We start from the raw sequence: 144,179 nt of genomic DNA on the forward strand, positions 1-144,179 counted from the left end.
TACGAGGAAATATTTGATAGAGCTCAAGTTCTAAAGCGAGATCAAGTAGAAAGGGCTGCTGCTTCTGGGTCGAGGTTTGTCCAGAGTAGGGACAATCGCAATCTTGTCAAGAGGCTGATGTCGAGTAATAGACGTTTTGTCCCTCCCGTTAGAAGGAATATCGGGAAGTCGGTTCGAAATCTGAATGGTCCATGTAGAGTATGTGGGGAAAGGCATGGAAATGGATCTTGTTCAACGCAGGGCGGAGCATGTTTTGGATGCGGTGGATTTGGTCACCATATAAGAACCTGCCCCAATCTCAGGCAGAACAGATTGCATGCGTTGCCGCCACCTCAGAACGAGAATCAAACTGGAGCAGCCCAGACAGCAAATCAGAATAGGCCACTGGCACAAGGACGAGTGTATGTCATGGCCAGAAGAGAAGCTGAGAACGCGCCAGGGGTTGTCATAGGTACGATTTCTCTATGCAACCATGCTGCATATGCTTTGTTTGACCCTGAGGCGTCACATTCTTTCATATCTAAGCAGTTTGTTGAGTTGGTTGGAATAGAACCGCAATTGCTTGATGTTGTGTTATGCGTGACGACTCCCTTGAATGATAAAATGTTAGTATCAATGGGGTGTTCAGACTGTAAGATTGTGATTGGGGATAGGGAGGAAATGATTGACTTAGCGATTCTAGCCATGTACGATTTTGATGTGATAGTGGGAATGGATTGGCTGTCTAAGCAGAGGGCTGTAATGGACTACAATAGTAGGGTGATCCAATTTAATCATGCTGGACATCCGGAATTCAAATTTGTGGGAAGTCGAGGAGGACCCTCAATTCCATGGATTTCCTCAATGGAAATGACGAAGTTGTTGAGTAAAGGGTGTCAAGGATTTCTAGCGGCAGTAGTTGATTCGATGGCTGAAGAGCCGAGGCTTGAGGAAATAGTAGTGGTGTGCGAATATCCCGATGTGTTTCCTTAGGAATTGCCGAGACTGCCATCAGAAAGAGAAGTGAAGTTTGTAATCGAGTTGGCACTTGGAACTGAGCCAATCTCGAAAGCACCTTATAGAATGCCGTTGTTGGAGTTAAAGGAATTAAAGGTACATATGCAAGAATTGTTAGACAAAGGATTCATTCGTCCGAGTGCATCTCCGTGGGGAGTGCCAGTTTTATTTGTGAGAAAGAAAGATGGATCGTTGAGGTTATGCATCGATTATAGGTAGCTGAATCAGGTGACGATAAAAAATAAGTATCCCTTGCCAAGAATTGATGATTTGTTTGATCAGTTACAAGGGGCTTCGGTGTTCTCTAAAATTGATTTGAGAACAAGATATCATCAGTTGAGGATTAGGAAGGAGGATATACCGAAAACGGCATTTAGAACGAGATATGGACATTATGAATTTACGGTAGTGCCGTTCGGATTGACGAACACCTCTGCTGCCTTTATGAATTTGATGAATCGAGTGTTTAAGAAATTCTTAGATCAGTTCGTGATCGTTTTTATAGATGACATATTAGTGTATTCAAAGAGTCCAGAGGAATATGAATTCCATTTGAGAAGAGTGCTGCAGACTTTAAGGGAGAACGCGCTGTATGCTAAATTTAGCAAGTGCGAATTCTGGCTCAATCGAGTGACATTTCTCGGTCATGTGATCTCTGGGGAAGGAATCTCAGTGGATCCATCGAAAATTGAGGCAGTAGTGAAATGGCCCAGACCGATGATGGTAACAGAAGTTCGAAGTTTTCTAGGTTTGTCTGGATATTACCGTCGGTTCGTTGAAGGATTTTCGGCGATAGCAACACCGCTGACGCATTTATTGAAAAAGAAAACGAAATTTGAATGGACTGATAAATGTGAAAGGAGTTTTCAAGAGTTGAAGCATAGATTAACAACGGCACCGGTGTTGACTATTCCGTCAGGATCCGGAGGATATGAGATTTATAGTGACGCGTCGTTGAAAGGATTGGGATGTGTACTCATGCAACATGGACAAGTAGTGGCCTATGCATCAAGGCAATTAAGACCGCATGAGTTAAATTACCCGATGCATGACTTGAAATTAGCCGCAATAGTATTCACCCTGAAGATTTGGCGACATTATTTATGCGGAGAGAGATTTCAGATTTATACAGACCATCAGAGCCTCAAGTATTTGTTTTCTTAAAAGGAGTTAAATATGACATATCGTCGGTGGATGGAGTTGTTGAAAGACTACGACTGTGATATTTTATATCATCCCGAGAAGGCTAACCGGGTAGCTGATGCGTTGAGTCGGAAGTCAAGCATAGCGCATTTGATGGTCAAGGAGTGGACCTTGTTAGAAAAAGTACGAGACTCGGAGTTTAGATTTGAAGTAAGTCAAGTCTCGAACTTGTTGGCTATGTTTAGGATTGAACCGAAAATACAGGCTAAGATTAAAATGTTGCAGTCTACGGACCCAGAGATTCAAAGAATTTTAGAGATGGAGGAGGCCAAAAGAAAGCCGGATTTCCAAGTATCCGAAGACGGGATATTGAAGTTTCGAGGACGATTATGCGTGCCTAACGATGTAGAAATTAAGGAAGAAATTCTATCAGAAGCGCATCGTAGCAGTTATAGTATCCATCCAGGTAGTACTAAAATGTATCGGAATTTGAGGCAATATTACTGGTGGAACGGTATGAAGGCGGATATCGCTAAGCATGTGGCTAAATGTCTGACGTGCCAGCAGGTGAAGGCCCAACATTGTAAGCCTGGAGGATTATTGCGACCTTTGAAAATCCCAGAATGGAAATGGGAGCATGCGACTATGGATTTTGTGTCGGGATTACTAAGGAGTCAAAGAGGTCATGATACTATTTGGGTGATTGTCGACAGATTGACCAAGTTGGCACATTTTCTAGCTGTACGAAAGGATTTCACATTAGATCGCTATGCTGAGTTGTACGTGCAGCAGATAATTCGTTTACATGGGGTACCGGTGTCGATAACATTGGATCATAATCCTAGGTTTACCGCCAATTTTTGGAAAAGTCTACGGACGGCGTTAGGATCGAAGCTGCAGTTCAGTACAGCTTACCATCCTCAGATCGATGACCAGTCTGAAAGGACAATTCAGACCTTAGAGGATATGCTTCGGGCATGTGTGTTGGACTTTCAGGGTAAGTGGGAAGAATAATTTCCCTTAGTGGAATTCACGTATAATAACAGTTTTCAGCAGAGTATCGGAATGGCGCCTTTTGAAGCGCTATATGGTCGGGCTTGTAGAATACGCATGTGTTGGGACGAAGTGGGAGAAAGGACTATAACTGGGCTAGAGCTAGTCGAGCAATCGATTGAGGTAGTTAAGGTTATTCGCGAAAAGCTGAAAATAGCTCAAAGCCGTCAAAAGAGTTATGCAGACAGAAGGCCAAGGCCTTTGGAATTTCAGGTAGGGGATCACGTGTTTCTTAAGGTATCGCCCATGAGAGGACTATCCAAGTTCGGTAAGAAAGGGAAGCTGAGTCCGAGGTACGTGGGACCTTTTGAGATTTTAGAAAGGATCGGGGATTTAGCGTATCGTCTTGCACTTCCGCCAAATTTATCGCAAGTGCATAATGTGTTCCACGTATCAATGTTGAGGAAATATGAACCGGACCCGACTCATGTGCTGAATTATGAGGAGATAGAAGTCGATGACAAGGTTTTCTATGTTGAAAGACCGGTAAGAATTGAAGATCGGAAAGAGCGAGTTTTACGGAACAATACAATCTCGATGGTCAAGGTTATATGGGAGCATCATGGGACTGAAGGCGCAACATGGGAAAGCGAAGAACAAATGCAACGTCAGTACCCCCATTTGTTTGAGTAGTGGTGAGATTTGTAAATTTCGAGAACGAAATTTTTGTAAGGGGGGAAGAGTTGTGACATCCTGAAAATTGATCCATTTGGGATTTATAAAATACTAAGTTTTATGAATGTACTCGTAGTTAGTTCTCATTTGAAACTGATCATTCCTGGGATACTAACCATTAGGGAAAGGCTAATTGGGGATTTAAATTCGTACGACCAAGAAAAAATTCGACCGTGAATTGATTTTCGACTATAAAATCGCCGAGGTGACATTTTAAGCCACTGCCGGCCGATCCGACGATAATTAGGGGTCAGTTGGCCACTGTCATAAGTAGTGGATCGCAGGTGATTCCGCTGGACCACGAACTGGATTGACGAACGATCCTGAACTTATACCAAACGATCGCGCCCCTCGGATCTAGTGATTGATCCTCACGATTTAAATGACAACCGAAGTCATCACGAACCGAATGAACTTGCACGCGACTCGAATTATTATCAGTCACGGGTCGAATATGCAAATTTCCCCAACGAGCCACCCGTTAGTTTGAGAAACGCTCGAGTTGCGTTTAATAAAATTTAATTATTTAATTGAGCCCAAATTGGACATCGGAAAATTAGGAAGTCACAACGGAACGTTAAGATGACGTTGCGGTTGGAACGTGTAATTTTGGATTGTCCCGATTCCTTTAGAAAAATTCGATTTTGATGAGAAATGAGGAAAATGACCATTTTGCCCTTGGGAAATTATGAAGGGCATGTTTTATGAGGGAAGGGCATTTTGGTCATTTTGCCCTAACTTTTTGGTTGGACATTTTTACCGTTGGAATTTTATGAAATTCCCAATCTGCCCTTGCATATTTTTGGGTAAGATTCAATCTTGGCCGTCGGTTTCAAGATAAGATCGAATTTCGGCCGTTGATTAAAAAGATTAGAGAGGGGCAAGATGGTCATTTGCCAAAATTGGTCAAAATTTCACTATTTTAATCAAGACCCACTCTCTCTCTTCTCACCCTCTCTCTCCCCTAAAACTCTCGGCCATCTTTCCCTCTCCTCCCCTCACCGCCGACCGCCCCCTTAGCCGCCGTCCACCGCCGTTCGCCGGTCACCGCCGCTCGCCGATCACCGCCGCCGCGCCACCGCCCGGATCACCACCGAGCCGCCCCCAACCCTCACGCCATCCCCTCTCCCTCCCGGTTCTCTCTCTCTTTCTCTCTTTCTCTCTCTCTCGCGACCGTGAGCCATGGCCAAGGAGATCGCTGCCGCCGCACGCCGAGCCGCGCTACCGCCGAGCCGCGTCGCTGTTCGCCGCCGCTTTCCGCTCTAGCCGCGATAGTCTAGAGTTCGGTAAGTCGCGCTCTAAACCTTAGTTAGGACGTCGGGTATCGACGAATAATTTTCGGGTGAAATCGGGTTTATTTGGGTGCGGAATTGTACGATTTAGGAGCGGAATCAATTAGCGGGCCTAGGATTGAGTTCGGGAAGTTTTGATGTAAATTTTGAGGTCGGAAGTGGGCTGTGGATGGCCGATTAGCAGGCTGTGATGCTCGGTTTGATTCGTAAATTGGATGTTTAGAACCGGCGATTAATTGTGGAAAAGTGTCGTGAAGGACCGGAATTGATTTGCCACCGTTTGGTTGGAGAAAAATGGCAATTTCTGTATTTAATGCGCGTTTGAACTAGGGTTGGTCTGTGGTGATGAATTGGGTGCAATAGTGTGCGCTTGATTGATTGAAATATGCTTGATTATGTGCACGCGTGGGCCGAACTGAATTAATTATCAAATTGGCCATGCTGAATGCTTAGCGAGCATGAAAAATGCATGTGAATTGATGCGTGCACGGGCCACGTGTGAGTGGCCAATTGTGTATGGCAAGTGATTGTTGAGCATGTGCATGAGCAAGAGAGTAAATTTGGTGTGGCATGTGCGATCGTGAGAATTGTGCCATCCTGAGGTGTGTACTTCAACGCGGGACGATGCTCGGTATTACCGGAAGACTGCCAACCTGAGGCGTGTACTTCAACGCGGGTTGTACCGTAAGCGGCAAATGTTGAGCCTGAGGCGTGTACTGTAACGCGGGCAAGAGACATGGCCTAAGGCGTGTACTGTAACGCGGGTCCTGGAGTGTTGTGATAAGTTGGTCGCAGTGGACTTGAGGCATGTACTGTAACGCCGGTCACTGGCGAGAGTGTGGAAAAGATGTGATTAGACCGGAACGAATGCGCAAGAATGAGAATTGAGCATGCATGTGATTGCATATGATGTGGTTGCGACTAATGTGCAGGGTGCAAGCAGGATAGGCCCAGGTTAAAATAATTGTTGTGCCTGCTATGTGATGATTATGTGTGTGATTGTATTTCGTGAATGTCTAGAGGTACGTGATAGCCTAGGTGGGATTTAGGGGTGTACTTACTGAGATATATTCTCATGGTTGTTTCAATCAAATATTTTAGAACCCCGGCAGGATCAATGAATCCCCCTCCGCCGCCGCCACTTGAGCGTTTTGGAGTCTCAATGCACACCAAACATGAGGTTTTAGAGTTTTCGATGGCTGACAATATGACCTGGATCAAACACACCATGGTTGTTTTTGTAGACGTAGGATTACCTTTGTAGGAGCCCCATACCTACACTGCATGGTTCTTTAGGGACGGAGTAGATGAGTTCGGTCCCCTTAGAGGATTTGACATTCCTTTTGATTTAGTTGGGGACTGGGACCCGACTGCTATACCCCCTCCTGACGGTGAGTTGACTAGTGCGGAAACTAGTCTGGTGCAATCTGGACTGCATCCAGCGCCTGCGGCACAAAGATCTTCAGGGGCTGAGCACGAATCGAAACCGGAAGGATCCCTAGCTGGAAACGATCCAATGGATGTGGATCTTGAACCGATTCCAGAGGAAGGACCCGAGGAAGGAGAACCCGAGGCGGAACCTGTGGATGAGCCTATTGAGCATGAGAACGAGCTCGGAGAAGAACCGGTGTACATTCCTCCGTATGAACAGTGGATAGACCCTGAATTTGTGCCAGAGGACGATTTCTTCAAGGAGTCGATCGAAGGGGATCAGGACAAAATTCCATCTGAATCGGGGGATATAAACCACCCGATCGAGATTGAGGCCGAACCGGAGTCCTTGGAGGAGTAGACCGCTCAGGGGAGTTCAGATTCAGATGATGATGAGTCAGACTCAGAATGGACGCCGAGCAAGGGGCGTAGGGGCTAGCATAGATGTTGACAATAGATTTTAGGAAGAGTACCATTTTTGAGATGAGATATCCAGATCATCGGTCCTTTTTGATATCGATGGTTATAGTATGGTGTGCATGTATATATGGCAGATGCAGATTGTGAATATTGTATAATTTTGTATAAGAAATGAATATGTGTATTCTCCCTGATTTTCCCCAGTTTTTAATTGTCCGGGCAAATTTGTGGTTTCTGCTGTAGAATTAAACCTCTGATATTTATAAGTGAGGTCGGCGATACCTTGGAATGTCGCATTAGTCGACCAGAAAAGGGTGTCGTGCGCTTGATGGGGTTCGGGGCGTGACAGTAGGTGGCTATTGTTGCGACAAAATTCTAGTAGCTATTTCGTCAGAGGGCGGCGAGTATGGTGGTAGTGTTTGACCGTAAACAGAAAGCAGCCAATGTGATTGACGTTATTATGAACACCGTGGAGAAACACGTTCAATGCGACTAGCATTATTATGAAACAAACTAGATAGGCATTTTCTCAAATATTAAGGCTCTGCAGACTACGACAACAAAATAGGCTGACATTGGCTATCGGACGAAACGGACAATGTTGAGCATTGACATTGAGAGAGGGATATTGTAGTCATTGAAAAAGAAGATGACACGAAATAAGATAATTGCACTTGAGCGATCATCAACTAACTCTAATTTCATATTAGAAATTCAAACCCAAAAACTTAAATTAATAGGTGAATGGAGACCACATGAATATAAAGAGCATATAAGATTCATTGTCAAGTGATGTGGGATAATATTTCAATAGGATAAGCAGCAGCTTCAGAGAGAGGGAAGAACGGGTGTTAAATTTTGGTTGGTATATTATGTGCATGATTTCATGCACAATGGGAGGCAGTTTTGGTCAAGTTGGAAATGTATATCTTAACCTGGGCCTCAATTTGGTTTATGATATATTAATAATTAAAGAAGTATCTAGATCCTAGAGTTCGAGAATCCCAATCCCCTTTTTTTTGGTCGATAATCCCAATCCGTTAAACTAAGTGAATAATGTCAGAGGTATGGAGGACTTATTAAATTTGTCTTATTGAGCCGCCTTTTAGGTTTCAATTGACAAAGATCAGTTCACTGGCTATCAATTTGTGAAGTTTCTTGCTTTCCTAAATGGGAAGTAATGCCACTTTTGAGCGTTTCTCTAGCTCACAACGGTGGAAAATGATAAACGAGCTCTCTTTATCTTTCTCTCTTCTCGGAAGAGCCCCTCTCTACCTTTGGGGTAGCTCAAAACCCTAACTAACCCTAAAGACCAAACCCTTTTCCACCCAATGCACAAAAAAACCTTCAACCCTTTCCATCCACCTACCCCAAATCTTCCCTTTCTTTTTGGTTTGTCCGATCTCTAAGTTTGAATCCTCTTAGCTTGGCTGACATGGATGAAGCGGAAGACTTAGAGCAAAGATTGGCGTCCCTCTGCAAATGATTAGGGAGAATGTGGTCAGTCAACATCATCAAGCCAATGGAGAATATGGCCTCCATGGAAAAACTGAAGGAATGCGAACGCGCTCTTCTCGGACAACTACATACAAACCCAAAGATTAACTTCCAGGCGTTTCAAAATACAATGAGGAAAGCATGGAGGTTAGAAAGTGTGGAAATCACCCAGCTATAACCTTGTATATTCTGTTTCAGTTTTAATACTGAGATTGCGAAGAACAGGGTACTGGACTCTGGTCCTTGGTCCTTTGCAAACCATCTACTTGTCTTAAAACCATGGGAGCTGAATATGGCTCCCCAATGCTATGATTTTAGTTCGTGTGATTTCTGGGTTCATATCCATGGGCTGCTATGTGAATGGATTATGGAAGATGCAATTCGCCAGATAGCAAACGATATTGGAGTGGTCTCGGCTATTAAAATCAAAACAAAAGGAAATGCCTCTGTCAAAACAGGAAAAGCTAGAGTGAAACTGAACCTATCGTTTCCTCTGCAGTCGGGCTTTACTATCAGCAACGAAGGAAAGAAAATCTGGCTTGACTTTAAGTATGAGAGGCTCCCACCCTATTATTACTCTTGCAGCAAGATAGGTCACTATGCTACCTACTGTGAGGAGGTGCCATGCAACGAAAAAAATTTCGCTTTAGAAAAAGGATGTATTTTTGGCTTATGGTTAAAGACCGAGGATCAAGAAAATAGCCCTTTCTAGAAGATTTTTTTATGGGAGAAAGGAAAAAGCTAGCAGTGAAGAAGAAGAGGTCTCAGGTACTCCAACAAACCCGGGACAGATGGTACTATATGAACTAGGGACCTCCAGCCAATCAAAGCTACCAAACAACAGCAAGGTGGGGAAGGGAAAGGAGGTACTTACTGGAGATTACAATTTTGAAGTGTGGGATAGCCAAATGATTGAAGTAATCCCACCTTATGTCACGAATCTTGCACACACAGAGGTAATTAAGACCCTAGTCCCAGTTTATCAGAAGAAAAAGCTTTGCGAAAAGAAAATTCCAATTGGCAAGAAAGCAAGGAGGTACAACCCCTAAAATACTCAACAATCTAATATGTCGATACTTGATGAAATCTAGTTACTTGATACCCCTATCCAATTGGTAGCAAAGAATGAACAATGGGCTCTGGTGGCTAGCTCGAACAAGTCACCGGGTTGGATTCCTGCGTTGGATTTGTCAGGGGTTGGGCACAACCTTGACAATTCAAGCCATCCAAGCCCTAGTGGCTGAGGAGAAGCCTAGTTTGTTGTTCTTAATGGAAACAAAAAACTAAGAAGAAGTGGTTTTTCATTTAAAGCAACGTTTGCAGTATCAGAACTTTTTTGTAGTGAATCCAGTAGGGATCGTAGGGGGGTTGGCACTCATTTGGGATGATAGAATCTCGGTTAAAGTGGAGTCACACTCTCCACACTTTGTGGATGTGGTTGGGGAGCAAAAAGAAAGCAGGTGAAGAACGCGTATCACCTTTGTTTATGCACCAAATGACTTTCAAGCAAGACTTCACCTTTGGGGGGAATTGTACTAAATAAGTTACTCCAACAACCTTCCCTAGTTTGTGCCGGGGATTTCAATGAAGTTCTTTACTTCTGGGAAAAAGTTGGAAAGCATTTGGTGGAGAACTATAGAATGAAGGCTTTTCACGATTTCTTAGATTCTTTCTCCTTCATGGACCTAGAGAGCAAAGGGTATGTATATGAATGGGCTAACAATAGGGAAGGGGATGCATATACGAAGGAAAGACTAGATCGAGCGGTATGTTCTATGGAGTGGAGAGTCACTTTTCCGGAAGCAGAAGTTTATCCATTACTGGCTATTGGGTTCGGCCATAGCCCGCTATTAATTTCTCTATCCCTAGGACACGCAAAAAGGAGAAAGTGTCACGCCCCGTACCCTACGAAGCATGAACATCCGCGTATAGGTCGAAATGTGGTGCGACGCTCCCAGGTTACGTCACCGACCCGAAAACTCAAATCAGAGAAAACACGCCACATGCGAAAACGACGTATATATAATAGATATATACACACCCAGACAATTTTAAAAGCAACCATGAATAGCAAGAGATAACAAATTACGAACTATTAAAACAATATATACATTCATTATATCACTTATATACAACATCCATTATTATTACAAGCACACCGAACCAGTAATTATTAACTTCCAAAATACAAAAAGGATCAGCATTGTCCAACAGTGGGGCCCTCTCAATTTATTGTCTCGCTCCCAGAACTAGTCCCTACGCCCTCTCGGAGACGTCCACACTGACTCACTGTCCTCGGCATCACCACATGAATCCTCCTCAGTTGTCTATTCACCCGATGGCTCCGAGTCTGCCTCAATATGATCATGGCTCAAGCGGGGGCTCTGAAATGTCGGTTTTACCACAACCGTGAGAAATCTCAGCAAGTACAAATCACTAATCCTAAACTAGGCTAATGTGCACCTCCAGAAGGGTAAATAAAACACACAAATCAATGAACCAGTATAGCAATCAATATAAGTTCACCCGGGCCCACAGCCCAATTCACTACTCTGTTAGACTTTTAATATCCTTATAAAACTTATTCAATTAAATCGACCCGAAGGCCATGACCCTAAGGCCAACAACAGTTAAACCGACCCGAAGGTCACAGTTTGTCCCGACCCGAAGGCCCGACCTGAAGGCCACAGTTTATCCCGACCCGAAGGCCTAACCCGAAGGCCACAGTTTATCCCGACCCGAAGGCCCGACCCGAAGGCCCGACCCAAAGGCCACAGTTTATCTCGACCCGAAGGCCCGACCCGAAGGCCACAGTTTATCCTGACCCGAAGGCCAACCTTTGAATATAACTCAGACATGGATATCGTCACACTCAATTTCCACCAATCACCACTTGCTGTGCAAAACATATTTTCGGGAATTCAAGCCAAATACTGATGTCAAATTTACCAAGCATAACTATGTTCAAGTTAGACATATGCCACTCATTCCCGACATTCCCAAACATTTCCATTCTAATCCAACCCATTTCAAGTTCATTCCGCGCATTCATTATACAAGTCAATTTAATGCGCCTAAGGCCCGCCTTGGGCAAATCGATCTCGATAATTGTTCTCACTATCTCAGGGTCATTCAATAGGGTTTATTTAGATCCCAACCAAACCCCAATAATACCCAAGACTCAAACCGATATCCAATGAACCAATCAAGTCTCAAATTAAGTCCAAAATGTGCAATTCGGTTCTGGTGAACTGTACCAGAACCGAATGTCCACCATGCACTATATCACACTTAAACAATTCCATTAAACCTTAATCACATACCCTAATAATTCAACCACCAATTATACATAATTAAGCCTCAAATAAGCTTAATTAATCCTTACAATGCCCCAATCAAGGTCACTTACCAATGAATCCAACTAGTGCCACACTTAGACAATTTTACACAATTTCGGAGCCCCATGAACAGTACCAGGAAAAATTCACATTTAGGTACTAAACCACATTTAAACCATCTCATTAGGGCCTAATCACTTACCCTAAACATCCAACCACCAAATACACCTAATTAAGCCTCAAATGAGCCTAATTAACACCTTAATTATTTAATTCCAAGCCTTGAATCATTGAATTCAATTTGTGCAAAACTTAGACAAATATGCACATTTTCGGTACTTTGTGAACAGTACCAGAACAAGGGCTGTTTTGGGCCTTAATCCAACATTAAATCATCTCATTAGGTCCTAATGACCCATACAAAACATCCCACGCACCATTAAGCCTAATTAACCCTCAATTAGGCCTAATTAACCCCTAAAAATGCACAATTAAACTAATTAGGGGTTTATACTCGTCTAAAATGGACTCGAGGTGACGGGAGCGGGCGGTCGATTACCGACACGCGGTGAGAATCGACGGCGGCGCTCCGGGGGCAAGCCTGCGGTCACGGCGGCGCCGGTGTGGCTCACGGTCACCTCGGCCAAAACAGGGGAGGCTTGGGCTTGAGGGCGAGGGACAAAGTGGAGAGAGAGAGACGAGTGAGGGCAAGTGGTCGACGAGGGCGGCGTACGGGCGGAGGACGGCGCGCGGCGCCGGCAGGGGTGATGACCGGCGGTGGCCTCACGGTTCCCGCTTCTGGAACAAAGCTACAGTGTGGACGGCGATTAAGGGGGTGAGGGAGGTCGATGGAGGCTGGGGTGACTTCCAGTGGCGGCGTGTGGTGACTGGCGGCCAGCAGATGACGTGGCTGTTTCCGGCATGAACAGTGCCGGTTGTGCAGCACGGCAGAGGAACGGCGAGGAGGGGAGGGACGACCGTGAAGGCTGGTCGGGGAGAGAGAACGTGAGAGAGGAGCGAGGAGAGAGAAGAAGCAGGTCAAATGTGGTCAAACTTGGGTGAGTGGAATCCATTTGTCAAAAATCCAAGGGTTTGGACAATTTGCCCTTTAATCCAATGGCCTAGGCTCATTCTCCTCCAATAATGCAAGGGTATAATGGTCAAATACCCCTAACCAAGGCTGACCAGGTCTGGTTTGGGCTTCTTAACCTTAGTCCCCAAAATTTATCCAAAATTCGGAATAAATTAAAATGGCCTAGAGGCATTTTCGTAATTTTCCGATCCCGGACCGAAATTTCAATTTTTGTCCATACCGGTCCTATATGTTCATGGGAGACATAATATGGTGTCGGATCCTTAAAATTCATCCTTTAAGCCCTCGAAAATCAGTCCAAAAGTTTGGTGGGGTAAAACTGTAAATTCTCATTTTTCTCCCACCAAACGGCGTCGGATTAATTCCGATCCTTCACGGAACTTTCTCGCCATAAAATACTAGTTCAAAAAACCCAACTCGCATCCCGAACCAGTCATCACAGCCCCATGAACAGTAATTCGCAGCCCCTATTTTTCTGAATTTCAATAATTAATGGCCGAACTAAATCCCAAGGCCCGCCATAAAATTTCCACCACCAATTCATACCATTCCGCACCTAATTCCATACTGATTTTGTCCGAAAATTACCCGTCGATACCCGAAGTCCTAAATTAGGTTTAGGCGCGACTTACTAAAATCAAACGAGCATTAACATACACTTCATTGGTCCCGGTAACGGGTCAAAATTCAGGATGTTACAGAAAGGAATTCAAGTTTGAAGCTTTTTGGCCGGAAGAGGCTGAATGTGGGGAAATAGTAAGAGATGCTTGGCTGAAGCCAGAAGATACAAACCAGAACTTATTGACAAAGCTAAAAAGAGTTTCAGGTGAACTAGAAGTTTGGAGTAAAAGCAAGTTCACGAATGCTCATAAATGAATCAAGAGCTTGAAGAAGGAAATCCAGCAACTTACAAACCATTCAAGTGGAGGACAAGACCGACAAAGAGTTCAATCATCGAAGGAAGAAATCAAAAAATTGTGGAGGCAAGAAGAAATGTACTGGGGATTAAGATCGAGAATAAATTGGTTAAAGTGGGAAGACAAAAAATACAAGGTATTTTCATACTACCACCATACAGAGACAATAGAGAAACAGAATTACAATGCTAAAATCTGAAAATGACGAATGGATATGAGATGTTGATCAATTAAAGCAATCAACGGAGAATTTCTTTCGGAACCTTTATACTTTGAAGGGCTCCCGCAATTTTCAACTAGTGTTAGAAAATTGTCACAGCTTGGTTGGAGAAGAAATAAACTGTTGTCTAACAACTGAAGTGACACTAGAGGAAGTAAAGACAGCAGTTTTCCAGTTGGGATCCACTAAGGCACCAAGGCCGGATGGACTAAATGGGCAATTCTATCAACACTTTTGGGAAAAGGTTCAGCAGGATGTATTCAAAGAGGTGCAGAATTTCTTTACGTTTGGAATGTTAAATCCAAATTTAAACAAGACTCATATCTCCCTTATTCCCAAAGTACCTAACCCAGAGAGATTGGAACAGTATCGCCCTATAAGTTTGTGCAATTTCATTTATAAAATCATCTCAAAAGTCTTGGCTAACAGACTAAAGCCTTGGCTTCCAGATTTGATATGTGAAGAGCAAAGTGCTTTTGTTAGTGGATGACAAATCCAAGACAATATCCTAATTGTCCAAGAGGTGCTTCATTAGCTAAGGGTGAGAAAGAGAAAGAGAAAGTTCCGGGCGGTGCTGAAACTAGATATGAAAAAAGCATACGATCGAATAGAGTGGGATTTCCTAGAAGCTTGCTTGCTAAAATTTGGTTTTTGCACAAAATGGGTAAACTGGATAATGCAATGTGTTTCCACGGTGACTTTCAGTGTTAAATTAAATGGAGAGCTCTTGCCCTACTTTCAACCTTCGAGGGGTATCCGACAAGGTGATATGTTATCCCCCTATCTATTTATATTGGTTGCTAATGTACTGTCTTTGCTAATGAAAAAACTGTAGGGGATGAAAATATCAAAGGAATTTGTTTCAACAGTTATTGCTCCACTTTATCCCACTTATTATTGGTAGATGACTCGATATTTTTTCTAGATGGGACAATCACTGAATGCCAAAATATTGCTTCAGTTCTAAATCAATACGGCTTTGTTTCAGGCCAAGCAGTCAATTTAAACAAGTCGGGAATCTTTTTCAGTAAGGAGTGCCCACAGAGTTTGAGAAGAAATATAGCAGAACAACTGAGGGTCCCAGAGATAGAAAAAATGGGCAAATATTTAGGCATTCCATTTGATTGGGGGGAATCGAAAAAACAGATGTTTGCTTGGATTACCGTGAGAGTAAACAAGAAGCTTAAAGGTTAGAAGGAAAATCTGATATCGAAAGCGGGAAAGGAAGTCCTCATTAAATCAGTAGTACAAGCATTACCTCAGTATGTGATGTCGATTTTCAAAATTCCAGTCTCCATTTGCCGAGCTATCGAGAAAAAGATAGGTACATTCCGGTGGAAAAACAACATAAAGCAAACGGGTTTGCATTGGAAAAGGTGGGAAACCTTGAAGTGTAGAAAAGATGCCGGAGGCCTTGGTTTTCGAGATCTATTGACTTTCAACAAGGCTATGTTGGGAAAACAAACGTGAAGGATATCACAAGATCCTTCATCTATGTGGAGTCATTTTCTAAAAGGAATACATTTCCCAAGAGAGAATTTCTGGCACGCTAGGAAAGGAAGCAAACCTTCATGAGGATGGCAAAGCCTTGTTATTGGAAGAGATGTCATATAACAATCGATAAGATGGGTAGTCGGTAATGGGGAAAAGATTAATATTAGAGAAAGACAGATGGCTTAAATGGGGTTTGATTGGGGGAACCTCGAACAGAAACGAACCTAGAATGGTGTCAGATCTAATTATAAAAGAAGAGGAATGCTGGAATGAGCAACTGGTACAGGAACTTTTCTATCCAGATACGAGCAATGAAATCTTAGCTACTGCCTTGGGGAGCCAGGAAATGGAAGATAGAATGGTGTGGACACCTACAAAATCAGGAAGTTTTATGGTAAAGAGTGCATATAACAGTAGCAGAGAGGAAACAGCCAACCAAGCTTTAGAAAAGGTACCGTCCTCCTATCAAATCCCCAAATCACTATGGATGAAGATATGGCAATCCCATACCTACCCCAAAATAAAAAAATTTCTATGGAGCGCTTGCCAAAATGCCCTTGTTACCAAGGATAACCTATTAAGAAGGAAATTCTTATCTCACCCTCTCTGCAGCCTCTGTAATCAAAGCCCTGAAATGGTAGAACATGTTATCCTTCTTTGTACATGGACAAGGAAAATCTAGAAAAATACAGCTCTAAACATCAATGTCTTCGCCCAAGGTTTGACGAGATTCGAAGTGTGGTTAGCTGAATTTAAACATACCTCGGTTACTTTTGAGCTTCTAACGTTTGTTCTTTGGCAAATTTGGAAAACTCGAAACCACTCTGTTTTTCAAGCACAAAAACCAAACCCAGAGGAAGTAATGGATGAAGCAACTGCAATGCAACGAAAACTTGATCGGTGGCTCCTTGGGAAGAAGAAAACTACAACAGCAACAAGCCTCCGCCCCCATCAATGGCGGCTACCAGAACCAGAAGAACTAAAAATAAATATCGATGGAGCCTACTTGCCTGGAACAAATGAAGGTGCAGTGGCAGGTGTCTACCGAGATAGCTCTGGGACTAATTGATGGCTTCACGTGATCTATTAAGGCATCTTCAGCAGCTCAGGCAGAGACGCAAGCCATGGTGGAAACTCTAACGTATTTCTCCACGCGAACTGATGTCTTACTTAAAGTGGAGTCAGACCATTCTAATCTGATAAGCACACTCACTGGTGGAGTGCAAATCGGCTGGGAAGTACAAGGCCTTATCAAAAAAGCCCACTCGCTCCTCAAATCTTTCAAGGATTTAAAGTTAGCCCATATTAATAGAGAGTCCAATAGAGTTGCTGATTGGGTGGTTAAAGCTCAGAGTAAAAATAGATTACCACGAAATTGGCTTTTGAACCCCCCCTCACCCCTCTCAGAGGTTCTTTGTTCTGAAGCAAATGAAGTGTATCCACGTACTTATTTCCAATAATGAAAGTCGATTCCTTTTCTAACCAAAAAAAAAAAACCTGGGAAGTAATTTCGCAGAGCTAAATCCACTTTTTAGTTTTATAGTTGTTTATAGTTGTGCACCATCGAAATCTTCGCCCTTCTACATCGCTGAGAAGAATAGAACTTAACAGATATTCCAAGTCCTCATATAATTATTGATTTGGATATTTACAGGGCATAACTACCGATCTCATTCTTTGTGTTGCATCATCGTTGTGTAATTGAAGCTCTGATATTTTTCTTTCCGGATATGGTGTGCCCTAACTTTGCGATCAACTAATGCTACTGAGTATATGCAAATTGTCATGTCAAGGAACATCAAAATCAAGCGCCAAACATATATGGCAGATTACTCTGAGTGAGAAAAACTATGATTCAAACGCGACCCATTGCATTAGAAAGCTGATAATTTTAATACTCAACCAACACATTACCTTAAGTTGATGGTTTAATATGATTTATTTAGAAGAATTTAGAAGTATCTATTCTCAAGGTTCATTTGGTCGTCCGAATTCGAATTGGGGTAGGATAGGATAAAGTGGGATTAAGAAATCCAACAAATCTCCTCCGGATTATAAAAAATCTCATCTTATATTTGGTGTAACTTTATATGAACTTGGGAAACTTTGAAAATCCTTTAGTATCCTCTCTCTCTCTCATCGTACTCATATCTTCACTCTTCGACACCTTCACTATTTAGCTAACGACCTCCTCTCTTCAGTGGCCCCTTCAGCGAACCAAATCGCCTCATGTCTGGTCCACTGCGACCTCTCCTGCCCCTACGACTGCCTGGACTTCTACTGCCCCACCGCCCACTCCGCCCTACTACCTTCCACCTATACCATCCCACGCCGAAGGCTCCAAATTCAACCACATCACACACCAACTGCCCCGTCTGTCGTCCGTCTGTCGTACGTCGATAATTGGTCCGATCCCTCCCTCCTCTCGGCCATGTCTCTTAGCGTCTCGACGGTGACGACAATTGTGTGGTGGCCTCTTTCATTGGCGGTGGGGGAGTAGATGATGGGGTTGAATCATGAGAAACTAATAGTGACAGATTGCTACAGGAGATTGACAATGTGAATGGTCAAGACAGTCAATTGGGTCTGGTGGAGGAGGAGAAGGGGCCAGTGAAGTTCGGTTTCAATGGAGTCTCTCCTTCGGGTAATCATGCGGAGGTTCGGAATCGCAATCGTCTAATGTGAACACGAGTGAGTTGAGAACGATTGACTTTTCTTCAGTGGATAAATTGGAGAGTAGAAAGACATCCACAAGAGCGTAAGAGTAATTGGATATTTCAACTGTTTTGAAATATTTGAAAGTAACAGCTTTTATAGAAGTTATGACCACTATAAAAGCTATCATTTTGTAACGGTTGTATAACAGTTTCGTAACGGCCTTGTAACAGCTTTATAACGGCTTTATAACAGTCATCACTTTAATAATTACCAATTGTTTTATAATGGTTTCTTAATAGCTCTCTCTTTCGTTCAAATATAAATTTAAAATTCAAACCACAATCCTTTATGATACACCGAATTAAAAGAGAATTTTACTTTCCTTCTCATGTCTTTCATTTCTTTGCTTGGTTATACACATAACGTTGTTCATGTTCCTTCTATTATTCGGTGCGAATAAAGAAGAACGTTTGTTGTATCTTGGGAGACTATCACATCGAGTTTCGTACTCCCAGGGACGAAATTATTTTTAAGGACAGTACTTACACGCCTCAGACAATTTATCTTATTTTTCATATTTTCTAACAAATTTTCAACAATTATTATTTTTCATATTATGTAATATTTTTCCAACAATCTTTAAAGTAATTGCCTTATAGATTCCCAAACTGAAACTGCCGCCGCTACCACCGCTGTTGGAATTGAACGAGAACTTGGAGATGGTAAAGGACAAGTAACACATAATCATAGGAAGTTTTTCGTGGGACGTTAGCGACCATCAGCACAAAAGAGCTTTCGTAATTTCGGTAAGGTTATTAAGTGTCAGGTAAAATCATTATTTGGGGCTTCGATGCCTATGTTAGTTTTTTTTTTTTTTTGTAAGCATGCATCTGGACTGGAAATTGGGGCCTTCATTAACTTTCTATTTTTTATTCTTGAATTGTCTAGTCTCTGTTTTATTTTCAGTGAAGATAAGAAATCGTGATCAGTTAATGATACATCAAGGTATAGGCCGATGTTGTAGTGGGTGTGAATGGCTTTTAATACCTTAGTTAAGTTTTATTTTTGGAGATAATTTTCCCCATTTAATTAGAAAAAGTGTTGCCAATGAAGAGGTTTTTATCCAGAATCAACTTAAAGAATATCAGTGTCAAATGTTCGATTACTTGAGCTAAGTGATGATATTTGTTGATTGGCAATGTGTCAAGTGATTTCTGTAAATGAACAACGTCATATTAATTTAGTTATTCTTGCCATTATCAGCAAAATATTGTTCGTTGGACTAATTTTCTTGGGTCACTTTTCCACGAAATAGTTTAACCTTGGGGTGTATTTTTCCCATGTCAGGTAATCCTCTTCATTGAGAATCTCATAGCATAATGTTCTTATGGATAACGGTGATGATATAGTGTGATGATGTATGGAAAAACACCAAATCTCGTTATTAAGAAGATAAACCCTACATTCTTACGTTTGGATGTATTCATTCAGTAATGTTCTTTCCCTGAATCTTCTTTGTGTAGGGTTGTTTATATGATTGTATTCTTATCTTTTACTTATGGCTCACAGCAATTTCAATGTGCCCAATTGCTTTGTGACTGCTAAATTTTTGTTTTTTTTTTCCGGAAGTCTACATGCAATCAATGCTAGCTACATATACATGTATAACTTGTGAAATGTGCTATCTTGTAAATTGTTGTATGAGAATTGAGTGTGCCGTTTTATGTGTGTGAATGTGAGACTGAATGAGAAAAAAGTGTGGGCCAAAAAGAAAGATATGAAGATCAAATATAGACTTCAAAGTTGTAATTTTGCAGACATATGAATATAAAACTATGGCATTTTACATAGTGGATTTTCCATCGTGTTAGAAGGATACAATGATGTTAACTAGATCTCAGATTCAGACGAGACAAAATCCAATATAGGATATGTGTTCAGCTTTGGTGGAGATGTTGTAACATGGAAATCAGCCAAACAAAAATTATGGGGGAAATGACAATTATGCTAAACCAAAAGTCGTCTTAGTTGAAGCAGATGATTTGATGACGTGATTGCTATGGTCATTTTCCAAGTCAATATTGTGGCCAATGTGAAAGAATGGGTGGTAAACTCATCATACCTAGTAATAAGGCTGAGTAGAAAAGAAACTTCTTAGCAGATATTCCTTTATGAATTAAACCAACACCTTTGGTGTTTGTGTGTCGTGATAGCCAAGCGGTAATAACCATTATAATGAAAAAACTTTCAACGGTAAAAATAGACACATTTAATTGAAACATGATGTGGTAAAGCAGCTGCTTATGTCCATTAAATAGATATGCAAGCTAATATGGATGCCGTTGCCTCGTCCTCATCCCAAGCTCCTCAATCACAAGATTTATGAGGAGGACCATTATCGCAAGACCCATATGATACACTGAGCTACAACTTGCACTCAATTTGGGTCTTGATAAAACCAGTCTATCACTGCAATTAGGGAACCTACCCCAGCCAGATATTCCATCATGTTCCACCGATGTTGCCTCGAGTTCTACAGATGTTCCATCTACTTCCTTTGAGTCTCCACAAAAAAGACAAAAAATCCTTAAAACTTTGTGAAGAGGTGGCCCTAGAAATTGTAGAAGTTGAACAACTCCTTAGAGAATACAGAAGACAAAAGGACGGAGACAGTTCGGACAGTTTCGATGATGACAATACCGAAGAGCCCATTCACAAGTACGACATCTGAAGACATAGAAAGCGTGTTTAAAAAAATGTTTATTATCGGAAATTACCGTAGCAAAAGTACTGTAGCAAATAATGTAGCAGTCACTGTTCATCACTATAGCAGTCCTATAGTAAGTTGAAAAAATCGCTGGTCAAGGTCGTAATAAGCTCGTCAGTCGTCTATCGGTCAATTGCCTGAATAAGTCAGTGGTGTCTAAGAAGTTAGCAGTCCTAGATTCCATAAGTCCGTGGAAAATTCTTGATGACTTCCACAACTTCGCCAACAATTGGTCGCATGTGTCTATATAAGGCCAGGCTTGTAATGTTTGGGGGTAGGATAAACTCCCAGAAAAGCCTTGAGAAATAAAAGTTGTGTGCATTATAAATCCCTAAATCTTCATTGCTACCTTTCTGCCTGGTATGTAACGTCCTAAAATTCGACCCACTTTCGTGATAAATGAAATTGATGTATTTCTCATTTCATTTTAGTAAGTCTCGCCCAGAACTGATCATTCTCGGGATACTGACCAACAGGGAAAGGCTAACTAGGAAAACGGTACGTGGACCCAAGAACTCGACCGTGAATTGAGCCCGATTCCGAGATACGCCGAGAGAATATTTTGTACCGATGCAGGCCGGTCCAAGGGGAGTGACGGATTTGGTTTGACCGACGACGTTCGATCGGATAGCGGGTGATTCCGCACGACCGAGAGTACGCGCGACGGACGATCCCCGAACTTATTCCGGACGACCGCGACCCCTGGGACTAGCGATAAATCCTCGTGTTCTCTGGGAAATCGGGACCGTCATGACTCGAGTAGCCCTAGGTCGATACGCGTAACCCCTAGACAGCCGCCTGTTAGTGAGATACGCTAAAATCGCAAATTGAGTGAAATCGATCGTGGAATTGAGTCCGGACTTCGGTGTCGAGTTTCGTGGGCGTACGCGACTATTTTTGCAAGGACGACATCATTTTTATGTGGCCACTCATATTTGGGATCGGTAGAGTCAAAAATTGGAAAATTGACCCGAGACCGGAAAATTACTGTTTTGCCCCTAGGCCCAATTGTAGTGTTCCGAATTTTGGGGAATAATTTAGGGTTTTATATTAGTTGTTTCAGCCCAATAATGCTAAAAATGTTGGACAAATGTGCCCCCAAGATATTTTGGCTAGATTAATCCCAACCCTCGGATTAGGGGCAATTTGGTCTTTTGTGCATAAGTGGTTCAACCACCCCACTAACTAGAAATGTGTATATCACTATAGTCTCTCTCTCTCTCCTTCATTTTTCCCCCTCCCCAAGTCAGCCGGCCACCCTCCTCTCTCTCTCAATCCCGCGAGCTCTTTTCCCCCCGGCTTCACGCCGTCGCCGCCGCTCGCCGGAGCCAGTGCCGTCGTCGCCGTGTGCCGCCGCCCCCCTCGCCTCACCACCACCATCCAGCCGTCCCGTCCTCTCCTTCTCCCTTCTCCAGCCGCGTGAGGACCAGCCTCCGCCTAGGATCGCCGCCCACGAGCCGCCGCCGGTGCCGCCGCCGGGAAGGCCGCCCGTCGCCGCCGCTTGTCCCGCCACTGTTCAACCGCCCTCGCCTCCTGTCCAGCTTAGTTGGGAGCTTAGGAATCCATGTGAGTTCAACCCTAAACCCTAGTTAGGCTAATTTACATTTCTAGATGGGTTTTACGGGTTAATTATGGTATTTTAGGGGTTAAATTGTGGAGATTGTTAGGGGCTGGTATCGTGGTTGATTTCGTGGCTTAGTGTGATAATTTAATTGAGGTTTAGTGGCTTAGAATGTGCCGGGTGGTGACTGGAAAAGTTGGATTGATTCGGCCCAAGTTTACGGTAAGTTCGGGTCCAACTGTGGAATTTAGTGCGCGCCTATTATGGTCCTCATGGTGGCTGATTTGGGTGATGTTTTGGGGAGCCTAATGGAGTATTTTGAGGATATTTATTGGCCTAGAGTGACATGTTTGGTGGCTGTCCATACCGGGATTGAATTGGACAAGGCGCGATCAATTTGAGGTTTAATTGTGTAATTACCGGGAATGTCTGGATTGACGGATTGAGTGGCTGAATTGTCCTTGATTGTGATTAATTTTGTGATGCCATGTCATATGCCTAGTGTGACCAAGGTTGGAGTAGCTTGGCGGGCTTCGAGTACGTAAATTCATGTTGATTTAATTTCATGATTTTGTGTGCCAAGTTTGTGTCATGGCTGGATTGAGTGACTTTATTAGTTGGGCTTGTGATATATTGAATTGAGCTTGTTGCGTGGTGAATTGAACAAGTGTTATTGTGCAATTGAATGCTCGCTGCGAAATTCATGAATGCCCAAGTGTGAACTTTATAGCCATGAGTGTGCATCTCAAGCATTGGCACGACATGTGCATATATGAGTGTGCACGAATGACATGATCATGTGATCACCTAAAATGCTCTGATGCGTTTTACGCGGGTTTCAGATAATAATTGGTGATTGTAAAAGTGTAATCACATAAAGCCCTGATGCGTTTTACGCGGGGTATTGAACCCGTCCTGAGGCGTGTTACGCAGGACGATGCCAGGACTACCGGAAGATGGCCAAACCTGATGCGTTTTACGCGGGTTTTGTGTCATGAGCCTGATGCATTTTACGCGAGTCAGAGATTGATCTCGAAGTGATAGACCTGATGCGTTTTACGCGGATCGGACCTGATGCGTTTTACGCGGGTCGGAGGAGAATTGATAAATTGCAAGTGTGCGAAGTGCATTGATGAGACATGAGCACGAGTATGAGCATGAGCATATGCATGACATGCGCTGTGACCAAGTGACGTGTGCATGTGCCGTGATTGGGTTCTGTGTTATTATTGTGATTTATAAGTGCCTAACCTGCAGGGCCAAGGTAAGTTTTGGATTTGGGCCCGAGGGCCTAAGTCATTCATATTCTGGATTGTGTGTTGTTTTGTAACAGCCCGAATTTCGATGTAATTTCCGGGATCAATGAAACTGATATTATTTCGCATTTCATTTTAGTAAGTCTCACCCAGAGCTGATCACTCTCGGGATACTAACCAATAGGGTATGGCTAGCTAGAAGATGGTACGTGGATCGGGGACCCTGTCGCGAAAGGGATACCGATCACGAGAGACGTTGAGGAAATATTTTGAGCCAATGTGGGCTGATCTTAGGAAAGAGTAATGGATTGGGTTTGGCCAAGGCCAACGATGTACGATTGGGACGCAGGTGATTCTGCAAGACCAAAAGTGCACGTGGTCAACCAGTCCGGAACTTGAACCTAATGATTGTGACCTCGGGAACTAATGATAATTTCTCATTCTCTCAATGATCGAGACCATTACGATACGGGTAGCCCTAGGTCGATACGCGTAATCTCTAAACAGCCGCCCGTTAGTGAGAGACTCTGAAATTGAAAGTTTAGCGAGTTTTGTTCACGGAATTGGGCCCGGATTTCTGTATCGATTTTCAAAGGCTTAAGAGACTATTTTTAGGAATGCGACGTCATATTACGCTGGCCACTCACATGTGGAGTTAGTACGAGTAAAAATTGGAATTTCGGTCAGGGGTGAAAATTACGATTTTGCTCCCTGGATGCCAGTGTCGCTTTGGAGGCCAAATGAGGTTGTTTTTCGTGGGCCGACGCCATTTTTGGGTGGCCACGCATACCAGGAGTCGTTTTGGCCAAAAACTGGAATTTCGACAAAAATTGGAAAAATAATATTATTTTATTCCCGAAACTTTGACGTGGATTTTCGAGGGCTTGCGCGATGAATTTCGCGATTCCGACGCCATATTATGTTGGCCACGCATATATGGAACGCGTATGTGCGAAAATTGAAATTTCGGTTCGGGATTGGAAAATTACGAAAATGCCCCTAGGCCATTTTTGATTAATTCCGAAAATTGGATTTAATTTTGGGATTAACCAAGGTGAGTTAAGGTTAAACCAGGTCTGGTCAACCATGGTTAGGGGCAAAAGACCATTTCACCCCTAAATTATTGGATTAGGGCAAATCCTAGCCTTTGGATCAAGGGCAAAATTGTCCATTGGCTTGATTTTTGACACATGGCACCCTAGGCCCTAGTTTTTGACTAAGATAAGCATTTTTTCTCTCTCCTCTCTCACTCCCACGACCAGACCAGCCTTCAGAAAAATTTTCTCTCCATTTTCCCCTCACTTTCTCTCATTTTCTCTCATATTTTCACTCTCATTTTCTCTCTCGCCGGAGCTTCGCCGGAGCACGCCGCCGACCGTCGTGCCTCGCCGTCGACCCCCTTGGTCCCCCGCTTCAGCTCAGCCTCGGTTCCGTCCATTTCTCTCTCCCTTTCCCCCTCTTTTTCTCTCTTTTTCTCTCTTTTTCTCTCTTTTTCTCATTTTCCATTCTGTGAACAGTACCACCGGAGCTTCGCCGGAGCTCCGATCGCCGTTCCGTCGACACCCGGCTGTTCAGCATGTCCATACGTCGCCGTTCAGCCCGGTCTGACAATGACCGTCTAAGATCGTTCACGCCCCATACGGTTACTGTTCATCCAGACCGTACGGCCGTCGCCGCCGTGACCGGCGCCTCTCCGGCCACCGTCCCCCAGTCGTCCGTACAGGTGTCCGTACGGTGGTACTGTTCACGCCGTCCGTGCGGGGGGGGGGGTACTGTTCACCCGTCCGTACACCGCGCCGCCGTCCGCCGGGAATTCCGCCGCCGGTTTCACTGTTCATCAGTGATCGGCCGCCATTCCCCGTCGTCGTGACCCTTGTTTTGGTGAGTAAAATTCCTAAACCCGGATTAGGACTGATGTTGCGTTTTTCTGGACTGGTTTAGGTGTTATCGGGGCATTTTGGACTGGCTTAGATAATAGCAGTGTGTAATTGAGACTGGGTTGAGAATTGATTGGTAGAAATTATTATCGGAAAAATTTAGTGGATTAATGAGAATCGTTGGGGAGGATAATAGGGTTTAATGACCAATTTAGGAGTTCATCGGTGAAATTGCCGGGTATGCCCGGGTTGTCTGAATTATATTGGTGCTCGTGGTTCATTGCATTGCATAACATGGACACGCATTGCGTATGCCAAGAGTGAGGCATGTGATGAAAATTGTGCGAGAATGCGTGTCTGCCATGAGCATGTGATCACCTAAAATACCCTGAAGCGTTATACGCTGGGTTCAGATAATAATGAGCTGTGTGATCACCTAAGGACCTTCGGGTCGATACCGTCCTCATGCACTTTGAAGCAGGACGATGCCCGGTACGTCCGGAAGGCGACCATCCTCATGCACTTTGAAGCAGGCTCTGGTTCGCAAGGAGAACAGTGTTGCGCCTCATGCACTTTGAAGCGAGGCTAGAAACCATTTGGGCCAGATCGGATCTGCGCGCCTCATGCACTTTGAAGCGAGCTAGGCGCATCGGCCGTGAAAAATTGATGACTCGAGTCGTAATAATAATTAATTGGGCAAGTGTGCCGAGTGTGTGGGCAGTGGGCCAAAGAAATGTGCATGACATGTCAATGACATTTGCATGCATAAACATGCATTGAATGGCATGCGAGTGTGTGAGACTCGGTGTATGAGCATGTGATTGGCGTACGTGTGATAATGTGTGCCACGTATGTCCCGTGATTATTACATATTGAACTATCTAACCTGCAGTGGTCAGAGAATTGTATGATTATGGTTGTGTTATGATTTTAAATGTTTGTTTCGGTCGGGAGATTGCATGCTAGCCTAGCTCTAGGTTTAGGGGCTGAACTCACTGAGATTCGTCTCACGGTTGTGTAAACCGAAACATTTTCAGACCCCCAGCAGTAGGATGCCGAGGTCACCACCTCTTTTTGGGAATATCGCATTTTATCCAGCAGTCGTCGAGCATGCACCTCGGTGGGAATGGAGCAGAACGGAGAAGTGACTGTTTGGGTTATTCCCAGCTGTTGGTGTTTCCTTTTTGGTTGTCGTGAACACTGTAAAAAGAGTTTTAAAATAGTATTATAAGTATGTACATATTTTCTGCGTTGAATCTTGTTTATTGGACGGCTATCCTTGGCTCATATTGTAATTGTCTGGGTTTGTTTATTTTATACTTCCGCTTGTGCTTGATCTCTGTATGGGTGTGGGTCGGCGACTCTTCCTGGGACGTCGCCTGAAATCGACCAAGGTAGGGATGTTAACGCTGTTCGTAGGGTACAGGCGTGGGATATGTTTAGTACTCTGTCAGGAGGTGTATGTTAGCCTAGTTTAGGTTTAGGGGGCCTACTCGCTGAGATTTATTCTCTTTGTTGAAACCCAACTTTGAAACCCAACATCCCCGGGCCTTGAGGATGGCAAGCGTTACGCGTTTTGGGGGGTGTATAATTAGGCGCCTTCCCTTTTTTTTTTTTTTTTTTTTTTTTTTTTTTTTTTTTTGTAAATCCTGTTTTATTGGTGTAAGTTGTATTTATGTGTATTAGTGCTATCCTTGGTCATGTGTTTGGTGGTATGTTCTCTACACTTGCTATGATTAGGAACCTGTGCATCATAATTTTGCTATTATAAAACAGTTCTAAGGTACTAATCAAAATTCAAATGGGGTCTTGGTTGCTAAAAGGTAGTCCCTTTTATAGAGTCCTAGAGAGCCGCTAGTGTGTGGGATAGCACACATACCACAAGTCGTATCTTCATTTTCCCTTATTAACATATTAGCAGTGATGATAACCCAACTTATGTGGTTGGCGATCCCTTGAATTAGGTTCATATAGGTAATGACAAGTCACTTGTTGATTTAGTGTTACACTATTAAAAACTTATGTCCCTCCTAAGGTAAGAATATTGCAAGACTGCAATGAAAAAGATGCTGAGCTAAGTTCTTAATGAATTTCATTGATATTATTGTGTATTAAATTGCAGAATACACTTGATGGAATCACTTATATAAGTGTGGAGTGGGGCCGCTCCAATAAGAATTATTGGCAATAATCTCTAGAGCACTATGAATAAACCAAGCATGCGCATAACATTTTAGCGCTAAACCGCCTTGAACAACAAAACTTGTGGGAGTGTAATGTGATTGATGAAAATTATTATTCACAAAAGGAAATTCTTGGTTCATAGAAGTTTCGAACTTCACCAATGATTTCATGAATTATATTTCATTTTTTCTAGGTCGGGTTCATAGCCTAACAAGCACCAGTTCCGATGCATTACACTCCAATAACCCAACATTATTTTATTTTTATTTTCAAAACCTTTTGAAATATGTGAGGGATTGTTTGATATTGCATCAGTTTTGAAATATATGAAAGTAACGGCTTTGATAAAAGTTGACCACTATGAAAGCCATCATTTTGTAATGGCAATATAACGACTTTGTAACGGCTTTATAACGGTCATCTTTTTAATAATAACCAATTGTTTTATATCGGTTTTTCAACGGCTCTCTCTTTCATTTGAATATAAAATTAAACTTCAAACCACAATCATTTAAGATCCACCAAATTAAAAGAGAATTTTCCTTTCCTTCTCATATCTTTCTTTTCTTTGCTAGGTTATATACATAACGTTGTTTAATGTTCCTTCTATTATTCTATGCGAAATAAAGAAGGTTTGTTGTATCTTGAGAAGATAACTGATGGAGCTTATCAAACCGAGTATCATACTCCGAAGGGCGGAATTATCCTTAAAAACAGTGCTTGCACGTCTCAGACAATTGATCTTATTTTCTCATCTTTTCTAACAAATTTCCATCAATTTCTCATATCATATTCTCTAAATTTTTCCAACAAGAATTGTGGGTTCGTCGCTAATGTTTGTCTGGATGCGCACTGCATCACTCCATCGTTGGAAGACAATAGAGTTTGTTCAAATATTTTAATTTTTATCAAATTAGGATTTATCCCACCCCCTCTCCCAAATTTTTTATCTGGTATTTTATCAAAGTATATTTGGTGCATAGGGCGTCACCAAACACTGAATAGGATAATGTGTTATCCTATCCAGACTACCCAACACAATCTAAAAGTACTAAATATTTTGGCCTTTAGATTCCAAGTCCCCGATTCATCAACAGCATAGTTCACTGAATAGCAATTGGCTTCGTTTTTCTCGTGCATGAGGACTGGATTGGTCCAAGAAACACGACAAGAAATACTCTAGACCTAATACAATACTATGCAAAGAGATAATATAATCTGAGATCATAAGTTCCAATAGACTATATTAAAGGACATTGGGCTGCGTCCCACCCTAAATTAAAAATACATTAAGTCCCTCACGTTTTTGTGATTGTTTATGGATCATATCTATGCCAGAGTTTTGCTTTTATTTCTTTCTATCATCAAAACAACGTGACACCTATACATGCGAAAAAAGAAAAAAAAAAAGGAAGAAGAAGAAGAAGAAGCCAAATTTATCTTTTCCTCCATGACTATCGCCCATTGTCATTTTTGCTCGTCTTTGAATTCTGAGTGATTTATTGGATTTAACTTTGGGAAATTTCGTAGTTTTCTTATGGGAAAGTAATTTCGCACGGCGAAATGGTGCGGTATATATGTGTGGATGGCAGATTCATTTGTTTTTGCATAAATACAATTTTTTTGGGAAAATACATTTTTTTTATCTTTCTAGCATTGGGGGCGATAACTTTCTATTTTTATGCTTCGTTTGGTTACAATTTCAATCTTTATACTATATCTTGCTGACAATTTGAGTCTTTCCATCAATGTTTTTTTCAACTATTTGTGAAGGTCAGTGTCCGTAATATGAGAGAAGAGTGACAAGTATAGTTGTCACTCCCCGATCCCCACGAGCATGCGTCATCCCGCCACGGTTGTTAAGAATGCGACATCCCAGGATTTGTCGGCAACCCAAACGTACGAATTAAAGAGCATCACACGCGGAAGCAAATCGAAATCTCCATACAACATCAATTAAACGGGATAGTAAAGAGACAAAGCATCAGTAACAACATATACACTTGCAAGCCTTCTACGAGGCAACTAACTAAGGACCACGTGTAACCAAAAGGGTCAAGTGGTCGGTTAGCCTAACTCCTCTAGACAAAAGAGGGCTCCTCAAAAAACGGGGGACCAGACCTATCATCAGTCATCGCGGCACCCTAGCGACGTCCCCGGATCTTGCATATCATCTTAAGGCTCGGGATTCTGAAATGTTTGTAATTCAACAATGAAAATAAATCTTAATAAGTCACTATCTAAGCCTCGCTTAGGCTAACGCGTACCACAAGATAGTTCTAGGCAGTTAATTCAATCAATCAACATGCCACATCAAACACAGGCATCCTTACCTCGCCTTGATACATGCACATGCCCTGCACGTTAGCAAACCGCCACATTATGGCAACCATTCATCGAAATATAACAGCCAGAATCGAGGCAAGCACATGCATAGCACACTTAATAATCCAGACATGCCCAACGTTATCTCAAACATGGCATTCCATAATGCGGATCACACTCACGAAGTCCAGATTATTAACGACAGAATCAGCGTAAAAACGCATCAGGTTGTCGGGCTCCTCCGAACCCGCGTAAAACACATCAAGTTGTCGGGCTTTCGGCGTAACCGGACATCGTCCCGCTACGTCGGTGACGGCATCGTCCTGCGTCATATGCATCAAGACGGCATTCCATGAGGAGCATCAATCTGGCCTCCACTGCAATTGGCAACCGGGCCTCCACCGGACATCCGATAAATCGAGCATCGTCTCGCGTAAAATGCATCAAGACGGGTTATAACCCCCCGTAACACGCCTCAAGATATCATGTGATCATACGGGCATTCAATCACTCAACCAATTCTCATCTTAACCTCGCGTAACACGCATCAAGGTATTATGTGATCATACGAGCATTCAAACACTCAAACCCATTTCGCCTCATTCGATTAGCCAATTTCCATTCAATTCATGATCAGCTCACAACCAGCCACGCCCCTCATGTGCAACAACCACATCGAAAAGTTTCTCGAGAGAGAAACCAAATTTGCACAGAATCGGGCTTAAAATTGGTAATTGCGCAGTAATCGAAACTCTTTTGAAATAAATAGTAATTTAACTCCAAAAATTCTGAATTTTGGATATGTCATTGGAAACATCTTGATAAACATTTCTCATCAAGGACACGAAATCCAATTTTGGCTTCAAACAACTCTTTTTGTCACCCAAAGTATGATAAAAAATTAGCCTACCAGGGCAGACCGTTCGGCCTTAGAAATCCCTTTCAATCAGTACCCAAATCTCCTTGGAAAACCTTGAAATTTTTATATGTCATAGACAAACTTTCATGAAGGAATTTTGTTGAAAAGAGATCTGAAATTTTTTTATAAAAATTCAAAAAAACACGCCGGTCTGGTGAACAGTAACTCCAGTAGAGTGATGACGGTCCAAAATTGGACTTACGAATATCCCGAAACGGTCTCCAAAAATTTCAGATTTAATATATGACATACTTCAAAATGTTAGGGTCAACTTCCATAAAGAACACTTCCTCAAATTCGGTCTACATTGATCTCCACAAAAATAACAAAACAAAAATAACAAAACAATAGGGCACCTCAGCAAGCAAATCCGAGAAATATCTCAACAACCACAAATCATCAATCAAGCACAACCAGCCATCAAACCAACCCTAATCCAACCCTAATCAGCCCCTAAACATGCCATTGATAACCCATTATCCTAATCAAGGCTTAGGGAGCACTTACTAGGAGCCTAAGGTTAAGACAAGCAAGAACCAGTCAGCAAAACTAAGTCCAACAGCTGCTGTTCCGACGGCCGGACGGGAAGGACGGTGGCGACTCCAGTCACGGCGGTCCACGGCTGAGGCAAGCATAAGCTGGTGGTCACGGTAAGGGATGGTGTTGGCTTTGGTGGTGGCTGGTCCGGCGAGGAAAAGGCTGGTCGCTGGCTGGAAATGAGAAGCATAACAAGAAGCAGAAGCGAAGAAGAAGCAGCAGCAGCGAAGCAGAAGCAAAAGCACGAAGCAGAAACAGAAGTGGCAAAGAAAAGAAGAAAAGAAGAAGTAGAAGAAGAGAAGAAAGTCAATCATGAGGGCCAGTGGGGAGTTTGTGGTGTCAACAGGGAAATGGGGGAGTCAACGGCATGGGAAGTCAGCCGGGGGAGGAGAGGAAGAGAGAGAGAGGAGAGAGAGAAGAGAAGGGTGAGTTTCATCATTATCCCCAAAAAAATCTTCCAATTTCCTTTTTGTAATTTTTCTTAAATTTTGTTCCCCCAAATTACCATTTTATCCTCGGCCCGAGTACCGAATTATGGACCGACTTAACCTTAATGGGCCTTAATGGCCGGCCCCCTCGAGCGCAAGGCCCAACGGGCTTTGCTTGGTTCACTTCCGTTTTTCGCGTCGAATTTCCGATTCTTCGATCCTTTTCCGAAATTGAAATTTTCTACGGAAAACTCGTAAAATTACGAGGCGACGTCCGATAAATTTTCGTGAAATCTTGAAAGTTCGACATCCCATTCCGGATTCTAATTCATGGGTTAAACCAATCAATCGCGACTTTAGTGTATCTCAAACTAACGGGCGGCTTTTAAGAGTTACGTGTATCGACTCGTGGCCGATTCGATATCGAGCCACATCTAAGATTGCTCGAGCCATGGCGACCACGGTTGTCATGTAATTGCGATGATCAATCACTAGTTCCAATTGACACGATCGTTCGAGTTAGATTAAGGATCATTCGAAATTCATACAATGGTCAAGCGAAATCACCCGCGGTCCAATTGTATAACATTTACGAATCGTTTCATAGCCATCCTTGGATCGGTCTATAATGGCCCAAAATATCTCATTGTCAATCCTTACGGTTGAAGTATCGATCCATTGCTAAGTTCTTAGGTCCACGTACTTGATTCCTAGCTAGCTTTTCCCTAATGGTTAGTCTTCTCAAGAGTGATCAATTCTGAATGAGATTTAACTAAAGTGCATCGAAGATATAATCATTTCATAAATTCTGAAAATGAGTCGAATTTCAGAATGTCACAATAGTGAAACTTGCTTGTGTCGATAGATGTAGAAGCTATGAGTGGAAGTCGTATAAGGAGAATCAAGAATTTAATGTATAGGGATTCAACTTTGTCCTCTCATCCTACTTCACTTTTCGAGCTCTAACAGCGGAAATTAGGCTGCGAAATTAGGCTGGAATCCACAATGCAATCTTTGATATGTTGACAAACATATATAGAAGATATAGTACCAAAGCACAACTCCTTACTTATTCGCAGAAAAGCAAAGTTTCATCGAACAACCAATCCACCTCCTTCTTGATTATTTATACCTAATCCGTCCGTCACAAATGCGAATTGCCTTACGGTTAAACCATCATAAAAATGCATGATAAGTAGGTTCCTTTGTGTTAGGCAAATTTAAGGTGATCAAGCAAATTAAGAACGCAAAAACAAAATTGATTTACATTGGACATATCAACTTAGTTGTTATCAAGTCACAGACAACCAAAGAAATTTAGTGAGAGAGGGTCGTGATTACTTAGAAAAATTTAAAAACTGTTTGGATTAACTTTTACTTTTTAAATTTTATTTAATTCAAGTACTATGGCACAAGCAATTTGATTTTTCTAAATCTGCAACATTTTAAACTTTCACGAAAAGCGAACGTGGACACGTAAGTTCACACATAAATTTTTCATGATTTTTGGAAATTTGAATGATATTTTGAAATTTTATGGAAAAAACAAGAACAACTTTTTGTTTGCACTCAAGAAAATCGGATGCATTAGCTTCCACTTTATTTACGCATAGCGGGCAATCAATCGGACTCTTGAAGAATAGCATGCGGGCTTAATTGAAAGGATTTAAAGATTGTGACCTTTAATTGATGTCATTTATGTGGGAAAATTGTCCAAAAAATCATAAACCTATTGTACGGCGGCCAATTCAATCCTAAGCATTTTGATTATGACAATTTAGTCATAAATCTATTGTACGACGGTCAATTCAGTCTTAAACAGTTTCATGATTTGCTAATTTATTCCTAAAACTTTTAAGGGTTGCCAATGTAGTCCTTCGGCAATTTCTAACCAAAATTATCCAGAAGGACTAGATTGGCAAAGCGTTAAAAGGTTTAAGATTAAATTAGCACAGTTAAAATGTTTGGGACTAAATTGTCTGTCGTACAATAGGTTTAGGACTAAATTAGCACAATTGAAATATTTAGGACTGTATCGGCCGCCATACAAGAGGTTTGAGACTTTTTGGACAATTATCCCTCAATTATTTTTAGTTGCGAACTCAATGATATCTTTCAACATAGAATAAAACCACCGTAAGAAAGCACATAAAACTGAAGCAATCTCTATTATTCTTTCAAGACCATATTTATTTCACGACATTAAATTAAACACAAGAACAGACGCATGACTTAGTATCACTAGCACGACTCAATCAAACCACTCCACTTTTGCACCAGGAACCTTTATTATTGTACTGCTAAGTCATAAAGCAGCAAACTTATTGGTAATAGCTGATCACACAATTATATTTATATGTTGAGACTTGGGACTACTCGTTCTGATCATCTTCTGGTGGAGGTGGGATGTACGCATCGGCCAAGCTCCAGCTTCCATCGTTCCCATTCTGGATCATGTTCTTGTTCTTGGCCACCAACCAATACGCCGGAATTTTGTAGATACCATTCAGACCATCCCATCCCTTGTTCACCAGCGCAATCCCACGTCGGCCACCGAGGTCGAAGTCCTTGCTATCGATCCCTTGTGTCCCCGCGACTAAATGCAGGCATGTCTCCAATAGATGCCCGGTTGCCACGGCACCGGTCATACCGCTTATGAGAGGCCTCAGGTACGGGGACTTGCGCGAGTCGACCATCAGCTGTTCACCGACGTGGTAATATCTGATTGGAGGGAGGAAGGGAACGATATCAATGGCGTTGGTCACGCGAAGGGCACGGAGCTTCTCGGACGACGAGAACTTCTTTTGGAAGTTCTCATCCCCGACCTTGGGGCTGGCGAAGGGGAATGCAGTCACCAGACAGGCTTTCTCGGGGTGGTCGGTGGGCACGTTGTAGCCGTTGGTCACGATGTCCAGCGCGTTGATCGTTGCCAAAGCCGCGCCCAGGCTGTGGCCGACCACTGTTATGCTGATTGTCTCATCTTGACTGGCATAGAGATCCACTTGCTTCCGGACCTCCCTTAGAACCTGACCAAAGTAGTACATCAATACCAGTATTAATTTGACAAAGTAGTCGAAACTTCACGTGCTGCATCTTATCATATTTTTAGATTTATATAATAAAAAAAAGTGAAGGCAATTTGGAGCTTATTCAGAGGTAAATTAGCAAGAGCAATCTTTAAATCGAGTGAAAGTTTTATACCTGGTCTCTAGCACTATGCTTTGTGTACGGATTTAAAATATCATTCTTCCTATATAAACCGTAAAAGCCAGAGTGAATCTTAGTATCGTTGTCATCCTTGAAAATGTCGGTCGCCGGGACCAAATCATCTCCAAGATCGTACATGGCCTCCAGGAGATCCGCCGTTCCTCTCCAAGCGACCAAAATGTCCCTTCTCCCTAAAGTCTTGCTCCCATCTTCGGTGCTCACTGCGACATACCCGATCCAAGACCTGTCCGGCTGCAACAGAAAGGTCTCGTGCATTGGCACATAGAAGTACTGGGTCACCTCGTACCTGAACGGGTTGTTGGCTGTCTCGAGACCCACTTCATGGAAGAGCTGGTCCATCGGGAACAGGGGCAGGCCGTAGCCGTCCGACTCCGTCTGGCCGTTGTACGCATCGTAGATGGCTTGGACTCGTTCTCCGTAGTGTATGAGGTACATCCGGAGATCCTCGTCGAGAGGATCCAACATGTCCTTCCAGTTGGTCTCGCCGCTGAGCTCAGTCCATGGCCTTGAGCTGTTGCCTCCCATGGTATGTATTTCTCTCTCTCTCTCTCTCTCTCTCTCTCTCTCTCTCTCTCTCTAAATTATCGCTGATAATATTCGTTCTCTAGATGGGAAGGCTTGTGGAGATGCCATCTTGCTTCCATGCAATTTATAGACTCTACCTTTTCACTGTGCCATGCACGATCAGATTACGTGTCGAGGGTTTCTCTTTTTTTTTCAATTGCCATGATAAGTTACGTGATAGAGTTGCTTTTGTGCATTATCTAGCACGAGAAAAACTCCCCTGATTATATATTAGAAAATAGCCAATTTTGAGGTGAATCTTCCACGTTTTTTTTACATTCTGCACTACGGACCGAATGGATGAGAGGGACCGTGCATATCTTCAGCAGATAAGAATATTGATTTCCAAGTCTCGGAAGACATCTCTTGCTAGCATAGAACGCTAGAAGCTCGAAACTAAGTGTTGAAGATTTTGTGCTTCCAGTTTGCATGCCTATCTTTCGTAAGGAATGATACATGTGCTCAGCCAATATTGTTTTCTTAATGATGGGTTAATGAGATATTGATGACTGGAATGAACAATCCACTTTGTGACCTTTGTTTTTAACTCCGAATAGAATATATCTCCTTATATAAGTTTATTTGCTTCCATCTCCTGAAATTCTAATTCTAAGTTTAACCTTTCATATAAAAAAATTCGTAGATATTCTTTCTCAGTTCAAGTTATTTAATTTGATCATTACTAGTAATTAGGGCCACAACTCTCGATTCAATACTCTCCCTTCATATTGTCACGTGACATACCCTCGCTTTTCTAGCATATACTAAGTTGTACTCAATTTTTTTACTATTTCAGTTTATATTGCATTCATTTAGATTAATTTGGAATATCCCTTAATTATAATTATAAGTTTTCATTATCAATTACTACCAGACAAGTTATCCCTCTGGCTCTCATTTCTATCTCCTAGCATGTTCTTCTAATTTAGCTCTATTCGATTTTCTCAATCAAACCTTTGAGAAATTCCTTATTTGATCATGCTAATAGCTTGCCCCTATCTTATAATCCAATGTCATTTTTACTTTTTCTATTAACGATTGACAAAAAAGCTTTTCTCTCTTATCTCCTTTATTTTAATTCAAATTCGAAACGTTGAAGCTGCATATGAAAAAATACGACAAACATCTTGTCTTGTTATTTCAATATTCTATTATTTCATTCCGATAACTTCCGTTTTTAATCATAGGAAGTATGACTATTCCTTTTCATATTGTTTTATTATGCACGTCACGTATCTGCTTTCGTGAAATTGTGACATGCTCATCATTGTACCAATGATAGGAAATTTTATCTTGCCGCATGAATACAGGTACAATTGTCAGGTGCACTGAACTCACAATGTTAAAACCGTTCAATTCTCTATTGGATATTAAAACTTTCCACATCATTTAGTGAGTAATTCAGTAAGATTTCTTAGAACATTTAATATATTTCTTTTGGATAAGCCAACTTATCGAGGACCTGCAAGTCCACTCTTTTTCTATTCGAATATCAGCCCTTACTCACGGATCTAAGAATTACCCATCATTTCGATGCAGGTTTAATGGCGAAAAATTCCAACTCGATATCGCGTGATGTAAATTTACCCAAAACTAATTTTTTACCATGAAAAACCCCATACCAGGTACATTTATTGACGCAAGTTTACCCAAAATTAATTTTTGACTGTAAAAAACCCTAAATTGCGATACACATGTGACAAATTTACCCAAAACTAATTTTTTTTATCACCAAAAACTCCAAACCGGTACACTTGTGACAAATTTACCCTCTATTAGTTTCCCATCAAATTTTATCGATTAAATTTGCTGACGTGGTATGGTGACGTGGCAAGTCCACATGGAAATCTATAGCGTAAATACTCAACGAAAAATCCCAAATTGATCTGCTAAAAGAGGGTAAATTTGTCACAAGATTACTAGTTTTTGGTTTTTGGTGGTCAAAAAATTAGTTTGGGTAAATTTATTACATGTGTACAAGTTTGGGGTTTTTTATGATCAAAAAATTAGTTTGGGGTAAATTTGTCACAGGTATACCGGTTTGAGTTTTTCGTGGTCAAAAAATTAGTTTAAGATAAATTTGTCACAGATGTACTAATTTGGGGTTTTTGGTGATATTAACCCTTTCAGTAAACAACTTTTGGCAATAATACAGATACAATTATCAGGTGCACCGAACTCACAATGTTAAAACCGTTCAGTTCTCTATTGGATATTGAAACTTTCCACATCATTTAGTGAGTGAATTTTCAGTAAGATTTCTTAGTACATATAATATTTTTCGGCAAAAGGACACTATAAGTGCCATAACTTGTGTACGACGCTCACTTTAGTGTCATAACTTTTTCGGATCACTTTAGTACCAAGTCGGAGGAAAACGTTCACTTAAGTGTCATAACTTTTTTTGGATCACTTCAAGCTTAAAATTTTTGAAAACAATCACTTAAGTGCTAAAATTTTTGAAAGCGATCATTTAAGTGTTAAAATTTTTGAAAAACGATCACTTAAGCGCTAATCTCCGGCGAGACTCCAGTGAGCCACGTCGCCCCAGAAATTAATAAAAAAATGCCACGTCAGATTTCCGGCGAAAAATTGTGTACGGCATCGGAGTTGGTACTTAAGTGATCGTTTTTCAAAAATTTTAGTACTAAAGTGATCCAAAAAAAAGTTATGGCACTAAAGTGAGCGCCGTACACAAGTTATGGCACTTGTAGTGTTCTTTTGCCGAATATTTTTCTTTTAGGATAAGCCAACTTATCTGGACCTACAAATCCACTCTTTTTTTTCTATTCGAATATCAGCCCTTACTCACGGATATAAGAATTACCCATTATGGTGAAGGCAATACTAGCGAAGCTAGTTCCCCAAGCCCCTTGAGTGCTTAATAGATGGAATGAGAATACACAGAGGAACATCGGAACGATCAGTGGCTGCTTAGTCTTCATTTGTGACTACGTGTTTTCACATCGAAAACTCTTTACACACGAAAAGATGTTAGCGAGAAGCCATGAAATATATTAAATTTGTGCTATGCAAAACAAATCAAACCTACCACCCAGATATAGTTCGAAGTGGATATCACTCTACGAAATTACATATTTGTTTAATAACATATGAGGGAAAAGTACCAAAAAAGTCCTAAATATATTGCACATATGCCAATTCAGTCTTAAATATTTTAACGATTTGCCAATATAGTCCATCCGGTCAATTTTGATCGGAAATCACTGATATGGACGCCGGTCATCCTACGTGGCATGACCGATGCTGATGTAGACTAATTTTACAAATTTTTAATATTTTGGGAATTGGACCGGATCTGATCATTACTAGTAATTAGCGCCACACCTCTCATGTCAAAACTCTTCTTCATATTGTAACGTGACATCATTACTATCACTAGGGGTGTGCACCAGTCCCGATCCAATTTGGGAATCAGACTAGACCAAACCGAACCGACTAGTTGCCTTGGGGGACCAATTCAGTTCCTGGTTCCAAATGTTTGGAATCGGGAATAACCGGTCCAGTTTCTGGTCCACATAAGGAACCAGACCGCGGACCGGCCACGATTTATTAAATTTTTTGATTTTTTACGCTAAAGTAAACCTTCATTAGTAAATTTTTTTTCTTTTAATGTTGAAGTACTCCCACTTGTAGGGAATAGAAGAAACCAAAAAAATAAAAGAAAAAATCATCGAATCCGAGAACGACCTTGGAACTAGATCAGACCAATTGGTCCAGTCCGGTCTAATTCTGCCGGTCTGATTCTAGGACCAAGTGGGTTGGTGTAACTGAATTTTCGATCCTTTTCCCGGGATTTAAGAAATGAATTTGACCAATGCACTATAGTGAGGTCTCACCCGGAAATGCACATTCACGGGATGCTAACCTTAGGGGTAGGGCCGTTACGGGATTGAGTTCGCACGACCAAAGAACTCCCGCACAGGTTCGATCTTCGACCATATGGATTGACGAGGGAATGTTTTGAGCCAACCGAGACCGGTCTACTTGATTGATCGTGTCCAGAAGGAACCATAGCGACAGCCTCGCAATTATATGACAACCGAGGTCGTCCGGGTGGAGTAAACTTAAACGTGATTTGACTTAGTGTCGGTCACGGGTCGGAGAGCGCGTGAATTCAGTAGAGAGCCACCCGTTAGCCAGAGATAAGCTAAAGTTACGATTGCTCGATTTTAGTCATTTCTTGGAATTCGCCCGAGAATCGAGAATTTTGAAAGTGACAATTTTGGATGGCCGATGACGTTTTTGGCAGCTAACCTCGTGGGGCCATCCATTTCTGCAAAAAAATGGATTTCGGTCCGGGCACGGAAAAATTACGATTTTGCCCCTCCGGTCACCGACTGGCGATTCTGAGGTCGTTTGAGGTTATTTTTCGAGGCTAGTGTCATTTTGGGGTGGCCACGTGCATTTAGAGTTGTTTCGGTCAAAATTGGAATTTTGGCTCTAAGTGAAAAATAATATTATTTTATTCCCGGAACTTCGCAATGATTTTCGAGGACTTAGAAAGTGAATTTCGCGATTCCGACACCATATTATGTTGGCTACGCACATATGTAACACGTATGTGCGAAAAATTGGAATTTCGCCTCCGGACCGGAAAATTACGATTTTGCCCCTAGGCCTATTTTGGGTATTCGAATTTTGGGAATTTTGGAAATCAATTTGTGGGATTAAGTGTGATAAATATCAGCCCCAAAATATTGGACAAAAACGCCTCTTAGATATTTTGGTTTGGAAGAATGTGGACCAAGTGTTTTAAAAAATTGGAATTAAGAAAAAATTGGTCAAACCTTGGACCAAATATTTAATTGTTTCTCTCCTCTCTCTCTCTCCTCATTCCTCTCTCTTCTCTCGGCAGCCCCCCCAACAGAGAACTCTCTCTCTCTCTCCCTCACCAAAAATCCTCTCATCTCTCTCTCGGCCTTGGACCGCCGATCATCGCCGGAGCATCGCCGGAGCATCGCCGGAGCAAGCTGCCACCGCCGATCGCCGCCGGCCAGCCGTTCCCCTTGCCGCTCTAGCCGAGTTAGTCTAGAGTTCGGTAAGTCGCGATCTAATCCCTATTTAGGACGTCGGGTATTTTCGGACTCGTCGGGTATGGTTTAGAGGATTTAGAGGTTGATTAAGGTGTCGATAATGGTTTTTGGTGGTTGATCGTGGTTATTGGTGGCTGATCATGACTATTAGCGGTTGTTGCGGGTTGGATTAGACGTCGGGAAATGAGTTTAGGCGGTTGGAATTCGGTAGAAATCGGTTCGGGTTTGAATCCGTGAGGTTCGGGGTGAATCGCGGATTCACGGTTACTGTACCCGCTCGGTTTGCTATTTTTGTAGAAAATTTTGTGGGCCGAATTTGAGGAAAGTTTCTTCATGAAAGTTGTTTCCAACATCTTGAGGTATAACATATTTTAATTTGGGAATTTTTGGAAATCATTTGAGGTCATTCGTAAGTCCATCTTTGGACCGAAATAAAACTGCCCGATTTACTGTTCACCAGACCTTCGGGTCTGTTCGAATTTTTATAAATTTTTCCAGGCCTAGTTTCAAAATACTTCCTTCACAAAAGTTGTTGGGTACATTCGTGGGTATAACATATAAAAATTTCAAAACTTTTCAAGGTGATTGGGGTGTTGAAATAAATGTATTTTGAGGAAAAAATATTCTGTTGGAGCAAACTGATTTTGGTCTGATTTCGAGGGACAAAAAGGCATGGTTACAGTTTGAACCAGATTTCGTGTTATTCATAAGAAATGTTTATCGGGATGTGTTTTGTGACATATCCAAAATTGAGAATTTTTAGAGTTCGTTTACTATTTATTTTGATGGGATTTCGGTCACTGTATAAACTGCCCAATTTTACCCCGATTCTTTGGATGTTCGTTTTTATGAGCGGAATGGTGGGGGTGTCGAGGTTGAATGGTTGCTGCCCTTGTGGTGGGAATTGAGCCTGAATGTGTGTTTGAATGTGGATTGATGATATGCCGTGTGTGTTTGGCCGTGAGATGTGGTGGTGTGATAGTGCATTCGCGTATTGTATTCGCGTGCCAAGAATGTGTGATTGGGTGGCGTGTTCATGTGACGAGAATGTGAAATTGTGAAATGTGTGTGAGGTGTGCGTGTTTGGCAGTGTGTAGGCATGGCCGTGTGACAAATGTGGTTTGAGTGGAACGAAGGTACTTGGAATGTAGGATTGGTTCGAAAGGTGAGACCCCGAGGCGTGTACGTTTACGCGGGGTGAGGTCCGTCCCGAGGCGTGTACGTTTACGCGGACGATGCCGTCCCGACGAGGTGACGATGCCCCGGCCCGACGGGGTGACGATGCCCGACGTGGTCGAAGACCGTTGGCCTCGATGCGTTTTACGCGGGCGCGGTAGAAGGAAAGTGTGTGTAGGATTCCGTCCCCGAGGCGTGTTCGTTTACGCGGGACGATGCCGCCCCCGACGAGGTGGACGATGCCCGCCCGACGGAGTGTCGATGCCCGACGAGGTCGAAGACCGTTGGCCCGATGCGTTTTACGCGGCGCGGTAGTGGTGGAAAGGTTGAGAACGAGCGGGATTTGGCAAGACGCAGTGTGAGGGATTGTGAAAGTGATGCATGGTGTGAGTTAGTGTGCGAGTGTGTTTGTATCGCGTGATGCAAAAGGCGCGATTATGGGGTAAAATCTGCTAGGTATGGTATGGGACGTGCCCAAGTAGGTTTTGCTTTATAATCGGCAGCCGCGCCGCTGCGATGTACTTGGGCTGTGATATGATTGGCGTGTGTATTGATATGTGGAAAGTGTGTGATGGCATGTGTGCAAGAATTGTATGTTGGGATTGTGGGCTAACGTGCATGGTGCGTATGCGAGAGTCCAGGTATGTGTGAATGTTCGATTGCTGGTTGTGTGGTTGTTTGGTTGCGTGTTTGGATGCATGCAGGAATTACGTGATAGCCTAAAGTGGGGGCTTAGGTTGTGACTTATTGAGATGTGATCTCATGGTTGTTTCAACCAAACCATTTGCAGCCCCCGCACGAATGTCGAGATTGAGGTCGACACCGGAGTCGTCGGTGCGCAGACAGGCAGTCCGGAGGATTGAGGTGGTGATGCCGAGGACAAAGTGGAGTCGCAGTGGACGCCTTCGAGAGGGCGTAGGGGATAGTTCTGGGAGGAGGATGCGCCCCATTTTTGGATGGTCTTGACCTAGAGAACTGATCTTGATATTTTGGTGGGTTTGGAGTTTATAGTTCTGTGCGCGCTTATAAATTATTTTGTGGTTTGTATTGGCGGATGATGTAAATATTTGGAAGTGTAAATATACGCTTGGTGGTTTGACGATTTGTTCCTTCCTGGTGTTCTCCAATTTTAATGTCCGGGATTTTTTTTATTGCTTCCGCCTAATTGATTGACAATCACCTCCCAATTCGAAATCTCCCCAATTGATTGGAATTCCTCTAATTGGACAATCCCTAGAATTGATTCCATCCGATATTCTTTCTAAATAAGACTTCTTATTTAGATTTTTTTTCCTTTTGACGTTCTACCATAATAGGACTCCTTTCTTTAGGTATTTGATGAGCAATCTTCGCGATATTTCAAATCGACTCCGAACATGTTGGGTTGCTCCCAACAAATCCACCCCGACCCATCATGGAGGGTCTTAAACTTCCTTATCACTTCGATAAGCCGGCCTCCTTCCTACGGAATTTTAGTTTCTCCCGTAAGTAGAGACTTTGTCAACATATTAGCACCATTTTTGTTCGTGGATCTTCTGGAGCTTTAATTGCTTCTCTTCCAACATTTCTCGTATCCAATGATACCTAATATCAATATGCTGCATCCTCGAATGAAATGTGAAAATTTTCTTGAGATGAATGGCGTTTTGGCTATCGCAATGCCAACATACTCATCTTGCTTGTGCCCCAACTCTTGTAGAAATCTCTTCATTCACAAATCTCTTTGCTAGCTTCGGTGGTGGCTATGTACTCAGCCTTCGTTGTGGATAATGCAAAGCACTTTTGCAATCTTGATTGCCAAGAGCCAAGCTCCACTGGCAAAAATCATCAAATAACATGACGTGAGTAAACTTGCTAATCTACATCTCTTGCTATGTACGCATTGGTGAACCCTTCGAGCATCGGTTTTCCATCACCAAAATACAAACACAAACTAAATGTCCATTTAAGATACCTAAGTATCCACTTGATAGCCTCCCAATGTTGTTTAGGGGTTTGACATGTATCGGCTAACAATTCCAATAACATACCCAATAACCGGTCGTGTGCACATCATCATACATGAGGCTTCCAGCAGCAAAGGCATAAGGAATCTTTAGCATCTTTCCATTCTCCTTTTCACTTGAGGAAAGCTGCCTCGTGTTAGTGAAAATAATTAGCCAAGGCGTGGCTCACTGACGTAGCTCGTGTTGAATCTTTGCACAACTTCCTCTACATATCTCTCTTGGGATAATCACAACTTTTCACAAGCTTTATGTATGTTAATATCCTCATCCCAAGTATTTGCTTTGCTTGTCCAAGGTCCTTCATGGAAAATTCCTTGCTCAACTCCTCCTTGAGCTTCATGATTTTTGATATCATTACCCACAATTAGCATATCATCAACATATAATAATAATAAAAAATCAGAAAATCACTGTCATGGAACTTTGCTATTGAACATAATGATCTCCTAGTTGTCTTCTTGTATTCATTCCTCTCCATGAATGAATCAAATTTCTTGTACCATTGCCTTGGAGCTTGTTTGAGCTCATAGAGACTCTTCTTCGACTTGCATACAAGATTTTCTTTCCCTTTGGTCACAAAATCTTCGAGTTGCTCCATATATATCTCATCATCAAGATTGCCATGTAAGAATGCTATTTTACGTAGAGTTGCTCGACCTCCGAGTTCAAGGTTGCGGCCAAACCAAGAACAACTAGAATGAATAGCATCTTTACAACGGAAAATCTCCTCCTAATTAGTACTTGCTACTTGAAACCCTTCATCACCAATCTTGCTTCGTAACGTGGTTTGGAGGGCTGTTTTTGTAGCCTTTAACCTAAACACCCATTTTGTTCTTGAGTGTTTTTTGGCCTTTTGGTAGCTTCACCAAAGCATAGGTGTGATTATCATGCAGGGATTGCATCTCTTATTGCATTGCTTTCATCCATTCCTTCTTGTGGATATCAATTTCCCCTTCTTGTAAATTCTCGGGTTCTCACACATCGGTGAGAAACACATACTTTATGAGTATTTTATGTTAGGTTGCCTTTCTCTCGTTGATTTCCTTGGCTGCTCTTAAGGAACATCATCAGCATCAATCGTTTCCTCCTGACCTCATCATCAACTTAAGCTATGCAACGCTTCTCCTTCTTCTTGAGCTTCCGCCCCTGAGCATCTCCACCATCTTCATTACTAATCTTGGCCTCCAACTCATCGGGGGACTAAATCATTGGGCTCTTTGTCTCGGGGTTGTGCTTGCTCGGTGAATCATTCTCAACCTCTTTTGTGTTTACGCACCAACAGGTGATGAGTCTATAGGCTCCAGTCAACTAACTCTTCCTCCACACTTTGGGGTTCTTCGTACTTCTTGGGAATTAACATTAGTTTGATCTTCAAAGAATACCACATCTCGGCTTGAAACGCCTTCTTGCTTTCGGGATCCCACAATCTATAGCCAAATCCTCGTGACATATCTGAATATGCACTCCTTGGCCTTTCCATCTAGCTTGGCTCGTTCATCTCTTAGTATGTGTGAGAATGCCCTACAACCAAACACTCTCAAGTAGTAAGGTGAATTCTTACCATTCTATACACTTTGTAGTGTCTCACCTTTGAGTGGAATCGAAGGTGACAAATTTATCAAATCTCACCACCGTCACTCATTGCCTCCCAGAAAAAAGAGTTTGACAACAACCCATGGGAGAGGCATACACATATCCTCTCACATATTGTTCAATTCATCCTGCAAGACCTTTCGTTGTGTTGGGTGTCTTATCTGCTTATTTTCTCGAGCTTTATGCCATTAACTGCATTAATCCTCAAATGGCTGGTATTCCCTCATATTGTTAGCCCTGCATACACAAATTTTCTGCAGTCTCCCTTTCTAGTTTCGCGTGCAAGCCCTTGAAGGTATCAAGAACTTAATCCTTTGTCTTCAATGCGATAGCCCGCACCTTCCTTGAAAAATCATCTATGAAGGTAACATAATAGAAAGCACCATCGGCCGAGTTCTCGAAATTGCTAGCATAAACATCGGTATGTAACAAATCAAATGTCGATTGGCCTTTTTCAATGGTGAAATTGATTTAAAAGGCGCTCCTTCTATTTTCCTATAATCTAAGTCTTTAAAGATTGCTAGAGGTACCTTTTATGTCAGGAAGTAAATTCTTCAATGTCAGCCCCTTGTTTCATTCTCCCTACTCTGTCCAAGTCTTTTATGCCAAAGCTCGATAGATACCTCTCTCAATGCATTAACATCTCGCGCCGCATAACTTCACTTGTATGGTATGAGCATTTCTTTCCAACTCCTCTTGCTACCACCAAATTTCCCTTGGTTAACTTCCACTTCCCTTTGCCGAAGTGACTCCACATAACCATCATCATCTGGCTTTCCTATGGAGATCGGATTAAGGTGAATATCGGGGACATGCCTTAACTCTTTCAAGATCAGCTTGCATCCATTGTTAGTCTCGATCTCAGCACCTTCCCTATGCCAACAATCTTTGACGAGCCATCATTATCCTTTCTCACGAGACCGAAATCTCCAGGCTGTATATGAAGAGAAAAATTCTCTCTTGGGAGCTACCATGAAAGAAGACTCTGGAATCAGCTACCCAAGTGGTATCCCTGACATGTTAAGTTGATGCTCTTCCCTGGTCTGATTATTAAGAAAACTTCCCTAATAGATTTTGATGATGACAAAACTATCCATGAGTAAAATCCCGATATATGCACTTTGAAATGTGACCTTTGAAGTATTCTAAGTCCCAAACGGTTATAATGCAAGAAAGTCCAGGACTTTAAGTTTATCCAAGAAAGAAGTAATCCAGGTTACATGAAAAAGACAAAGTTCGAGACTTTGTGCAAAGAAGTAGAAATATCACAGGTTATATATTGGAATCAATATATTCAGAATTTACCAACAAAACCATCGACTTCAAGTTCGACGCAAAGACCTTATCCAGGCGTTGTCGCTTACTCCCAGGCGTAAACAACGACTAATGTCGGCTGGGATTTCACTAATAAAAAGAATTGATTGGGTCGATCTTAAAAGGCTATTTTGCAAGAATATTTATATAGCAAGATATCCTAAGTTGATTGACAATCAAATCTCCCGACAAGTTATTTCTAAATGGAGCCGCTACACTTGTCAAAGCAATCTACTGAGTTATATTGGCAGCCGGATTTAAGCGAGATTATGATTTTATCACTCAACGGCTATAATCCTTTATATACAAATCTATCCAAGATGAAGATTGGAAGATGATCCTCTAAACCCCCATCCCGGCTAGTTTGAAAGTGGAGGAGTATAAAGGGAGACAAATCGTCGAAAAGCTTAGTACATGATAGACGAATCCCAATTATCCATTTCAAAGTCTTTGAGCAAACTACGACAAGTTTTTACTTGTCTTTCTCGAGCTTAAATCGCGCTCTTGAAGTGGTTATAAGAGAGATAAAGTGATCCTTACGAATATTACTCATAACTTGTAATCTCTTGATCGATCGGCTAGTGGGTCCAGAATTTAATGCTTTGGTAGTGTGGGAGGAGAGTGGACGTAGAGAACGGCTCTAAGCCCAGTCCTTATACATATCTCGTGTGCATATTCTCTGTTCCCTAAATCTCTTTATTGCTCATTTGTCACGTTTGCCATTCAAAATCCATTAAGTAAGAATGTTGTTCGAGACTTTGCTTGAGTCAATTACTACAGCATTAAAATTGATCAATTTGAATTCAATTCACTGATTCACTACACTCTAGGTGATATTTGCTAGTCTCATCATGGATAACCATCATGTCTTCATAAACTATAGTGACATTTATAACAAGCAACTTAACTTCCTTCTTATTGCCTTCGATCGACAATCTCTAATGAGATGCCTCGGGTTTTTCCACAATGAAAACAAGCCCTGCTTCTCAACCCTGGCCTTGAGGTTGAATGACCTTTAAGTCAGCGGCTTTTGCTCCTCCCACAATCTACTTTCTTCCCTTGTTAATTAAAACAGAGAGTTTTATCACCATGGTTATAGTAACCATCATCCCTTGCTGCCCTTGCTCTTCACTTAGCAATACATTTCTTCACCACTATCCCGCTGGTCAAGGCTCCATGGAATTGTGAATTGACACAAATTAAGGTGTCCTAGTTTTTCATATAGAACACATCGGGGGGAAGTGTGCATGCAATTTCGAAGTGATCATCCTCTCCATTGCATTGATTTGATTTACCAGCCCTTGTGGTGCTCGCGTTAGGTACCACTAGTCCCATCTTTGTACTCCATACGCGACACCTTCTTTATAGGGGTTGCTATGTTTCGAGATGCATTCCACCCATATGTCCGCTCTAGATTTTTCCACAAATCATAAGCATTGTCTTCTTGGGTGAAGTTTGAAAGATACTTTGATCAGAACCCTACCCTGTAATGGTGCCAACACATCTTTTGTTGAGGATAGTCCACTCATTCTCTTTCTCCATCCCCCTCTTCTAGTGTTAATATTGGGACTTTTGAGAAATCTTCTCCTTCCTGCTCCCGGGTTTTGCTCTGTTAGGAACTAGTGCTAGAGTCTTTACCATGCCCTTTGGAGGCATTCTTGTCTTGATTGGTATTTCCAAGCCTTAGATATGAGATGATCCTCATCTTGCCCTCCACATTGTATAATTCGTAGCAGTGGGCATGATCATGTTGGCACTTGTCTTCGATCTCTTTTACAACCTGCTACGCTTTGATACCACTTTGTTGAAAATTAAATTAGGATTGCAATCAATCGACAAAATTCTAAGCTCCCCAAAATGCACGGAAGATGTCATCGTATATTCTCCTCGTAGAAAAAGCGTGAAATAGCAAGAGTAAAAGAACAATGATACACGAGAAGTTTTTACATGGAAACCCAATATGAGAAAAATCGCTAGGATGTTGGTCCTAGAAGCATTTGCTCCACTATAATCAAAGGATTACAATTAACACTCTAATGGTGTTTCTCTAACAATAAATCCTTACAATTGTCACAAAACACATCTTCACTTGAGCTCTCAAGATATCTCGTGTTTACATACATTGTTGAAGACTCTTGTGATATCTCTAGAGTATTTTCAATTTTAGATTTTTAGAAAAAAACCTCCACCCAAGCCCTACATTTATAGCGGTAGATCTCCACTTTAAGTTAGGAATCCACCTAATTGATTGACAATCCCCTCCCAGGCTAGAAATCTCCCCCGATTGATTAGAATTCCACTAATTGGGCAATCGCTAAAATTAATTCCATCCACAGTATTCTTTCTAAATAAGGCTTTTTATTTAGATTTTTTTCCTTTTTTAGCATCCTCCTATAATAGGACTCCTTCTTATTAGGTATTTGTGATGAGCAATCTTAGGATCATTCAAATCGACTCCCGAATATGTTGGGGGTGCTCCCCACGAAAAGAAAATGCTTTATATAGAAGAAAAGAAAAATCGATCAACTTTGACTAACGTTGGTTCAATGCAATTTAAACGGTGGGCTGTGTAGAAAGTTTTTCTTCTACCATTGAGTTTTATTGAAATGGTGTCACAAAGGATTCTCCAAGGTTCGAGGAATGGCGAGGCTATTTCGGAAGGTTGAAATGTCGATAGATTGAATTAGATTGCGTATTTTCTTCTTCACCGAACAATACTACTATCTTTCTATATATTTTTTTTCGAAAAGGTCACTTAAGGGTTACTTTTTTAAAAAAACGATCATTTAAGTGCCAATTCCAATTTGGTTGCCGGAAATCCGGCAGTGGCCGTATTTTATTAATTTCTTAGATTGACATTGGCTTGCCAGCGTACCTAATCGACATATATTTCCCTAAACGACGTCGTCTACAAGTTTGCCCAAATATAAACCCTTAATCGCCAATTAAAGGAAATTCCCAAAATTTGAAACTCTAGCCCTAGACTATTCAATCGAAAATTGAACAGCGCCTAATTCAGTTTGCCCCAAAATTAACGACTTAATTTTGCAAATGGAAAACGATGCTTTGAGGAGTGGCTCAAATTTGTTTCAACATGAAGCCCGAAGAAAGATAAATATTATTGTTATTGTTGTGGGTTTATAGCCAGAATTTGCATCGAGATGGCCCAGGAGGTAATGAGCTTCGGTCACGGTAAATGGCCAGCCCCTGCATATCGCGAGGCCAAAACACTACAAATCGAGGGCCCGGAGATCTTTGGGGTATTCCTCTAGCTTGCTGGATTTGATGCGGCCCCGCAGTGTGTTACTAGAATGGGGGTGATATCACGGGAGCAAAATGGACCGGCCGATTTCTTATTATGGCGGGGACCGATTTAAAGGGTTGGAGCCCTAGGGATTGCTGAATCTCGTCTATTGGTTGCTGATGTTGAGCTTCGAAATTTGTTCTTTGTGTCGGTGGTGGCGGGGGATGCACGAGCAAGTGTTGACCCATGATGAGGACCCAAACGAGGTTGCGCCCAACGATGTCAGGCAAGCAAAGTACGGATGGAAATCGAAACTCGGGTGCGGTGGTAACCAAACGTAGTGGCGGGCGGCCGGCAACGGGACGGGGAATGATAGTGACAGGAGTCGTTTGGCTTGCGAGTCGAAGCGTTGAACGGTAGTGGACCCTCCCGAGCCCCATTTGCGGAGTTTCAAGGGCGACGTTGTTTTCACCTAGGAGAGTGGTGCAATGTCGCTTTTACACAACTTGCCAACACGTTACAGATGGTCTTTGCGTCTGTTTTTATTATTCACGTGGATGGGACGAAGGATAGGCTAGAATTGTCCAAAAGTTATGTCTTTTGTTCACGTGGATGGAAGAAGGATAGTAGAAGTGTCAAAGATTTATATACAATCCCTCGTTTTAATGTTAAAAAAGTTTTTTTTTCGGATCACTCAGAATTGCCATTGTTAAAAAACACGATCGGCTTAGGAATTGTGCTGGCTCGAGTTGGATCGTCGAAAATCCAGCGATTGTCTATATTTTATTATTTTCTCAGGGCTTAAGTGAAGCAAGTCGACGTATCTATTCAAATAACTATAGCCCTCTAAAACGCGTCGTTTTAAAAGTTGTAAATAGTGGATCATTTGGGTAGCAATTTTTTTTTAAAAGGGATCCTTAAATTAATGTCGAGTGCAATTATTAAAAGTGATCGGATCATTCCGTGGTCCCGTTGTTAAAAGTGGTCGTTTCGAGTGCCAAACGAAGCCCCGAACAAGCGGCAACTAATTGCTACCTTGATAGCTCGACCAATAAGCACTACGCCCCAACTTTGCACCAACGCGCATCGTGGTGAATCTTACGTGCTTTGCACTAGCTCATACTGATAGTTGGTGCAAGCAAACCAACAAAACTAACACCAACCCAGGCAAAAAGCAATATATAGAAATACTGGCAAAAACATAGACAAGATAAAGTCCATTGAAATTAAAGCTTAGTCTTTACATTTGGTCAATTTGGATAGCAGCACTAAAAACATCTCAACATCCAGAGGTTGGCTTCCGCTAAACAAAAATATTCAACTCGACACTTAACAATATCAACCCCGTCAATCTAACGCATCAACGCTTCTTTGTCTTCCCTAGGCCCGAGACCCTCCGCTTCAAAGGCAGTACTGTAGCCATTGATTGCTACGCTTTGCCTTCTTAATCTCCACTCAGTCTTGTTCGAGAAAGGCCAATCACGGCTTGCCTCTTCTTCCCCGCTCCACGATCTACATGCATTGCATAGAGATTGCGGGACCAAAACACTCAAATCGATCATAATTTGCGTCAAAATCCAAACAACTCTCGAAAGGTGAACTAATGGCTCTTTGCTGGCTTATCATTCTCCATCACATTGATAAACTCAACCTCAAGGGGAGCTTCCCTAGTGTCGAGAATCATTCAAGTCTTGAGATGAAACATTTTAGATACATTTCCCTCCATGTTGGCCTTCCTCGTGATCTTTCTTCTACAAGTCTCCCACAAAATCCCAAAATATACTATATTAAAAGGGATTAAACAAAGTATTATCTCCAGTTATAGAATCATTGCCAAAGACAACTCCAGGGCCTTTTGCCCTTTTTAGGCCAACGCGAGAGGCCCCGAGTTACAAGTATAAGACTAATAATAACATGACGGATCAAAGCCCGTTGTAGGCCCAATGAAACTCCATATTAGCAGAAAAGTTAAGAAAGAGCTCAAAAAAGAAATTCCTTATATAGCTTCCTTAATTGTGAAATGGCCTATAACCCAACTTAAGCTAACATAATTCAAAAAAATTTCAAAGGGCGTAAATTTTCTTCTTCGAAAGCAATAAGAGACTTCTTGTTTTATGAAAGAGATGAAATTTAGAAACACGCATTGAACAACCTAACCAATGCAAACCAAATAAAATGGTTTAAATTTGCCTAACCCGATATTACAAGAATTTCGAGATCTTGATGAGATGGTCTCGCATGAAGTCCCGAATCAATGCGGCCACTAACCTTTTCACCCATGTCAGGCATTTGTGTCAACTCTTCGTAAGATCTAGTAGCTCTTGAAGTCGGCGAAATACGACAAACCTTTGCGATTCGTTGAGACAACCCCATGAGCATCGGAATTGGGGGTGAAGAAAACGTCATCGTCATTGTAAGAATCTATCACGAGAAGCTGAAGTAGGAAGAAGGAGGGTGACGAATCGAACCCATAATGATGGATCAAGAGAGGTCGGTGATGATCTTGAGAAGCTAAAAAATGGAGCTGAAAAGCACACTTGCAAAGCAAGAGAGAGCGAAACTCTATAGAGAGAGGGCAAAATCCACGTGGATTGGATTTTTTAACAAATATGCCAACTCGGCTTATTTTTTTATTATAAAAAAGCCAGCAATTATTTTGGCTAGAATTTCTGGTGTTGGCACTTAAGTGATTGTTTTTCTACGATTTGGCCCTTAAGTGGTGGGTGAGAACTTTTGCCCTCAAAGTGACCGCCGTACACAACTTTTGACACTTCTAGTGTCCTTCTTCCCCAAGTTTAATTATAAAAACACGAATAATCTTTTGGTGAAATTTCTGCGAAGGTACTTAAGTGATTGTTTTCTCAATTTGGCATTTGAGCGAGTTCAAGCCGCTTTTTAGTACTAAAGTGAGCGCCATATGAAGCTTCTGTTTTTGTAATCCTTCGGCCAAAAAGAGTGGGTCATTGTCTTCTTATGTGAGACAGTATATCTTAAGTCAATACTTCCATTAAAATATAATTGAAATATAACTATCTTGTAGAAACTTTCTGAAAAGAAGAGCGGAAGGATACTAGAAGTGTCAAAAGTTGTGCTCGAGGCGCTCACACTTTAGATGTCAAAGTTTTAAATAGGATCTTTTAAGTGCCAAATCGGACATAAAACGATTACACAAGGTACTCAGACGAGAAATTCCGGGTAAAATGATTAAGTGGCTTTTATGAATAATTTTTATCCAACTTTGGCATTTTTATATTACAAATGAGGTCCATGATCGGCCCCTGATATTAAAGAAGGCCCAGGTGCCTATCTCCCCTCCCCTTGCTGGTTTTATTGGTGTCTTGCCTCAGTTGGGCTTTGATCGCCGGATCCCTTCGATCCGGCTACAATCAGCATCACATCCGGCGACCTGGCGTCTTCTCCCGAGTAGGAACATCATATCCTTGAACCTCATTTTTACGCAACGGCATCGGGCTGGGTCTCTCAAGGAAACACTTCCTCTTTGGGGAATGCAACTGCCGGTGTCTCTTGCCGCTAATCCGGACTCTCCAATGCTCTTCTTTCTGTCGCTCGTCTTTGCGTTCTAACTCTCACCATGCGTCAATTTGAGTCTAGGTCGAGCTGTTATGGTTGCCGTTGAACACCATCCAACGCCATTTTTCTTCATTACCTTATTTACGCCATTTGGTATGGATTTCTACTAATGTCACTTATTATGCAATCAAAAACTTACTCTAGTTTTGCATATAAGATCCTCACCTAAGACACTCATCATGTGTTTAATGAATCTAGAAACCAGATTTGCATAAATTTGGGCAAAGAACTACAAGTGCCATAACTTGTGTACAGCGCTCACTTTTGTGCCATAAGTTTTTTTTGGATCACTTTAGTGCTAAAATTTTTAAACGATCGGCTTTAAGTCTGCATTTAGGTCTTAAATCTGCGATTTTCGCGGAAATCCGACGTGGCATTTTTTATGGGAAAAAACCATCAAAAACCCCAAACTTTGCCATGCGACACATTTACCCAGAACTTTTTTTTTGTGACACCAAAAAATCCCGAACTTTGCTTTTTTGGCAGCATTTACCCCCAATGTATTTAGTCCATAGGCATTTCGTCTTTTTTGCTTTCTTTTCTTTTTCTTTTTTTTTTTCCTTTCCGTGAGGGCCGTCGCAGGTTTGTCAGCGAGGGCTGCCTCGCCGGATCAGCGAGGGGCCACAAGTCGGCGTCAGCGAGGGCGGCCGCCGCCCAGATCAGCGAGCGGCCACCTGCACCGGCGCCTGAGCGAGGTTACCGCCACTCGCACGAGGGCGGCCTCGCCAGGTGCGGCCTCGTACGTTTCGGGTGAGGTCGACCTCAATCGGCCCCGCCCTCGACGCCCGAGAGGTCGGCTGCGGTCTACGCCGCGGCGACCTCGCCGCCGTCGGCCCGGCCTCCCACCTGGCCGCGGCGACCACGGGCCGCGATCACAATGGTCGCCCTCGCCAGGTCAACGAGTTCGCCACCGTGAGCTGGTCTCACTGGCTGAGGGCCGTCGATCACTCGGCGGCGTCGGCACGTCGGGCGGGTCTGGCTCGCTGGTCGGCGAGAGAATTGAAGCCCACTCTGGTAAGGTCGAGGCGTCAGCGGTCGCCCCGCGATCCGAGCCGCTACCGCCCAGCGTCGAGGGCCGCCTTCGCCTACGCTGAAAGCCGCGAGCGGCCTGGCCGCGTCAGGCGAGGTCGCCCTAGCCCGGTCCGCCGAGGGCAGCCCTCGTGGGCGTCGGGCGAGGCAGCCGCCTACACTCGGGCGGCAGACGACCCTCGCCCAGGATCGCGAGACGCCCTGCGCTCGGCCGCCGTAGTCGGCCTCGCCGAGATCGAGGCGCGAGCCCCCTCGCGCGGCCGAGGCGGGTCGGCCTCGTCGGATCGGGCGAGGCCGCCTCAGCTAATCAGCCCGGGCGGACTCGTAGAGCCGGCAGTGTCGTCGTCGCACAGGCAAGCGGCGCCCTCGCCCCGGCTCAGCCGTGGTCGACCCCCGCCCCCGGCGCCCGGCAGTCGACCTCGCTTTGAGCTAGGAGCGAGGCCCACTCATTGCGCCCGAAGCCGAGGCGGAGACCGATCGGCGCGCCCGGCGGGCCGCCTGGTCGGATGCGCGGCCGCCTGCAACTCAGCGCACCGGCCGAGGAGCCCGAATGAGGCGCGCACTTTATAATCCACATTTGAACCCGATCTAACCCCAAACTCGGGCCGAATCATTCCAATACTTTCAGCCCTTCATGCGGCACATTCGGAAGTCATTACACCTGTTCAAAAATGATCCGATTAGACCACCCTGAAACTTCGCCATGAAAACAGACTGTTAATCGGTCTTCAATTTCCCCGATCAAATTCACAATTTTGCCCAATTTGAGGCACATGCACAGCCGCTTCCCACAGCACTACGGGTCATTAAACCTCAACTAACTCGTCCACCTTAAGCATTGCACATACGGCTTAGTACGTCTACAGCACCTTTTAGCTCGCAAATTTCTCTCCCCGAAAACCACAATTTTTTGTCCAATCACAGCTCACCGTGATCAGCCACCACGCAGCACGTTATGGACCTTATGAACTTTTTCCGGTCAAATTATCGGTCTAGGTCACCAAGTGCGCCCGCAAAATCAGCCCCAACAGCTACCGTTTGGATCACATGAGTTTCTCCGCCAAGTCTTTTCGCATTCCCCTCCAAGATCGAAGCGCCCCGAAGCTCGGCCGACTCACAGCGCGTACGGGACTCTAATCTCAATCAAATCAGCTCATGTTTTACCACCCAAACAGCCACGATAACAGCCTTCGCGGCCCTCCTCCATTTTAACTTCCCTAAATTAACACAATTAACCATAAAACCCGTCTAGAAACCTGCATTAGTCTAATTAGGATTTAGGGTTGTACTCATTTCAGAATCCTAAGCTTTAATCAAAAATGTACAACGAATAAATGGCAAGGGTCAGTTGGGCGGCGGTGGATCCGCGCCCGGAACAGTGATGGCGGCAGTGGCTACGAGTGAAACCCCCAGCGAATGATGAGAAAGAGAAGCGACAGTGGGGGAGAGACACGGCGAGAGGAGAGGGAGAGGGAGACGGAATGGTGATGGTGGTGAGGCGTGGGCGGTGGCCAGCCGGTGCAGCTAGTCGAAAGCCGCGGCCAAACAGTACCGGCGGCGGAGGCTCGGCCGAGACGGGGGAGAGGAGTCGGGCGAAGAAACGAGGGAAGGAAAGAGAGGAAGTCGCCGGCGGCGGCGGCGGCGACTGCGCGGCGGCGCAACTCAGTGGAAACAACGGCGGCGCGAGCGATCGGCCGTGCAGCCGGGCGGAGGAAGAAGCGAAGCCCGAAGCGGAGTCGGGAGGCGAAGATACGAAGAAGAAAAGAAAGAGGAAGAGGAAAGAAAAGAAAAGAAAAGAAAGAGAGAAGAGAGAGAGAGAGAGGAAACGTGAAGCGAAAAGAAGTAGGGGAGGGATTATGCGAGCATGACGGTGACGTGCGCCGGGCCACGGAAGCGAGAGGAGGAGAGAGAGAGAGAGAGGGAATAAATTTAAATGTTCAATCAAATAAATAATGCAATTCAACGGCCCGTAATTAAAACCAGCAACGTTAAAATAGGTCCACATTAATCTAGAATATAATAAGGGACAAAGGCCAAGTTAATTAAATCAAGTTCCACAGGGAGTCTACTAGTCCAAATTCGCACCCGGTCGAAAACTCCCCTTTTTTCCAATATTCACGACAATCTCCTTATTATGGCCATTGCAATATCAGCCTACCATCCAATTTATTTCTATCAAACTTGAAAATCTGCCTTAGGATTCAGAGGGTCCAAATAACGATCAAAGTCGATCGAATAAGATCCAGTGAAATCTCTAATTTAAAAATAATAACCGAGAGTGATCGGTTCACGGCGAGATTTTACTTTATGTGTACCTTGACAAATTACACATTTATAAATCACAAAAATGAAGTCGAAATTCGGAATGTCACACAATGAAAGCGGCGGCGTGGGCATCTTTTCGGCTACTTGAGAATCGGGTGAGTCTACATAGGATCGTCTCTTGATGTAAGAAATCACGCCCATTGAGAGCAAGTGATGTAAGAATAATTGTGACCCGCGTGATGTTATTAATTAATGGTTTAATAAATTAAGTGCCAAAACATCTTGGTTATGAAAAGATCAAAAGATGCATTTTTATTAAGAAGTTCCGGTTTCCTAGAAGAGGTGCGGCTTTATGAAATGGAACATGCTGCTATGGAAGCCCAATACTTATTGATAGCGACCCACATAAATAGAGTGCTGGTCCTCTCCCGTCAAGAAGACCGAACGGTTGTATTCTATCCCCAAATCGGATAAAATACGTAGAGAAGAGAAAAGTGGATTAAGAGAGATATCAAATTTCTCGTTTCTTCTATTTCTGCAAACAATTATCTTCAGGGCAACGCCTATAGATAAATGTATGTCTTCATTCTTCTTATTGTAGAAAATAATTAAGATATAATATCCTGGATTTCAGAATTTTTTCGCATAAAAGATTACGTTATCTCTAACGGTTGGTCTCCCGAGCCATAGTTTAGGATCTTATGATTTTTCCAATTATTAAAAATATGTATGGTTTTTATGGATAAAGTTCGCGAAGCTTGGACACTACGTAGATTTGTCTGTTAGTGTGGTCTCCAGAAGCCCTGATGGTAATTTAGTCAAAAGATGGGGGTTTATCGGAGGAGACCGGGGCGGAAGAAGGTTGGGCGGAAGCGGAAAATGGCCCAATCACCCAATAAAGGCCTTAGGCGAGGTAAGACCCACGTGCCACGTGCGCGGGAGAGACGAGGCGTGGAATCCCTTGGCGCTTCGCTCGATTAGTTGAGGCGCGTCTTTGCCCTTTGTGCTAAAATAAGTTATGCCCCTTTTGTGTAAATTTACGTTCTACCCTTGTTAGTGATTTCTATTTCCGCCATTTATGAATTATTTATTGTTTTGCCATTAGTAGATTATTTACCATTTTGCCACTTAGTTGCTAAATTTTCGGTTCCGCCCCTAATGAATTCTGATTTTATAGTTTTGCTCTTATGCATTAATTTGATTTTTCCCCTAAGCAATTTTGGTGAATGTTTGTGAATGAAACAATTCTTGTGCTTTACAATTTTAATAAATTCAATTATGAATGGTTTGTTAGTCACCAAAGTGGCCAAACCTTAAGGTATCTTGAATTTTTGAAATTGTATATAAGTTTCATTCAATTATCCATGATTAATTGATGCTTTGAGTGATATTGATATATTACATATCCTTATTTGTGTCACGGGTATATTGAAGTTCATTTATTATAAGACTTTAGGGATTCACCCAAAAGTTAATGAATTTCTTATAATTTATGAATGTAATAGTTGGTAATTAATATGTCTTGTTAGATTTATTTGTATATCCAAAGATATCAAATAAATTTTAATAGTGTATTTATAATTACAAAATAAAAGTTATTAGCATCATTATGGTTTATTGTATGTTTGTCTCTTTGTAGGATCACCAAAGGAGAATTATGATGTACATGTATTGTTTAATTTGAATATGATTATGTGATATTCTCAAAGCATTAATGTATGAGTATTGTCTTGCATATTTGTAGTATACGTACTGTTTCTCTTCATTCGCATGCTTCATCGTTTCCTTTATTCAATAGAATGAGTTTCCTTTACTTGGAGTGAACAAGTCCAATTTCACCCAAGTGTCTGGATCTTGATTTAGTAGTTCAAGTTGAGGCAGAACGGCTGCTATTACTAATGAGAGCATCGATAATGAAAAGTCTTTCTATAAAGCTTAGGAAAGATCGAGACAGATTAAGCTTAATATTTATGCGGATAACGGTTGCGAACAACTTAAAGACCACTCTTCCCTTGTTTGTTGATAAGTCACTTTGCTGGTACATTGATAAGTACTTTGATCACCATGAAATATGATGTTCACGTACCATGCATGAACATGTACTTGAGATGACAAACTTAGCGGCAAAATTAAGGACTATATGAATGAGCGTGGATGAGTACTTTTTAGTATAGTTCATACTTAATTCATTGCCTCATGAACAATATGGACCATTTCAAGTAAATTACAACACCATAAATGACAAGTGGAATGTAAATAAATTGGCCGATATGCTTGTTCAAGAGGAAACAGGGATAAAGAATCAAAAGACTCATTATGTTCATCTCTTAAGTCATTAAGAAGTTGAAAAAGAATTCCAAAAGGATAGGTGGAAGGAGCAGAAGAAATGTTTACACAACATGAATGACTCTTCTAATTTGAAATCCACAAGAAGGAACGCAATATTATCGAATGTCACTTTTGTAATAAAATTGGACAATTCAAGAATGATTACCCAGAGCGTAAAGCTTGGTTTGAAAAGAAAGGTAAGCCTTGTGCTTTAGTATGTTTTGAATCAAACTTTATCGAAGTTCCTCATAATACTTGGTGGACTAATTCTAGTGCCACCACTCATGTTTCAAATATGTTGTAGGGATTTCTTTCGATCAAACCATAAAGCCAAATGAGAAGTATGTGTTCACGGTTAATGGAAACAAAGCTCCAGTTGAAGGTATTGGCAACTTATCGTTTGATCTTTGATAATGGGCATTATTTGGATTTGTTTCAAACCCTTTATGTACCTACATTTTCCCGCAATTTAGTTTCTTTGCCAAAACTTGATGTAGCGGGATTCTCTTTAAGTTTGGTTGTGGATCTTTCGGTTTATATAAGAATAATAATTCTATTGGAGCGGAAATTTATGTGATGGTCTCTACAAGTTTAAACTTGATAATGCTTTTGTTGAAACTTTAATGACCTTGCATCATAATGTTGGCACTAAACGTAGTTTAATTGATGAAATTCTGCCTACTTGTGGCATAAATGTTTGGGTCACGTATCCAAAGAAAGAATGTAAAGATTAGTGAAGAATGAAATTCTTCCCGAATTTGGATCTTGCTTGATCTTGGAGTGTGTATTGATTGTATTAAAGGTAAACAAACAAAACACACTAAGAAAGGTGTCACAAGAAGCACAAAGCTTCTTCAAATTATACAGACTGGTGATATATGTAGTCCTTTTGATGTTCCATCTTTTTGGTGGAGAATGTTATTTTGTCATCTTTATTGATGATTTTTCATGTTATGGTTATATTTATCTATTGCATGATAAATCTCATTCGGTGAATGCACTTGAAGTATATATTAAAGAAGTCAAGAGGCAATTAGATAAAAAAAATTGAAACTAGTAAGGTCGGATAAGTGGTAGATATTATGGAAAGTATGATGAATCGGAAAATATAAGGTCCATTTGCTAAATTCCTTGAAAGACATGGTATTTTTGCTCAATACATGATGCCGGAGTACATCACAACAAAATAGTGTAAGAAAGGCATAATCGTACTTTAATGGAAATGGTTAGGAGTGTGATGAGTTATTCATATCGACCCTTATCATTGTGGATGTATGCATTAAAGACTTCTATATATTTATTAAACGGGGTTCCTAGTAAGGTAGTTCCAAAGACTCCCTTTGGTATGGATAGGAAGGAAACCTAGTTTACGACACTTGCATGTTTGGGGTTGTCCAACGAAGTAAGAATTTACAATTCACATGAAAAGAAATTGGATTTAAGAACAACCGGTGGTTACTTCATTGGTTATGTAGAGAAATCTAAAGGGTATAGATTTCTTGTCATAATCATAGTACAAGAATTGTTGAATACGGAAATGCTAGGTTAGAGTCCAGAAGATGTTGACATCGAGTGGGAGTGAAAGAATGCGTGATGTTTGCATTCAAGATGCTAGGGTGAAAGTTCCTATACCTAAAACTTCTAAAGTTGTTCCTAGTATTATAGTTCAACCGACAATAATCAAGAACAACAAATAAATGATCAAATACTCTATAAAAAAATTAACGTTATTGCTAATAGTGTGATTCTAAGACCACACAATAAACGTAACAGATATTCAAGTACATTTTGGTATCCATGATTATTATTGAACATTCAATATCCACTAAGAACTTGATCGGTTAATTTTAGTGATTGAATCAAGCTGTGGTGCCTGCCTTCTTCTCAATCATTTTCATGTCCTTTGTTCTCAACACAATTGAAATGGTTTGCATATTTTCCTCGGAAAGTTTCCGTGTCATGGAAAGCTTTAAGGACCACGCGAGAGAAAAGATGTGTTGCATCTTTAAAAGGCGTGGAAGGAGCAGGTTCATTAATCATTTCTCTTCATATCCACGGTTATTATTAAACATTCAATTTCCCACGAAAAACTTGATAGGTTTAATTTTAGTGATTGAATCAAATGTGATTCCTGCCTTCTTCTCTATGATTTTCATCTCCTTCTTTCCCAACATAATTGAAATGGTTTTGCATACTTTTACTTGGAAAGTTTCCGGGTCACGAGAAGCTTTAAGGACTACGCGAGAGGAAAGATGTGTCGCATCTTTACAAAACATCAAAGGAACAGGAACTCCATCATATCTCTCTTCATAGCAACTCAATTTAGACCTTAAAGAAGATTAGACGTGAGTTTGCAAAAAGAAAGGGATCGAAAGAATCATCCGGCGACTCTTAAAAGGACAATAATACCCAATAAAGTTAATGAATAAATTACTAAATTATGAAAACCAAATTTTATATTATAGAAATTGCTCTCGAGAGTAATTGCACATCCTTTGTACACAACAACCTTCTATGTATACATCTATCAATATTTAGATAATTCTTAGAAAAACTTAGTATCGGCCTAATAATGAAAAAAACTCTCCTATAATTGCAAACCTTTTTCAGATTTATAAGAATACACACGCACACACATATATAACTTTTGAGTCTCGAACCTTTTTCCGTTTGTTTTTTTTGGACTCTTTCAACAAATCGTGCGTCACGGGAAGCTTAAAGGACTACGCGAGAGGAAAGATGCGTCGCATCTTTACAAAACATCAAAGAAACAGGAACTCCATCATATCTCTCTTCATATCAACTCAATTCAGACCTTAAAGAAGATTAGACGTAAATTTGCAAAAGAAAAGGATCGAAAGAATCATCCGATGACTCTTGAAAGGACAATAATACCCAATAAAGTTAATGAATAAATTACTAAATTATGAAAACCAAATTTTATATTATAGAAATTACTCTCGACAGTAATTGCACATCCTTTGTACATGACAACCTTCTATGTATACATCTATCAATATTAAGATAATTCTTAGAAAAACTCAATATCGGCCTAATAATGAAAAAAACTCTCCTATAATTGCAAACCTTTTTCAGATTTATATATATATATAATACTTTTGAGTCTCGAACCTTTTTCTGTTTTTTTTTGGACTCCTTCGACAAATCGTGTGTCACGGGAAGCTTTAAGGACTACGTGAGAGGGAAAGATGCGTCACATCTTTACAAAACATCAAAGGAACAGGAACTCCATCATATCTCTCTTCATATCAACTCAATTCAGACCTTAAAGAAGATTAGACGTAAATTTGCAAAAAGAAAGGGATCAAAAGAATCATCCGATGACTCTTAAAAGGACAATAATGATAACATATCATCCTAAAATCTTTTAGGATAATCTCATATCATCCTAAAATCTTTTAGGATAATTTCCTCGATTTGAATTTAAAATTCTTTCCTCAATTTGAGGATACTTTCCTTGATTTAAGGAATCAATTTTGCCCTCATCATGTAACTATGTATCTATTTAAACGTATTTTGTATATCAATAGAAGAACAAGGAAAATCTAAAAAAATTCAAAAGCTTCTTTTACTTTCTTTATGGTATCGGAGCATTACATAATAGTATTATTTGTGATCCTGCTAACTTCTTCCTCGTGGCTGCCTCCAACAATTAAGAAGCTACTAGCGCTATCGGTACCCTAGTTCAATCCCACCTATTGTGATTTCAAACATTTATAGCCTTGTCCCAATCAAAGCTGAATGCCTCCAATTATCTCCTTTGGAAATCCTTGTTCATGCCTATTTTGCATGGTCATCGCTTTGATGTATCATGTTGATGGCTCTGTTTCTCCACCTTCATCGATGATCCCACATATCCAACTTGGTTTGAAAAAGACCAGCTGCTATTATCGTGGATCAATGCCACATTAAGCGACTCTGCTCTTCCATATATCATCGAACTTACTTCTCCCAAGCAAGCATGGGATCTGCTCAATAATAAATATGCCTCTACAGCACCTGCTTATGTGATGTCCCTCAAACGGTTGCTTACTCGACTCAAGAAGGGCACTCAATCTATGGCTGATTATCTCCGGCCAATTTAAGGTCATTTCGACTAGGCGGCGGCACTGTGGCTCTCTCAAGCGAGGATGATTTGTTTATTCACATCCTCGATGGGCTACCAACATCATATCGACAATTATGTTCCTCGGTTTGTATTCGTGCTAGGATATCGACCCTATCTTTTGAAGAACTTCATACCCTGTTAATCTGTGAGGATCTTTCTTTGACTAACGATACACCGCCTGCGGTTTCAGCTCAGTCTACTGCATTGATGGCTTCCAAACCTTTCAGGCCCAACAACTCTCGTCAATTCTCTCAGGGCCGCGGCCATGCACCATCTCATGGAACATTTCCTCCACGCCGGCGATCCTCCACCTCCTGCGGAACGATGCAACAACGGCCATCACCCAAGCCAACAAATCTCAAATTTTGGGTGTTCATTCACAATGTCGAGATCTGCAATCGTATGAGTCATATTGCCATCGACTATTATCACCGAATGGACTATACCTATCAAGGCCGCCATCCACCGAAAAACTTGCGACAAATGGGCGCCCCTGCCTCGACCCCACCTGACACTTGGTACCGACACGGAGCCATCCATCATCTCACCCGGAACTCGAAAATCTCCAAATTTCAGCTGCTTATGATGGTAATGACCTTTGTTAAGATAGGTAATGGCCACGGTATGCCCATTGCACATGTTGGTTCCACTTTACCCTTTCATCCTCTTCATCACCTCTTCACCTTAAATCTATATTTCATTGTCTCTGACTTTACACAATTTACTCTGTTTATCGATTTTCCAAAGATAACAATTGTCTCTTTAACTTCGATGCCTCTAGTTTTTGTATTAAGGATAAGGTCACGGGGAGGATACTATATCAAGGGCCGGTTGAGAACGGCTTGTACCCACTTCACACTCCACCATCCTCCACCACCCCAAAGCTCATTACAATTCCTCCATCACCTCGGACCAATGGCATACTCGTCTCGGCCATCCCTCTAATGACATTCAACGGGCGATTTTCTCGGTCGCTTCTATTTCCAATAAATCGGGATCTCGCATTTGCTCTTCATGTCGGCGGGCGAAGAGTCACAAGCTTCCCTTTTTCAAGTCTTATTCTACCTCTAGACGTCTACAGAATTTTACATTGTGATGTTTGGGGCCACTGCTCCCACATTATCTTGTTCTAATTATTCCTATTATGTTCTCTTTATCGATGATTTTTCCAAATATTCATGGTTATTTCCTATGAGATTAAAATCTCACTTTTATGACATCTTTGTTAGTTTTAAAAAGCAAGTTGAAAATCTTTTGCGTCACACCATCACCATATTTCGCTTGGACGGTGTCACGCCCCGTACCCCACGAGCGCGAGCATCCATCTCCGGTCGTTTGTGATGCAACGCTCCCGGGATGGGTCGCCGACCAACGCCCAATCGAGATAAGTCACATGCGGAAACAACGTATATAAATATATATATACACCCGTACAAAACAACACACGTGAGACCAAGGTAGAACGGCCATCAAACAAGAATATACACTTGTACTATTATAGTGAAAGCCTTTTCCACTATCCATTTGTACAACTCCAAAAACCTCAACATCAGTATTGATTTGCGCCACTATATCAAAAAGGGTAGGTGGCACGGGTGGTTAGGTTAACTAGGATATGAATGCTATTCAAAAAGAGACGGTCTTCGCTTCCCATGGTACCAGCACTGCTCTAGGGCTCCCGAGTCGGGGGTCGAACGACTCGATAGAATCATCAGCAACTCCTCGGAGGCATCTTTACGGCTGAGAGTGCAGAAAGTTTCGATTTTCACAACCGTGAGACGAATCTCAGTGAGTTCAACCCAAACCTAGGCTAGGCTAGCATGCAATCTCGACCAGGAAATGAATATTTGAAACCATAATGCAACAACAATCAAATAATTCTCGACCACCATGCCCGAGTTAGGCGATTCGATATATAATAATCACGGCACGTACGTGGCACACATTATCACACGTACACCAATCACATGCTCATGCACCGGAGTCTCACACACTCGCATGCCGGTCCATGCATGTTCATGCATGCAAATGTCGTCGACATGTCACGTGTATTTCCGACCCCTTTGGCCCGCTTTTACCATACACACTTGCCCAATTCATTATTATTACGATTCGAGTCATCAATTTTTCACGGCCCGGTGCGTCTAGCCTGCTTCAAAGTGCATGAGGCGCAGCAACCGATATGGCCCAGTGTCTCTAGCCTGCTTCAAAGTGCATGAGGCGCAACACAGTTCTCCTTGCGAACCAGAGCCTGCTTCAAAGTGCATGAGGATGGTCGCCTTCCGGACGTACCGGGCATCGTCCTGCTTCAAAGTGCATGAGGACGGTATCGACCCGAAGGTCCTTAGGTGATCACACAACTCATTATTATCTGAACCTAGCATATAACGCTTCAGGGTATTTTAGGTGATCACATGCTCATGGCAGACACGCATTCTCGCACAATTTCATCACATGCCTCACTCTTGGCATACGTAATGCGTGTCCATGTTATGCAATGCAATGCACCACGAGCACCAATATAATTCAGACACCCAATGTCTCAACACGTGCTTAATTGGCCCAATTAATACCGTGTGGCCTAACGTGCGATTCACAAATCAGTAATTCATTGTAAACCAAACAATGGCCAATCGCACTCCATAAAATCAGCCACACCACATACGACATAGCGATGCAGAAATCAACCACAATTAAGCACAATTGACGTACTGATCGATCAACCGGAGCATACCAGCAATTTCACTAACGAGCTCCTAAATTGGTCATTAAACCCCATTATCCTCCCCAATAATTTCTCATTGATCTACTACATTTTTCCTGATAACAATTTCTATCAAACAGTACACTAATTTTCCTCTTGCCCGGTACTAGCATTCCTAAACCGGTCGAGGAAAAATGCACTATCAATCCCTAATCCAGGTTTAGAAATTTTACTCACTTAATCCAGGAGTCACGACGACGGGAACGGCGGTCGATCAGCGATGAACAGTGAAACCGACGAGGCGGAATTCCCAGACGACGGCGTGAAGCAGCGGCCGTATGGACGCGGTGAACGGTACTCCGCACGGACTGCTGAGTACTTCCGTACGGACAATGCTTTGTGTCTGGACGGCCGGCGTCGTACGGCGAGGTTGGATAGGCTGGGTGTCGACGAAATGGCAATCGAGAGCTCCGGCGTGAAGCTCCGTGACCCTATTCTTTGGACGGGAAAGAGAGAAAAAGAGGGAGAAAGAGAGAGAAAGGGAGACGGGGTGAGGGTGGTGATGCTTTGGTGGGTGATCGAGAACGAGAGCGGCAGCGGCGACGGCGGCCGTGACCAGCGGCGGCGGCGGCGGTCCGACAAGCTTCCGGCATGAGACAGACAAAAGAAAAAGAGAGAACGGTGGATGAGGAGGAAGCGTGGGGAGGGGCTGCTCTTGGGGTTGATGCCGACGACGGAGGAGAGAGAGAGCTGGTCGGATCTTGTCAAAAATAGGGGCTTAGGTGGACACGTGTCGCCGATCCGAGCAATATGAGTAAAATGCCCCTAATCTAACGGTCTAAAATCAGCCTAATCTAATAATGGATGGACAAAAAGGTCAATAGCCCTAATAATTCAGCTGATAAGCACTCTTGAATATCCCAAATAATTTTCCCAAAATTCAGGCGAAAACGGCCCGGGGCAAAACCGTCATTTTCCGGTCCGGGCGAAATTCAATTTTCGCACATACGTGTTCCATATGTGCGTGGCCAACATAATATGGCGTCGGATTCACGAAATTCACTTTCTAAGCCCTCGAAAATTGACTGCGAAGTTTCGGGAATAAAATAATATTATTTTCCAATTTTTGTCGAAATTCAATTTTTGGCCATAACTCTCTGGTATGCGTGGCCACCCAAAAATGGCGTCGGCCTCGAAAAATAACCTCATTTGGCCTCGAAAAGCAACGCTGGCGTCCCGAGAGGCAAAATCGTAATTTTTCACCCCCGGACCGAAATTCCAATTTTTACTCGTACTAACTCCAAACGTGTGTGGCCAGCGTAATACGACGTCGGATTCCCAAAAATAGTCTCTTAAGCCTTGAAAATCGGCATCGAAATCCGGGCCCAATTAGTGAACAAAACTCGCTAAAATTTCAATTTGAGGTCTCTCACTAGCAGGCGTATTTGTTTAGGATCTACGCGTATCGACCTAGGGTTATTCGACTTACGACGGTCCCGATCATTGAGAGAATGATAAATCATCACTAGTTCCGAGGTCGCGATCGTTCGGTTCGAGGTTCGGGTGGTTGGTCACGTGCACTTTCGGTCTTGCGAGAATCACTGCGATCCGATTGTACATCGTTGGCCTTGGCCAAACCAAATCCATCACCTTTCCTAAGATCGGCTCACGTTGGCCCAAAATATTCCCTCATCATATCTTGAGATCGGTGTCCCGTTCACTATCGAGTCCCACTGGTCCACGTACCGTTTCCTAGTTAGCCAAACCCCATTGGTTAGTATCCCAAGAGTGATCAGCTCAGGCGAGACTTACAAAAATGAAATGCGAAATATTGTCAATTTTATTGATCCGAGAATTACATCGAAATTGGTACATTACGAGCAGTGGTGGCAAATTCACAAGTAATGCCTTCCACAATTTTCTTCAATCATATGGCATTACACATGAATATTCTTGCCTCTCACACAAGAACAAAATGGTGTTGTGGAACGCATAAACACCATCACATCATCAGCCCGGCTTAGCTATGATGGCCCATGCTCATATGCCTTCTAAATTTTGGTTGGAAGCCTTCACCACAGCTATTTATTTGATTAACCGCATGCCCATACTTCAACATCACACTTGTTCTCCATATCAAGCTTTATTTCACACCCCTCTAGATTATTCACACTTACGAACATTTGGTTCTCTTTGCTTCCTATAGCTCCGACCTTACAAGGCTAACAAATTGGAACTTCGATCAACCCCTTGCTGTTTTATAGGCTATAGCCCCAATCATAAAGGTTATCGTTGTTTGGATCTCTTATCTGGTCGAGTATATATTTCTCGTCATGTGGTCTTTGATGAAATTAAGTTTTCTCACTCCCATATCACTCCCACTCGTTCTTCACATCTTCCACCTTATAGTCTTGATTTTTTTGGAGTAATTCAAACCGAGCATGCTCATTGTGATCCCTCCACCACTTTACAAGTCATTCTCAAATCCAACAACACCTCCCTGGTATCTTCTTCATCAACTCTTGAACATATCGTGCGGACCTCTAGCCACTCCCCTTCCTCCACCTATTGATAATCAACTTTGTCCCTTCTTCTTCCACTCACCCAATACAAACAAGATCTAAGTTTGGTATTACCAAGCGAAAGGCCTTTTCCCATACCCTTCACCCACTTCCGATTGCATTTACTACCAACCATATCTCCAGAACCAACATGTTACTCTCAAGCGGTTAAGGAACCTTAATGGCGTCATGCCATGGATTAAGAATTTACCTCTCTTCAATAGCAACAAACATGGTGTTTGGTCCCTTATGATCCTACTATGAACGTAGTGGGTTTGCAAATGGGTGTTTCAAGTTAAACGAAATCCGGATGGCTCTATTAGTCGCTACAAGGCTCGCCTTGTTGCTAAAGGTTTCCATCAACAACCGGGTGTTGACTTGATCGATACCTTCGATCCACGTGGTGAAACCTACCACCATTCAAATTATTTTATCTCTTGCAATCTTTCACAATTGGCCACTTTGACAATTGGATGTCGAATGTGCATTTTTACATGGTGATTTGCAGAAACAGTGTTCATGTCCGACCTCCATCTTTGTGTTGATCCGGGCAAACCTAATCATGTCGGTCGCATGAAAAAATCCATTTATGGCCTTCGTCAAGCCCCTCGAGCCTGGTATGAAAAGTTTAATTCAAAACTTCATGATTTTGGATTCGCCCGTCTCAACTCCGATCCATCATTATTCATCTTCCACCAAGGGCATATAACAGTATATCTCCTCTTGTACGTTGATGATATCATACTCACTTCGGCAATGATACTTGACGTTGCAGCAATTGATCTCACATCTTGGCCATCATTTCCGTATGAAGGATCTCGGACCTCTTTCTCATTTTCTTGGTGTTCAAATAACATGTAATTCGGAAGGCCTACAACTTAATCGGTCAAAGTATATTATGGGTGTTCTAAAGTGTGCAAATATGGACGGATGTAAACCCGGTCCCAATGCATCTTTGTGTCTCAAAAACTTGGCTACAATGATGACCCTCCATTATCGGTCCCGCTCTTTATCGGAGTCTTGTTGGAGAAGCTGAGTATGTTACTTTGGCCCGCGTCCGACATTTCCTTTGCCGTCAATCAAGTTTGCCAATTCCTAAAGTCTCCCACCGAGGATCGTCTTGTGGCGGTCAAACAAATTTTGCGTTATTTGAAAAGGTACAATCACTTACAATCTTCACTTTCGTCCGAGGCTAACACCGGTTTACGCTTATTGCGACAAGCAGGGCAAGGTTGCCCCATTGATCGACACTCTCTTGGTGGGTTTTGTGTTTTCTTCGGTTCTAACCCCATTTCTGGAGTGCAAAGAAAAGGCCATGGTGGCACGTTCTTCATCGGCCGAGTCTAGGTGTCTAGCTCACTACTTGGTGAATTAGTTTGGCTATGTTCCTTGTTACATGAATTGCATTGCCCACTCCTTACGCCACTCACCATCTGGTGTGATAACGTTTCAGCAATCTCTCTCGCCTACAATCCGATTTTCCATTCAAGAACGAAACATGTCCCTATCGATTTTCATTATGTCCCGGGAACTAGTTGGGTGTAAGATTCTCCTTTGTTGAGTTCATCTACAGCAAGATCAAATTGCAGATTTGTTCACAAAAGGTCTAAGTTCTAATCGCATCGAGATTTTTTGCGAGCAAGCTTCACCTTGACTAACCGTGCTCGGCTTGAGGGGGATGATAACATATCATCCTAAAATCTTTTAGGATAATCTCATATCATCCTAAAATCTTTTAGGATAATTTCCTCGATTTGAATTTAAATTCTTTCCTCAATTTGAGGATACTTTCCTTGATTTAAAGGAATCAATTTTGCCCTCATCATATAACTATGTATCTATTTAAACGTATTTTGTACGTCAACGAGGAAGAACAAGGAAAATTTAAAAAATTCAAAGCTTCTTTTACTTTCTTTAAATAATAGCCAATAAAGTTAATGAATAAATTACTAAATTATGAAAGCCAAATTTTATATTATAGAAATTGCTCTCGAGTAATTGCACATCCTTTGTACACGACAACCTTCTATGTATACATCTATCAATATTCAGATAATTCTTAGAAAAACTCGGTATCGGTCTAATAATGAAAAAAACTCTCCTATAATTGCAAACCTTTTTCAGATTTATAAGAATATATATATAACTTTTGAGTCTCGAACCTTTTCCATTTTTTTACTCCTTCGACAAATCGTGTGTCACGGGGAAGCTTTAAGGACTACGAGAGAGGGAACAATGTGTCGCATCTTTACAAAACATCAAAAGAACAGGAACTCCATCATATCTCTCTTCATATCAACTCAATTCAGACCTTAAAGAAGATTAGATGTAAATTTGCAAAAAGCAAGGGATGAAAGAATCATCCGGTGACTCTTAAAAGGACAATAATACCCAATAAAATTAATGAATAAATTACTAAATTATGAAAACCAAATTTTATATTATAGAAATTGCTCTCGAGAGTAATTGCGCATCCTTTGTACATGACAACCTTCTATGTATATATCTATCAATATTCAGATAATAGCTAGAAAAACTAGTATCGGCCTAATAATGAGAAAAACTCTCCTATAATTGCAAACCTTTTTCAGATTTATATATATAACTTTTGAGTCTCGAACCTTTTTCCGTTTTTTTGGACTCCTTCGACAAATCGTGTGTCACGGGATGCTTTAAGAACTACGAGAGAGGGAAAGATGTGTCCAATCTTTACAAAACATCAAAGGAACATGAACTCCATCACATCTCTCTTCATATCAACTCAATTTAGACCTTAAAGAAGATTAGACGTTAATTTCCAAAAAAGAAAGGGATTGAAAGAATCATCCGGTGACTCTTAAAGGACAATAATACCCAATTAAGTTAATAAATAAATTACTAAATTATGAAAACCAAATTTTATATTATAGAAATTGCTCTCGAGAGTAATTGCACATCCTTTGTACCACGACAACCTTTTATGTATACATCTATCAATATTCAGATAATTCTTAGAAAAACTCGGTATCGGCCTAATAATGAAAAAAACTCACCTATGATTGCAAAACTTTTTCAGATTTATAAGATTATATATATATAACTTTTGAGTCTCGAACCTTTTTCCGTTTTTTTTTGGACTCCTTCGACAAATTGTGTCTCACAGGAAGCTTTAAGGACTATGTGAGAGGGAAAGATGTGTCGAATCTTTACAAAACATCAAAGGAACAGGAACTCCATCATATCTCTCTTCATATCAACTCAATTCAGACCTTAAAGAAGATTAGACGTGAATTTGCAAAAGAAAGGGATTGAAAGAATCATCCGGTGACTCTTAAAGGACAATAATACCCAATTAAGTTAATGAATAAATTACTAAATTATGAAAACCAAATTTTATATTATAGAAATTGCTCTCGAGAGTAATTGCACATCCTTTGTACACGACAACCTTCTATGTATACATCTATCAATATTCAGATAATTCTTAGAAAAACTTAGTATCGGTCTAATAATGAAAAAAACTCTCCTATAATTGCAAACCTTTTCAGATTTATAAGATTATATATATATATTTATATATATAAATATAACTTTGAGTCTCGAACCTTTTTCCGTTTTTTTGGCCTCCTTCGACAAATCGTGTGTCACGGGAAGCTTTAAAAACTACGCGAGAGGAAAGATGTGTCGAATCTTTACAAAACATCAAAGGAACAGGAACTCCATCATATCTCTCTTCATATCAACTCAATTTAGACTTTAAAGAAGATTAGACGTGAATTTGCAAAAAGCAAGGGATCGAAAGAATCATCCGATGACTCTTAAAAGGACAATAATACCCAATAAAGTTAATGAATAAATTATTAAATTATGAAAACCAAATTTTATATTATAGAAATTGCTCTCAAGAGTAATTGCACATCCTTTGTACACAACAATCTTCTATGTATACATCTATCAATATCCGGATAATTCTTAGAAAAACTCAGTATCGGCACGATAATGAAAAAAAAACTCTCCTATAATTGCAAACCTTTTTCAGATTTATAAGATTATATATATAACTTTTGAGTCTCGAACCTTTTTTCCGTTTTGTTTTTGGACTCCTTCGACAAATTGTCATCACACTACTTTTAATTCATGATTGCTTTGGATGCTTGCTTGGGAGTTTGAGAGGTTGCGCATAAAGACAACATTCGAAAGTGGAGGATTTGGCATGGAGTTAGGCCCCATTGGGAACGCGAGGACAACCTAAATTCCTCGTCCCCTAAAGAGATGCTTCATAATCTCTCTTGTCCACGACTCCCATGTGCGACCTAAATTCCTAAGTACTTTCTTCCCTCCTTTTTTGGAGGAATGCGGGATATTTGCTAGGCCCTTGAGAAAAAAGAAAAGAAAATTTTGCTTTGTCGAGCCATGCATTTTCGTTCACATAATGGACTCTCACGCTTTCAAATATCGCATGACTTTAAGAGATCAATTGAAAAATTCTGACACTTAGGGTGCGCTCGTTTCGCAGAAAACGAATGATTTGGAAAATATTTTCCAAAAAATAATTGCTTGTATCGCTTACAAAACTAAATGAATGGAAAAAAATTTCATCGCCTACTAAAATAGTCGGTATAGATTGTTATCGATAATGAAAATATTTTTCGTTGACTAATTTTTCTAAACAATATAATCAACCATTTTCGGAAAATGTTTGAGAGTTATACTTATAGTTGTGTGCTTTTCCGAAGGTCGCGACTAGTGTTTTGTGAGTGAATGCTGTTGCTTGTTTCTTTTTCAACAAAAATCGGCTCAAAAAGTCTCGGTGCTTATAGGCTGCGCAATTAGTCCTTAATTGGACGAGCTCCTAATAGTTTTGTGAGGCCCAATCAAATATCAATTGGTCCAATTAGGGGAGAATATAATCGAGTCGGTTATAGATTCTAAAAACTTTTGAATCGGGTTCGGGGTAGGACTATTTCATTTTGGGTTCGGACCTATGCGCGAGAATCAAATTTTGGCCGATTGCGGGGAAACGATTTAAAACATGGTTTTCTTTGGGATAATGAAACAAGCGAGTCCATAAACTTTGTCCCAAGGTGCAACATCATCTTTGAATTTTTATTTGTTCAATATAGTCATTTCCTAAATATTACATTTTCTCCCCTGACACTGTCAATTAGTTCAATCTAGTCCCTCAATTTTTCATGAAAAAGTCAAAATTTTCATAGTTACGCTATAGCTTTGAATTCTAGAATATCTTTTCATTTCAATCCAATTCCTATATCGACAAAAATTTTGGCTATGCTTTTTGATTTTCATTAGTGTTGTACCAGGTTGATGTTCTGTTATTTTAATTTACTAATTTACTGATTTAACAAAATTTAATTAAGAAAGCGTGAAACACAACAAATTAAAAATCTTATCTATCTAAAAAATCGGGAACATGATTTAGATTAATATAAGTATGGGAAATCTATAAATTAATTATTATAGTTATTAAATATTCTTATGAAAACACTTATATTAAAATGGAAGGAATATGAACTAAACCTAATATAACTCTAAATGAAGTTATATTTTTATAAAGATCATAAATTAAAATATACTTGAATGAAACTATAGTAATGTTTAAATTTCATATCGTTAAATGGACTGATATGAAATTTCTTGCTGGGGTGTTTAATTAAATAAGCAAAATGGAAAGATTGGAGTAAAAAAAAGAAAAAAAAAAGAGATATAACAATCACGAACGTTAGATATGGTCGTTGGGTCCAAAATCAAGAATTAAAAGAAGGGCACAAACAAATGCTCTTCACATGCAACGAGCTCTTGCAATTTTGTAGGACGGTTGTCATGACCTTCCTAGAGTTGAAACACCAAAGAAAAATTATTGGATTGTTAAGCAAATACTTAGCATGGCCTCTTCCAAGCCCATACTAATCGCAACTTTGAGTTTGTGATTTAATTAATGAAACATACAAATCAATTCAATTTGGAGTCGCCAATAATCTATTACAGATCGATTAGAGATGCTCTTGCAATTAGGTACATTTTCTCTTTATTTCAAAAATAATTGTTGACACCTAAATTTCGACCGACCATTTAATAACAATTTGCATAGAAAATTAGAGATTAAATTTTAACCCCTAAACAAAAATATTAAAATTGCATAGCATATAGTTTAAGTTCATATAGGTTAGTTACATTCCGTATCGGACCGGTGGTGGCCAGAAAGCTGAAAATTCATCGCGTAAACTGAGCTCGAGCACTCGGCTCACTCAAGGAATTGGGGGCCAAAATTCACAAGTCTAAAAGGCTTTGGTTGTTTTAATTTGAGCTTAAATCAGCCTGAATTAATTTACCCCATTTGGAATTAAAATAAAATTAAATGATAAAGCCTAAGTCTAAGCCCATTAGGATTATGAAGCCCAGTTAATTAACCTAGGGTTGCGATATAAATATGTCGTTATGCGTCATAATCAAGTGGGGGGCTCTCATAATTTTCAGAGAACACAATTTTTGAGAGAAGGGGGGCCATATAGTAGAACACACGGCCACAGGAAAGCGAGAAAGAAAAATCGCAGAGAGAGAGATTATTTCTGTTCTTTCCGCAGGAGGCTCAACTCACGAGGGTCAAGGTGGAGAGCAAAGGTCTCCACGTTCTGCACTCACAGAGAAGCCAAAAGAAAAAAAGCAGAGGATAATACAGAAAAGTGAGAAAAGGGAGAGTGTCATCTTCTTCCTTTGGCGTTCCCGCTTGGAGCTTCGATTTGCAACTCACCGGCGCCGACGAAGCCCAACGGAGCACCTGCACGACTACCGCGACACCTGCTTTCTTTGTCTTGGCGCTACCTGCCTACGCCGAAGACCAGCTGCATATGATGCACCCGACGACTCGTTGCAACCTCGGCACCTTCACAACAGGGCCGACACTTCCAGTGAGCACTTTCAAGCGAGATCTCGATTTTGCAGAGCAGTCCCGACACTAGCCACTGCTCAGTGTCCAGTTCCTTCCAAAAAGAAAAATCTCAGCAACCCAGCAAACGTCCAGCAAATCGGCTCCAACGTCTCGTCCGGCGAGGCCTCGTCGTGCCCAGTCCGCAAGCCAGCTGCCACGCCGCATCGACGCAGGCGAGACCCAGTGACTACCCTTTTCGCTGTCTTTATTGCAGGTTTTTGAGTTGCTCCCAGTAAGTCCATCCCAGCTTAGAGTCATTCGGTGGTCAAAGAAAAGGCATCCAACCAAGAGAGGTGGAAGTGAAAACCGTGAGCTAAGGTGTTGGGTTGCATGGCCAAAGTAAAACAGAGAGTTTCATCAGTGAATAGAGAATCCCAAGGTGTTGACCAGTGAGTTGTTGCTTTGTTACCTCACTTCGACGCCGATGAGCCAATTGTGACCCACCGCAAGCTTGACGCCAAGCCTGGTCACCGCCGATCCCGTGCAGTCCGTCCCACCGCCGCTCGTCCCGATCTGTAATCCCGATCCGCGAGTCCAAATTTGGAAATATCTCGAAATTAGGTAAGGATGTTATTCAATATTTTCAGAATATTTGGTTTCTTAATTTTCGGATGTTAGAATATTTTGTGAATATTGTGTGGATATTTAGATATCTTAGGATATTGTTTGCTCTATCTGCAATATTCTAAAACACTCAAAACGTATCTGGATGACTATCCGACCTTATCCATAAGGTACGATATGCGGTGATACGGAAATTGTTATCTCATCCATAACTACTTGGATGTGATAATCGATTTTATCTACTTTCCAAATTCGAGCAATCAGCTTTCCGTCGATATCTATAACCCTATAGATATGACCGTTAGTTCGATTCTCTTTCCTAATTCGAATTTGATAAGAAGAATATTGCGGATTGCGTGGATCGTTTGAATGTGATTGTTATCTTTGTTTGATTGCTCTTTTTTTTAAATAAAGAAAATCCAAAAATTTGTTAGTTAGATTTAAATTAGAAATTTTGCATGCTTAAAGAATCCTAAATATATCCAAGAGAGTAAGGTAATTATTTGATTTAAATTGGGATTTAGAGTAGCATATTTCCTGGTTTAAATTAGAAATTGTTTTAATCTTTGTGGATTATTTAGGATATTTAGATTTCGAATTTTAATAAAAATCCCAAAAAAAAGAATCACTTTAGGATAGATTGCATGTTGATTTGAGTATTTTTAATTCCGAATTTCATTGAAAAAAATACCAAAAATAAATCATTTGTCCGTCATTAGAATTAGGTCACGTCGTCGCATGACATATAGTTCGCATGCTAGGTTGCATTAATTGCATGTCATTTTTTGCACGTCATTGCATATAGGTTAGTTTGTATTTTAATAAAGCGCAAACCCTAAAGAACACTTTGAGTGCCTTGCTTTGTTAATTAGAAATCATATTAGAATTGTCTGTGTGATTTTCTACTAATAATGCAGACGCTTGCGTTGTTTTAAGGTACGTCATTCTCCCAATCTTGCAATTTATTTACTGTTTTCTTAGGTGTTAAATTGGTGGTTTGCGCACCAGCATGAACACCTCACATGTTAGTGATTAGGTAATAAAATGGATCCAGACTGCCTACATAAATATTTTTGAAAAGAAAAGGTACCGAAAGGGCGTTAGACTAGATCTAGCGTAACCAAGTCCCCGAGCTTAGAATCTCTGGTTCGTAGGAATAAAACATATCTTCCTATGTTTTATTTAGGTTTCTAATCGACCTACCACAAATAGATTAGTGGCGACTCCAAGTATGAAAACTTTTGCATATTAAAAACTTAAACCCTAAGTCGCGAATTGGTAGAGCTTGGGAGGGCCCGAGTTAGGCTTAGTCTTAATAATCCATTAGCCTGAGAAATTTTAGGTCACGACAATAATCTTATAAATAGTCTTGGTCAATTTTATTCTTACACCACAACATGTGAGAGGTTTTTATGCGGGTGCACAATTATGAATGTAAAACTCAACAAATCAATGCGATAAATAAATTGCTAGAAAAAGACAAACAACCCTGATACATTCGTATCAAAGCAAAAGCGAGACTTTATTATCGTCCAGTACACCAAGTATTCAGCAAGATGTTAACTGAAAACCAAACAATAATGCATGACCTAAACATGATTCCTAAATGCAATGCCAATTAGTTATTTTTGGATTTTTCTTTCATAACGAGCATGATTTAATTTAAATTATAATAACATGCATTAATGAATTAGAATGAAATTCTAAATGACGTGCAAGCTATATCAATGACTTAAATGTAACCTACATGCTATCTTAATGACACTAGTTAGGATTAACTACGAATTAACCCTATTATTTAATTAGGTGAGATTTTTTTTTCATTTTAATTAAAATTAAATTATATGCAATGCATGAGATGCAATAATTAATTTACATGACATGGCCCTACAGTATATGATTACTAAATAATATGTAATATATGACATAGGAATTATAAAACTATTTCTATATGAGATATGCATGCTATTTTTGTAGATTTTCTTTAAAAGCTAAAATAGAAAACTGCCTAAAAAATATGATGACCTAAATTTAATTAGGAAATAATTTATATTAAATCTCAATCTAATCGGGTAATTTCCTAATTACTACATGATTTCCTAAAATATGTAATTCTATAGGAAACTTAGGTGGTGCAATATATTATCCTAAATGCAATGTAATATTTTTTTTTGTATTTTTATTATATGAATGTTTGCTAAATGAACAGAAAAACTTTTCACTCATCCTCGAGCTTTGTTCATAGCGGGCGCCCAAGTTCTCTCTCGGTGCAGGTTCTCGTTTGCGTACACCCGTCTGAATCTTACGTGATTCCGGGTGTCTTCTTTGGTCCGATTCGCCGGAATTTGGAGGATAGGGCGCAGGTGATCCTCCTCCCCATATACTCCTTGGATTTCTCGCGAGTGCTTTCTCGGGTTGCACGAGCAGGTCTCGAGTTTGCTCGTTTGAGGATCTTGTTCACCCGTCACGGGTTTGATGCGTTTACGGTGTTCTACTGGTTCAATTCTTGGAAATCGAAGGCTAGGGTCGCCAGGTAACACTTCTAAATATACTCCTACGGCTCAGGTGCGGTGCACTCGTTTAGGCTGGGCAAACGGATCTGGGTTTGCTCGACTATTTGCTGGCATCAGTGCTTGTTCATTGCCATTGAGTGCGATTGTTCACCCGAAAGGGTTACGGAATTGCGGGGAGGTTAAGGCAGCTGTTTGTGAGTTGCTAGATAGGAGTTTTCCTCTTTCCATTGCTATATGGATTTCTTGATATGAGGATTCCATGTTGGGCAACTCGTTCCTATAGAGCCTCCTCGGATTCGCAATCCTTGCCTTTGGCAAGCACCAAGCAATCAAAGACCCTAGTGCTCGGGTCCAATGTTCACTTTGGTAATCTAATGCAGCCCAGCCGGGGCTATAGTTAAACAAATCTCAATTGCACGATGCTAATGTGGGGGCTCGCTTCGCACATCCGGTTCATCAAAACAGGCGCCAACGAAGTAGGCGTAGTAGGGTGAGGCATGCATCCAACTTGGCTCGGGCTGATTCCACTTAGTGGGGATCGGCAAGCCACCAGCAAGAGAGCCTTGGAAAGGCAAAGCCAAAATGATGGGCAATCACCGGCTAAAGTTCCTTCCGGGAACCAATTCCATGAGACTACCCAAAGATCTTGGTAGTTTGTGGCAAAATCTGCGAGAGAAAGGCTACAATCTCTCTTTCATCCTACCTACTATTGTAGATGGGAAACCAATTGTTAGAATTTCTCCGGAGATTCTTAGAGACCAAACCCAAAATGACAGGGAATGCCTGGTGGGCTATTTTGTTGGGAAGAAACGCCCATTCAAGATGACTGAATCTGCAATCAAAAACATTTGGGGAGCACAAGTGGTGGATGTTCTTGCAAATGGAGATGGCTTTTTCTTCTTCCATATCCCGGATAGCACCTTTCGCCGGAAAATACTCGACAGCGGTCCTCTAACGATTCTTAGAGTTCCCATGATCCTCTGACAATGGCATCAGGATCTCAAGATGCGAGAAAGACCGACATGAGTCTCTCCCCGTTTGGGTCAAGGTGAGAAACATCCCCTATGCCCTTTGGTCCTCGTCGGCATCGGTGCCGTGGCTAGTGCCATTGGCAAGCCCCCTATATGTTGATGTCAAAGCGAGAAGATGAGGATGATCTCATTTGCCGAGTTTGCATCCAGATCAAAGCAACTCAGAAGCTGATCGACTCAGTCGACGTCATTCTCAATGATGATACCTGGTCCATTAAGATCGAGTATGAATGGCGACCTATAGCTTGCTCAATATGTGGAACGTTTGGCCACAAGTGTGCGCTTCCCAGTCAAGATGTTTACGGTGTTCGAAGCCTCCCGGCTCAAGATTTTCGGACGAGAGGATGACCCTACTCCCGGGCGAAGGTAAATGGGAAAGCTGTTGGCAAAAGACAAGTTGGGGTGCAATTAAAAGGCTCCGCTAAGGCATCTTCCTCAAACCAAGGACAGAGTTCCCCACACCGGGAACATTGTTGCCCCATTGGCTTCTCAACCTCCTCCACGATCCGGCTTTGAACTCCTCGCTTCTTCGGACGATCTCGGCGATTCGGAGGAATCAAGCGGTACGGCCCGGTGATGTGGGTAGCGATGCGGACGATGATTCCCCATCGCATTCCCTGTCCCTCAACCGGGAGCCCCTGAGCCCTCCCATGCTGAATCGATGGTGCTGTTCCTCGAAGTAGTCCTAATTCATCTAAGAAGGCCAACCCTAAAGCTCGAAAGCGGGTCTCCCCAAGAAGAGGTAACCTCGCCTCTTCCCGAACATATGTTTTTGCCGTCCTGGAATATTAGGGGCCTTATGGCCCCTTGAAACAGTGAGATTAGATCATTAGTTAGATCTAAAAACCTTTTTGCATTGGGATCCACGGAAACTAAGGTCAACCCAAACTCTTTTGATGCCATCTCGATGGGGCTACTTCGGGTTGGTCTTGGACATCTAATTATAATTCCTCTCTCGGGGTAGAATTTGGATTGGTGGGACCCCGGGTGGTACAAATAGATGTTCGCTCGAGAATCCTCTCGGACTATTCACTTGGGCATGTGTATGTTGGCAATGAACATCTCTTTTCATGTGTCTATAATTTATGGTGAGCATACTTTTTGCGCTCGTCGGGCCTCTGGATCGATCTTGTTCGGACAAGTATGACTCTTGGCGATGAGCCTTGGCTAGTGGCTGGTGACTTCAACGCCATTCGGGACCACTCGGATAGAATGGGCAGCTCCAATGCTTGGATCCCAGTTTTTGATGAACTTGCATTGTGTTTAGATCAAGCTGGATTGGATGATCTTAGATATGTTGGCCATCGCTTTACTTGGTCGACATCTTGGTGCATCCTGTAAAAGAGAAAGATTGATAGAGTTCTTGTCAATGATAAGTGGAGTAGCACCTTCTCCTATTCGGAGGCTTCCTTTTTGGCTCCGGGAGTGTCCGATCACACTCCAATGATCGTTCGGATTATGATTCCATCTCCGTCCGGGAAGCCCTTCAAGTTTTTTAATTATTGGGTGTCTCACCCTTCCTTTCGATCTATTGTTTCGAGACATGGGAATCCGGATCTTGGAACTCCTATGTTCATCTTGTGCCGCAAGCTGAAGACACTCAAAGTAAGACTCAAACAGCTTAATAAGGACTCGTTTTCGGATATTTCGGGCCGCACTACATAGGCAAGAGTGGCTTTGTACGTAACTCAAGATGCTCACGGTTATTGACCCGTTAAACCTGTCCCTATTGAGTTGGAGAAGGATCAGCCCGGGGAATTCACGGCCCTTAGGCTCCGGGAGGAATCGTTCTTTAAACAAAAATCCAGGATCAAATGGCTGAAGGAAGGTAATAGGAATACCAAGTATTTCCACCATTATGTCAACAGAAGACATATCCTTAACCGTATAATCTCGGTTTCGGATGACAATGGAGCTACCCTACGATCCGACTCTTGTCCTGATCATATTGTTAATCACTTCTAGGATTTACTTGCTCCCGACTCTTCGTGTGAGCTGCCTTCTTCCTTGGATATCCAGGAAGTGATTGGTCGGTCAGCTCACTAAGGACCAGTACGGTTTCTTACCCAAGGAGTCTTTGAATTGGAAATCAAAAACACATTCTTCTCCCTTCCTAAGGGCAAAGCCCCGGGACCATATGGGTTTAATGTGGAATTCTTTCTAGAATCCTGGGAAATAGTTGGACCTTCGGTCATATTGGCGATTAATGATTTTTTCATTTCTGGCTCCCTTCTTAAGGAGACCAATGCCACCATCCTTACACTGGTGCCTAAGGTTCCCAATGCTTCGGCCTTGAATGACTTTAGGCCTATTGCTTGTTGCAATACGATTTACAAGTGCATTACCAAGATACTGGCTAACAGAATTGCATCGGTTTTGCCTTCGATAATTAGCCCTCCGCAGAATGCGTTCGTTAAAAAACGGAGAATAGGGGACAACATACTTATTGCCCAAGAGTTGTTTGCCGGATTCCATCACCAACCTTATTCGCCCAAGTGTGCTATCAAGGTAGATTTTCAAAAGGCATACGATACTGTTGACTGGGATTTCTTGCAGCGAACCTTACAAACATTTGGATTTCCCAGAGTGTTTATCAAGCTCTAATGAGTGTGTAACCACCCGAAGTTCTCGGTTGCCATCAATGGGACTCTGATGGTTTCTTCTCTAGTGGTAGAGGCATACGCCAAGGGACCCATATCTCCTTACTTATTTACACTAGTCATGGGAGTATTCTTGGCATTCTCAATGCTCAAACTCGGCTCCCAGGCTTCAAATTTTTACGGCGGTGTAAGGCAACCAGGACTTACGCATTTATTTTTGCCGATGATGTCCTCTTGTTCGCGGAAGCAAACTTGGTATCGGCCCCGCCACCGAAGGACGCCCTTGGCCGGTTCTCTCGGTGGTCGGGTCCCGGCCCGATGTCAACAAGAGCGAAATCTTCTTCTCGGGAGGACACCCCAATTGCGGGACCAAATCTGCAATCTTTCGGTTACCACAAAGGTACATTACCTTTTCGATATCTTGGTGTTCCTATATGCGCCTCTAGGTTGAGTAAGGCCGATTGTACATTACTTGTCAATTCCATTACGGCTCGCGCTCGATCCTGGGCCCATCGGTTTCTCTCTTTTGCGGGACGCCTGGTGATTAAATGTTCTCAACACCATACATGTTTTTTGGGCTTCCATTTTCACTCTCCCCGTTCGGTCATAGCGAGGATAGGGCTGATTCTCGGACAGTTCCTTTGGAAAGGTCCTGATTTAGGGGTTGGTGGGGCCAAGGTATCCTGGAGTCGGGTATGCCTTCCCAAGCAAGAAGGCGGATTGGGCATTCGTAGACTCATTGATTGCAATCAAGCGGCTATGCTCAAACATATTTGGATCCTCTTCACGGACAAAGAATCCCTATGGTGTAAACGGATTCACTCAAATTTCCTCAAATCAAAGAATTTATGGGTTGTGTCCAAGACAGACATTACGCTCCACGGACGTGGAAAAAGATATTGGATTTACGCCGGACATTCCAATCGCAATTCAAATGGTGAATAGGTAATGGCAAGACCGCTTCTTTCTGGTTTGATTCTTGGCATCCAAAAGGCCCACTTCATTTGATCTTCTCGGATAGGGATATTTTCTATTCGGGTATCCCACGTTCGGCCTCGGTTTGTGAGTTCCTTTCTTCGGATTGGCACCATTCGAATGTATTGCAATCATTCAACTCTTGGGCATCTCTCTCCCAATACTTATCTTGATACACGGACCACTTTGTCGGCTCGAACATTCGTCTGGTATTTTCTCTATTACCTCGGCTTGGGAATTGGTTCGGGCAAGAGGACAAGCGATTTTTCAGGACACCTTCATGCGGGATTGTCATATTGTACCGCGCCATGGTTTTTGATGTGGTTGATGACCCTTAATAGGCTTCCCACGCAAGTATTCCTTCGAACTATCATAGAATATCCGAAGGTCTATCGTCTTCTGTCGCATTGGACCCGATTCGGTCGACCATCTGTTCTTTGGATGCAATGTTACGGGCTCCCTAGCGCAATATTGGGATTCTAATTGTCATCTTTCATGGCGTAATGGGTCCTGGAAAGAGAACCTCCGATGGGGTATGCGTTTCATTGGTGGAGATAGCTTTTATCACCGTATCTCTCGATTTGCTCTTGGGGCATTGTGCCATCTCATTTGGGTTGAACGGAATAATATCCTTTTCAGAAATAGCACCCTTTTTATGCCTGCTCTCCGCAATCATCTTGCCAAGGTAGTTAGAGACAAAGGCCTTTCTCTCAAGCCGGTTCAAGACAATCCTCGGAACAGAACGATTCAAGCCAGTTGGGGCATATTTGATTCTATATTCAGCTGACCCTCTTTTGTAGTCTTTGTTGGTTTATGTTGGCTGCCGGGTAGCCTTCTACGTATAGCGCTTCTTGTGCTTCCTTTGTTTGCCGCATGACACCTTTCTAGCTGTCGGGACACCTTTGTCTCTTCGGGTACGAGGTTTTTGTGTTCGGCCTCACTTGCTTTGTAAAATGCGCGTTGAAAAGTTATATACTACTTGCTTTAACCAAAAAAAAAATGTTTGCTAAATGAATAACATATGACATATAAGGCCTACATGATTGATGATATATTAAGACTTCGTTTATTTCTCGGAAAATGTGACATTTATGGAAAACGACAATATTTTTTGGTATTTCGCTGAAACCTGAAAATGAACTGGAAAATATTTTTCATTGTTTGGTAAGGAAAATTTGATTTGATTTTCTAAATAGACACAAATTATCGGGTGCTAGTGACTTGCATAGGCGGTGAAGAGCGGCTATGAGCACTTGGGTTTCGAGTCCGACCTCGATGAACTTCGAGCTCGGGTGCCGGGACTCGAGCCTAGCCTCGATAAACCCGGGCTCTAAGGTCTTGATCCGGCCTCATTGGACCGAGCACAAGAGTTGGGGGCTTGGGCTTGGGGACTATGGTCTGGTCTCAACCTCAATGGACAAGGATCCAGCCTCGATGGACTTGGTTGCGGACACTTGGGGTCTCAAGCCTAGCTTTGATTGACTTGGGCGGGCGCCGGCATCTAAAACTTAGCCTAGATGGAATTGACTGGGCCCGAGACTAGGGACTTGGGTCGGGATGTCGATCTCAAGTCAGAGTGCCGGGGTCCCAGGGCGTGGGCTGCGAGGTCCCGGACCCATACTCGTGGATACGGGAATGGGGCATCGGGGACCCAAGCCCGGCCTTGATGGACTTGAGCCGGGTGTGACCTCGATGGACACCGGCCCGGGCGCGGCCTCCATGGATGAGGGCCTAGGTGCTAGGGACCCGGACACTAGCAGGGGTCATGAATGCAGGTTTGGGCGTTAGGTCTTGGGCCCGGCGCGTGGACTTGAGCGACCTCAATGGACCCGAGCTCGGGTGTTAGAGATTCGGGCATGAGCATCGTGGTTCGGTGTATATCAAAGTGTTTTTCGATTATTAACTTAAACCAAAGGACGATATAGAAATATAGCACTATTGTTCATAATTATCAACATTTCAACCTTTTTGATGGTTTAGTGGACGAGCTGCAACTTCAACCGTCGTAGTCCAACGAGTACGAAATAACCTCGCGCTGTCTGGATATTGCGGCACCGTTTTGACCGAAACTCGATCCCACCGTTTCAAATTGCATTGTTTCGTCGTTGGTCAAAGCTGACCGGTTTTCTTTGTCGCTATATATTCATTTTCTTTCCAATTTTTTCTCCAATATAAAATATTCGACATATTTAGCATAATAATGAAGATAATCACAACAAATATTATTATCAATTACGTATATCAGCCACAACACAAAGCACGGAATAGCACGTGCTTCTCCGGCGAATTTTATGGAGCTCGTACAACGAACATCAATAGACTTCAATTACAACAATTTCAATGTCTTACGGCTTAGAGCCACCCCGAAAGCTAATAATAACACGTAAGATTATAGGCTCTCTCCAACGGCCACACCTTTGTAGTAATGCATCCCTAATCAAGGGGCACGGGTTCGAATAAAGCCGTAACAAGATGGTCCTTGGTTTCGTTATCGGGAAGGCCGTGTCCGTGTCCATATTGGTAAGCTCGTGCCAAGTTCAAACAAGCGCCGAGAAAAGGCGCGAACCCAGAAAATGGGTACTCCAGGTCTCGTGCACCAAATGCCACACGTGTTCCCGCGTGGCCTCTTCCGAAGCGCCGGTTTCATTTATGTAGCATTCGAGCACCTTGAAGTTGTCTCCTCGTGCCAATTCATACTGTGCATGGACGACATTGATGTTTTACAAACATAAGTCTCAAGAATAGCACGTCATTCTGAACACATCGATGATGTACTTTCTCTTCATAAGCGATTAATTACAAGAAGGATAAACGAAAAAGTAAGTTACCGATGAGGTACTGAGATCATTGTTGAGTCGAAGGATCTTGGCAGAACAATGCATGACACTCGGGATTTTCGACACGTAATCAAGTCCCTCTTCGGTCAATTTTTCCGTGGTTAGGAAATAGCTGCCCAACAGCATAATGAGCCCTCCGATTGAATCCACCGCATTGTCCATGTACTCCTTCAGTGTCGGTTTAATCCCCTTGTTGTACCAATTGACCTCCTTTATGTAGGCCTTGCATTCATCCGCCCACTGTAGGATTAAAATTCGAAAAGTGAGTTTCATTACGAAAGTTAGAAGTAGAAAAGCGAGTTGCCCTCCACGGGCTAGAAATTATCAGGCGAAAGATTTAGCAAATCGAGATTACCACTTTTCGCATGTAAGGAATGGTGTTGATCCCTAGCTCTCTCATCATCCAATACCCAATTTCGTTGGTTGTATTGTACAAGGCCATGAAACTATCCCTTATTGTTGGAGGAAGCTTATCGATGTCTGTGATGTCCCACCTAAATAAGATATCACCATTTCAACATTTTGTAAATTTTATCATCACTCGATACGTTTTTAGTGATAACAATGAAGGTTAAGTGCTTACTATTACTTTATTTGCCCAAACCAATCAATTAATTAGAGGGAAAAAAAAGCTACTTTAAAAAGTGATATTTTCAAAATACATCGGAGAATTTATATCATATAATTTTCAGGATTTGTTTTATCCCTCGCGTCATTCAAAGACTAATTAATCGCCTACCATTTCTCTTGGCAATAATAGTTACAAAAGAAAATGATGATGGTAATCATATTACACTAACCTGACAATGAAATCTGTTAAGAGTTCAAGTTCTTCCAGCGTCCCATATACATCATAAACGTCATCAATAAGTGTCACCATACAAAGGAGCTTCGTCGTCATTTCCTGTAAGCTGAATATTGAGGTTCGAAAACCGGTCAGCAGCACCAAAAATAGTGTTCCACTAGCTTTGTCTCTAAAGAAGGTCATCTTGTTCGCGCCAAGTTCAACCCACCACCTGAAAAATTTGCCATACAATGACTAAGTCGATCCGAATGCGCTCCTATATGTTTGGTATTTGCATGAATTTGTATCCTCCCGTCAAATGCATCTATCAACTATATGTAGAGTGCTTACGCATACCTTGCCATATTGCTAACTTCCTTCTTGTGGACTGATTGCACTAAATTGAAGTCTATTTTAGCCAATCGTAGTAAAGAGGGGATCATATCACCCTGTTTCTCGTACATGTCCATGAACCACCGAGCCTCCAACCTGTTTGGCCTCCAGTGGATCGGCATATCTAATGCATGACTCATGTGGCTCGCTAATATAGCGGGAACTTCGTCGAGGTTTAGATCCTTCAGATGCTTGGAAGCAAAGTTCCTAGCTTCATCAAGTATGGTTTCACCTTCCAATCCATGAAAAGAAGCTTCATAAAGACCAAGAAGCCCCTTCACATCCTTATTGAGCGAGTCGTTGAACGTGCCCATCTTGTTCATAGACCTTTGAAACACATCTATACGTCCAACAAAAGGAACGGTAAGGTAACTTTTGATACATCAACATGATTCACGAAAGGGTAATAGGTGGCGACTACCTTGTTGTACGTTGTATCTGATGTAGCTAGCAAGGATCACCTAGAGGGGGTGAATAGGTGATCTTAACTAATTTTTAATAATTTATGCGGAAACAAAATAAATCACAGAAGAGTCTGAATAAAATTCAGATTCAAGACAGATTATATAGACGGTGCTCTTGATGTGCAGAATGTAAAGTAAGAGATAAGGAATAGAGAATCTGCACACAAGTTTATAGTGGTTCGGCTTATAGCAAGCCTACGTCCACTCTCCCATGCTTACGGCCCTACCATTTGGATTTCACTATGTAATCAAGAGGAATTACAACTTACGAGTGTTAACACTCTTGTGTATGATAGGACTCTCTATCTCACACAATCACTCTTACAAAGTGTCCCTCAAGATCTTAATGTTTTGCTCAGAACGACAAGAGAAATGATTGGAGTATGCTCAGACTTTGGACTTGTTGATTCTTGATTCTGTGTACCTTCTGCTGCTCGTTGATCTCCTTAAATACTCCTCTACTAGCCGTTGGACAGCTTTCAGAGGATCATCTTCCAATCTTTACTTTGGACAGATTTGTATAATAAGGATTGAGTAGCCGTTGGATGACAGATTTTGAATCCCGCTGATTATGGTCGCCCATACAATCAGAATCTTGGTTTCCATAAGTAGAGCTTTGTCCGTTGTAATGCATTCTTGTCATGATGTTTGATTGTCAATCGGTTTGATTGAGATTGAGACAATCGAGAACATTCCTTGTGAAATCCATGCCGGATCACTATTTGTTGTGTTTAGTTACAGATTCTACGTGCGAAGAAATTGCAACGTGCGCGTCTCGCATCGAATAACCACGCTGCATCTGCATCGAATAACCACGCTCAGCATACGCATCGAATAACTTGCGTCGAGATCTCGGAACCTAGATTATGTGGGTCTTCAAAAACATACTTGACAGTTTGTAAAGTCTGAATAATTTCCTTTTGAGTTTCCAGAACATAAATACCTGGAATAAATTAGTTCAGAATAAGTATCAAACTTATAATTATGTGGAAGGTTTTGTCAACTTCAAAATTAATAGGAGTTTTCCTCAACAATCTCCCCCTTTTTGATGGTGACAAAACTTTCCTGCAGATTGAATTATTTTGAAATTGATATGAAATTAAATAAACATATTAAGCTCATGAAGCACAGATTGAAAGAGCAAACTCTGTTGATATCTGTATCTTTTTTTCTTCCTTTGTAAATGGCAAAAGGACACTATAAGTGCCATAACTTGTGTACGAAGATCACTTTGGTGCCATAACTTTTTTTCGAATCACTTTGGTGCCAAGTCGGAGGAAAAACGATCACTTAAGTGTCATAAGTTTTTTTGGATCACTTCGATTGCTAAAATTTTTTAAAAACGATCACTTAAGTGCTAAAATTTTTTTAAAACGATCATTTAAGTGCTAACATTTTTTAAAAACGATCACTTAAGTGCCAATCTCCGGCGAGCCACGTCAGCTTCAGAAATTAATAAAAAAAATGTCACGTCGGATTTCCGGTGAAAAATTGTGTACGGCACCGGAGTTGGCACTTAAGTGATCGTTTTTCAAAATTTTAGCACTTAAGTGATCGTTTTCAAAATTTTAGCACTAAAGTGATCCAAAAAAAAGCTTATGGCACCAAAGTGAGCACCGTACACAAGTTATGGCACTTGTAGTGTTCTTTTGCCCTTTGTAAATAACATGCAAATCTGCACATAATTTCTCCCCCTTTTTGTCATCGGCAAAAGATAATAATAGAGAGAATAAGTCACCGAGATTAAGTAATCAAACCAGTCTAACAATAATTGTGAGATATATTACGAGACCAACAAAAAAATGAATTTGGAGAGAAATGTTGAAAAACAGGCTATTTTTTAGGAGTACGAATCGGTTGAAAATTGTCCAATATTGAGACGACCTCCTCAATCTTGAATGCATTGACCTATGGCCTTATCCATGTTGGATGAGCACATAGTAATGGCTTCCTCTAATCTTTGCTTTATCTCTTCTTGCTGAAGTTGTTGAGCCTTGTTGTTTTCCTCAACAATTTTATGTAGATTCTGCATATTTTGTTCTAGAGCGACTTGCTTGTCTTTAATCTCGAAGCGAGAATAGAAAGAATGTTCGATTTTCGGATGGCGACCTTGGACATTAGCTTCCTCGGGCGATTGTACCACATGGGCGATTACGGTGGAATCTCCCCCGAAGAGGTGCTTGATCTTGAAACATGTTCTTCATGAATTGATTACGAAACCTTGGAAGGCGGTTCGGGAACATGTTCTGGGCCTCCTGTTTTAAAGTGTTAAACCGCTTCATCATTTTCATCATGCGGAAGAATTCTACGTTTCTTGCGGTACACTTTTAGTGGGGTAGGAGAATCGGGCGCTTCTTTGGTTGAACTTGGTTCTTTTCTTTTGCTCTTTGTCTTTCTCCAATTTCTTTTCAGCAGATTTAGCCGCCGACTGTTGAGCCTCTTTTCCTCTTACTCTGTCCCTTACATCTTCAAATTTCTTCATTTTGGAGAGCATTCTTTCTCCAACAAACATAAGAGGTAGCATGATTTCGCGTAACTCATCAGGAATAGATAGTCTTAAAAACATGAATATTCTAGTGATAAGTGCACCATATGGAAGATGACCCTTATCCTTCTGTAATGCCCTGTACATATGGAATATGATGAGGTGAGGGAGAGAGAAGGATTGACCTTTTAAGATAGCCCAAATGAGCTTGACTTCGATTTTGAAAGGTCGAGTTTTTGAGGTATCTTTGGGCTTCAAGCATGGTTGATTATGATCTTATGCAAGATCACGGATCGTCTGGATAAGTCAGAATATGAGAGATGGCGCTTGGATCCTTGAGCAAAGTTTGGATTTTCAGAAGCCACCTGTGAAGTTTCTTCAAGATTCACTGCCAACGGAGTAAAATTGGAGTGTGTGGCTCCAATTATCCTTGCCAACTCATGCGCTTTTAAATCAACCTTCTTGTCACCAACAGTAAACTGAATCCAATTTGGTGACAGAATTGAAAGATTGGAATAGAAGTAGGCAGTTAATTCAGCATAAATATTGGCAGATTGAAGGCAAAATTCATAAATCCCTAACTTCTCAAACATGTGCTTTACAGAAATGCCAACCTTCTCCAGGTATTCGAAATCCACAGTCCTATTGTTCATTACTCCTCTAGCAAGTAACAACTTGTAGCACATGTGATGCGCAGTGCTTCTGAACAAACCTCTTGTTCCAGGCAAACCAAATGCTATTCCCACCTTTATCTCAAAAGTCTCAAAAAATGGTGCATCATCATCAGGAACAACAAATTTCGAGGCACTTGTGGACTTAGGGCTTATATGAACAGATTTCTTTTCGGAAGGAGTGGAAGTTTCTCCAACCTTTTCTTTGCCCTTTTGGAAGACGGTTACATTGGGATAATTTGTTGGAACTTTGTCGGTTTACAACAAAACTCGAGTAGGTTTCAACGAGATGTTCTTCGAGAGTAAATTATTATCTTTAAGACAGTCACGCGAGAACCGATTCGGAGGCATTGCTTCTCTTTAACGGTGATAAGCATTCCATATAAGCTTGATGCTTCGAAAACGAAAATTTGTTTTACCGGATGATTTTGGTGGCGACGATCACTGAGGAGGTGTTGCTTCAGAACGGTCTTCATGATGGTCGGATTCTGAGTCCTCCAAATATTCCGCCGGTGCTGTAGACTTTGAGTCTTGGTCGAGAATACGTGAAGATCTTCTACGGGTCACCATCTTGAACGGCATTATGATCACTTTTGGAGAGGAAAGTTTCGATCTTTGGAAGAAGAAGAGGCGAGTCTCTGAATATCGGAAGGGTTTTGAGAGTAAAAGATCGTACTGATAGGGTTTTGAAAAGAAGAGGACGGGTTTATAAAGGAAGTGGATAAGTTTTGGAAGGAAAAGTTACTTTTAGAAAATAAAAAGATATCCCAAGCAAGTAGGAAGAAAATATACTCTTTGAAGCTTAACCAAACATGATGATATCATAACAATATATTAAGCACAATTTATCGAGATAAATTAGAATACATACGATTTTGCTTCCAAAAGTAACGATTATAAAAATATCACACTGCCAAAAAATATACCCGCCAAAATTTGAATAAGGAACGTACCTTTCTTTGTGAGTTTGAAAAATGTTCAGACTGAGAATACTTGAGTCTGAAAAATTCCTGTCTATCAAACACTTCAAGAAAATGGATAAGTGATGCATAGTTTGTTTCTTATGAATTCAAATGAAGATTTATCAAGAGATTTTGTAAATATATCAGCTAATTGATTCTTAGAATCAATGAATTGAATATTCACATCACCTTTTTGAACATGATCTCGAATAAAGTGATGCTCGATTTCAATATGCTTAGCTCGAGAATGAAGAATGGGGTTCTTTGTCAAATTGATTGCACTTGTGTTGTCATATTTGATTGCAACACTTGATTCTTCAATAGCAAGAGTCTAGTAATTCTTTGCTTCATCCACAGAATACATGTTGACAACTTCCCAATGCTACATATTACGCCTTTGTAGAAAGTGCAAGTTGTATTTTGCTTCTTTGAGTACCAGGATACCAACATATTCCCAAGCAGTTGACATGTACCTGAAGTACTTTTCCTGTCCACTTTACATCCAGCTAAATCAGCATCAGAATATCCAGTAAGAGTAAAATTTGAATCTTTGGAATACCAAAGGCCTAACATTGGATATGTTCCAATGTATTTGATTATTCTCTTTACTGCAGAAAAATGAGATTCCCTTGGGTCTGATTGAAATCTTGCACACATGTAGACACTAAATAGAATGTCAGGTCTAGATGCAGTTAGATACAATAATGAACCTATCATGCTTCTATATACCTTCTGATCAACCTTTTTACCATTTTCATCTTTGTCCAGTTTGGATGAATGAGACATGGGGATGTCTGTCTTCTTGCAATTCTATAATCCAAACTTCTTGATAATCTCCTTTGCATACTTCTCTTGGCAAAAGAATGTACCATCTTTGGTTTGTTTCACTTGAAGGCCAAGGAAGAATGTTAATTCTCCCATCATACTCATCTCGAATTCATTCTGCATATTCTTTGAGAATTCCTTGCAAAGCAATTCATTAGAGGATCCAAAGATTATATCATCAACATAAATTTGAACAAGTAGGAAATCCTTACCCTTTCTCTTAACAAATAAAGTTGTGTCAACCTTACCTTTGGTGAAATCATTTTGCAGAAGGAAGTTACTTAACATTTCGTACCAAGCTCTGGGTGCTTGTTTCAGACCGTAAAGAGCCTTTTTGAGTCTGTAGACATAATCAGTCTTCCTTGGTTCTTCAAAACTAGGCGGTTGTTCCACATATACTTCTTCTTTGATATATCCATTCAGAAATGTACTTTTCACGTCCATCTGAAACAATTTAAAGTTATGGAAACAAGCATAAGCTAATAGTAGCCGAATGGCTTCTAATCTTGCAACTGGTGCATATGTTTCATCATAATCTATGCCTTCTTCTTGAGAATAGCCTTTTGCAACCAGTCTTGCTTTGTTTCTGGTAACTTTCCTTTTGTCATCCAGTTTGTTTCTGAATACCCATTTTGTTCCAATGACTGGATGATTTTTGGGTCTTGGCACAAGCTCCCAAACTTTATTGATTCAGAACTGCTGAAGTTCCTCCTGCATAGCTTCGATCCAACTTTCATCTGATAATGCTTCACCAACTTCTTTTGGTTCTATTTCTGATATCAAGGCCAAGTTGTTGATGTTCTCCTTGTGTTTGGATCTAGTCTTGATACCATCTTCTATTTCTCCAATGATAAGGTTCTTCGGATGACTGGATTTATGTTTCCAGTTTTTGTCAAATCTTTCTTTGTGAATATCTGCAGACTCTGAACTTTCTGGTTGAGTCTGTATTGTATCTTCTTTTCCTTCTTTTCCTTCTTATACTAATTGTTGATGATCTTCTGATAACTCTTGAATGTTGGGAGATAGTTCAGATTCATCTCTGTGAATTTGAATGTTTTCTTCAAACTTTACATTCATGGATTCTTCCACAGTCTGAGACTTTTTGTTGAAGACTCTGTATGCTTTACTTGTAGTAGAATATCCAAGGAAGAATCCTTCATCTGCTTTCTCATCAAACCTACCAGTGCGGTCATTTGGATTTTTCAGAATAAAGCATTTACAACCAAACACACGAAAATATGAAATGTTGGGCTTTCTACCTTGGTAAAGCTCATAGGGGGTTTTCTCAAGAATGGGTCTGAGAAAAGCTCTGTTAATGATATAACATGCTGTAAAAACTGCATCTGCCCAGAAATGAAAAGGAATTTTGCTTTCAATCAACAGAGTTCTTGCCATTTCTTGCAAAGAACGATTTTTCCTCTCCACAACACCATTTTGTTATGGTGTATAAGGAGTAGAAAAATTGTGTTGAAAGCCATTTTCCTCACAAAAATCTGAAAAACTTTGATTTTCAAATTCTCCCCCATAATCAGTTTTAATGCTGAAAATGGAATAGCCCTTTTCATTCTGAACTCTTTTTGCAAAATTTGAAAAATATGAAAATGCTTCATTTTTATGAGCAAGGAAGAACACCCAAGTAAATCTTGTGAAGTCATCAACAATAACTAAACAATATTTCTTACCACCAATACTTTGTGTTCTGGTTGGTCCAAATAGATCTATATGAAGAAGCTGCAAAGCACGATTAGTGGAAACATGATGTATAGACTTGAAAGAGCTCCTTACTTGCTTTCCTAGTGTGTAGGCATTGCATAACTCTGTTTTCTTGTATTTCAAATTTGGTAGACCTCGAACCAGTTTCTTGTTTGAGATCTTTGAGATTTGTTTCATACTGATATGCCCCAATCTTCTATACCATAGATCTTCATCCTCTTTGATTGAGATCAAGCAATGAGGGAGTTTGGATTGACATCTAGAAGATAGATATTGCCATGTTTTCTTCTGTAAATGTTTGAGAAGAATCTTTGCTTGTCCCCTGAGCATGTATCTTCTTGAAAGTTGATTCGAAACTGTATCACATAGTTGGCTTATGCTTATCAAGTTGTAGTTGAGTCCTTTCACCAAAGAGACATCATTGATTGTAAGTCCTCCAATTTCAACTGTTCCTTTGCCAACGATTTTTCCTTTGGTATTTCCTCAAAAGGAAACTTTTCCACCATTCAGATTGTGTAGATCAACGAATATACTTGGATCTCCTGTCATATGTCTAGAGCATCCACTGTCTAGGTACCACTTCCTTTTTTTCTTCGTGGTAACCTGCAAAAATCACAACATCTCAAGTTTTCTTTGGTACCCAAATTTGTTTGGGTCCTTGAGCATTAGTATAAGCTGTCTTAACAAAATCTCTTCTAATAGGTCTCCAGACCTTAGGACATTCATTCTCAAAATGTTGTGGATCTCCACATTTTGAGCACCTGAGTGCACTTCGGCCAACAGGTTTTGCAAAATTCCTTTTGAAATGGTTTTTATAAGCTTGTCGAAGAGGTCTTTGTTTTAATCTCTCCTTGACCTTTGGAAAATCAATCAAGCTATCACTTTCCTTCACAAATCCGAGACCAGATTTGTTGTAGTAAGGAATTTGGATAGAAAGGATATGCTTCAAGGTTTCTGAACCCTTTGAAAACTTGGAAGTAATTTCTGAAACTTGCTTTTTCAAAACCGCATTTTCTTTGGAAAGAAAGTCTCGACTTTCCTTGACCTGATGAAATTCTTTTTGACGGAAATCGATTTTTCTTTTTGTGTAACATCCTGTTGCCTCAGTGATGAATTTTCCTTTTTCAAAGAAGAGATGCATTTAAGAGCAGTCTTGAATTCAAAGCATAATTCATCAATGTAATTTGATACTTCAATAGGCATGTCAGAATGTTTTACCTCAATCTCCACTTTGGGATCAGAATCTGAATCTGAGTCTGAGTCTGACTTAGCCATTAGACAGAAATTTGAGATATCTTCATCACTGTCTTCACACTCTGTATCACTCCAGGTTTCTGCTTTTAAGGCCTTCTTTGCTTTCTCAAACTCGGTCTTCTTTTTCAGAAGTGGACAATTTGGCTTGATATGTCCACGTTTCTTACAGTGAAAGCATATAACATCCTTTGATCTCTTTGTTTCATCGAAAGACTTCTTCTTCTCAAAAGGCTTCTTACCTTTGAGGTTTCTTCCTTTGATCTTCATTTTCTTATACTTCTTTATAAAGAGAGCTAGTTCTTCATCGTCAACATCTTCATCTTCAGAATCTGCATCAGAATCAATGTTAGTCTTTAAAGCAATTGACTTATTACCTCTGGATTCATTCTCCTCATTCCGTTTCTCAGTCTCATATGATTGAAGAGTTCCAATTAACTCATTCACTGATAGAGGCTTGATCCTTTGTGTCTCTCGGAGAGATGTTTTGATGTTATCCCACTGATTTGTCAGTCCTCTCAGAAGTTTGTTGACTTTCATTGCATCTGGAACTGGTTGTCCTTGATAAGCAAGACCGTTTACTATATCAGTAAACCTGTCATACAAATCAGCAATTGATTCTCCAGGCTTCATTTTGAAGGATTCATATTGACCAAGCAAAAGATTGATTTGAGTTTCCTTGGCTCGATCTGTTCCTTCATAAGTGACAAGGAGAGTATCCCAGATTTCCTTAGCTGATTCACAAGCAGCAATTTTTTTATATTCAATAGGTGATAAAGCACAATAGAGAGAATAAATTGCTTTGGAATCTAAGGTTTCTCTTTTGGATATCTCAGTTTGAGATAATGGAGGATCTGCTGCTTTGCTTGCATCTGCCTTTTCTTTTGAATCAGAAGATTTTGGATTGACTCCTATGATGATGACATCCCATTGCATGTGATCGATTGACTTTATGAATGCCTTCATCTTATTCTTCCAGACACTATATTCTTTGCCATCGAAATATGGTGGTCTGTTGTTGCTCTGTCCTTCAATGAGCCCTGGAGCACCATAGCTAGGCATGTAGATCGTTAGCTCAGAAGTAAGACACTTCAATAAATGAGCAACCTGCTCTGATACCAATTGATGTAGCCAGCAAGGATAACCTAGAGGGGGGTGAATAGGTGATCTTAACCAATTTTTAATAATTTATGCGGAAACAAAATAAATCACAGAAGAGTCTGAATAAAATTCAGATTCAAGACAGATTATATAGACGGTGCTCTTGATGTGCAGAATGTAAAGTAAGAGATAAGGGATAGAGAATCTGCACACAAGTTTACAGTGGTTCGGATTATAGCAAGCCTACGTCCACTCTCCCACGCTTACAGCCTACCGGCTGGATTTCACTATGTAATCAAGAGGAATTACAACTTCTGAGTGTTAACACTTGTCACGCCCCGAACCCTACGAGCGCGCAATCATCCCTTTGTGGTCGTAATGTACGCGACAGCCCAGGACTTGTCGTCGACCCAATCGAAACACTAACGAGTAACGCATGCGGAAGCAACCTCGAACTCTCCGTACAACATATAAACAACGGGATAGTAGAGAGACAAAGAATACACATCAACAAGACACTTTTATAAACATAACATCGATTATAACACATACATTTGCAAGCCTTCTACAAGGCCACTATCTACGAACCACGCACAATAACATGGATCTGGTGGTTGGTAAGCTTAACTCCTCTACAAAAAGGTGTACTCAAAAGACGGGGTAACTCGACCTATCCTCAATCCCCGTAGTATCCTGGCAGCGTCTCCGGATCAATCACGGTCGCGGGTCTGAAATGGTTTGGTTATACAACCATGAGAACACTTCTCAATAAGCAACTACCTAAGCCTCGCTTAGGCCAAAGCGTACTTCCGAACAATTCTAAACATGCGATTCAAACAATCGATGTGCCATAAACAATCACAAGCGTCCTTACCTCGCCTTGGCGCATACACAAGCCCTGCACATTAGAATATCGCCATAACATGGCCAATTGCCCATCAAGCACGCGCAAAGCAATTCATGGCATGATCAAGCATAACATGGTTAATAATCCAGACGTGCTCATCAATTAACTCAGGCAAAGCATTCCCCAATGCAAATCACACTCATTAAGTCCAGATTATTAACGACCCCTCGGGCCACCGAACTCCCGCCGGTCTTCTGGCGTAACCAGGCATCGTCCCACTACTTCGGCGACAGAAACGTCCGAAACCCCCGCCCAGACGGCATTCCACAAAGGAGCATCGATCCGGCCTCTACCGCGATCGGCAACGTCTAGAACCCCCGCCTAGACGGCATCCGAACTCCCGCCTAGACGGAACGTGTCGTGACCATGCACACACCTCAACAATCATTACCAATTCTTATCTTTGTAAATTAGCCCAATGTCAACTAAATCCACCAAAATGTCATGGTAACACCGATCAGTTCCCGAGAGAGAGAAAAACCGAGTATGCACAGAATCGGGGCCAAACTGGGCACTAACATAGTCACCGAATTTCCTTTAAAATAAATAGTAAATCAACTCCAAAAATTCTGAAATTTGGATATGTTGCATAAAACATCTTGGTAAACATTTTCCGTGAGAACTCAAAACCCAGTTCCTACTGTAAGCACCTCTTTTTGTCACTTGAAGTCAGACAAAATTCAACCCGTCCGGTCAGGCCGCCTGACCATCAAAATGCATCTCATCCAGTACCCAAATCATTTTGAAAAGCCTTCAAATTTTTATATGTCATAGAAACAAATGTTATTAACAATTTTTGTGAAGGAAGTTTGTTAAAACGAGGTCTGGAAAAATTTTTAGAAAATCGGAGAGACCAGATGGTCGGATGAACAGTAAATCCGGCAGACTGAATTCGGTCCAAAAATGGACTTACGAATGGAACTAAATGATCTCTAAAAATTCCAGATTTAATATATGTCAAACTTCAAGATGTTATGAACAACTTTCATGAAGAACACTTCCTCAAATTCGGCCCACACAAGTCACAGTAAAAATAGAAAAATCCAGCGACGCAGCAGCAACCTTACCGGAAATTAACCAACAAGCACCACCAAGCAAACCAAGCACAACCAGCCACTAAACCAACTATCCACAGCCCTTAAACCATCCCTAACATGTCCATTAGTCACCCCTTAGCCTAGTCAAGGGTTAGGAAGCCACTTACACTTAGCCTAAGCAAGAAAACCGAGCGAAAGGAGCGGCTCGATCACGGCAAAGCAGCAGCGGCAACGCCGAGCAGCAGCAGCCTCGGCGGACAGGCGGCAGCTCACGGCGAGTCGGGTGGAGATGGGGACTGAACGGTGGTGCTGGTCGGGCTGGAATGGAGGGCGAGAAGCAGCAGAAACTAGAGGAAGCAGAATGAAGAAGCAAGTAGCAGCGAAGCAGCAGCAGAAAATGAAGTAGAAGCAGCAGGCGTGGGGGTGGTCAGCAAAGAAACAATGTAGGGGGAAGTTAGCAGCAGCATAGTAGTGACAGAAACAACGTGGGGCAGCATGGGCAGCTTGAGGAGTCGGTGGATGCAGCGGTAGAGAAGCGAAGCAAGCGAGGAAATGGCATGGGCGGAGCGAAGCAACACGGCGGCGAAGCGCGGGGAAGTCTATCATGGCATTTGCATGGGGAGGTCGGCAACGTGGGGAGTCGAGTGAAGTATGGGGGAGTGATGATGGATGGTGGAGTTGATGGAAGAAGTCGGCAGCAGCGCAAAGGCGAGGAAGCGAGAAAGCGAAGCAAAGCGAAGCATGGGTGGAGCAGCGTGAGATGAGGAGTCAACAACGTGGAGGAGGGCAGCGGGGAAAGAGGAGGAAGTCAGCGGCGTGGGGCAGCAGCGACGTGAGGGAGGAGACAGAGAAGAGAAGAGAGAGAAAGTCAAACGCACTTAAGTGCGATCCGACGACCATCGTTCAAATCCGAAAACGATCCAACGGCCCACGAAAAACCCTAAATATAAATTAGGAAAAAGGCCAAAAGATAATAACTAAACACACTACGAGGGAGGTCTACTAGTCCAAATTCGCACCCGGTCAAAATTTCACTTTTCGCATATCCCGGGCAATATCGAGGCTCGCCACAATAATATCGACACCGTCCAATTAAATTCGTCACGAAACTCCGAGAAATTCGACACCAAAGTTCGGGCTCTAAATAACGGCCAAATTCGATCGAGTGCGATTCTAGCGAATCTCAATTTTAAAAACAATAACCGAGAGTGATCAGTTCCCGGGCAAGATTTTACTATAAGCACACTGACGAATTACACGTTTTATAAATCCCAAAAATGGGCCGAAATTCGGAATGTCACAACACTCTTGTGTATGATAGGACTCTCTATCTCACACAATCACTCTTACAAAGTGTCCCTCAAGATCTTAATGTTTTGCTCAGAACGACAAGAGAAATGATTGGAGTATGCTCAGACTTTGGACTTGTTGATTCTTGATTCTGTGTACCTTCTGCTTCTGCTGCTCGTTGATCTCCTTAAATACTCCTCTACTAGCCGTTGGACAGCTTTCAGAGGATCATCTTCCAATCTTCACTTTGGACAAATTTGTATAATAAGGATTGAGTAGCCGTTGGATGACATATTCTGAATCCCGCTGATTCTGGTCGCCCATACAATCAGAATCTTGGTTTCCATAAGTAGAGTTTTGTCCGTTGTAATGCATTCTTGTCGTGATGTTTGATTGTCAATCAATTTGATTGAGATTGAGACAATCGAACATTCCTTACGTGAAATCCATGCCGGATCACTATTTGTTGTGTTTCGTTACGGATTCTGCGTGCGAAGAAATTCTGCATCCGCGTACGCATCGAATAACACGCTTCGCATCTGCATCTCGAATAACCTGCGTCCGAATCTCGGAACCTAGATTATGTGGGTCTTCAAAAACATACTTGACAGTTTGTAAAGTCTGAATAATTTCCTTCTGAGTTTCCAGAACATAAATACCTGGAATAAATTAGTTCAGAATAAGTATCAGACTTATAATTATGTGGAAGGTTTTGTCAACTTCAAAATTAATAGGAGTTTTCCTCTATAGTATCCATGTTGTCTGAGTAGCCGGAATCGAAGGGAAGCGGCATAGGGATTGTGCGAAAGCTGAGCATCTCCAGCGTTGTTATAGATGGAACTAAGAGCGTTTTTTATCTCCGTCTGGAAATGGTATCCTAGTCCTAGTCATTGAACTGCGTCAATGAACTCGAGCTTGGCCACCTGGTTCGTCTCCCAATCGAATAGACCCCTGACTTCTTCCATCAACCTTTGGACTTGCTCGGTATATTTATCCTCCTAGGCATGTGAAAAATTCAGAAAATTGAGATCTTAATCAAAGTTGATGCACACGTAGAGTTGAATATTGCCTCTCGTATTGAAACAGATTGATTCTCATTTTATTTGCAAACACATTTGAGAAGGAATTGTTGTGCTCGTGCCTATATGCTGAGAATATGCCATTTTGACCAGGTTTATTGATATCTCTTACAGAATATTGTTGGGGTTGGTCGTATATATAATAGAGTGGCAGTGGATGAATGTGTAAATTCTTATTACATAGCTCCAATGTCGTATATAAAGCATATGCAAAAGTACACGAGAAGCATACATCCTTATATCTAATTCAAAATACAGTTTTCTTTTGTTTCTATTTCCTTTTGGGTGTTGTGGACTCTATCTACGATCCACAACTTATGTTGTTTTTGTTCTCAACATGGTCCTTGAACTCGAAACTTGTACCGAGTTTTCCACATCATACTTTCAGCTAGCATTGGCACGCGCATGAGCTTCAATTTGCCAGAACCATAGACCATGAAATTTGATGGGAAATTTCCACTAGTTTAAGGACAAAATTGGAAAAGGAATACAAATTCAGGATCAAATGTGAAACGTTTTCCATAGAACCCAGCCAGGCTGGGTATTATGCTGAACCAAAAAGCAATCATTACCGTGTAATCTACGGTGAGTGACTGTAGAAACCCATAGTCCCACACATTAGGTTTCCAATTCGCCGAACGTCTCACAGTCTCTTGATTTTCAATCGTCAAGGCACATGTCGCAGATTTAGCGCCGGCGGAGGAGAAGGAGGAGCAGCGAGGGTGTCTGAAGAATGAGAGAGAGGGTTGGCTATGGCTGATCGAGGAGGGGACGAAGCTTGTGAACAAAGCAGGAAGAGCCATTGCGAAATTTCCTGCAATCTTTTAGTGGGCTAACCACCCTTTATATAGGCGTTGTTGTTGAGCACCGGTCGTGGAAAAAGTTTATAGCCTTCGACATGCGATTATTGATTTGCAAAAACAAGTATCTTGTGCTTTGGAATTACTCAAAAAATCTCTAATGATCCCACGCATGCATTCAAATATCATCGCAATTACAAAACTCTATACATCTTTCGACTAGAATGTTTATCTAAATTGAGACAATAAAACCGGTTGTCTCCTAATAAAAGGAAATTAGCAAAGTAGTAGACAAATTAGAAATAGTTTGAAGGCCAAATATCATGAAAAGACTCGAACTTTTTACTATTTTCTTAATACAAAACAGGAAAAATTTATTTAAAAAATTATAAACCTATTGTATGGCGCTATTTCAGTATTAAAATTGTCAATTTGGCTAATTTTTTTGTCAAAATTTGGCTAATTTTATGTTAGGATTTTTTACGATTTTCTATTTTAGTACTCCTGGCTAATATAGGTTGGAAGTCGCTGACGTGGCTGTCATTGTCCTACATTTGTAATTTTTTTTAGGTTTTCTTATCTTTTTATAATTTTTTTTAATGTTGCGTAGGACATCGTCGAGGCCCTATTGGCCTCTGCTGGCCCTTTTAGGAAGATGAACAGTGGAAAAGAAAATAAAAGAAACAAAAAAAATTATGAAAAATACCAAAATTTAAAAAATTGCAAAAAAATCGTCCACGTTAGCGTTGGTCGTACCATGTAGGACGGCCAGCGCTGATTGGATGGCCACGTTATTTATTTTTGGCCAAAATAGACTACATTAAAAAATCATCAAAAGTTTTAAAACTAAAACGGCCTAATATCCAAAAAAACCCCAAACTTTAGCCTTTGTCCCAATTATATCCTAAACTTTTTTTTGTCCCATAAAAAACCCCAAACTTTTACTTTTGTCCCAAATCTACCACCGTTAACTTTTCCGTCCAATATTACCGTTAATAATTATTTTAATATTTATTTTTTCGAATTTTTTTTATTTTTTTATTTTTTCTTTTCTTTTCTTTTTCCTTTCCTTTTCTTTTTTTTTTCCCTTCACCTTCAACCTCTGGCCGGTCGCCGGTCCAGCGACCGGCCAGAGGCGGGGGCCGACGAGGCTCGACCTCGCCGGTGTTGGGCGAGGTCGGCCTCGCCCGCCCTTGGCGAGGTTCGTCCTCGCCGTGGCTGGCGAGGCTCGAACTCACCGGCAACCGGCGAGGGCGAGCCCCCGCCGGCCGTGGCGAGCCCTCGCCCGGCCGTGGCGAGGACGAGGCCGGCGGGGGCTCGCCCTCGCCGGCCACGGCGAGGACGAACCTTGCCGGGGGCGGGCGAGGTTCGTCCTTATCGTGGCCAACGAGGCTCGAACTCGCCGGCTACTTGCGAGGGCGAGCTCGCGAGGACGAGGCCGGCAGGGCCGAGCCCTCGCTAGCCACGGCGAGGACGAACCTCGCCGGGGGCGGGCGAGGTCGACCTCGCCCAACGCCGGCGAGGTGGAGCCTCGCCCGCCCCTGGCAAGGTTCGTCCTCGCCGTGGCTGGCGAGGCTTGGTCCCGTCGACTAGTGGCGAGGTCGAGCCTCGTCGCGGCCGGCGAGGACGAGGCCGACGGGACTGAGCCCTCGCAGGCGTTGGGCGAGGCCGAGCCTCGCTAGATGTCACGCCCCGCACCCTACGAGCGCGCGATCACCCCTCGATGGTCGATCATTGAACGCGACGTCCCAGGACGCGTCGCCGACCCAAACGAACTACGCAAGCGGAAGCAAAATAAAACAACCCGGACAATAAAATATGACGAAGGGATAGCACAAAACAATAATTCCAAATACACAACATCAAAACGGAGTAGTGGTTTGGATATCCTACTTCACTATACAAAAGAGGGGCACACAAAAATATGGGGCAACTTGACCCGTTCTCCACTCCCGAGATACCCTGGTGGCGTCTCCAGTCAATCACTGTCGCAGATCTGAAAATGGTTATATAATAACCGTGAGAACGAGTCTCAATAAGCAACCCCTATACCCCACATAGGCCAATGCGTACCCTGCACAAGTCGTACATGCAATCTACCCCATAACATATAAAATAAAATCGCATCCTTATACTTACCTCACCATCGAACCCATGCTAACACTGCACGTTAGTCATAACATGGTAATGCAGTAATAGTAACTAAATAGCACATCGCAATTGCTCAAACGCCAACCACACTTGCACGCAATTCATCTTACTAATTCGACCACACATTCAACCAGCCAATTCAATCACACTCAACCAGACATTTCAATCACACTCAAATCGCATGCGTGGCCGAACATCTTTCTCACGACCCGCGCCACTGCCCCTCAGGTCCATTCTCACTGCCCGCGCCACTGCGCCTCAGGCCCATCTGGCACACCGGCCATTCATGCTTTCACACGGACCGCCGTCAACACGTCCCAAGTCCGTAGCCCTCCGATCAATTCGGGCTCAATTCTAATGACCGACGTAAACACGTCCCGGTCCAACACACCTTTAACGGGCCACCGTCAACACGTCTCAAGCCCGCATCCATTTGGCACACCGGCCATTCATGCCTTCACACGGACCGCCATCAACACGTCCCAAGTCCGTAGCCCTCCGATCAATCCGGGATTGTCTCATGCACATGCACCACAACACAATTCAAAATTCTCACAAGCCGTACTAATCAAACTCAAGGCATGCTCACCACAATATTCCACCAACCCGACCTTCAAGTCGGTCACATTCAGCTGTCAATTCCACTCACAACCGCCACGATAAGCCAATCATTGACTCACCACAATAGCCACAAATATGCACCCACATTCATCCCAATTTCAAATCACAAGCTCACGATTCCGACATTCAAGTCAACACATTCAATTAATCCAATTCACCCACAAGCGCCATGACAATTCAGTCATGCTATTTATCTCAGTCAATCACCAAATTAACCACACAATTACCACCACAATAATTCACAAATTGAGCACAATCAGTCAAATTAGCCCACTCCTAATTTAATTCCTAACCCGGTACCAAGCACATCCTAAACAAGTCTAAAAATACCCATAGTCCTAAATAAGGAATAGGAGGTCACTTACTTCAATTTGGCTCGGGAAAAACCCGCACGGGCTCAAAACGGGCCGGATGAACAGTAATGGCGAGGGCGCGATGGGCGCGGGGCTCGGCCATGGCTTGGCACACGGCCCGGCGACTCGGCCACGGCCCGGGGCAGTCCAGCCACGGCGTGGGCACGCTCGGGCTGGCTGGGCAGCGGCTAGGCTAGCTCGGCCACGGCTCGGGACGCTCGGGCGACGACGACGACAACGGCGGTTGGACTGGTCCCGGCGAGCACAGCGGCTGCAAGTGGCTGGGCAAGGTCGCCGGGGGCCGGGTGGTGGCGGACGGAGCAGCGGTAGAGACCGGAACGGCGGCGCGCAGCGGCTGGCCGAGGCGGCGCCGGAGAGAGCCCAAAACAGGGAAGGCGTCGGGGAGGATGAAAAACAGGGGAATGGGAGGTGGCGGCGGCCGAGGGGGAGCGGCAGGTCGGCGGAGGTGGCTGAGGGGAGAGACTGGGTGGCAGAGGCGGAGCGGCCGCACGCGGCGGCGGCGAAGCCTGGAGCCCAAACAGGGGAAAGCACCGGGGAAGAAAGAAACAGGGGAAGAGGAGGTCGCGCGGTGGCCGGAGGCGGCACGGCGGCGTCTCGGGTGGCCGGGCGATGGAGGACAAGCCGGCGGACGGCTGGACGACGCCGGACCGTGGCGGATGCAGCTGTAAGCGGCTTGCTCGTGTGCAACGCGGGCGGGACCGCGGCAGGCGAGCAAGGCCCGATGTGAGCGGCGGTCGCGGGCGAGGCGAGCGGCGGCGCGGCTCAGTCGGGCGACGGCGGCGCGAGGTGAACGGCAGACGGTGGCTCGGCTGGTCCTGGTGAGCAGCAAGCAGGAGGCCAGAGCAGTCGCGACCGGAAGAGAAGACCCACGGAGAAGAAGAAGAAGAGAGGAAGAAAAGAAAAGAAGAAGAAAGAAAGAAAAGGAAGAGAGAGAGAGAGAGGAGTGGATGGGTCTGACAAGGGGGGACAGACGTGCGAAGGGGGGAAAGTGACCGGAGAGAGAGAAAGAGAGAGAGAGAAAGAGAGAGAGAGACGCGAAATAAATAAATAAAGATTCAAATAATAATTGCGATCCGATGGCCCATATTTAAAACTGAAAACGATCTAAAGGTCCAAATTAATCCTAGAATATAATAAGGGACAAAAGCCAAATTAATTAAATCAAACTACCACGAGGGAGGTCTACTAGTCCAAATTCGCACCCGGTCAAAAATCCACTTTTCACATATTTCGAGCAATCTCGAGGCTGACCACAATAATATCGACACCGTCCAATTAAATTCATCCCGAAACTCCGAGAAATTCGACACCAAAGTTTGGGCTCTAAATAACGGCAAAATTCGATCGAATGCGATTCTAGCGAAATCTCAAATTTAAAACAATAACCGGGAGTGATTAGTTCCCGGGCGAGATTTTACTATAAGCACATTGACGAATTACACGTTTTATAAATCCCAAAAATGGGCCGAAATTCAGAATGTCACAACTCTTCCCCCCTTACAAAAATTTCGTCCTCGAAATTTACAATCTAACCCAGCTATCCAAATAAATGGGGGTACTGGTGTCGCATCAACTCTTCGCGTTCCCATGTCGCACCTTCGGTTCTATGGTGCTCCCAAATCACCTTGACCGTTTCAACTGACTGCTGAGCCAACTCGGGACCCGTGATACTCTTCTCACCCATTTCATCCCAACAAACCGGCGTTCTACAAGCTCTGCCATACAACGCTTCAAACAGGGCCATTCCGATACTCTGTTGATAGCTATTGTTGTAGGCAAATTCAACCAAATGCAACTGTTCCTCCCAGCTACCTTTAAAATCCAATACACATGCCCGTAGCATATCTTCTAAGGTCTGAATTGTCCTTTCAGACTGGCCATCCGTTTGGGGGTGATAGGCTGTGCTAAACTGTAACTTTGTCCCTAACGCCGTATGAAAACTTTTCCAAAAAGCGCCAGTGAATTTGAGATCACGGTCCGAGGTAATCGTCACTGGCACTACGTGCAAACGGACTATTTGTCGCACGTAAATCTCGGCATACCTTTCTAAAGCGAAGTCCTTTCGCACTGGCAGGAAATGTGCTGACTTTGTCAACCGATCAACTATCACCCAAATCGAATCGTGGCCCCTTTGACTCCTCGGTAATCCCATGACAAAGTCCATCGTGATGTGTTCCCATTTCCATTCGGGGATTTCCAATGGCTGCAACATTCCACCCGGCTTGCAATGTTGCGCCTTCACTTGTTGGCATGTTAAACACTTAGCCACATGCTTGGCCACGTCCACTTTCATGCCGTTCCACCAATAATGTTGCCGTAGGTTCTGACGCATTTTCGTACTACCTGGGTGAATATTGTAATTACTACGGTGAGCTTTTGACAAAATCTCCTCCTTAAGCTCTGCATTACAGGGTACACACAACTGTCCACAAAACTTCAGTATCCCATCCTCGGATACCTGAAAGTCCGATTTCCTTTTTGTGACATCCATACTCAGAATCTTTTGAATCTCTGGGTCCGTCGACTGTAAGGCCTTGATCTTAGTCTGAATTTCTGGCTCAATCCTTAATGCGGCAAGTAGACTTGAGACCCGACTCACCTCAAACTTAAATTTCGAATCCCGAATTCCCCCCCAACAGAGTCCATTCCTTGACCATTATATGCGCGACGTTCGATTTCCGGCTCAGTACATCTGCTACTCTGTTAGCCTTTCCGGGATGATACATAATCTCGCAGTCATAGTCCTTAAGGAGTTCCATCCAATGGCGCTGTCTCATGTTCAATTCCTTATGGGAGAACAAGTACCTTAAACTTTGATGGTCCATATAAATCTGAAATTAGTGTCTCCAAATCTTAAGAGCGAAAATAATCGCGGCCAACTCCAAGTCATGCGTCGGATAATTCTGCTCATGTGGCCTCAATTGTCGCGATGCGTATGCCACTACTCTTCCGTGTTGTATTAGCACGCATCCCAATCCTCTTAACGACGCGTCACTATAAATCTCATATCCTTCCGGACCTGATGGGATCGTCAACACTGGCGCTGTCGTCAACCTCTGTTTTAATTCTTGGAAGCTCCTTTCGCACTTATCCGTCCATTCAAACCTCGTCTCCTTCTTTAATAACCGCGTCAACGGCGTTGCTAATGCCGAAAACTTTTCCACGAAGCGTCTATAATAACTTGCCAGGCCCAAGAAGCTCCGAATCTCGGTTACTGTTGTCGACATCGGCCAATTCGTGACGGCTTCAATCTTTGTCGGGTCCACTGCAATTCCTTCTCCGGATACCACATGTCCTAAAAATGCCACTCGATGAAGCCAGAACTCACACTTGCTGAACTTAGCGTAGAGCGCATGTTCCCTTAGGGTCTGTAGAACCTTTTCCAAATGTACCTCATGCTCGGCGGAACTCTTCAAATACACCAGAATATCATCTATGAACACGATCACAAACTGATCCAGAAATTCCTTGAATACCCGATTTATTAAATCCATAAAGGCTGCAGGGGCGTTCGTCAGTACAAACGGCATTATCGTAAACTCATAGTGCTCATACCTCGTCCTAAATGCCGACTTCGGCACGTCCTCCTTCTTGATCCTCAATTGGTGATAGCCAGTCCTCAAATCGATCTTAGAAAACACTGACGCCCCTTGCAACTGATCAAAAAGGTCATCAATCCGAGACAACGGGTACTTATTGTTAATAGTCACCTGATTCAGTTGTCTATAGTCAATGCACAACCTTAATGATCCATCCTTTTTCCTCACGAACAACACTAGCGCTCCCCATGGAGACGCACTAGGCGAATAACACCTTTATCCAATAACTCTTGCATTTGGACCTTCAATAACTTCAATTCCGATAATGACATCCTATAGGGCACTTTCAAAATCGGTTTTATCCCTGGGGCTAATTCAACCACAAACTCCACTTCTCTATCAGGTGGCAATCCCGGCAATTCCTGAGTAAAGACATCGGGAAGATTACACACCTCGGCTATGTCCTCTAGCCTTGACTCCTTAACCAACGAGTTAATCACAAGATAGTTATCTTTCCACACCTCAAAGACAATGCTTAATCCATCCAATTTCAATCCAACAGTCTCCCAAATTAAATTACCCCGGTTCTTTACAAAATCCGAAATTTCCAAGCATAACTCATCCTTCCAAACTCGTCCAAGAATGTCCTTAGTAAATAAGAAATCCTCAAAATGATTGCGCCTATTCACCATAAGTGATTATAAGTCTTACATGACCATTCAAGTAATAACTTCAAAATCATCCCCTATTGTACCCAATACCATCTCATAACGCATCTAGACTTTCAAGGCACATCCTTCACTTCTTTCTCAGCCACAATATACACTTTTCCTTACGTCCTTAGCCGATTCTGATTAATCTGCGGGGCAGCTCTCGCTTAATGTCCTACCTGCGGTCGCTGCGATTGCATCAGTGACCTAACCTGTCGGTTCAACAATTTCTCACTTGGTGGCCTTACTGTCCACATCCACAACATGCTCCACTTCTACCTTGGCAATAGTCATTCCTATACCCCTTATTGAATCGGTTTTCCAAAATTCTTTCTTACTAAAGGGACAAATCTTCGATTCTCTATCATAGGCTTCTTTCCAAAGTTCCTATTGTCCCTAGCCGGCGCGTACCGCGATCCAGAAGCGGCAGCCCTTTCAATCATATCCGTGTCAATCATCGAGCTCTCTCATACAACTCATTGTAATCCCTTAAGACTCAAAAGTACTAATTGATTGCGGACTTTTGGTTCCAATCCATCTCGAAACCTCCTTGTCCTATCCACATGGTCCTTGACTATCCTTGGTGCGTACTTAGACAACCTTACAAGCTCGACCTCGTACTGATTGGCTGACATCCGATTTTAGCGAAGCCGAAGAAACTATGTCATCTTCTGTCCTTACGCACTCTCTACAAGTACTTCTCGTTAAAGACCTCAATAACGACACCCCGGTTTAGAAAATATGCCCTCTGAAATATCCTACTTCGGGGGTTCTCTTATCAATCACTTGCATTTCCTTGGAGTTGATATACAGCCAGGGTCACTTTCTCCTTATCAATGCACCCGAATACCTCAAAAGACTTTTTCTAAGTCCTCTATCCAAAGTAATGTAGCCTCAGGGTCACTTTTCCCATCGAACCTTGCAGGTTTAAATTTCAAAAATTTTCTAACCAGCTGACGCATCTATCTGACTGCATTAACTTGCCATTGACCTTGATTCCTGACATTTCCATTATGCCCATGATTCCCGTCATTTCCATTAGCGGCGGCAACAGCAGCCTCAACATCAGTAGCAACAGTCGCATTTCGCTCCTCAGTCTGTCTTCCCATTAAAATTTCAACTTCCTCGAGTGCCCTCAAAATCTCATCCCATCTGGGATCTCTCACAACTCTAACTTGCGGACTTACACGACCTCGACCTTCACCTCGACCTCGGCTACTCTTACTCACAGGGTTCACACCACCCACTTACCTGCTATAATTCCCCTTGGGAATTAAAGACCTAGGCCAACTATTCCGGTCTAAGTTATAGACAGTGAATCACAACAATTCACTAAGCAGGCAGTCAATCACAACACCACTCAATCACAAAGAACAGGGATCGTACACTAACCTCAAGTCCTGACACACCTGCATTTCACGGATTATCACATAATACCACTCAGCAATCACAATCACACAGTCTGGGGTACGCATGTCACACAAGTCTCCCTAACTAGCTACCCCAAAGTCATCGCTCCTTATCACTCCAGGTTTCGACCAACTTGGATCGAGCTGACCTTGCTCTGATACCAAATCAACCAGGATGTCACGCCCCGCACCCTACGAGTGCGCGATCACCCCTCGATGGTCGATCATTGAACGCGACGTCCGAGGACACGTCACCGACCCAAACGAACTACGCAAGCGGAAGCGAAATAAAACAACCCGGACAATAAAATATGATGAAGGGATAGCACAAAACAATAATTCCAAATACACAACATCAAAACGGAGTAGTGGTTTGGATATCCTACTTCACTATACAAAAGAGGGGCACACAAAAATATGGGGCAACTTGACCCGTTCTCCACTCCCGAGATACCCTGATGGCGTCTCCAGTCAATCACTGTCGCAGATCTGAAAATGGTTATATAATAACCGTGAGAACGAGTCTCAATAAGCAACCTTCTATACCCCACATAGGCCAATGCGTATCCAGACAAGTCGTACATGCAATCTACCCCATAACATATAAAATAAAATCGCATCCTTATACTTACCTCACCATCGAACCCATGCTAACACTGCACGTTAGTCATAACATGGTAATGCAGTAATAGTAACTAAATAGCACATCGCAATTGCTCAAACGCCAACCACACTTGCACGCAATTCATCTTACTAATTCGACCACACATTCAACCAGCCAATTCAATCACACTCAAATCGCATGCGTGGCCGAACATCTTTCTCACGACCCGCGCCACTGCGCCTCAGGTCCATTCTCACTGCCCGCGCCACTGCGCCTCAGGCCCATCTGGCACACCGGCCATTCATGCTTTCACACGGACCGCCTTCAACACGTCCCAAGTCCGTAGCCCTCCGATCAATCCGGGCTCAATTCTATTGACCGACGTAAACACGTCCCGGTCCAACACACCTTTAACGGGCCACCGTCAACACGTCTCAAGCCCGCATCCATTTGGTACACCGGCCATTCATGCCTTCACACGGACCGCCGTCAACACGTCCCAAGTCCGTAGCCCTCCGATCAATCCGGGCTTGTCTCATGCACATGCACCACAACACAATTCAAAATTCTCACAAGCCGTACTAATCAAACTCAAGGCATTTTCACCACAATATTCCACCAACCCGACCTTCAAGTCGGTCACATTCAGCTGTCAATTCCACTCACAACCGCCACGATAAGCCAATCATTGACTCACCACAATAGCCACAAATATGCACCCACATTCATCCCAATTTCAAATCACAAGCTCACGATTCCGACATTCAAGTCAACACATTCAATTAATCCAATTCACCCACAAGCGTCACGACAATTCAGTCATGCTATTTATCTCAGTCAATCACTAAATTAACCACACAATTACCGCCACAATAATTCACAAATTGAGCACAATCAGTCAAATTAGCCCACGCCTAATTTAATTCCTAACCCGGTACCAAGCACATCCTAAACAAGTCTAAAAATACCCATAGTCCTAAATAAGGAATAGCAGGTCACTTACTTCAATTTGGCTCGGGAAAAACCCGCACGGGCTCAAAACGGGCCGGATGAACAGTAACAGCCAGGGCGCGATGGGCCCGGGGCTCGGCCACGGCTTGGCACACGGCCTAGCGACTCGGCCACGGCCCGGGGTAGTCTTGCCACGGCCTGGGCACGCTCGGGCTGGCTGGGCAGCGGCTAGGCGAGCTCGGCCACGGCTCGGGACGCTCGGGCGACGACGACAACAACGGCGGTTGGACTGGTGCCGGCGAGCACAACGGCTGCAAGTGGCTGGGCAAGGTCGCCGTGGTCGGGTTGTGACGCCCCGACCTCGGGGTCATTAACGTGACGTCCCGTTCATTATTATCTTTCATAATACACAAGCGGAAGCATTTCTCGGGATAATCACGTTAAAAACAACAGCGGGATTAAGAAAAACAGCATCATGAGCAAACCTTATGTTCACAGTGCATGCAAAGATGTTTTAACAAGCCCTTCGGGCCATGGCAAATAACACGTTTTTCATAGCCGACTACAAATGGCAAAACTTGACTTGGGTTATCCGATACCCACTATGGCTTCTCACTACTCGCTTCTTCACCTCCACCCCGGTCCCGTCCGCCTGGCCATCTCACATCCCACCCGTGGCTTTATCCCGGAGCCGGCCCGCCCTGAGGCACCAAGTCCGTTAGGCCCTCATCGAACGTCTCAAGCGTCGTGATTCGACGGTAGGCGCGTTCTTTACTGACATCTATCACGGTGAGCACTTCGGCTCTCTGCTCCACGGGATTGCCAACGCGGGCTGGGGGAGACGCCATCCTACGGACTTGAAAAAGGGGAAAACAACGGGGGATGAGTCGGGGAGACTCAGCAAGTAAACCTACTAATATCAAGCGAGGACGAGGGGATCGCCATTAGCACAAGTCAGCCGTTACCGCACCCGCATCAATGGCAGATCAATAGCAAAGTTCATACAAGAGAACATCAAGCATGGCTATAACATGTGCACCTTGCCATCCAAGTCTCGGTTCTATCTCCAAAACAAACGTCAAACATGAAACATGATTAAATCGAGAAATGAACCAACCACAACCAACCAAATGACCGAGAAACGGTCCAAGCAAACCGTGTCACAACGTATCACAACTTTCTTTCCCGATATTAGGAAGTTTACTTACTCTTAACGAAACCAGAACTAGAGAGTAGAAAATGGATGGGAAAGACGACGGCCTCGGGATCTCGGCAACTCACGGTGTCGACCCCTTTCTTTTCTTTCCCTTGACTTTCTCTCTCTCGGTTTTCTTTCTCTTTCTCTCTCTATTTCGGCTCTTTCTCTCTCTCCCTATCTCGGCACTCTCTCTCTCTCTCTCTCTTGCCGCTTTGTGTGTGTGAGAGTGGGTGTGTCATTTTCTACCTAATGGCTTCTATTTATAGAGGAATTGGCTTGGCTAAGAAGTCAATGATGTAAGCGCACGTGTCACGTGGGGGTGTGAGGTAAGCGTACGCATCATCAAAGTACGTGGTAAGCGCACGTGTCATCCAAAAAGTCATAATGGCCCATTTATTCTTCCTTTCTCTCTCCTCACTCATTGGCCGTGACTTCCTCTCTCTCTCCCCCCTTCCTTGCCGTGGCCTCCTCTTTCCTCTTGGCCAATACTTGATGACCAAGCTTCATAATTGGCTTCATAAATGCTTGTGGAAAAAGAAGACCAAGCATTAATTACAAGCAATAATGAAGGGGATAAGGTTTGACTTTGTCAAACTTTCTAGGGTCTTCTCCAATCAAAGTATAAAATATCTCATTTGAAAGCTCAGAACGTGTACTTTAAATCACCAGAAGACACCAAGTCCAAATTCCAACGTTCTCGTATAGAAAATGCCGAATCTTTGAAATCTGACAAAACCGGACAGTTTTGCACTGTTTACGAAATTGGACTTAAAAACATAGTAAATGAACTCCGAAAATTCTCAAATTCGGATATGTCATAAACAAGATCTTAAAAAACATTTTTTATGAAGAATACTAAATCTGAATCTCTCTGTAAACACTATTTTTAGTAGCTCAAAGACAGACTAAAAACAGATCACTGGAACAGAATTCGTGTTTCTCAAAGTAAGCTCTGTCCAGATTCCAAATCATCTTATAAAATTCCCAAATTTATACACTTTATAGAAAAGGAAGTTCTCAACAACTTTCGTGAAGGAAACTTTTCCAAAATCGGCCCAGAAAAGCTTGTAGAAAATAAATACGGTGTGAACATCACCGAAATACCCATTCTGGGCAGTTTCACACGGTCCGAAAATCAGTCCATCGTACCACTCATATCAACTCCAAAAATTCTGAAATTAAAGTATGTAAAACTTCAAGATGTTTGGAATAACTTTCAAGAAGGAAGTATTCTGAAATTCGGATCACAAAATTCTCCCCAAAAATAACAAAAAGAAGGGATACAAAGGATCCGAAACTGGGTTTTCCAAAACAAGAGAAAACAATTTAGTTCCGATTGGAAAACCATCAAACTTAAACCATAGCCAACTCCCAGGGACTAAAATTGAGGATAATACAATTTACCTGCGGCTTCCCAGGCCCAAATCGGGATGTGACAATTCTCCCCCTCTAACAAAATTTCGTCCTCGAAATTTAAAACGTACCTGGGATTTAACTTACCTTTCCTTTCGAAGTGTGACGCACCCCTCATTAGTGACACCTTTGGAAAGACATAGTCGCCTACCTGAAACTTAAGCGATTTCTGGCCCTTGTCAGCCTAATTCTTTTACCGACTTGTGCCGTCCTAAGTTTTTCTCTACTTATCTGGACAGCATCTAAGGTGAGTGGGACTAGCTCTGGACCCCTGACCTTCTTTTCCCGACCTCGTTCCAATAGACCGGAGTTCTGCAAGCTCGACCGTATAATGCCTCGAATGGTGCCATCTTGATGCTTTGCTGATAACCGTTATTACAGTTGGATTCTACCTTCCTTTCTAAAAGTAGCCTTGTTTAGCTTTTTCGGAAAACGTCGAAAATTTTTCTTTATGGAGCATCTTCTAGCTTTGGCTTCCCACGCTTCCGCTGCGCCACTCTGATTTATCTTTTACCATCCTTAAATATTTCTTATGCTTGCTTGCTTGGTTTTTTTTGATACATTGAAACGTCGTACATAAATACTATGATAAAATAGTACAAGTACAGTTCCGATCACCCGATTTATCAAGTCTCCGTAATAACATTCTTGGAGTTTTCCGCTTCCTCTTGAGTAATTGCATAAATCCTTCCTTGAGCTGGAGGACGATTATCATGCGGTGGAACTTCTTTTTGTTGCATCACCAGTGGTTGTTGTGACTGCTTCACTTGCTGTCGTTGCGGGCAGTCCTTTATGTGGTGGCCTTGTTGACCACAGCCGAAACATGCTCCCGTTTGTTTTGGACACGGAGCATTTCCATGAAACCTTCCGCAAGTATGGCACGCATCGCCTGCAGTGGAAATTGGCTTCTGATTTTTTATCTTCTTGTTGGGAGTAGAGAAATGGTTTTCTCCCGACATCGGTCTCTTGTCATGATGCTGGTTGGATTGAGAAGCCGGATGATAAGGCTTTCCTTGGTTAGTCGCCGTGGCAGCTCGTTCCAGGGACTCTTTCTCCACCAGCTGCGCGCGTTCATACAGCTCGTTGTAATCCTTGAGGTTCAGCGGCACCAACTGTCTCCGGATGTCTGGTTTCAAACCGTCTCGGAATCTTTTTGCCCTTTCCACTGGATCTTCAATAAGTTTAAGGGCGTACCTTGACAGTTGAGCGAACCTTGCTTCGTACTGGTCCACCGTCATGTTGTTCTGTTGAAGTTGCAAGAATTCCTTCATCTTTCGGTCGCGAGCACATTCGGAAAAATACTTTCCGTTGAATGCTTCAATGAAAGCATTCCAGTTGACAGCAGCATTTTCTGGGAACACGATTTCCTTGGTCGCTTTCCACCAATAGCTGGCATTACCTTGCAGTTGATAGGCTGCTAAGGTAACTTTCTCTTCCTCGGAACATCTCAAAAGCTCAAATGCCTTCTGGAGTTCATCGATCCAGGATTCCGCTTCTTCGGGATCTCCAGTTCCGACAAACTTCGGGGGTTGGAGCTTCAGGAATTGCTCGACCAATCTGTGCATCGTACGGCCACCATTTCCATTTCCATTTGCTGCCACATTCTCAGCATTAGGCATTCGTTGTTGGGCCTGCTGTCCCAACAGTTCTCCTACGGTCGCCAGAGCCTGCAGAATTCCGTCTATTCGGGGGTCTTGATTTGACTTCCCCTTCGAGGTCGAGGTCGCAGTCGGGTTCCGAGCACTCATATTGGTATTCTAAGGGGTCTTTCTACAACACAAGAATAGGTCAGTGGTCACAAACAAATATTAGCACACAACCTATTCAACCACAATCAATCATTCACATGCGCAGGGGTGTTTCCTAGCTAACTACCCCAACTTCAGCGCACCTTATCACTCCAGGTCTTTATTTTCGCTTGGATTTTAGAATCGTTCTCCCCCATTCAGTGCATAGTTCGGTTTCTTCCTCTCTTACCCATCATCCTAGAAGCTTGCCAGGAGCCGCTCTTTATTCAGGTCTTCAACCCCGGCGATCACTCTTGCTAGAAGCCGCACCTTGATCAGGCCTCATGCCCCGGCGTCCACTTCCTAGCCAAGAGCCGCTCCTTGATCAGGTTCTACCTCGGCGATCACTCCCCGCCCTCATTGGATCGGGTCCTTTCAGGATTCCACAGCCTCTTCTTGGCTCAACACCGAACTTGCACTTACTGGAGGGGAACCTGCTCTGATACCAAATTAGACTGTGACGCCCCGACCTCGGGGTCATTAACGTGACGTCCCGTTCATTATTATCTTTCATAATACACAAGCGGAAGCATTTCTCGGGATAATCACGTTAAAAACAACAGCGGGATTAAGAAAAACAGCATCATGAGCAAACCTTATGTTCACAGTGCATGCAAACATGTTTTAACAAGCCCTTCGGGCCATGGCAAATAACACGTTTTTCATAGCCGACTACAAATGGCAAAACTTGACTTGGGTTATCCTATACCCACTATGGCTTCTCACTACTCGCTTCTTCACCTCCACCCCGGTCCCGTCCGCCTGGCCATCTCACATCCCACCCGTGGCTTTATCCCGGAGCCGGCCCGCCCTGAGGCACCAAGTCCGTTAGGCCCTCATCGAACGTCTCAAGCGTCGTGATTCGACGGTAGGCGCGTTCTTTACTGACATCTATCACGGTGAGCACTTCGGCTCTCTGCTCCACGGGATTGCCAACGCGGGCTGGGGGAGACGCCATCCTACGGACCTGAAAAAGGGGAAAACAACGGGGGATGAGTCGGGGAGACTCAGCAAGTAAACCTACTAATATCAAGCGAGGACGAGGGGATCGCCATTAGCACAAGTCAGCCGTTACCGCACCCGCATCAATGGCAGATCAATAGCAAAGTTCATACAAGAGAACATCAAGCATGGCTATAACATGTGCACCTTGCCATCCAAGTCTCGGTTCTATCTCCAAAACAAACGTCAAACATGAAACATGATTAAATCGAGAAATGAACCAACCACAACCAACCAAATGACCGAGAAACGGTCCAAGCAAACCGTGTCACAACGTATCACAACTTCCTTTCCCGATATTAGGAAGTTTACTTACTCTTAACGAAACCAGAACTAGAGAGTAGAAAATGGATGGGAAAGACGACGGCCTCGGGATCTCGGCAACTCACGGTGTCGACCCCTTTCTTTTCTTTCCCTTGACTTTCTCTCTCTCGGTTTTCTCTCTCTTTCTTTCTCTTTCTCTCTCTATTTCGGCTCTTTCTCTCTCTCCCTATCTCGGCACTCTCTCTCTCTCTCTCTCTCTTGCCGCTTTGTGTGTGTGAGAGTGGGTGTGTCATTTTCTTCCTAATGGCTTCTATTTATAGAGGAATTGGCTTGGCTAAGAAGTCAATGATGTAAGCGCACGTGTCACGTGGGGGTGTGAGGTAAGCGTACGCATCATCAAAGTACGTGGTAAGCGCACGTGTCATCCAAAAAGTCATAATGGCCCATTTATTCTTCCTTTCTCTCTCCTCACTCATTGGCCGTGACTTCCTCTCTCTCTCCCCCCTTCCTTGCCGTGGCCTCCTCTTTCCTCTTGGCCAATACTTGATGACCAAGCTTCATAATTGGCTTCATAAATGCTTGTGGAAAAAGAAGACCAAGCATTAATTACAAGCAATAATGAAGGGGATAAGGTTTGACTTTGTCAAACTTTCTAGGGTCTTCTCCAATCAAAGTATAAAATATCTCATTTGAAAGCTCAGAACGTGTACTTTAAATCACCAGAAGACACCAAGTCCAAATTCCAACGTTCTCGTATAGAAAATGCCGAATCTTTGAAATCTGACAAAACCGGACAGTTTTGCACTGTTTACGAAATTGGACTTAAAAACATAGTAAATGAACTCCGAAAATTCTCAAATTCGGATATGTCATAAACAAGATCTTAAAAAACATTTTTTATGAAGAATACTAAATCTGAATCTCTCTGTAAACACTATTTTTAGTAGCTCAAAGACAGACTAAAAACAGATCACTGGAACAGAATTCGTGTTTCTCAAAGTAAGCTCTGTCCAGAATCCAAATCATCTTATAAAATTCCCAAATTTATACACTTTATAGAAAAGGAAGTTCTCAACAACTTTGGTGAAGGAAACGTTTCCAAAATCGGCCCAGAAAAGCTTGTAGAAAATAAATACGGTGTGAACATCACCGAAATACCCATTCTGGGCAGTTTCACACGGTCCGAAAATCAGTCCATCGTACCACTCATATCAACTCCAAAAATTCTGAAATTAAAGTATGTAAAACTTCAAGATGTTTGGAATAACTTTCAAGAAGGAAGTATTCTGAAATTCGGATCACAAAATTCTCCCCAAAAATAACAAAAAGAAGGGATACAAAGGATCCGAAACTGGGTTTTCCAAAACAAGAGAAAACAATTTAGTTCCGATTGGAAAACCATCAAACTTAAACCATAGCCAACTCCCAGGGACTAAAATTGAGGATAATACAATTTACCTGCGGCTTCCCAGGCCCAAATCGGGATGTGACACGGGTGGTGGCGGACGGAGCAGCAGCAGCGACCGGAACGGCGGCGCGCGGCGGCTGGCCGAGGCGGCGCCGGGAAGAGCCCAAAACAAGGGAGGCGTCGGGGAGGATGAAAAACAGGGGAAGGGGAGGTGAAGGCGGCCGAGGGGGAACGGCAGGTCGGCGGAGGTGGCTGAGGGAAGAGACTGGGAGGCAGAGGCGGAGCGGCGGCGGCCGGAACGGCGGCACGCGGCGGCGGCGAAGCCTGGAGCCGAAACAGGGGAAAGCACCGGGGAAGAGAGAAACAGGGGAAGAGGAGGTCACGCGGTGGCCGAAGGCGGTACGGCGGTGTCTCGGGTGGCCGGGCGACGGAGGACAAGCCGGTGGACGGCTAGATGACGTCGGACCGCGGCGGATGCAGCGGCGAGCTGCTGCTCGTGTGCAACGCGGGCAGGACCGGCGACAGGCGCGCAGGGCCGGTGAGCGGCGGTCGCGGGCGGCGAGCGGCGGCGCGGCTCGGTCGGGCGACGGCGGCGCGAGGCGAACGGTGAACGGTGGCTGTGCTGGTCCTGGTGAGCAGCAAGCAGAAGACCAGAGCAGTCGCGACCGGAAGAGAAGACCCATGGAGAAGAAGAAGAAGAGAGGAAGAAAAGAAAAGAAGAAGAAAGAAAGAAAAGGAAGAGAGAGAGAGAGAGGAGTGGATGGATCTGACAAGGGGGGACAGACGTGTGAAGGGGGGAAAGTGACCGGAGAGAGAGAAAGAGAGAGAGAAAGAGAGAGAAAGAGAGAGAGAGACGCGAAATAAATAAATAAAGATTCAAATAATAATTGCGATCCGATGGCCCATATTTAAAACTGAAAACGATCTAAAGGTCCAAATTAATCCTAGAATATAATAAGGGACAAAAGCCAAATTAATTAAATCAAACTACCACGAGGGAGGTCTACTAGTCCAAATTCGCACCCGGTCAAAAATCCACTTTTCACATATTTCGAGCAATCTCGAGGCCGACCACAATAATATCGACACCGTCCAATTAAATTCGTCCCGAAACTCCGAGAAATTCGACACCAAAGTTTGGGCTCTAAATAACGGCAAAATTCGATCGAATGCGATTCTAGCGAAATCTCAAATTTAAAACAATAACCGGGAGTGATCAGTTCCCGGGCGAGATTTTACTATAAGCACATTGACGAATTACACGTTTTATAAATCCCAAAAATGGGCCGAAATTTAGAATGTCACACTAGCCATGGCAAGGACGAACCTCGCCAGGGGCGGGCGAGGCCGAGCCTCGCTAGCCATGGCGAGGACGAACCTCGCCAGGGGCGGGCGAGGCCGACCTCGCCCAACGCCGGCGAGGTCGAGCCTCGCCGGCCAGAAGTTGAAGGTGAAGGGGAAAAAAAAAAGAAAAGAAAAGAAAAAATCAAAAAATTCGAAAAAATAAAAAATATTATTAAAATAATTATTAACGGTAATATTGGACGGAAAAGTTAACGGTGATAGATTTGGGACAAAACTAAAAGTTTGGGGTTTTTTATGAGACAAAAAAAGTTTAGGATATAATTGGGACAAAGGCTAAAGTTTGGGGTTTTTTTGGGTATTAGGCCAATTAAAACTGAAAAGTTTAGGACTAAATTGATCACCATTAAATAGTTTATGACTTTTTAGACAATTGTCTCTCAAAAACTGTCTAGTATTATAACACAATCTCTTGAAGACCCTTGAATTTATTTATTTTCGTATAAAAAGTGTTCTCCATGAGTCAGCATGTCGTTATGTCCGCCATAAAAAATGCTTAAACTGCAATTTTTACTATGAAATTTATAAATAAATTAAATAACGATCAATTTTAAATAGGGAAAAAGCCACAAAAACTCTCAAATTATATCTACTATGACACATCTAGATCGAACTTTGTTTTGGGACATCAAAAATCTTAAAACTATGTCCACTATAATATATTTACCCTAAACTTTTTATTGTGATGTCAAAAATCCCAAACTTGCACCCATATGATACATTTACACTCCATCAAAATTCCGTCGAATGATTTTCCAGGCAAAATGACAACATTTTTGTTTCACTTATGTCACGTGAGCGCCATGTCAATACCGGTTGCCTTTCATCGTCTATATAGACAATTTTTTAGCGATATTTTTTGACGGAACGTTAATGAAGGCTAAAGGTCATTCACTATCGATTGCAAATATCACAAAAATTGCGTGTAGCAACTGTTTATGGGAGACACACCCCCTAAATAAGCAAAAACTAATGACCCAAAATGCGGCTGAGCCTAATTAATAGGGCGTCGCTAATACTACAAAATCAATATAAGTTTGGTTAGGGTGGCTTGGAATTATAGGACACGTCTCACGTTCAACTAGACCGCACCAACTCCCTTTCCCTATACGTGGTCTCCTGCGTTACAAATAGAAAATCTGCTTTTGATATGGACTTAATGATGGTTGTTGTTTATTAAGGCTGAGAAATCATAATCACAACGCAAGTCGTTGTAAATGAATTGAGCTCTAGGTGGAGCTTCCATTATTAATTCGTTGAATGAAGGGGTCCTATACCTAAGTCACAATCTTAATGGGACAGATCTAGGACAATCGTTCTTGTCAATTTAGTGAAATTACATCTACTAATGATAAAGTCAGATTTTATCAAAACTTTCAAATCTCTCACAAAAGAACTCAAAGTTTGGCTTCCAACCCAAAAAGTCCTCCCTCTTTTAGCTTCCATCTATAGTAGTTGTTAGAGATTCGACACGTCGATCTAAATATACTGTTAGCCTCGCGGATTTAGATGACATGGATTGAGGGGAGGCAAAAGAACGCGGGATCACTCCATAGATTGCTTCATAAATGTGAGAAAATATTTGGTAGTATTAGCTTTCCGTGTCAGCCATAGGCCATCCTACTCATTGATCGCCACGTGTTTAGATACGTCTCACTTGTCAAAGTTTTCAAATTTCCTCTCTTCTCTCTCTGTTGCTCTCTTTCCCCCTCCTTTCCTGTGGAAGCAGGCTTCCTTACTGACACGGTCTCTCTCTCTCTCCCTCTCCCTCTCCGTCTTCCTCTTCTCCTTTCTTCTCTTCCTCGACTGCCCCTTTGAGAAAAGCAAATCATCTCTCTCCGACAATGGCAATTACACTGCGAAATCGCGTATTCACTCTGCACGCAACCTCTCTTCGTCAACCCTCACTTCGGCCATGTCCGAATGCCCCACTCTTCTTGCTCTCTATCAACCTTTCGCCGCCCACCCACCACGGCCGAAGTTTCCATGCCTCCACTTCCAAAACCGCGAGCCCAGCAGCTTCAGACTCGGCCCGGATCATCCAGAAAGTTTTCTGCATCCCACCTGGGGTCGATCAGGTCGAGGTCTACGAAGACATGGTGCTTCCCGGGTCGAACGTCATCGCCGGACCCTACGTGGGTCATGCCCAGATTAAGGAAGTGGAGTTGGTGAAGAGCAGTGGGAGGGCCAAGGACTGTCCCAAAGTTGGGAGGCCCGAGTTTGCCATTCTGGGTCGGTCTAAGGTGTGCAAGCCTTCGCTTATCAATACTCTGGTTCTGAAGAAGGAAGCTGCAGTCACATCCAAGAAACCAGGTCCTTTTTTCCCATATTTATAGTTGTCGCCAAATGATGTTGTTTCGTATGGTTTTAGTTTGGTCGCAAGGGATGGGCTGACTGATTGATGTATTTTGCAGGTAAGACTCAGCTTATAAATCACTTCTTGGTGAACAAGAGTTGGTACATTGTGGATTTCCTTAAATTTCTCATCTATGTGGCAGCTTATAAATGCAAAAAAATCGCAGAATGTGAGCTAATATGTAAGTTTTGTTTCTTAGAATGCTGCAACTAAGCCTGAATGATAACCATTCTATTCAAGAAATACAATTTTCTATTTCTATTCCATGATAGAGTTTCTGAGCAAAAATACGCGTTTAATAACGACACAAAATTTCTATTTTCCAAATAAAAATTCGTTTGATAATGGCACAAAATTTCTCCCTCCCGGATGGCTAGCTGGTGGACGGTGGGAGGTAGTTGGTGGCGGAGGACAGTGGACGACAGCAGGAGGCGGACGGCAGTCGCTGTGCGGAGGATGGTGGCAGGAGGCGGCTGGCACGAAGGATGGTGGCAGGAGGTGGTCGGCACGAAGGACGGTGGCGGGAGGTGGCCGGCATCGAGCGGCGGCCGGAGGCGGGCGACGAGCGGCGATCGGCAGCGGGCGATGGCGACAATCGGCAGCGGGAGGCGGCAGATGGCGGTGCGAGGCAGGTGGCGGGAGACGGCGGCCGATGTTGGGTGGCAGCAAGAGACAGCGGCCAGCGAACGGCAAGGCGGCGGCAGGAGGTGACAAACGGTTAGCGGCTGGTGGTGGGCGGTCAGCTAGTAGTGAGGGCGAGCGATGAGAAAAATTTTTATTTCTCATTTCTGTTCCAGAAATAGAAAAATAGAAAATTTTTACTTTTCAATTTTTTTCCAAACCTATTTTTGAAATCAAAATTTGTTCCAGAAATAGAAAAAAAAATTGCATTACCAAATGGATTTCTGTTTCAAACCTGTTCCCAGGAACAGAAAAATAGAATGGTTATCATTCGCAGCCTAATTGAATGAATTACGTCGATTCGAAGTTATTAAGAGTGGGAAATTGAAAAATCATTGGATTCCAACTTGTTGTTCGAGACAATCTACTCTATGTCTTTAACTTAGTAATTCATTAGCTTTTCCTTAGTGTTTCACCTCGAAGAAGGTCGCAACAGTTTGTTGAGGAGAAACATCGCAAGTGAAAGTAAGAGATGTGGAATTGATTTTGCAGTGTCCCCATGAACCTGGGACGTTCGCCCTGGACGCTTGCAGCAATGAACCTCGAATCAACCCAGAGATCCAAGGTCGACTGAGTCCCCAAATCAACCCTCAGTGAAATTACATGTACTAATAATAAAGTCAGGTTCTATCCGAATTTTCAAGTATCTCAATAACGAACATAAAGTTTGGCTTCCAGCCCTAAAAGTCCCCCTTTTAGCTTCCATTTATAGTACTGTTAATGATTCGATGTGTCGACCGAAATAGAACACACGCCTCTCGGATTTAGGTGATGCGGATTGATGGGAGGTGAAAAGATACTGTATCACTCCATAAATTGCTTTAGAAAAGTGAGAAAATATTGGGTATAATTGGGTTTCCATGTCAACCATTAGCCACTCTACTCACTAATCGCCACTTGTCTAGATGGATCTCACTAGTCAGTTTTCAAAATTTCCTTCTTCTCTCTCTTATACTCTCTCTTTCCCCCTCCGTTGAGAAAGCAGGCTTCCTCACTGACACGCTCTCTCTTTCCCTCTCCCTCTTCGCTTCTTCTTCTCTTTTCTTCGCATCCTCAGCTGCCCCTTTGAGCAAAGCAAATCGTCTGTCTACACTCTGCACTCGACCTCTCTTCTTCAACCCTCACTTCGGCCATCTCCGAATGCTCCACTCTTCTCGCTCTCTCTCAAGACCCCCTCCTCTCTCGTGGCGCACCCACCACGGCCCAAGCTTCCATGCCTCCGCTTCCAAAACCGTGAGCCCATCAGCCTCACACTAGGCCGGGATCATCCGGAAATTTTTCTTCATCCCGCCCGGGGTCGATCAGGCCGAGGTCTCCGAAGACATGGTGCTTCTCGGGTCGAACATCAACGTCGGACCCTACGTGGGTCATGCCCAGATTAAGGAAGTGGAGGTCGTGAAGACAAGAGCAGTGGGAGAACCAAGGACTATCCCAAAGATGGGAGGCCCAAGTTTGCCATTCTGGGTCGGTCTAATGTGGGTAAGTCGTCGCTTATCAATGCTTATCAAGAAACCAGGTCCTTTTTTCCCGTATTTGTAGTTGTCGCCAAATGATGCTGTTTCGTATGGTTTTGCTTTCGTTGCGAGGGATAGGCTGATTGATTGATGTATTTTGCAAGCAAGACTCGGCCTATCAATCACTTATTGGTGAGCAAGAGTTGGTATATTGTGGATTTTCCGGGTTATGGTTGAGCTCTAAGCACTTGGCTTTTGGCTTGCTTAAATTTCTGGCAGCTTATAAATGCAACAAATCGCAGAATGGGAGCTAATATGGAAGTCCTGTTTCTTGGAATGCTCCAACTAATTGAGTGAGGTAAGCCGATTGGAAGTTGTTAGATTGGGGAACTGAAAAATCGTTGGATCACAACTTGTTGACGAGCTTCCAAAACTTGATTAATTGGGCTTAAATGGTTTAGGCTTTTTTTACCTGTGACTTTGGAAACGCCAAGGTAGTAATTCTTTCAGCTAAGATGTAGACGCTGGGAATTCCGTCTTCAATTTACGGTCTTTCTGTTCCTCTAGTTTCCATATTTTGATATGATCGTGATGTGGAAGAAGTAAATTTGTACATTCTTAAAAGTCTTCATGCTATACTTTTCATTGCTGCTCCCAGTTCCATGGAAGGAGTAGAATGAAAATAAACAGTTAAAACGATTCTTCGAGCTAAAGGATTAGTTTTGCTAGTTAACTCTCCCATAAAAATAGCGCTCCGTTCCATCTTTTCAATCCTAATTTCTTAAAAAGTGCACCAACTTTAGGTTGAGTTCTAATTTTGGCTTGAACTTTTTTTATCTCGTAAAAAATCTATAATTTTCACTTACAGCCCCCAAATCTAACCACCATTAACTAACCGTCCAAAGTCACCAGCAGAGATTGGATGTGGCGATTCCATGTCATCAATTAATTTACATTAGCTGTTCATCACCCCAACCTCATTGTGCAACGCCTTATCCGAATCTAGTCAAACTCCACCCATGACAACTGTCTGGCCAACTCCACAGCTGTTGAGTCGAGTTCCATGGCCGTCCCCAACTCATTGTTTCCATGGCTGTCCCTGTCCAGATCACAACAATGAACTCCATGATTGTCCAACTTCACCGTTGTCAAGTCGAGCTCCATGGTCGTCCCCAACTCAATGTGTCCATGACTGTCCCTATCCAGATCTCAACAACGAACTCCATGATTGTCAAGTGGAGCTCCTAGCAGAATCAAGATACCTTCACATGGGGATATTGCCAAGAGAGAGCCCAAGTGCAAGCTCGTTAACATATCCAGTTAAACATACATTCGCTCAAAAGTTTAAATTATGAGTTATGGACCAACTAATATATATTAACTGCTCTAAACCACATTAATTCTTCGACGTAAGACTTTTCAACAATCTCCCTCTCACGTGTGAGCTCAATGTTAAGTTTGTTATGTTGAGAAAACCTCTTGATAAATTTTGAAATTGACAAAACTATCCATGTGTTTCTTATAAGTCTAATAAATGCCTTGAAGTATTTTGATTCAGGAACTTATTCTTGGAAGAGAAGAATATGGTAATCTTAATCCTACTCAAATTGTGGAATTTACTTCAAATAAAAAAGGTTCAGACTTTATACTAGAGATGAAGAACTTCAAATTTAGAGAACTACTTATGTTCCCATCCTAACACAAGTTCAGATCGTAACAATGTTCAGAACATAACACAAGTTCAAAACGTGACACAAGTTCAGAACGTATATAATGGCTAGTGATTTGGTTCGGATTTCACATTTGGAATGAATTGATTAACTCAATCTTAAAGATTGTTTTTGCAATAGTTTAATATACAAAACATTTTAAATGATTGGCAAATCAATCTCGAGAAAAGTCACTTTATAAACGGAGAAACTCTACTTATGGAAAGCAAGACTTTTGTTGTATGGGCGATCAGAATCAGCGGAGATTCAGATTTTGTCCCTCAATGGTACTCAATCTTCTTAATACAGATCCGTCCAACTGTTGACACCTAAATTTTGGCGACATGTTTAGTCATTTATTGCATAAAAAAATTAAGGGTCAATCCCGACTCTTAAACGAAAAAACATCAATCAAATTGCATTTCTCATAAGCATTAGACCCACATGCATTTTAATTGAGCGAATGTGAAACAAATTCAATGAAGGAACGCACGAGCATAATTGAAATAGCAAGAAATCATGGAGGGGAGCTCGTAATAGAGAGAGATCAAAATAGGTGAGAAACAAAAGAGTTCTTTTCTGTGGCTATTGTTCCACCACATCCCTCTCCTCAGTGATTTGTAGCAAATTCCTTTGTTCCTGTGAGCCTAGTTGCGTCGCTCTTGCTGCTAATTGCTATTATGTCGCTGTTGTTCGCTGCTGTTTGCTGCTGCATGCTGTTGTTTGTCACTTGTCGCGTTGTTTACCGTTGTTCGTCACTGTTCGCTGCTGTGTTGCTGCTGTTCGTTGCTGTTTGCTGCTGTTCGCTCGCCGCTACGTCCTTGTTGCCACTGTTCGCCGCTACCGCGCTGCCGCTCATCATCGCCTGCCGCCGATTGCCGCGTTGTTGCTGTTCGTCGTTGTTTTCTCGTTCATCACTGCTGTTTGTTGTTCGCAATTGCTGTTGCGCCACCGTTGCTGCTGTTTGCACTCGTTTGCTGCCGTTCATTGCTTTTCACTGTTGTTGCATACCTCCGGTTGCTTTCCACGATTTTGTGTCTTCGGTATCAATTTCTTGTGGTTAACTCTAACCAAGGTGAGGGTGAGGTCGGTTTTAATTCGTGGATTGTCAGTACATGATTTTAACTACATGTCATTAGTAAGTAAAACCTTAGGTTATATAGTTGTATTTTTTATTTTATTTTTGCATTAACCAAGATATATTATGGCATTTGGACCTTTAGACACTAAGGTCAAACCCTTAATATTATCTTAGTGTGACTCCTTGATCCAGTTTGTGCATGATATTTTATGAATTTTGGTTGTTGATGAATCTTGTGAATAACACACATTTTTAAAGCTCAATGAAATTTATTACTTATCGCGTATATAGGACATATTCGTAATTCATATTTTTAATTTTTTATATAGTTAGGTCAACACGTGTTAATTAGAATGTGTGTAGATTTAGGGTAATCCTTAGTTTTCATTAAACAAAAATCAATCAAATAAATTGTCATTAGGATCATGGAGCCTGCATGTAGGTGTAAAGTTGATTAGGCTCATAGCATGCATAGCATTCTTGCACGTCATCTAGTAATTAGTTCATATAAATCATTTTTTAATACATAACTCTAGAATTTATCCATGTTTTATTTCTTAAATTAGACATGATAATAATAAAAAAAATAGAAAAATTAGTATAGATTGCACGTTAATTAGTCATAATTTCATGCACATTCATGCGTGACAATCATGCATTCGGCTTGCATATTTTTCTAAAGCAATAGTTTGCAAAAATCTTGTGATTATGGATAAAGATATGCTTCGCTTGCTTAGTGCGTTTAGGTTCTTAAAATCTTCCGCAATATATTTATTGTTTAATTATTGGGTGCTACTTTCCTGAGTACGTACCTGCATGATCAGCCCATATATGTTAGTGGTATAGGGTGAAAATGGATAAAGACTGCACGTAAAATATTTTCGAAATAAAAAGAAAAGGTACCGAAAGGGCGTTAGATTAATCTAGCGTAACCAAGTCTTCGTACTCATAAATCTCTGATTCGCAGAAGTAAAATATACTCCCACATTTTACTTGGGTGTTTAATCGATAAAAGACTGATTAGTGCTGGCTCTAAAAGGTAAGATAAATTTCATGATTGAATCGAGTATCAAGTTGTGGTCGGATGGGCTTGGGAGAGTCTGCACTAAATGCGAGCAATTGTCTCATGAGAGGAACCTTTGTTCCCGTTTAGTAAATCCGTTAGCCGTCCCCTAGTGGTTCACCTCCGGGAAGGTCGCGACACCAATGGGTAGATTGGAAGACGATCCCCAAAGACTATCCAACGGTTAAACTAGAAATAGAGGAGTATAAAAGGAAACCAAAGTACCGAGGAGCAGAAGCAAGAGACAAAGTCCATAATCTACAATTCCAAAGTCTGAGCGTACTTCAAACATATATACTTGTCTTCTGTGTGACAAAATTCATGATATTGAGAGAAGTACTGAAAGAGTGATTGAGTGAGATAATGAGATCTATCATACACTGAGTGTTATCACTAGTAATTGTAATTTCTTAATTAATCATCTAGTGGAATCCAATTAGTTGGCTATCAGCGTAAGAGAGTAGACGTAGGTTTGATCTAAGCCGAACCACTATACGTCTTGTGTTTAGATTTTCTCATCCCTTAAAGCTCCTTTTATTGATTACATTCTACTGCACACTTGCACAATTGCTTCCAAAGATTGTTTAAAATCTGAAATTTGCACTCTAAGTTCAACCATACTCTTTTTCTCTAGATCGAACTAGACTGAACCATGAGGGTACTATCAAAATCATGTTGCTACACCATAGGGCCCACTACTTAGAAACCACATTGGTCATGAGATTCACTTCTTGAGATATTCATCAAACATTCGAATAGATTGGGGGTATAGCATTAATCAACTATCAGCTCTATTACCATTCATTGGAAGCACATAGTAGAAGTTCGATACCTTCACTTGGAAACATCACTAAAAGAGAACCAAACTCCGAGCTTGTCAACAAATCACGCCGAACCTACCTTCACTCAAAAGCTTAAGTTAATAAGTTATATACCAACTAGGATGTATAAACCGCTCCAAACCACACTAATTCTCCGACGTGGGACTTTTTTAACACAGTTCACATAAGCATCTCAATACTGCAGATGTTCTCATGGGACTCTTTTGAGGTCAAGTCAAGCTTGAGATGGAGGAACTCCAGATCTGGAAGTCAAGCTCCTCCATAGCTGCCACCATGGCCATCCCCAACCTCGTCGTTCCATAGCTGTCCAGATCTCAGGCGAGCTTCATGACTATCGACTTGAGCTCGTCCCCCGTTTTGGTGGACCTTCGCCGCCTGCTTGTTGACCAAGTGTCCTTTGATTGCGCCCCCACAAGTTCCACGACGAGGACCGAAGCCACCAACTGCATGGGTTTAGCTCGAGGAATCTCGATGCGGTGATTGTGGGCTTGCCAGGTGCGATCAACAGGCTCCACAACTGAATCTTGATGCTCCGGGTAGTTTCTGAACTCGAAATTGAGTGGGTCGTCATTTCAAACCACCAATCATATAGTGGTTTGTGATAGTAAGAGGTTGTCGATTGAGAAATAATATGAGGGTTTGGCGTTCTCGGGGATTGCGAAACTTTTAGTCGCTAGCGAGAGCGATTAGTCGCCCAATTGTGCTTCAGGAGTTTGTGAATCACGGTGGTGTCGTGTTCAAGGTGTACGTGGTTGGTGAGAATGTGCAGTGTGTGAAATGCATGCCGTTGCTTGACGTTTCAGAGAAGGAGGTTTTTGGAAGGGATGGTGTCATTCTCGCAGGCGTTGAATTCGGCAATCCGCGAGGGCAAAGATGAGTCTTGGGAGCTCCGGGTGACCCCCGATCTATAGTCACTGGAGCCCGGTGACACGCTCACAGTAATGATGAGCTGAGGTCGCGGCGGGGTTGTCGGAGGTCGATTGCATGGAGTCGAAGATCTAAGTGGCGCTGGGTGAGCACCAATGAAGCCGTGGCCAAGTGAGACCATGCGTAGAAGATGGTGAACAGTGAAATTTGGTGCCTTGAATCTGAAAATAAGGCGAAGAAAAAGATGAACAGTGAAAGTTGTGCCTCGAATTTGTCGAGAAGAATATGAACAGTGAAAGTTGGTTGGGGTGATCAGTTCCGATCTGCTCCAATCCTATCCCACCTAGGAACTGAGAACCGGACTAGGAAGACCAGTTCCCAATTTCTGGAACCGGGAACCAGACCAACCGGTCCGATGCAATTCCTGAGCGGTCCAAAGAAACCGGTGGAGTTTCAACAAGCCAACCTTCTCCTCTCTCAACTTCATGGAAGACACTTGAGAAACCTAAGCAAAACAAACCCCATCACCACCACTCTACAATCTCACTCAAAGGACACTTCAATTCAGCTCAAGATTTGGTGGGCGTAGCGTGATTTATCCTCAAGAAAGCTCTCCCTAGTGAAGTTCATGCCCACCAGCATCATTCAAGCAAGAATTGACGACAATAAAAGATACAAGGCAGTTTTGGATTCTAAATTATTTGTGTGGAAAAGTTTAATAATTCATCAAGTGGTATTTTGAGCTAACACAAAAGAGTTACCGCAAGGAAAGCCAGGAAAAGAAATGGATCCAGTAACAGCACATGGGCGTCCTCTTCCACTTCCTTTCCTCAGCCGAGACCTCCACAGCTTACTCATCATCACCAATTCCAATCCCACCACCACCAGCAGAACTCTGAGGATGACAACCTCAGTAACAACAGCAGCTTCGGCCACTGCCTGAAACGGGATCGCGACGACTACTCCTCCACCTCCGCCGTTGCTACTTCCCCCACTTCCAATGGGAAACAAGTTGTTGTAGGAGGAGGTATAGAGGTGTCGAGGAGGCCAAGGGGGCAGCCAGCGGGTTATAAGAACGAGCCAAAGGCCCCCATCATCATAACCCGGGACAGCCCCAACACCCTTCGTGTAACAGCCCGAATTTCGACGTAATTCCGGGATCAATAAAATTGACAATATTTCGCATTTCATTTTAGTAAGTCTCGCCCAGAGCTGATCACTCTCGGGATACTAACCAATGGGGTATGGCTAACTAGGAAACGGTACGTGGACTAGGGACTCGATAGTGAACGGGACACCGATCTCGAGATACGATGAGTGAATATTTTGGGCCAACGTGGGCCGATCTTAGGAAAGGTGATGGATTTGGTTTGGCCAAGGCCAACGATGTACAATCGGATCGCAGGTGATTCTGCAAGACCGAAAGTGCACGTGGCCAACCAGTCCTGAACCTGAACCTAACGATCGTGATCTTTGGAACTAATGATAATTTCTCATTCTCTCAATGATCGGGACCGTCGTAATTCGAATAACCCTAGGTCGATACGCGTATGTCCTAAACAGCCGCCCGTTAGCCAGAGACCCTGAAATTGAAACTCGAGCGAGTTTTGATCACGAAATTGGGCCCGGATTTCGATGTCGATTTTCGAAGGCTTAAGAGACTATTTTTGGGAATCTGACGTCATATTACGCTGGCCACACACGTTTGGAGTTAGTACGAGTAAAAAGTGGAATTTCGGTCCGGGGGTGAAAAATTACGGTTTTGCCCCTGTGGGCACCGAGGCTGGATTCAGACGCCGTTTGAGGTTATTTTTCGCGGCCAAGGTCATTTTGGGGTGGCCACGCACATTTAGAGTGGTTTTGGCCAAAAATTGGAATTTCGACAAAAAATTGGAAAAATAATATTATTTTATTCCCGAAACTTCGCAGTCGATTTTCGAGGGCTTAGAAAGTGAATTTCGCGAATCCGACGCCATATTATGTTGGCCACGCACATATGGAACACGTATGTGCGAAAATTGGAATTTCGCCCCGGGACCGGAAAAATGACGGTTTTGCCCCTGGGCCGTTTTTGGGTCCGAATTTTTGGGAAATTTTTGGGATAAGTAACTGTGGTTATCAGCTGCATTATTGGCAGCAAAGACCCAATTGCCCCTCAATTATTTAAGCCTATCTCTTTAGAACCGTTAGATTAGGGGCGTTTTGGTCATTTTTCACGGATCGGCGACACGTGGCACTTTGGGCTGCTTTATTTGACCAAGTTGGACTGTTTTCTCTCTCCTCAGCCCTCCCTCACGGCAGAACCAGCCCCCACCAGCAGCTTCTCTTCCATTTTCCTCTCTTTCTCTCCATTTTCCTTCATTTTCTCTCTCGCCGGAGTTTCGCCGGAGCCACGCCGGCCAGCCGTTCCACCTTCCCGCTCTAGCCGAGTTAGTCTAGAGTCCGGTAAGTCGCGATCTAATCCCTATTTAGGACGTCGGGTATTTTCGGACTCGTTCGGGTATGGTTTAGAGGATTTAGAGGTTAATTAAGGCGTTGATAATGATTATTGGTGGTTGATCATGGTTATTGGTGGCTGAGTATGGCTGGTAGTGGTTGTTGCGGGTTGGATTAGACGTCGGGAAATGAGTTTTGGCGGTTGGAATTCGGTGGAAATCGGTTCGGGTTTGAATCCGTGAGGTTCGGGGTGAATCGCGGATTCACGGTTACTGTACCCGCCCGGTTTGCTATTTTTGTAGAGAATTTTGTGGACCGAATTTGAAGAAGGTTTCTTCATGAACGTTGTTCAAAACATCTTGAAGTATAACATACTTTAATTTGGGAACTTTTGAAAATCATTTGAGGCCATTCGGAAGTCCATCTTTGGACCGAAATAAAACTGCCCGATTTACTGTTCACCCGACCTTCGGGTCTGTTCGAATTTTTATAAATTTTTCCAGACCTATTTTCAAAATTCTTCCTTCACAAAAGTTGTTGGGGACATTCTTGGATATAACATATAAAAATTTCAAAGCTTTTCAAGGTGATTTGCGTGTTGAAATAAATGTATTTTGAGGACAAAATATTCTGTTGGAGCAAACTGATTTTGGTCTGATTTCGAGGGACAAAAAGGCATGGTTGCAGTTTGAACCGGATTTCGTGTTCTTCATAAGAAATGTTTATCGGGATGTGTTTTGTGACGTATCCAAAATTGAGAATTTTTGGAGTTCTTTTACTATTTATTTTGATGGGATTTCGGTCACTGTATAAACTGCCCAATTTTACCCCGATTCTTTGGATGTTCGTTTTTATGAGCGGAATGGTGGGGGGTGTCGAGGTTGAATGGTTGCTGCCCTTGTGGCAGGAATTGAGCCTGAATGTGTGTTTGAATGTGGATTGGTGATATGCCGTGTGTGTTTGGCCGTGAGATGTGGTGGTGTGATAGTGCATTCGCGTATTGTATTCGCGTGCCAAGAATGTGTGATTGGGTGGCGTGTTCGTGTGACGAGAATGTGAAATTGTGAAATGTGTGTGAGGTGTGCGTGTTTGGCAGTGTGTAGGTATGGCCGTGTGACAAATGTGATTTGAGTGGAACGAAGGTACTGGAATGTAGGATTGGTTTGAAAAGTGAGACCCTGAGGCGTGTAGTTTACGCGGGGTGAGGTCCGTCCTGAGGCGTGTACGTTTACGCGGGACGATGCCGTCCCTGACGAGGTGACGATGCCCGGCCCGACGGGGTGACGATGCCTGACGTGGTCAGAAGACCGTTGGCCTGATGCGTTTTACGCGGGCGCGGTAGAAGGAAAGTGTGTGTAGGATTCCGTCCTGAGGCGTGTTCGTTTACGCGGGATGATGCCGTCCCTGACGAGGTGACGATGCCCGGCCCGACGGGGTGTCGATGCCTGACGAGGTCAGAAGACCGTTGGCCTGATGCGTTTTACGCGGGCGCGGTAGTGGTGGAAAGGTTGAGAACGAGCGGGATTTGGCTTGACATGTGAGGATTGTGAAAGTGATGCATGGTGTGAGTTAGTGTGCGAGTGTGTTTGTATCGCGTGATGCAGTGCGCGATTATGGGGTAAAATCTGCTAGGCATGGTATGGGACGTGCCCAAGTAGGTTTTGCTTTATAATCGAGGCACGCGCGCTTGTGATGTACTGCTGTGGTATGATTGGCGTGTGTATTGATATGTGGAAAGTGTGTGATGGCATGTGTGCAAGAATTGTATGTTGGGATTGTGGGCTAACGTGCATGATGCGTATGCAGAGAGTCCAGGTATGTGTGAATGTTTGATTGCTGGTTGTGTGGTTGTTTGGTTGTGCGTTTGGATGTGTCTGGAATTACGTGATAGCCTAGGTGGGGCTTAGGTTGTGACTTATTGAGATGTGATCTCATGGTTGTTTCAACCAAACCATTTCAGAGCCCCCACCTGAATGTCGAGATTGAGGTCGACTCGGAGTCATCGGGTGAGCAGACAGCTGCGGAGGATTCAGGTGGTGATGCCGAGGACAGTGAGTCAGAGTGGACGCCTTCGAGAGGGCGTAGGGGATAGTTCTGGGAGGAGGATGCGCCCCATTTTTGGATAGTGCTGACCTAGAGAGCTGATCTTGATATTTTGGTGGTTTGGAGTTCATAGTTCGGTGTGCTTATAAATTATTTTGTAGTTTGTATTGACGGATGATGTAAATATTTGGAAGTGTAATATATGCTTGGTGGTTTGTCGATTTGTTCCTTCCTGGTGTTCTCCAATTTTAATGTCCGGGATTTTTGATTGCTTCTGCCGCGAGTTAACTCTGATGGATCGTTGGGTCGGCGACGTTATTCCTGGGACGTCGCACTCTGTTCGACCGGAGGCGGGATGTCGCGGGCTCGACGGGGGTTCGGGGCGTGACATCCTATGTTGAATTGGTATCAGAGCAAGGTTAGCTCGATTTAAGTCGATCGAAGCTTGGAGTGATAAGGAGTGGAGACCCAGGATAGCTGTAGTTAGTTAGGGAGACTTTAGTGAACCATAGTGTGTCTAGGGCTACATGTATTTCCGGATCGTTGTTGTGATTATTGAGTGTATTGGGTGTTTTATTGGAATGCAGGTGCGTCTGGACCTGAGGTAAGTGCACGAACCCTTTTGATGTGGTTTGGTGCTATGTGATTGATTGCCTGCTAAGTGGATTACTGTGTCAACTCACTGCCTAGGACTAGACTGGGTTACTTGACCTAAGTCTTTAATTCCTGGATGGAATTATAGCAAATAGGAGAGTGATAGAAAGCTGGGATGATGAGCAGCCAGGGAAGAGGTGCAAGAAGAGGAATAGGAAGAGGTGCAGGAAGAGGAGTACGGGGTCGAGCTCGTGCTCGAGCTAGAGCTATAGAGGACATTGATATGGGTGCTAGAGTGGTAGAAAACCCTGGAGTTGGTATTGGAACTGCAGTGGACCCTAGAGCTGATGTTAGACCTGCGGAAGATCCGCGTGTGGAAGGAGTTCTTAGGGTATTAGAGAGGATTGGGAATATGATGGATAGACAAGCTCAAGAGCGAGATAATGCGACCACCCAAGCTACTGAGGCTGCAGCTGCTAAAGTTAATAAGATATGCATGTTGTTGGAATGTTCAGACTGTGAAGTGGTGTTTGGTGGTGTAGAAAGCGGAATAGATTTGACTTTGTTGGTTATGTGTGATTTCGGTTTGATTGTAGACTTGAATTGGTTAGTTAAACAGAATGCTGTAATGAAATGCAGCATTAGGGTGATTCAGTTTAGTCTGGCTGGACACCTTAGATTTGAGGTTGTAAGGAGTCGAGAAGGAACCTCGATAGTTACACTGTTTGACAGGATTTAAGTAAGAGATTTTATTGGATGGCCAGTTTGGAAGGACTATATGGACATTAGAGGATATGTTGGGAATATGTATATTGGATTTTCGGGGCAAATGGGAAGGAACAAGTTTTAAGAATTAAGACGGTCCCGTTGGTTGAAGTTGTGTGGGAATATTACGGGAGTAAGGAAGAATGAGACGTCATCTCCCCCACCTGTTTGGATAACATGTATAGTTGTAAATTTCGAGGACGAAATTTTTACTAGGGGGGAAGAATTGTAACAGCCCGAATTTCGACGTAATTCCGGGATCAATAAAATTGACAATATTTCGCATTTCATTTTAGTAAGTCTCGCCCAGAGCTGATCACTCTCGGGATACTAACCAATGGGGTATGGCTAACTAGGAAACGGTACGTGGACTAGGGACTCGATAGTGAACGGGACACCGATCTCGAGATACGATGAGTGAATATTTTGGGCCAACGTGGGCCGATCTTAGGAAAGGTGATGGATTTGGTTTGGCCAAGGCCAACGATGTACAATCGGATCGCAGGTGATTCTGCAAGACCGAAAGTGCACGTGGCCAACCAGTCCTGAACCTGAACCTAACGATCGTGATCTTTGGAACTAATGATAATTTCTTATTCTCTCAATGATCGGGACCGTCGTAATTCGAATAACCCTAGGTCGATACGCGTATGTCCTAAACAGCCGCCCGTTAGCCAGAGACCCTGAAATTGAAACTCGAGCGAGTTTTGATCACGAAATTGGGCCCGGATTTCGATGTCGATTTTCGAAGGCTTAAGAGACTATTTTTGGGAATCTGACGTCATATTACGCTGGCCACACACGTTTGGAGTTAGTACGAGTAAAAAGTGGAATTTCGGTCCGGGGGTGAAAAATTACGGTTTTGCCCCTGTGGGCACCGAGGCTGGATTCAGACGCCGTTTGAGGTTATTTTTCGCGGCCAAGGTCATTTTGGGGTGGCCACGCACATTTAGAGTGGTTTTGGCCAAAAATTGGAATTTCGACAAAAAATTGGAAAAATAATATTATTTTATTCCCGAAACTTCGCAGTCGATTTTCGAGGGCTTAGAAAGTGAATTTCGCGAATCCGACGCCATATTATGTTGGCCACGCACATATGGAACACGTATGTGCGAAAATTGGAATTTCGCCCCGGGACCGGAAAAATGACGGTTTTGCCCCTGGGCCGTTTTTGGGTCCGAATTTTTGGGAAATTTTTGGGATAAGTAACTGTGGTTATCAGCTGCATTATTGGCAGCAAAGACCCAATTGCCCCTCAATTATTTAAGCCTATCTCTTTAGAACCGTTAGATTAGGGGCGTTTTGGTCATTTTTCACGGATCGGCGACACGTGGCACTTTGGGCTGCTTTATTTGACCAAGTTGGACTGTTTTCTCTCTCCTCAGCCCTCCCTCACGGCAGAACCAGCCCCCACCAGCAGCTTCTCTTCCATTTTCCTCTCTTTCTCTCCATTTTCCTTCATTTTCTCTCTCGCCGGAGTTTCGCCGGAGCCACGCCGGCCAGCCGTTCCACCTTCCCGCTCTAGCCGAGTTAGTCTAGAGTCCGGTAAGTCGCGATCTAATCCCTATTTAGGACGTCGGGTATTTTCGGACTCGTTCGGGTATGGTTTAGAGGATTTAGAGGTTAATTAAGGCGTTGATAATGATTATTGGTGGTTGATCATGGTTATTGGTGGCTGAGTATGGCTGGTAGTGGTTGTTGCGGGTTGGATTAGACGTCGGGAAATGAGTTTTGGCGGTTGGAATTCGGTGGAAATCGGTTCGGGTTTGAATCCGTGAGGTTCGGGGTGAATCGCGGATTCACGGTTACTGTACCCGCCCGGTTTGCTATTTTTGTAGAGAATTTTGTGGACCGAATTTGAAGAAGGTTTCTTCATGAACGTTGTTCAAAACATCTTGAAGTATAACATACTTTAATTTGGGAACTTTTGAAAATCATTTGAGGCCATTCGGAAGTCCATCTTTGGACCGAAATAAAACTGCCCGATTTACTGTTCACCCGACCTTCGGGTCTGTTCGAATTTTTATAAATTTTTCCAGACCTATTTTCAAAATTCTTCCTTCACAAAAGTTGTTGGGGACATTCTTGGATATAACATATAAAAATTTCAAAGCTTTTCAAGGTGATTTGCGTGTTGAAATAAATGTATTTTGAGGACAAAATATTCTGTTGGAGCAAACTGATTTTGGTCTGATTTCGAGGGACAAAAAGGCATGGTTGCAGTTTGAACCGGATTTCGTGTTCTTCATAAGAAATGTTTATCGGGATGTGTTTTGTGACGTATCCAAAATTGAGAATTTTGGAGTTCTTTTACTATTTATTTTGATGGGATTTCGGTCACTGTATAAACTGCCCAATTTTACCCCGATTCTTTGGATGTTCGTTTTTATGAGCGGAATGGTGGGGGTGTCGAGGTTGAATGGTTGCTGCCCTTGTGGCAGGAATTGAGCCTGAATGTGTGTTTGAATGTGGATTGGTGATATGCCGTGTGTGTTTGGCCGTGAGATGTGGTGGTGTGATAGTGCATTCGCGTATTGTATTCGCGTGCCAAGAATGTGTGATTGGGTGGCGTGTTCGTGTGACGAGAATGTGAAATTGTGAAATGTGTGTGAGGTGTGCGTGTTTGGCAGTGTGTAGGTATGGCCGTGTGACAAATGTGATTTGAGTGGAACGAAGGTACTGGAATGTAGGATTGGTTTGAAAAGTGAGACCCTGAGGCGTGTAGTTTACGCGGGGTGAGGTCCGTCCTGAGGCGTGTACGTTTACGCGGGACGATGCCGTCCCTGACGAGGTGACGATGCCCGGCCCGACGGGGTGACGCGATGCCCGACGTGGTCGAAGACCGTTGGCCCGATGCGTTTACGCGGGCGCGGTAGAAGGAAAGTGTGTGTAGGATTCCGTCCTGAGGCGTGTTCGTTTACGCGGGATGATGCCGTCCCTGACGAGGTGACGATGCCCGGCCCGACGGGGTGTCGATGCCTGACGAGGTCAGAAGACCGTTGGCCTGATGCGTTTTACGCGGGCGCGGTAGTGGTGGAAAGGTTGAGAACGAGCGGGATTTGGCTTGACATGTGAGGATTGTGAAAGTGATGCATGGTGTGAGTTAGTGTGCGAGTGTGTTTGTATCGCGTGATGCAGTGCGCGATTATGGGGTAAAATCTGCTAGGCATGGTATGGGACGTGCCCAAGTAGGTTTTGCTTTATAATCGAGGCGCGCGCGCTGTGATGTACTGCTGTGGTATGATTGGCGTGTGTATTGATATGTGGAAAGTGTGTGATGGCATGTGTGCAAGAATTGTATGTTGGGATTGTGGGCTAACGTGCATGGTGCGTATGCAGAGAGTCCAGGTATGTGTGAATGTTTGATTGCTGGTTGTGTGGTTGTTTGGTTGTGCGTTTGGATGTGTCTGGAATTACGTGATAGCCTAGGTGGGGCTTAGGTTGTGACTTATTGAGATGTGATCTCATGGTTGTTTCAACCAAACCATTTCAGAGCCCCCACCTGAATGTCGAGATTGAGGTCGACTCGGAGTCATCGGGTGAGCAGACAGCTGCGGAGGATTCAGGTGGTGATGCCGAGGACAGTGAGTCAGAGTAGACGCCTTCGAGAGGGCGTAGGGGATAGTTCTGGGAGGAGGATGCGCCCCATTTTTGGATAGTGCTGACCTAGAGAGCTGATCTTGATATTTTGGTGGTTTGGAGTTCATAGTTCGGTGTGCTTATAAATTATTTTGTAGTTTGTATTGACGGATGATGTAAATATTTGGAAGTGTAATATATGCTTGGTGGTTTGTCGATTTGTTCCTTCCTGGTGTTCTCCAATTTTAATGTCCGGGATTTTTGATTGCTTCTGCCGCGAGTTAACTCTGATGGATCGTTGGGTCGGCGACGTTATTCCTGGGACGTCGCACTCTGTTCGACCGGAGGCGGGATGTCGCGGGCTCGACGGGGGTTCGGGGCGTGACATCCTATGTTGAATTGGTATCAGAGCAAGGTTAGCTCGATTTAAGTCGATCGAAGCTTGGAGTGATAAGGAGTGGAGACCCAGGATAGCTGTAGTTAGTTAGGGAGACTTTAGTGAACCATAGTGTGTCTAGGGCTACATGTATTTCCAGACTGTTGTTGTGATTATTGAGTGTATTGGGTGTTTTATTGGAATGCAGGTGCGTCTGGACCTGAGGTAAGTGCACGAACCCTTTTGATGTGGTTTGGTGCTATGTGATTGATTGCCTGCTAAGTGGATTACTGTGTCAACTCACTGCCTAGGACTAGACTGGGTTACTTGACCTAAGTCTTTAATTCCTGGATGGAATTATAGCAAATAGGAGAGTGATAGAAAGCTGGGATGATGAGCAGCCAGGGAAGAGGTGCAAGAAGAGGAATAGGAAGAGGTGCAGGAAGAGGAGTACGGGGTCGAGCTCGTGCTCGAGCTAGAGCTATAGAGGACATTGATATGGGTGCTAGAGTGGTAGAAAACCCTGGAGTTGGTATTGGAACTGCAGTGGACCCTAGAGCTGATGTTAGACCTGCGGAAGATCCGCGTGTGGAAGGAGTTCTTAGGGTATTAGAGAGGATTGGGAATATGATGGATAGACAAGCTCAAGAGCGAGATAATGCGACCACCCAAGCTACTGAGGCTGCAGCTGCTAAAGTTAATAAGATATGCATGTTGTTGGAATGTTCAGATTGTGAAGTGGTGTTTGGTGGTGTAGAAAGCGGAATAGATTTGACTTTGTTGGTTATGTGTGATTTCGGTTTGATTGTAGACTTGAATTGGTTAGTTAAACAGAATGCTGTAATGAAATGCAGCATTAGGGTGATTCAGTTTAGTGCATTGGACACCTTAGATTTGAGGTTGTAAGGAGTCGAGAAGGAACCTCGATAGTTACACTGTTGACAGGATTTAAGTAAGAGATTTTATTGGATGGCCAGTTTGGAAGGACTATATGGACATTAGAGGATATGTTGGGAATATGTATATTGGATTTTCGGGGCAAATGGGAAGGAACAAGTTTTAAGAATTAAGACGGTCCCGTTGGTTGAAGTTGTGTGGGAATATTACGGGAGTAAGGAAGAATGAGACGTCATCTCCCCACTGTTTGGATAACATGTATAGTTGTAAATTTCGAGGACGAAATTTTTACTAGGGGGGAAGAATTGTAACAGCCCGAATTTCGACGTAATTCCGGGATCAATAAAATTGACAATATTTCGCATTTCATTTTAGTAAGTCTCGCCCAGAGCTGATCACTCTCGGGATACTAACCAATGGGGTATGGCTAACTAGGAAACGGTACGTGGACTAGGGACTCGATAGTGAACGGGACACCGATCTCGAGATACGATGAGTGAATATTTTGGGCCAACGTGGGCCGATCTTAGGAAAGGTGATGGATTTGGTTTGGCCAAGGCCAACGATGTACAATCGGATCGCAGGTGATTCTGCAAGACCGAAAGTGCACGTGGCCAACCAGTCCTGAACCTGAACCTAACGATCGTGATCTTTGGAACTAATGATAATTTCTCATTCTCTCAATGATCGGGACCGTCGTAATTCGAATAACCCTAGGTCGATACGCGTATGTCCTAAACAGCCGCCCGTTAGCCAGAGACCCTGAAATTGAAACTCGAGCGAGTTTTGATCACGAAATTGGGCCCGGATTTCGATGTCGATTTTCGAAGGCTTAAGAGACTATTTTTGGGAATCTGACGTCATATTACGCTGGCCACACACGTTTGGAGTTAGTACGAGTAAAAAGTGGAATTTCGGTCCGGGGGTGAAAAATTACGGTTTTGCCCCTGTGGGCACCGAGGCTGGATTCAGACGCCGTTTGAGGTTATTTTTCGCGGCCAAGGTCATTTTGGGGTGGCCACGCACATTTAGAGTGGTTTTGGCCAAAAATTGGAATTTCGACAAAAAATTGGAAAAATAATATTATTTTATTCCCGAAACTTCGCAGTCGATTTTCGAGGGCTTAGAAAGTGAATTTCGCGAATCCGACGCCATATTATGTTGGCCACGCACATATGGAACACGTATGTGCGAAAATTGGAATTTCGCCCCGGGACCAGGAAAAATGACGGTTTTGCCCCTGGGCCGTTTTTTGGGTCCGAATTTTTGGGAAATTTTTGGGATAAGTAACTGTGGTTATCAGCTGCATTATTGGCAGCAAAGACCCAATTGCCCCTCAATTATTTAAGCCTATCTCTTTAGAACCGTTAGATTAGGGGCGTTTTGGTCATTTTTCACGGATCGGCGACACGTGGCACTTTGGGCTGCTTTATTTGACCAAGTTGGACTGTTTTCTCTCTCCTCAGCCCTCCCTCACGGCAGAACCAGCCCCCACCAGCAGCTTCTCTTCCATTTTCCTCTCTTTCTCTCCATTTTCCTTCATTTTCTCTCTCGCCGGAGTTTCGCCGGAGCCACGCCCGGCCAGCCGTTCCACCTTCCCGCTCTAGCCGAGTTAGTCTAGAGTCCGGTAAGTCGCGATCTAATCCCTATTTAGGACGTCGGGTATTTTCGGACTCGTTCGGGTATGGTTTAGAGGATTTAGAGGTTAATTAAGGCGTTGATAATGATTATTGGTGGTTGATCATGGTTATTGGTGGCTGAGTATGGCTGGTAGTGGTTGTTGCGGGTTGGATTAGACGTCGGGAAATGAGTTTTGGCGGTTGGAATTCGGTGGAAATCGGTTCGGGTTTGAATCCGTGAGGTTCGGGGTGAATCGCGGATTCACGGTTACTGTACCCGCCCGGTTTGCTATTTTTGTAGAGAATTTTGTGGACCGAATTTGAAGAAGGTTTCTTCATGAAAGTTGTTCAAAACATCTTGAAGTATAACATACTTTAATTTGGGAACTTTTGAAAATCATTTGAGGCCATTCGGAAGTCCATCTTTGGACCGAAATAAAACTGCCCGATTTACTGTTCACCCGACCTTCGGGTCTGTTCGAATTTTTATAAATTTTTCCAGACCTATTTTCAAAATTCTTCCTTCACAAAAGTTGTTGGGGACATTCTTGGATATAACATATAAAAATTTCAAAGCTTTTCAAGGTGATTTGGGTGTTGAAATAAATGTATTTTGAGGACAAAATATTCTGTTGGAGCAAACTGATTTTGGTCTGATTTCGAGGGACAAAAAGGCATGGTTGCAGTTTGAACCGGATTTCGTGTTCTTCATAAGAAATGTTTATCGGGATGTGTTTTGTGACGTATCCAAAATTGAGAATTTTTGGAGTTCTTTTACTATTTATTTTGATGGGATTTCGGTCACTGTATAAACTGCCCAATTTTACCCCGATTCTTTGGATGTTCGTTTTTATGAGCGGAATGGTGGGGGTGTCGAGGTTGAATGGTTGCTGCCCTTGTGGCAGGAATTGAGCCTGAATGTGTGTTTGAATGTGGATTGGTGATAT

The 144,179-nt window shown here is 42.8% G+C and overlaps 5 protein-coding genes across 6 annotated transcripts; 1 reads left to right on the top strand and 4 right to left on the bottom strand.

The window, feature by feature from the left end:
- Positions 1–34,223: 34,223 nt before the first annotated feature.
- LOC115693768 (phospholipase A1-IIgamma-like) lies at positions 34,224–113,803 on the bottom strand. Of its 2 annotated transcripts, none has more exons than XM_056315957.1 (3): positions 113,793–113,803; positions 35,283–35,849; positions 34,224–35,107 (listed from the first exon to the last, which is right to left on the bottom strand). In XM_056315957.1, the coding sequence occupies exons 2-3, from the start codon at positions 35,832–35,834 to the stop codon at positions 34,454–34,456; spliced, it is 1,206 nt and encodes a 401-aa protein (XP_056171932.1). In that variant the 5' UTR covers positions 35,835–35,849; positions 113,793–113,803; the 3' UTR covers positions 34,224–34,453. The 2 variants fall into 2 exon arrangements, with proteins under 2 accessions (XP_056171932.1, XP_056171933.1); XM_056315958.1 differs by lacking the exon at positions 113,793–113,803 and having other exon boundaries at positions 35,283–35,331; positions 35,425–35,959.
- Positions 86,016–87,806, bottom strand: LOC130139247 (alpha-bisabolol synthase-like). The gene is made up of 5 exons (XM_056315788.1): positions 87,457–87,806; positions 87,116–87,331; positions 86,671–86,809; positions 86,307–86,555; positions 86,016–86,174 (listed from the first exon to the last, which is right to left on the bottom strand). The coding sequence occupies exons 1-5, from the start codon at positions 87,804–87,806 to the stop codon at positions 86,016–86,018; spliced, it is 1,113 nt and encodes a 370-aa protein (XP_056171763.1).
- Positions 100,954–102,084, bottom strand: LOC130134520 (alpha-terpineol synthase, chloroplastic-like). The gene is made up of 2 exons (XM_056315959.1): positions 101,850–102,084; positions 100,954–101,196 (listed from the first exon to the last, which is right to left on the bottom strand). Exons 1-2 carry the CDS (start codon positions 102,078–102,080, stop codon positions 101,086–101,088), a joined length of 342 nt encoding a protein of 113 aa, XP_056171934.1. The 5' UTR covers positions 102,081–102,084; the 3' UTR covers positions 100,954–101,085.
- Positions 113,804–115,673: 1,870 nt separating the features above from the next.
- LOC115668985 (uncharacterized) lies at positions 115,674–116,795 on the bottom strand. Its single transcript, XM_030590319.2, has one exon. It carries the CDS (start codon positions 116,793–116,795, stop codon positions 115,674–115,676), a length of 1,122 nt encoding a protein of 373 aa, XP_030446179.2.
- Positions 116,796–122,714: 5,919 nt separating this feature from the next.
- LOC115667510 (GTP-binding protein At2g22870-like) lies at positions 122,715–124,481 on the top strand. The gene is made up of 4 exons (XM_056315789.1): positions 122,715–123,183; positions 123,285–123,407; positions 123,604–123,724; positions 124,400–124,481. Exons 1-4 carry the CDS (start codon positions 122,715–122,717, stop codon positions 124,479–124,481), a joined length of 795 nt encoding a protein of 264 aa, XP_056171764.1.
- Positions 124,482–144,179: the final 19,698 nt, after the last annotated feature.

This window comes from Syzygium oleosum, unplaced genomic scaffold, assembly GCF_021117445.2.
Source record: "Syzygium oleosum isolate NSW1041296 unplaced genomic scaffold, Sole_v2.1 Sole_v2.11, whole genome shotgun sequence".
Taxonomy (NCBI): Eukaryota; Viridiplantae; Streptophyta; class Magnoliopsida; order Myrtales; family Myrtaceae; genus Syzygium; species Syzygium oleosum.

Coding starts and splice junctions, on each gene's coding strand:
- LOC115693768 (XM_056315957.1), bottom strand. CDS start 35,834: ATGGGAGGCAACAGCTCAAGGCCATGGACTGAGCTCAGCGGCGAGACC. Junction 35,108..35,282: donor AGCATAGTGCTAGAGACCAG/GTATAAAACTTT, acceptor TACTTTGGTCAG/GTTCTAAGGGAGGTCCGGAA.
- LOC130139247 (XM_056315788.1), bottom strand. CDS start 87,806: ATGGGCACGTTCAACGACTCGCTCAATAAGGATGTGAAGGGGCTTCTT. Junction 87,332..87,456: donor GAAGTTAGCAATATGGCAAG/GTATGCGTAAGC, acceptor CAAATTTTTCAG/GTGGTGGGTTGAACTTGGCG. Junction 86,810..87,115: donor TTAACAGATTTCATTGTCAG/GTTAGTGTAATA, acceptor TATCTTATTTAG/GTGGGACATCACAGACATCG.
- LOC130134520 (XM_056315959.1), bottom strand. CDS start 102,080: ATGGCTCTTCCTGCTTTGTTCACAAGCTTCGTCCCCTCCTCGATCAGC. Junction 101,197..101,849: donor CACTCACCGTAGATTACACG/GTAATGATTGCT, acceptor TCACATGCCTAG/GAGGATAAATATACCGAGCA.
- LOC115668985 (XM_030590319.2), bottom strand. CDS start 116,795: ATGAGTGCTCGGAACCCGACTGCGACCTCGACCTCGAAGGGGAAGTCA.
- LOC115667510 (XM_056315789.1), top strand. CDS start 122,715: ATGGCAATTACACTGCGAAATCGCGTATTCACTCTGCACGCAACCTCT. Junction 123,184..123,284: donor AGTCACATCCAAGAAACCAG/GTCCTTTTTTCC, acceptor TGTATTTTGCAG/GTAAGACTCAGCTTATAAAT. Junction 123,408..123,603: donor CGCAGAATGTGAGCTAATAT/GTAAGTTTTGTT, acceptor CCGGATGGCTAG/CTGGTGGACGGTGGGAGGTA.